This window comes from Ixodes scapularis, unplaced genomic scaffold (genome assembly GCF_016920785.2).
Source record: "Ixodes scapularis isolate PalLabHiFi unplaced genomic scaffold, ASM1692078v2 PGA_scaffold8__174_contigs__length_109621045, whole genome shotgun sequence".
NCBI lineage: Eukaryota > Metazoa > Arthropoda > Arachnida > Ixodida > Ixodidae > Ixodes > Ixodes scapularis.
This window is the reverse complement of record NW_024609883.1, coordinates 93,707,824-93,837,781: the sequence shown is the minus strand read 5'-3', so window position 1 is coordinate 93,837,781 and position 129,958 is coordinate 93,707,824. Positions and strand designations below refer to the sequence as shown.

The following is a 129,958-nucleotide window of genomic DNA, read 5'->3' as shown; positions in this document are numbered from 1 at the left end:
TATTTATGTTCGTGATTCTGTGTTTATTCTGTGTTCACCTGTTATAATGCTTCAGCGCTGCACGTTGTTTCTGTAAATAATGTGTAAATAATTCATACCTAGTAGATAGCTTCGATCTTTCTTAGTAAGATATGCCAAAAAAAATTGACCAGCTACGGCTTTTTTTTTTTTTTTATTGCATTAAGGACAGTGCTAAAATGGGTTCGTACATGTATTTATGTGCACTGTCGGACACTGTTAGCGTGAACATGACGTCGGCACTGTGTACGATCAAAATAAGTTGAAGGATACGTAATATAGTTTGATTTTCAATAAGTAAGTACTGCTTTATTCTTTCTGCTCTATGCGAAGATGCTTCATTGTCCTCCGCTCAAAACAACACCCGCGCGGTCGAAAGCTTAGAAGACAAGTGCCGGATAAAAGCTGCCCGACAGAGAAAATAATAAAAAGAGACACCTTTTATAGCCCACGTACTTTATTCTTTACGTTGTGAATGATTTTATCCGCTCGTAAAGATGCACGACGGGGTAATTTCCAAGTAGTGACAGGATTGGCATATTAGCAATACACAGGGATGGGCAAAATACATGCAAATGTGTATCGAAATACAAATACAAAATACTTCGTCAAAATGTATTTAATGACAAATCTAATTACATTTCCAAAAAAGCATTTAAGTACAAGATACAAATACAACCAAGAGTATTTGATCTCCTCCAAATACTTTTCCAAATACATTCCTCAAAATCTGCGTGAGCGACTTCAAGGCACCTGCAACGGGTTTCTGGGTATCTCATTATAATTTTGCATTGCACACTCGGGAGTTAGTGTACGAGGCTCTAGTAACGTAATAGAAATATAATCACAAAAAAAAATGTAATCAGCTTGGACGTAATAGGTGAAAAAAGTGCAGAGCTTAAAGCAGCTTTTTTTGTCGATTTCATTTCGTATAGAGCAACAAAGAACCGAGACGACCGAGACGCGCAGCACTAGCTAGAGAATTTTTTATTGTCGCAACTCGCACCAGTTACAAAAATGTGGACGACCCGCGCATTTAGAATGTTCCAGGCAAAAATATGAAGGGAGATCAGGCTGGAAAGCTCACGAGTTGTCACAGGCACTTATTTAGCCAGTCTGCCTGTGAACATCGATTCCGTCACTATTCTTGCCCTGGACTAGCACCGTAATCGCAAAGTCATCAAACGCTTGTGCTTGATTGAGAGACACTGCATTCGGTGCAGGACATGGTTTTCTTCCTGCTCTGGACAGTGACAATAAATTTGAGGGATGTATTTTCGCCCACAAAATTGTATTTAATTACAATTGTATTTGAAATACCCACGTTTTAGTATTTAAATACACACGTCAAATACATTACCTAATTTGTAATTAAATACAAATGTAAAATACACAAAGTATTTGAAATACGTATTTCAAATACTTGTATTTGAAATACTGCCCATCCCTGGCAATACATAAGCGTCACCGGAACGCTGGCGACTTTGAACATACTCTTTATATTTTTCGATGGTTAATTTACTGAGAATCGTCAATTGTTTTTAGGCATCTGCTGTAGAACAGAGGTTTGGGCCTGAAGTATAGCGAAGTTAAACATTGTTCACTAATAAAGAAATATCCGCTAACAAAAGCAATTACACTTTCACGATTTTAATAAAGGCACAGTATGTACTACTGGTACAACTCAAATAACAAAAGTGTTCATTGTTTTTTTGTTTATTTTTTTTTTCCGGCGAAGAGACAAAATGCGCCCACGTTTCCCCATGCGAATGCACAGGAGCATCGCAAAAGTAGACTGGTTGTTGTCTGCTTCAATTTACATTCCGGAAGTAGCATAGGCACTAGTGCCAGTTGAACCTCTAGCGTACATTATAATAACTCCACGCCCTGAACCGACCATGATGTAATCCAAGCGACCCGGCGCCTCGAGGAAGTGACGTAGGGACGCCAGCTCCGGATGCTGTGGATGCCGCCGTCCGGCACCCATTTTTGTCCCTCATTTGTTTTCTGCTTTATCTTGAAACCCTTCCAATCGGTCAGGGTGCCATCAACTACGATGCCGTGCCAAAGATGCAATATTTGGAACAAGTGTTTCTCGAATCTATGCGGACACAATCGTCTCCATCAGGGTAATGTATACAAAACATTTTTTATAACTATTTATTTATTTGAACAATATACTGCCGTTCTCAACTGATCTCAGCATCAGTGGTATCGGCGGTATAGCCCAGTTTGAGGCTTAAGTTCACACACTTGCGTTTGCTTGGGACCGAGTCCTTGCGTTCTCTCACGACAAGAGGACGATGGATGGATGGATGAATCCGGCTGAGCCTTTTGGATCGGGCGGTAGCTTACGCCACCTAGCCTGGTACTGGCACGCTGATGCCATCTATGAGGTGATCCTGGAACTGCATTTTATTCGAGCGAAGCTTTTGCTGTATTTGCAAAATCGAATGTACGTAGTACGTACTATCTACAAAAAAAAATGCATTGTCAAAAGCTTTTTATCAATTCAAGAAAGAATGATGCCCGAGAAAAAAGTGAAAGCCGATTACAACTCCCTGTAACGCCGAATTGGAGCGCAGCTCTTGAGGAGGAGGAGGGGGGGGGGTACTGAGGGGAGGGTAGACCCCTCCTTGCCCTCCTCCTCCTCCTCATTCTCCTCTTCCTCCCCTCATTCTTTAATATGCTCCGGGGGTCACCTGACCTCGGGGGGGGGGTCACGTGACCTTGGGGGGGAAGCCACGTGACCTCGAGGGGTCACGTGGGGGTCACCTTGGGGGTCCCGTGACCTTGAGATGACCTGGAGGGTCACGTGACCTTGAGATGACCTGGAGGGTCACGTGACCTTGGGGTGACCTTGGGGGGGCCACATGACCTGGGGGTCAAGTGACCTAGGGGTGACCTTGGGAGAGGTCACGTGACCTCGGGGGGTCGCGTGGTCTTGGGGCACGTGACCTTGGGGTCACCTTGAGGGGTCACCTTGGGGGTCACATGACCTTGGGGTGACCTTGGGGGCCACGTGACCTTGGTTACGCCGACGCCGACGGCGACGCCGACGCCGCTCAAGCCGGAAACAGGCGCCTAAGAGCTGCGCTCTAAAAAAAAAGGAAATCTACGGAAATGTCAAGTAGCTACCCGGTAGATGGCGCCAGTGTATTCCATCGCTGTACAAAGTTCTATGAGGTTTTAAAACCTGGTGCTCACATTTGTGACCGGCTACGACGCAACCGGCTTTTAAAAAAACACCAACAGCCCAACACGTTGTGGTATTTTTTTCCTTTTTGTTTATGAGTACAACACTCATAAACAAAAAAAAATCCCACAAAAAAAAAATCCACGCGTTTTTTTTTTTCTTTGTTTTTGCTTTAGGCGCCTTTCTCTTTTTCTTCTCACCTCCTCGCTTCTTTTTTATTTGCGACGTAATTGATTATCAAATTTAGAAGCTTTGTAAGCGACATTTCTATAGTATTTAATAACGACATTCGTAAAACACGTTTTTTTTAACGCAATTGCGAACGCACTACGCCCCTTCTTTTGAAATATCAAAAATCGAAGTCTGGAAGTGATGTCGCCTTCTGGCTTTTCATCCTTCATTGGAAAACATGGCGGCACCCGGCACCCGTAACGGTTACGGTGGTCGGGAAGTGGGAGAATCGGACGAAGTTCTCTATGTTTGGTAGACTTACCTCTAGACGTCTAGCCTTGGGACGCTTCGCTTTGTGTGATGTAACCTGCTGCGGGAAGTTCGCTGGAACGACAGCACGCCTCAAACTCAACCCCCCATGCCCTAAAGACGCTTTGGCTGACCTCATAACCCTCGTCGACAAAGTGCCAAGAACAAATAAAGGACTTCAATCCAAAGCTCTCCAGTAATCCTTCAGGAATTGCTGCCGTCCTTCAGGAACCTGCGCAGCGTACTTTCGATTGGGACCCCGCCGGGAGGCAGCGTTTCACGCAGCACCAGCGCGACATGGATCCTCACGTCGCTCACAAAAGTCCACTGCGCGTCCTCTTCGACCTCACACCGTTTCAAAGAATTTGAGATCCCTGAAAGGGCCCCAAGGAAGTTCAAACTTGGAAGTGAAACGTACTCGGCTCACAGCGATAGGTGGCAGGCACGGCAGGCCGGCAGGAATACATGCACTTCCGGTTGGGACGGTTCGGAGGCGGGAGAGAAACTTGAGTTGCAGGACGACTCATCTTTGACGTCACTGCACTGGCAACGATCGCGCGGGAACTTCAAATCGGCTTTTGAATTTTTTTTTTTACTTCACAAATACTCTTTTTTTTAGCTTCAAATTTAGAAGATAACGTTCAGGAATCGTTTTCGATCATTTCGGATAATAATAAAAAAAATATTTTGGCCTGTCAGTGCCTTTTTAAGACGCTTACGACCGCCATTGCTGCTACTGCACCGCCTGTCGCAGCAGTCGCAAGGGGATTAAGAATAGGTTGCGTCGGAATCAGTCACAAGCGTAAGAACATATAGCGTCCTCTATTCTAGAAAGCCCGTCAAATCGCGAAATAACGTTGCCGCTGTAAAGGGAAAGATCAGGGAAGAGGGCGCGTGTAAAGGGCCTGTCAGGTAGCGCCGAATTTCCCTAGCGGTAAAGTCTGGAAACACGAACGCAATCACTTTTGTTGTTGTTGTTGTTTTTAATTACCCTTACTTAAAATCGAAATAATAAAACGCAGAGGACAAGCACAGGACAACCACGTTCTTTCAGCAAGGACGTTCATTTTGGGCAGGAAAAATTGCGTCCTGAACGAGATCCCAACTAAGATAGGGTAATAGGGGGGAGGGAAATACTGGGGGATGAGGTTCAGGCGCAATATTTCTAGCCCCCAAAAAAATGTCGTTGCTAAATGAAAGAACGTGGTTGTCCTGTGCTTGTCCGCCCTGTTTTATTCTTTCGATTTTAAGCATTCGTGTGCAACTCGCTCGGCTTTTACCAGTACCAAAAATTGTCGTGCATTTTCTTCTCTTTTTTTTTTTTTGCCGGGCGATTTAGTTTGGAGTCAGAAAACTATCCAATCAATATTTTTCTACAGAGTTACGTATATTTTTAATAAAGTAGAAAAAAATGCAACTGCTCTAAACCGAAGCCGAAAATCTGCGCGGAGGCTCGGCGGAGAGAGTTGCCGGAAGTGACATAAGATGCTTTTCAAGCCTCGTAGGACTGCCAATAGGACCGGCTGCGCAGCAAGGCAGCTGTCGTAAGCCGACGCGCTTAAAGGCCCGTTCACACTCTTGCGACCGAGTACGACTGAGAGAGACGAGATCTCTTACAACTTCTTAAATGTTTCTAGAATGAGGGAACACACTGACATTGTGGCGCCATCTATGCGGTGACCCTAGAACTGCATTTCACAAAAGCGAAGGTTTTGCGGGATTTCCGAGGTCAAATGTGCGTAATACCCATAGAAAGGCTCGTTTATAACATTGACAAAAGTTTTTCGAGCCAAAAAAGAAAGGATATTGCGCGAGAAATAAAAAAAAATATGCCGGACCGCCGAGTTAACACTGCTTCCCAATAGATGGCGCCAGTGTGTTCTCTGGTTTAAGAAGTTTTAAGGAACCCAGGTTTAAGAGGTCGCAAGCAGTCGCAAGAGTGTGAACGGGCCTTAAAGGCCGGTCTCGTCTCAGTCGGTCGTAGCCAAACGCAAGCCTGTGAACTGGCCTAGTGCGCAGTTTGTTTTTTGCTGAGCGAAAAACACGGTGTGTCTTCCTCCCGGCACCTTTGCATTTTCAGGTTTGTGACTCGTCTCGTAGAAAAGGAACTCGATGCTGGCTGCGTCAAAATCCCCGAGGGCGTGAGCATCGTTATTCCGACCTACCTCCTTCACCACGACCCGGAACTATGGCAAGACCCAGGCAGCTTCGATCCCGAAAGGTGATGGGGCTGAACGAGAAAACATTCGTCATTGGTTAAAGACCAACGACCAGTTCGCGCTTTCCACTTTTCCCCGCTTCCTCCTCTCCCCCTTTCTACCATGTCCAGCGTTGCCTGTTTCTTTCTCTCCCAGGGTCAGGAGGATCTTCTGCCTTGCAGAATCTCGTGTTTGGTCGTCGGCCTTTAAGCTGCGCGCTTGCACTGCCAATACATCGTACAAAAGGCAGTCTGCAGAAACTGTCTGCGGCACGTTTCTTCCTTGTATGACGGCCTCCTGACATCGGTCATAAAAAACGATCTGCAGATATGTCCACATGACACGATTGCACGAAACGAACATGCCCGAGAGGTGTCCGCCTGTAATTCTGTCATCATGTCTACGGCAAACAGCGCGAAATTTTTTTGTGTGTGTTTTTTTTTGTTTTTGTGTGTGTGCGGCGTATGCGCTGTGTGGCTACGGTTTAATGCAAAACGTTTCCACCTGTCAAATATGTATATAATGTTTTGTTTTCTCTCTCTAGATTTCGTCCGGAAACGTTCGAGCCTGGGGATGCTGGTGCGTACCAGCCTTTCGGCGCCGGACCTCGAAACTGTTTCGCTATGGCATTCTCAAAGAAAGCCATCATGCTCCTGGCGGCCAAGGTGGTCGCCAAGTACAGGCTCCTTCCCACCCGGGCCGATCATGAGGTTTGCTATGGCCTCGTATGTTATCACTATAACACTGCAGCCTGCTCGTATATTGTACCACGGCCGGACTGGAAGCGCGCGCTCTCTTTGTCTTCTTACGGCCTTTGCAATCGCTCGGGTGTCAATGACAATTTTTCTCCGTATGTAGTTCACTTGCTTGCCGCCAGGGGCGCAACCACCTCACCCCACTTCAGCCCCCTCGGAGAGTCCCTTCGAGCTGCTTTGCGCTGGTGTTCGAGCTTCGTAGGTTGTTGTTTTGGCAATTGTTCCTCAAAATACTTCTGATTAACCATGCAAAAACGGTCAGGGACAGAAACGAAAAATCAGCTGGATATGTGCACAAGCCCTCGAGGAAGCACTTTAGGCTGTAATATGCACTGTGCGAAAATTGTACAGACTACTACATCCTCGTCTAGAGTAGCTGACCGACTTCATGTGCGGCCTATGAAAGGATAATGCAGACCACGGCAATATATAGATTGTGCCTGCTTACATTTCACGAGAGTGCACGAATTATTTATCATTTAAAGTTCCTCCACATAGAAGGGGTCCGCCTCCTCCTATTCTTGAGTTGCAACGGAAGTCCTGGAGGTAAAGACGAGTGTAGTTTTGCCGCAATTGCATTCGCTGTCTCTACTTACTACTTTTTATTCCCGATTATCTTGGAGATGTGCGTCAAATATTCACCGTTTTGGGCTCATCAGAAGCGCATAAGAGAGTGACTGAGGGGCTAAACGTAAGGATCAGGTGTCAAAGGCTATAAAAATCTCGGCCGCAAGTTGCGACAGCGTTGAGATACACTGTCAGACACGCGCTCTGTGCAAACGGCAAAGGGTAGCCCAGGGGTGAGGTGACAGCGCCCCCCGCGAATTGCGACGGGAGGTGGCGATTGCCCCAATTGCAAAGACCGTAAGAAGAGAAAGGAAGCGCGCGCTTCCAGTTCGGCCGTGATTGTACACAGAAAACAGTATGTATTATCGCTAGCCCTCGAGTCACATTGATCACACGTGGTACAAGATGCACGGTGTTTTCGCATGATTGCCACATTATCTGCCAGCACGCCTCAACGACGTTCGGGGTGTGTTTGCCTCACACCGTACGTATGCTTCGAACATTTTCGCGTACAGTTTTTGTACGAGCAACGTGGGTGGATAGTCATGCCCAGCTACGAAACCGGCCTCGGAAAGTGTCTGCAGGTGTGCCTTTCTGTACGGTGTGCAGGCAATGTGTGACAGAGAGACTTAAAAAGACACCCCTTTGGGATCTAAACGCGTATTCAATGTTTTATATTGGAGTGCATTTATGCTAAATTTGCTCTACGCTTTATTACAGGCTGACCTGACTGAGGACGACATGGAAGATTTGCTCGTCTTGGGTCACGTAAAGCGAGGGCTTTATGCGAAGTTTGAGAAGTACTGACACGGCTACTTCACGTTTACGAGATTAATTGAGAAGACAAGTAGCTTTTGTTCCGCCTTATTTTATCGTGACAGTACCATTCTTTACGAACGTAATAAATGCATCAACAAACTGGAGATTTCTCATCATTCACGCTTTATGCAAAACAGCAATGACAAGCAATGCATGAAGCGTTACTTATATTCGGGCTAGTTTCCCCAGTATCGTGTCCGTCAGCAAACAAATGATGACACGAATCTCTGGCAGCCATCGCCATCTATGAGCGACGGCGGCAACCAAACAACCGGCTCCTTACAACAACAAAAAAAATGGTGCTTTTCTGTTGAAAACTGATAAAAAGTTATCAGAGGATATAAAATGTGAATAGCTTTTCATTTGACCTCCTCTAGCTTTTCTGTTGACTTTCATTTAAACATTGGCCCCCTTTTTAATAAAAAAAAGTCAACTGACTCTTTGTTGCATCTAAGATGCTTTTTGGTAGCTTTTCAATTGAAAATCTACAGCTATTCAATCGAAAAACTATAGCCTTTTAAAAATAAAAAAAATTGTACAGCTTAGACATTCACTCAACAAAGTTTTGGAAGCTTAATACGGCTTTACACTCTGCTCCAAATTGGCTGCAGCAAAAAACCTAAAAAAGCACATGCCACTTTTTTTTAAATTTTGCTAGGCAGTGGTGTTTTCGTGGTATTGGAAAGCACTACATACATCCCACAGCCATACATTAGGAACGAACACAAACATTAACATCATGATGCACTGAACACCTGACTGCTCCAGAGCCTTATGTAACCTACATATTGAAGGTAATCATTTGGCCGGTGACCACCTCAGCCCTTATTAAGGTTCAAGTATCCGATCTCCTTCTCAGGAGTCTGTCAACGGGAAAACAGTGTTTCGAATTTCGTGGACGGTATCTCTTACAAAAAAGCGTTGGTACAACTAATAATAATCTGGTGTAGTCGCTAAAACAACATCCGCAAAAAACGGTTTCTAGAAGAAATGTTATCGCTTCTCTGCATATTACCACTCAGGACGAAGCCAGTTAAGGCAGTTTCTCCACTTAAAAAAGCTATTTTGCTTTTCATTACTAGTTGAGTAGTTTAATATGGTCATTGAAATCACTATATTCACAAAGTGAAAACGGTAGGGCCTGTCTTTTGGTCACCTGGCATCCAGCACGCGCCCCATGCCTTCCGTCGTGCTTTGACTGCACGCGCGCGCTCGAGGTGCACGAACGCCGAAGCGTTGTCAAGAGAAGTAGGCTCGCGCTGGAGGCGAGACAACTGAAGCATGCTCTCCGCCGTTCTCACCTCGTCAGAGACTATTGAGAAACTTGGTGACTTTTAACATCTAGTCGAGGTGTACTATGTTCAATAAAAAGTCAACAGAAAGTCTGCAGCTTTTCTATTGACCCTCGCTACAGAAAGTAAGCTGAACATTTTCAACACGAAGTAAACAGAACGTCTCTGGTCATTCTGATGACACTGTCAACACGAAGTCAGCACAAAAATATCAACGTGAAGTGAATAAAAAGTCAACAGCTTTTCTTTTCACTCAGGCTGAAGAAAATCACAAAAAAAGTTTCAACACAAAATCAACAAATTTTCTGTTGACCATGGCAACAGGAAGCCCAAGTCAAAAGAAAGTAATCAGAGTCAACAAGAACTCTAGACTTTTAGAGCGCCGCTCTTAGGCGCCCGCTTCCGGCTTGAACAGCGTCGCCGTCGCCGTCGCCGGTGCCGTCGCCGTCGGCGTAACCGCGCGGTGCATTATGGGTAAATTTCCCCGCTAAATCCAGGGGAAACAATTTCCCCGCTAAGTTTATTGGAAAATTTTCCCGTTAAATTTAGCGTAAAAATTTCGCCGTTAAATTTAGCAGAAAAAAATTCCCCGCTAAATTTAGTGGAAAAATATTCCCCGCTAAGTTTAGCGGGAAATGTTTCCCCGCTAAATTTAGCGTAAAAATTCCCTTCTAAATTTAGCGGGAAAATTTCCCGGCTAAAGTTAGCGGAAAAAGTTTCCCATAAATGGAAGGCGAGCAGGAGAGGAGGGGCGTAGCCTCCTCTCCGAACCTTCCCCTCCTCTTCCTCAAGAGCTGCGCTCTAATGCGGCGTTAAGGGGGATTGTAAACGTCTTTCACTTTTTTAATAAAAAGTCAAAAATCATTTTTATATGGGGCTTACCGGTTGTCTGGTTGCCGCCATCGCTCATAGATGACGCCACCTTTCCAGCCTTTCCGCTCTCGCTTGCCGACTTGCGGCCGGCGGCCATTGCTTCATTCCCACCGTAGTACAGCTTCGATGGTTTTTTTTTTTTTTTTTTGTTCACAAAAAAAAAAGGCTGCAAGTTTTTTATCATTATTTTTTTATGTGGTAGAATTTAGCGCGATGTTCTAGTGAACTAAGAATTAAGATTCGAATTAACCTGCGAGACATAGTATAACTTGGTCGTTTAAAATGAAGGAAACCATTTCGAGGTAGCCGCTCTAAAAAGAAAGGTTTCTGAATTCGCTTTTCTGCAGAACGGGAGACAACGAACCAGGGCGCGCAAATTGTCTGCTCTTTGCACACCTCGTGCGTTCGTTTTCGCGCCAAATTCCCCCACGCGCGTTTGTTTACCCCCGCCCTGAACCAACGGCGACGCGCGCTTGGCTGCCTCGTCATCGCGCGATCTCAGTGTGTCCTCTAGACTCGTTTTCACTTTAAAAACCGTAGGACAAAAAAAAAAAAAAAGTACGGCTTCTCGCGGATTACTACTAATTTCTCTCTTTGTGCTGAGAATCGAGATATATGTAGGTGTATTTTAGATTAGATATATGTTACCTTATCAGGAAGAACACGTTTCAAACGCCAAAAGAATCGCATGTGCCTCCGACGACCATATCTTGTAAGAACTATTTCGCGCGCCGTATGAGCACCGCGTCACTGCGCATGCGCAGACGCTTCGTCTTGCTCGAATCTAGCTACTGCGCAAGTGCACTGCCCACACCTCGTGTGTGCAAGCGAGGGCTCGTTTCATTGAGTCTCTCTTTCATGAACCATGCGCTGCAGTCGTTGATGACAGTCCCTCGACGTGTCGCCTGGCCAGACAACCGAATCCCGATCGCCGATCACAAACCGTGACGCGACGATGATGTCAGCGATCCTTAAGAGGCGGCGGCTGGAATCCTTGGCCACAAACAGCGCAAGTCGTGAGGATTGGTTTTCGCTCGGTCTGTTGAAGCCGCCGCCACTGCTGCTGGGCGAGACTTGGTGGTGCAGAGGCAAGAAACCACTGGAGGCAGCTGCGGGTCTTTTCGAAAACACGCGCGCCATCTACTAGCTGCTGCGCCAATGATCCGAGTTGACACGAAAGGGTTCCGTCGGCGTTCGGCGAGAGCTCGGATCCAATCAGACGCTTCGGGCCCCAAAAAATGGTCACCGCCAATGTGGCTTACTGGGGTCTTTAAAAAAGTATCCGTGACTCCAGCGAGCTATAGGGCGCGCTGATCAGGCAAAATGGCGGACGAAAGAAGGTCGTTTTTGTCCTTCAGCACGCGGACCACCATATATTTCTTGCACAGCAGCGTACAATCGCTGTAACACATGATAGCAAAGTGAATTTTCGACGGTACAAAAAGCTTCTTCTAGTCAATGACACGGCGGAAGCATAAAACTAATTACTGGAAACAATGTTTGTTTCAATGCTGCCTACGAGAACCAAGCAGCGATAGCAGACGACACAGTCAAAACGACCCCTTCTCCTCAGATTCTCGGCGTTGCCGCTACGCGGCGTCTATTTCGCTGGAGTCGCCAATACTGGCATGGTGCCTGGAACGCGTCTCGGACTGGTGTGTTTATTGCGTCCAAAAAAGTGGTCCCTCGATTTTTGCTTGTTGACGTCACAGAAGTGTCATGCTGTAGCCAGTCGCGATCCTGGCGGCGTCCCAGCAGCTGTGGTGTATGGGGCAGATGCCTGTCCTGCTGCAGTTCGCTCGCCAGTGTGGCAGACGACGGAAGCTGCGGCAGCCAGATGTACTATGGGGACGCAGTGACGACAGCGACACCCGCAGTTCCTCGTTAGCTTTTCCATGACCAACTGCCAGGATCGCGGCACGCAACGGCATGTCACCCCGGCTTCTGTGACGTCATTTGTTGCCACTTCTGACCACCTTTGATGTATGGGCAGCAAAGAACGTTAAACACACCAGTCGAAGACGCGCTCCAGCCACCATATTACTGGCTTTTAACACTGGCAGGCGTCTCCAGAACCATCCGCACGGCGTGTCAACAACCGGAACGAGTAAACAGCAATATAGAGAAACGAATTAAGACAATAACGCGCAGAATTGCATGCAACAAATGCAATGCGCATGGAATACCAAACACAACAAAAAGGAACTGAAAGAACAACAGGCCATATGTAAAATTCCTGCCAGCTATCATCATCATGCCATTTGAAACCGCCTTTTTTTTTTTTTTTTTACGTTTTCTGGCTGTGGGCGAGGCGCGTTGGCCTTTAACTTGTTTTTTTTTATGTCATTATGACAAGGTATTTATATACTCAATGGGCTGATTTTAATTTCGTTCATCGAATAAAATAAATACAGCCGCGAAATTCCGGACAAGGAATATTCAACAAGGTCGCAAGACTCGTCACTCAAGTGGTAAACTGAGCCATCCAAGTAAGTAAGCGGACTTTTTCGAAGACGCGGCGTGAAGGGTTCGGAATGGACTGGCAGCACGTGATCATATCTCTTGGGTCTACGACTTCTACTTTGCAGAGATCATTGTCTTTCGGCCGAAACTATTGGGATGGAATCACCCCCCCCCCCCCCCCCAATATGGTGGAAACTTGATAATCGATCATGAGTGCACTAGATGGCGCTTCTTTTAGAGCGCAGCTCTAGGCGCCCGAACCGCGCGTAACCCTCGTAACCCTTGTGAGGGTTCCGAGGGTCACTCTCACGAGGGTTTCCCGTCACGAGGAGCACGAGGAGCACGAGGGTTACCCTCGTACCCCTCGTGAGAGTAACCCTCGTAACCCTCACGAGGGTTACGGGGGTTAGTTACCCTCAAAAGGGTTACCCTCACGAGGGTCATGAGAGTTAGTCTCGCAAGGGTCACGAGAGTTACCCTCACAAGATTACCAAATTTACCCTCACGAGGGTCATGGTGGTTACCCTAACGAGGGTCACGAGGGTTACCCTGACGAGGGTTACCCTTACGAGGGTCACGAGGGTCATGAGGGCTACCCCTTGAGGTCACGTGACCCCCTGAAGTCACGTGACCCCCTATGTCAATTGACCCTCGGAAGTCACGTGACCTCCCTGAGGTCGCGTGACCCCTTGATGTCACGTAACCCCTGATGTCACATGACCCCCTCACGTCACGTGACCCCACCCTGAGGTCACGTGACCTCAGGGAGTCACCTATTCCTCAGTACCCTTCCGTCGTATCCCTCAGAACCCTTCCATCCTTCCCCTCAAGAGCTGCGCTCTAATCCGGTGTTACAGGGAGTTGTAAACGGCTTTCATTTTTTGCGTATGTGGTTAGAGTTACGCGTTCATCCCCGTAGCGCCGGCTTTCCTGCATTGCCCGGGATTCTGCTCGCCATGTGACTGAATTCGGCGAATAACGCCGCGCTCCTTCTCTTCCTTTCCTAAAAAAACAGAAAAGGAGGAGGTTGCAAAAGCAGGGGAACGTACGCCGGAGCACGTGCAACGTCGGCGAAACGGCCGTATCGGTGGCTTTCCTGCACGGCACTTGGATTTTTGCTCCTCACGTGATCGGATATCGGCACATAGCCTCGCGGCGGCACGTGGAAAACAGCCGCGGAGAGCGCGAAACACATATACGACGAAACCGTCCGATCCGACGTCCAATCAGGCAATACGGCGGTCGGAGGCGAGGGTTTTCAACGCTCTCCGGTGCTACGGAAACCCCAAGGTCATTCCGGCAGTCCGCACGTCGGATCGGACGGTTTCGTCGTACATGTGTTTCGCGCTTAAAGGGAGCCCATACAGGAACTCTACCTATGGTCTATACAAACAACAAGAACTTTCTTGGAAGGTTCATGTCGAATATGTGGTTGGCAGTGCTAACCGTATATTACGATACTTCAAAAAAAAAAAAACTTGTTACTCACTCCGTCTTTACTAAAACTCACATAATACAAAACGCTTATCCGTCCAAAATTAGAACATGCTGGCGCCATGTGGGACCCCGCTCTTTCATCGCTAATTATATTGCGGCTGAATACGTTCAAAATCGCCAATACACTAAATCCTTTGCAACGACGTACTACCAGTGTTACTAGCATGAATCATTATTTAGATCTACCATTTCTAGTGCGCAAACGTAAGATCCTTCGTACGTGTATTCTTCATCAAACTAATAAAAAAAAAACTTTCACCGATAGAAACACTGTCACCGACAGAAGATTTTCATTGGGAAGGATACGTCGAGTGCCGCGAGCTTTCGGGAACAGCCCCATTTTCACAATGAAAGTTCTAGAAAATCACATTTACCTTTTGAACATGATACATCGGTTTGTTCTGAACCTTTGACATCGGGTCCGAAGCCCTAGCGCTACATTTGGTCGAAGGTTGTGCATTTGGCTCAAAGTATTTTATTTTCTCGGTAAAAGAGAAACTCAAATTTTTTGGTACACGCTGTACATCATTGTAACATGCGAAGTTAGTGTATATTGCCCGATAAAGCGGATTAAAATATTGAACCTGTACAAATCTTGAGTTGTTTCTGATTAATTTTCCTCCTGGAACTGTTTATGTACAAATAAAAAATTAAAATTAAAAAAAACGCGGACTCAATGAGGCCACACTGGAATCCCCGTCGTCGATTTGGAACGACATGAACAACTCAAGTCATTTACTAGGTCCTCATTAAAATCGGTCCTGTTTGAAATCAACCTCTTAAAGCCTGCGCGCTTTCTTCTATGACGTCAGCTACGTCACAGCACCCGGGCCAAGTATCCAGAGCCTGCGGAATCTTCACCACCGAACATCTATGACGATGCTCGCAAAATTGTCCGAGCACGCAACTTTTTTTTTTTTTTTTCGTTATTTTTGTGGTGGTTGCTTAAATCGCCATAGATGGAAGTGCGTTGTAGTTTGCAACGACTAGCTGTAATAAAAAATAATAAAAAAACGAACACGTAAGTTTTATGTCAGTTTTTGTGTTTTTATTTTTTCTGACTCTGTCTGATGTATGAAACAAGAAACACCCTTCGTAGTAGAGAACCTAATGAAAAGACCGGATGGACCAGTTATTGCTTCACGCGCAGCACTTTCTATCAGAATTAAGTGGAAATGTTTCCCTCTGAACATAGCGTGAAAGTAGTGACGTCGCATGACACCTTATGATCACGTGACTTCATGTGGCACCATGACGTCACGTGACAGTGTGACATGGCGTGACATAGTGACGATGCCTGACACTGTGATGTCATTTGACATCATGACCTCCCTTGACACTTCGCTTCTCATGGCAGCGGCTATGACGTCAAACCAACAGCTGTGTTTGCTGTTGACACCCTCTCCTCCCATGGCCTTACTGCAGCGCAACCAACATCAACACGAGCAAGCGAGGTCCCTGCAAGATTCCCATATAAAGCAATCGCTTTCAAAAAGAAATGTGCGAAGGAACGAAAGCGATAGTTGTAGCACAGTCACGCAATGCGGGTGGAAGGGTGCCGTCACGTGACCGAGGACGGAGGTGCGACGTGGTTAATTCTCATAGCCGTCGTGGTTGGCGTCATGGATGCCCCTGACGACCGCCGCCAGTGCTCGGTGATCCCTAAAGTAAGTGGGTAAGCGTGGTGGAAGTTTCGAAAACCATCCGACATTATGCGTAGCAACTGGATACTGCCAAAGTGGGATTTCTCATAAGGCGAGTAATGTTTGAAAACAAGTCTTTCAAGCAGACGACACGAAGACTCTCCCTTGGTCGCGTCGTTACTGGCGGGGATGCCAGGGCTCCCTTTTCTTCTCTCTCCACGCTGTGCGGCCGACGGGAAAACCCCAACACCTCCTAGACAAGAAAGCCTGAGCGCTGAATTTCCCTGCGTCACTAAAGAAGGCCATCGTGGGCCACAGTTTGCACACGACTACGGTAGCGTTCGGCTAGGGGTCGGGTTCTCCCTGATTGGAGACGACTCCCAGCCGAACGGTGACAACGTAGTCGGGTATAATCTGTGGCCTACGGTGGCCTTCTTGAGTGACGCAGGAAAATTGAGCACTTAAGCTTTCTTATTTAGGAGGTGTTCCAAAAGCTGACTTCCCTGGTCTCGCGCCAAGAGAGGAGAGAAAGGTTTGACCGGTAGCGACGACTACAGCCCACGAGTTCAAAATCTCTGCAAAGCGTCGCCCGTAAAACTATCATTTAAAAAATAAAAGACATTTACAGTTCTCTGTAATGCCGAATCAAAGCGCAGCTCTTGAAGAGGCGGAGGGGAGTCGTAGGGAGGGGAGGGTATGCCCCATCTTCCCCACTTCCCCCTCCCCTCCTCCTCTCCTGCTCCCCTCCCATTTAGCGGCAAATTTTTGCTAAATTTGCCGGCTAAACTTGGCGAGAAAACTGAATTCGGGTTGAGGTCCATGTGACGTCAATTTCCCCGCTAAATTTAGCGGAAAAATTCCCCCGCTATATTTAGCGGAAAAATTCCCCCGCTATATTTAGCGGAGAAACGTCCCATAAGACAACCCGCGCGGTTACACCGATGCCGACGGCGACGCCACTCAAGTCCGAAACTAGCGCCTAAAAATTGCGCTCATAAAAAAAAAAAAAAAAAGATTACACGTTATGGCGAGGCAATTTTAGCAGACGCCAGACGACTCACACGCAAAGAAAATCAAGACGGTGGATCGGCGACGTAGAAGGTCGCTGGATATGGGAAGATGAGACACGAGCCTTGGTTTTCATTTAGTCCCTCGTCGACAGAAGTGTTTCCAGCAAATGTGTCGCTCAATATTTTAGAAGTGTTGTGTGCCGTGGAACCAAAGGTTCACATTTTCTTTCCAACGACCGAACAACAATGCGACCCATGGATTAAGGCAAAACCTGACTATAGTGGCATTTGAAGTTTGTTGTGATGAAGAAGCAATTATGTTGTCTCTAGTATTAGTGGTTTTAGACCTCAAACTTTCGTTTTCAGGCTCGAAATGTGGGTGGGTGTTTTGTGTACCTACTTGCAATCATCAGACTGAAAAAAACATTCTACTGATTCTTCAGTTTTACCTAAGTCCCAAAGAGCGAAGGATTTGGATGGTAGTTCATAAAGGAAGTTATATTGCCGCGTTCATGACCGTAAAGAGAACGCTTCTTCTTAGATCTATACTCGTGTCCACCTAAAAAAAAAAAAAAAAGGAAGAAAGGAAGTTTTGCGCAATGTAAAAACACTGCGCGAAGTAGTTCCTACAAAAATTGATTGTCGAAGGAAGAAGCCATGCTTTGGGCGTTTGAAACCATGTACGTCTTGATAAGATAACACACATCTAATCTAACCATGCTCCTATATCTCTCTTAATTATTCACATAAAGGGAAAAATTAGTAATACGCTTCTCCCTACATTTATGCTCGTTTACACATCAAGAAAAAGAAGTGAAAGCCTTTTACAACTCCCTGTCATGCCGAATTATAGCGCAGCTCTTGAGGAGGGCCCAGTGAAGTAACAATAAGCGGACGTTTGGCAAACAAAATACGTGTAGGGTTCAAGGTGATCAAATTTCCATTGTAGTTCACTGCTACTAGGCGGGATTACTGACATTGAGCTCAAAGATGCACTCGTGGATGAGGTGACTAAGCCACGTCTTACTACGTTTCCAGACGCACGTACAATATCGAGTGTTTCGGGAACCAAGAAAAGTGCTCCGGTCTCCGTTTGGTATCGCTCGAGTATGAGTGTATTGTACATTCGTAAATACTAAAAAGTCAGATTATCGAAAACGCAAGCAGCGCGTTCGGTCGCGGCGTGATAGCATCAGATGAAGCTGCTCAGTCAAAACCGAAAGTGAGTGGCCAACTAGTTCCCAGAGTGAACTGCGTTGTATTTCGCCGCGATGGGGCGCGTCGGTTTTGGAAGAAGTCTAGCGAGTCCTAATCCTGGACTTCCAAACACTTCGTGCTATGCGTGCAAACCCCTTACTTCGCTCGGGGAAACTTTCAATATAATATCAGGACCGAACTTGTATCAGCCCTCATCGGAACCGCCAAGGATTCGGCCAGATAGGCCCATCCGGATGCCGGCGATAAAGGCATTGTGCGCGGACAGACGCTTTCGACAAAACGTCACGAGGTGTGTCGATGAAACGATCCCAGGAACCTTTCGATGAAACGAATTGTCAATGCTACGTCGCAGTATACGAAATATTTTGTCGATGAGACGTCGGTCGACAACTGATGGCACCGCTCGGAAGGCCCGTTCAAAGCACGGAACTCGCTCTTGTAGCTTCTGCTGCGCTCAAGTACCCAGAACTTTCACGTGAAACGTCAAAATATCATCGCAACGGTGCTCACGCACGCCGGATTGGCTGGTTTGTGGAGCCTTGCCCCACGAACAAGGCTACACGGTAACCTAACGGAATCCATCCGCGAGACATGGGCCGGACGGGCCGTCCAGACCAGGACGTAGGCCCTTACACAAAATAAAGTTTTGCTTGCTTGCTTGGAGATAGGCGCTGCCGCCGTCAACATAGGCAGCGGATGCAATGCGAGTTTCCGAAGAGGTAGCGTAACTTAGTGGTGAGATGTCTGCCTCATACGTGTCAGACCCGGGTTCTATTTATGGTGTGGGCCGGCTTACTTCTTTTTATTTTTTTTCTCGAACATTTTGTTTTGTCGAGGCATTTGGCGATATTTACATTTCTTTTTTACCATTAACACTAAAAAAACGAATGTTGTTGACGAAACATCGCTAAACTAAATCGTATCGACTCTATTTACGGAAGTGCATGGGGGGCAGCGGGGCTTGGGTTGCCGACCGGACGCCGCAAAGCGGCGTGTACGGGGGGTGGGGGGGCTAGGTGGGTTAATAGATTTGTAATTAGCAGCCGCACACCGTCACCGCGAAGCGGCGTGAACGCAGGCGCGGGGGCGGGTTAACGCGCTTCGAGTGATACACGAGCAGCCCATCCGGCGTGAGCGTCGTTGTTAGGGGTTCTATCGCCTGCACCGTTAAAGGAGCAGTGTGTGCACCTCCTGTAGTGGGCAAGAATTCCTACATTGGAGAGAAGCGGGGACAAGCCCTTTCTTCAAATGCGTCAAGTCTCCTTGAGCTTCGGAATACAAAGAAACGCCACTATTCGGAGCTAATCCCACAGTTACTCGACCTCTCTTGCGTCGTGTCTGTTCGCTCCCCGCGCCTCGTAGCAGTGTTGTTGCAGTGGGGGGGCTCGTTAAAATTTTGGGGTTTTTTGGACTATCTAAATCACATTCTTCCTTCCCATCCCCCCCCTTTTCTACTCCGCATGCTTCCCCCTCTGCAAATATCAGCTGACCTTCCGACATCTTTTCTGTGTAGATAGGCAAAACAACCACTAAAATTAGAAAGTAATTTGTAATTTGAGTGGAAGTCACTCGGAAAAGTAGTTAAAGTAAACTACTAATTACTAGAATATAAATGTAATTAAAAGTTACTAAACTACCCAGAAAAGTAGTTAAACTACAGTAACTTGAGTAAAATAGTTGAACTACGTACAAGTCTGGCCCGGCAGGCGCTCTGCGTAAGGGTTTTCACCTATCTGCCTAGCCCCGCACACCATCACATGGGCCAAGAAAGGTGTAGTTTTACTGCAGAGGAGAAATCAGCAGGGTCCAAGATGGTGACAATGGAGGATGGGGGACTGTTCCAGTGGCTGATGGCTTGAGAAAGGAATGACCAATTGAAAGCGTTAGTAGAGTCAGAAATGTGCTTGATGGTGCAGACGTTGTTGAGGCGAGAAGATGTTCGGTCGGGGGGTAATAACAAAGTGGTTTTGAGGTCGGGAATGTTGTAGTAGATTTTGTGAATAAAGCACAGCTGAGAGACTTTTCTGCGAAGCTGCAAAGAGGACCTGGTTAATTCAGTTTTTAGCGCTGAGACACTGAAAAAAAAAGTCATAAGTGAATGAAATGAAGCGAGCAGCTCTGTTCTGAACTGCCTCTACAGGGTATTGATGAGGTACAGTCGATGGGTATTCCAGATGGTTGAAGCATATTCTATTTTTGGTCTGACGTACGTGTCCAAGGTTAGCTTACGAACAAAGGGTGGAGCCCATTTTAAGTTACGTCTGCTTAGTCCAAGAGTTCCAGATGAATCGGCAGTAATGACTTCAATGTGGTTATTTTAGGGAAGGTCAGATGTTAGTCTTACACCAAGGTATTTATACACAGTAGCGGTCTCAATCAGATCGGAGTACAAGAAGTAATTAAATGACAGTGTTTGTTTTTTTTCTTGGTGAAGTGGATTAGTTTGCGTTTATACTTGTTTAATGACATAATCCACTCTCACACCAGAAACCGGAATCTTAAAGGTTAAAAACGGCACGTTGCGAATATGGAACGCGCACTTTCATGCAAAGCTGACGTCAAGTGACTCAAATCGAAAAACATGCATATTTACAATATTGTTATCTCTTCTGGTGAAGGCTCAGCAACCGTTGCATCCGTTTTCGCGCACGAAACGGCGACTACCAGAGAAAGTAAGAACGCAGTGATTGCCTTTATTTTAACAATGTAAACACACTTGCAGGCGTGCGCTGATGAAGCCTCAAAATCAAAGCTCTCGTAGTGTGATTCGTGACTGTGCCGGCTACTACCCAACCTCGTTGTCACGCCACTTTCTGGAAGCATACACAGAAATTACAAGTAAACACACAAAAGCGACATCGATACAATTATCTTCTAGAATATCACCTTATTTAGTCATAACTCTTTCAATAGGCACTACAAGTTGTATTTATTTTAAGAAGAAGAAGCAAAATTTTTTTCGTGAGAAAAAACAAAATATCAATGTTAAGTCTGGTAACGTTGTAATTTTGCCGAATCATTGCCAAATCTTTAGAAAAGTTGGACAAACGTTGCGCCGATGGGCAGTTTGGAACGCACGTTGATTTTCGGTTTCGCTCATTGGGATGAAGCAACAGTGCAGAATCACTAGGAAACTCGGGCACCCTTTCCCCCCCCCCCCCCCAGATCGAAAATTCGGCGCGACGTTTGTCCAACTTTTCTAAAGATTTGGCAATGATTCGGCAAAATTACAACGTTACCAGACTTAACATTGATATTTAGTATCCCAAACTCGTTGTTTTTGTGAACTTACGGTTATTTCTGAGATTGTCTATTTGTAATCACTACTCAATCTGCGGCTTCTAAGCCTTCTAAGAAAGCGACTGCGATTATGTTGATACGGGTATGATATCCCAATTAAAAACTGTATCAAATATTTCGACACGCTTTTATAGCGATTTCGCAGTTGCGACGTCGCTCGTGCTGAAGCGTGGTGGAAGCTGCGATGCTCACCACCGCACTTGCGAAATCGCGAGAAAAATCTCTGCGATTCGGCGCAGATACCAAAGGGCGCCGACGGACGTGTGACAGGCAATCGCCAGCGAGCGATCGCTTCCCGTGCGGCAAGGGAGCCAACTGACGACTGACTGAATTTCGGATCAGTGGGCTTGGCGCGCAAGGAGCGATCATTCGTGACTGGTCGCCGCACGTCCAATGTTGCCCTCTGCAAGTTTCTGCGTCGAATCGCAATCGTCAAGTCACCATCTTTTATTTTGTTTTTAATAGGAAAATCATTCGCAGATCAACCTAATCTGCCTTTTGTTCAGAAACGTTAGAGCCCACAGATTGAGTTAGGACCACAAATGAACAGTCTCGGAAACCACTTCAGTGCCCCTTGAAGATACGCTGGCTTCTTTGTCAGCTTCACTGCTGGGGTATGATGATCGGCAAAACTGCGACACTCAAATATTTCATTCCAATAAGATGAAGAAAATATAACTTCAAGTAGGTAATAGTCATAAAAAGCTTGAAAACTGTTTTTTAGCCCTGGGTTCCTATTTAAGCTATAAGTCTGTAGAGCCATCTACAGAAGAAAGTGCTTCAACGTTACGTCCCAATGTTCAGTCATCTCAAACGTTAGAAGATAACCTTAGCTCTCGGTTAAACATTTACCCTGCGGCCCCACTGTTAAAACAAGAGACAGCCTGCACACATTCTCTGAGGCGTGTGTCTTCCTTGTATGGCTGCGCTGTCACATTGGCCATACAAAAGCAGACAGGTTTGGAGCATATACATGGGTATAAAGCAAACAGCTTCGAACATGCGGGAGGCCAGTCCTCGAATAATTCTAGCCACCATGTCTGCTGGTAACATCGTGTCTTGTGTACGATGTATACGAGCAGCGGGACTAGGGCTTTATCGTGAACGTATATGGTCACACATATCGCCAACGCCCCGCTCGCGTCAAGATAGCATTCTTCGCGAGTATCTTCGTCCAAAGATAAGCGACGTTTGATAACACCGGAAAGAGACATTGGAGCCTTCGAGGTTCCGGTGCCGAACGCCTGTCGGATCATGGCGTTGATCGTATAGCCGCTACAGTTATAGATAGCATATATTGTGCTCATCGAAGGAACAACGAACGTACCACCTTCCAAGACAGTCACTCGATATATAGGACTGACCAGCTACAAGAACGATGGGTTTCCTCAATGAATTCCGCCAAGTCGCGCTATTTCTCCTGGCTATGCTCTTCGTTGGGCAAGGTAAGTTTGTTGCGTCGTTTTGTTTTCTTAAAGTAAGATTAAGGCTGCTGATATATTATCATCTTAATTTTTTTTAGAAATCGTTGAAAGTCTTCGCCTGGGAAGGGCAGGAAGGGGAAGGGTAATCTTGAAATTACACAAAAACATAAATGCTACAGATTCAGACAGAATTCAGTTGATTGTAATACAGTGTCTGGGCAAATATATACGTAGGCAGATTGTTGTCGTTTATTACTTCAGGGGAAAATATTAGTATTTTTAAAGCCATAGAACACCGATTTCTCTTCTCAGGTTCTTGCGACTCCTCACAGTGCGACGACGCGAACGTAACGAACTGTCTCCACGACTTCTTAGAACCAATAAATGCTATTATCGAGACAACAATGACGAAACAGGGTCCCGACAGGGAAACGATGGAGGCTGCATGCCGGTAAGCATATCAACCTTGCGCCATAATGCAGAGAAATTTTCCAGTCCGGTGGTACCGTTGACAAAATCTGCGTCTGATTCTATAGAAGTGTAATGCAAAAATTATCCGCCCTTTGGTTGCAGATTGTATTTTAATAAATACCTTTCCACAAGCCAAAGCCAGACATGAATTATTGCATAGGCAAAGCCTTGACTTATTTACAAAATAATTGGTCGCATCATCCTCTGTCAGTCGTCTGTCCGACAGATCAGCGTACAATGTCATCATCAGTCGTTAACGTGGACGGGCGCCCGGTTTCTTTATGACTGACACTTGTACGTCCTTCCTTGAACTTCCGGATACAATAAAACGCACTTCATTTCGACAATCCACATTCTTCATGCTCTACACAGCCTTCAAAAAATATCGGCACCAGGCACACCCTCAGACCGGAAAAGCAATGACCCCCCGCCCCCCCCCCCCCCCCCCCTTTTTTTCCCTTTTTACGCAAATCACAGGTTAACATGTTGAAGCCGGCAAAACAATGACCGGAGAGGCAGCGACCTCGTACGAAAAGCTCTGATAATACAGTACGGCCAACAGAAGTTTCAAGAGAACCGAAGTGTGGATAATCTTCATATCGCCCCCGTATTATGGGCTTTGCATCGGACACGTGACATAGGACGCCTGGGTAAATGTCCCAAATAGTCTTGAGTACCACCGTTTCTGGCAACTGTGTGCAGGGAGGTGACCTCACTACTCTCTTGCACGAGGCAACTGACCATCAGTGGATGCTCCGAAGAAATCAAACAGCTGGAGCTAAATTTTCAGAAACGATCCCTCCAAGTCCGTAGCCTGATCTGCCAGGACAGTGGTCATCAGAGTAAGTATAAGTTTTTAGTTTCCATCACTGTTTGCTTAACGAGAGAACAGTTAAGCCAGAGTGACACTGTTACAAAAGATAGTCTGCGGCCACAGTCTGAGACGGGCTCCTTCCTTGCATGATGATTCTGCAACATTGGTCCATAAGAAAACCATCTCTAGACATGCTTAGAGTATACATTAAGGCAAACATCCTTTGAAGATGCTTGAGGCATTTCCGCAAATAATTCTGTCATGATGTCTGTATCGAACGTGTGTAGGAAAAAAATGACCCCGGAAAAACGGCTCCGGAAGAAACGGCCCCGGAAAAAAAGGCCCCGGATAAAATGCCCCCGGGAAAGAATGACTCCGAGGGGCAAGTAGGAAAAATTGTCCCTATGGGTTAGAAAAACAAATTCCCCGTAGAATTCATTTTAAAATGGAAGATAATAAGGTCTGTACAAAAAAAAAAAAAGAATCAAGCGAGTTTCACTTGAAAGTACAAGAATTCACTCAGTAGACCGCGTTCAGCCTCAGCTGAAGCTCTATTAATATTTTTTCTTATGAGTTAGTTCCTACTGAATCGTAACGAGTTATTGACCACCGCGTCTAAATTAAATTTTTAGCAATTGCATTTAAATTAATTGTTTTCAACTGTGTTTCAATAGAACTATTTGCAACTGCGTTAAACAAATCCTGCAACTTGTTAGAAATGTTTACCTTATAATTCTTTTAAGAATGGAACATGAAAGAAACGAAGCACATAAAAGAAATGAACACGCACATCATGAGGCACTCGCAACACACTGATCACACTCACCTTGACTACTCGCGACCACCTTATATACCCTATGTATTAAAGGTGTTCATTTGGCGGGTGACCCCCTCGGCATTTATTAAAGTTCCCAGTACGCTATCCCCTCCTGGGAAGTCTGATAAATGATAAACAGTGTTTCGACGTCATACTGGCTTAGAGTGCTGTCATTTACTTTTATGAAAACGTACAGGGAGATGCACTTGAACGCATTAGCGTGAACATTCTCAGTACACGTAGAAACGTTAGAACAGAATGCATGGTATTAGCGGCGAGATGTTTCGGTGGCGCCCCCGTTTGGTTACCTATCGTGACGTCATTATGAACAAGTTCAATGGTGTTTGTAATGGGCATAGTGGAAGCCTGAAATCACAGCGCTCTCAAAGCAACGCTGCCAACACCGTCAAAATTGAAGTTCTTAGATTCCTCTTATTTCCGTCGATGAGACATCCTTTGCTGACGTCATAGTCAGCATTCGGCCAGTTGTGGTGGGCCGACCACAGCGACGCTTTCGATCGCTCACGTCGCCAATAGCCGACATCACGCAGGTAGTCTTCAAATAGCGGCATACTCCTCACCGGTGTTCTTGAGACGGGGTTGCATTTTGATTGAAATGCAACTCGTTTTTTTTGGCAGGAGCGCCGACTCGGTCCTAGACCATCTTTGTGGTTATGGTCGATTTCCTTAGGCAGGCGTCGATGGACTTCGACAGCATTGGGTGACTTATGGCTGTGAGGGGCAGTGCTTCCAAACCTCCTATTCCACAATGTGATTACTCTGTAGGGGTGAATTAGCAAGGTTTATATTGGTCCATTTAAAAATGAATTCCCCGGAAAATCATCTTTTTATTACCCCTTGGAGCCGTTTTCTTTTTTTTTCTACTTGCAACTTGGGACCATTTGTTTGGAATCTTCTGTTTTCCGCGAACATTTTTCGCAGTGGCATCTTTTTATGGGGAAATTTTTTTTGTCCCGGAGAACACTGTCTTTTGTATTATGAGTGCGTAGCTGACAGCGGCCATAGTGCGCAGACGAGCAGGTGTAAGCTAACAACAGTGATAATAACCCGAGACAGGGACAGAGCCCTTGAAGCATGCTTTTAAGCGCGCGCTCCGCTGACATGGTATACCCCGCCGCGCTTAAAAGCATGCTGCTAAGGCACCGGTAGTGTGATACGCGAAACACGGTAACGGTTTGCTGAAAGTCGGGACAGAAGGAAAAACTACACAGCGGTAATCTTTTTTCACTGTAAACTTCTTTCTTCTGCCCAGTCTCGGGCTAATATCGCTATAGTGGTTGATTTACCCAGACCTTGTGTTTTCATATATTTATAAAAAAATTGCTTTTTATTATTACCCTGTTTTAACTTTACAAACCGTAAAGATATTCTAGACTCATTTCACTGCATTTAAAGCAGCCCCTTTGATCTGTCCATCTCCTTACTCCACTCCCCCCCCCCCCCCCCCCCCCCTCCGCCACACCACCAACAACAACAATTTGCACAAAAACGCAAGTAAAAACCCAAACGTTCCTTCCCAAGGCCGCTGTCTTACCTTTCCAAAAGAGGTACATTAATAGCGAGTTTTAGAATAGGGGGCCCCACAGCTTTGGGTGCCCCAAACAGCTTGGGGCATCCCAGTGCGCACGCGCAGAACTTCTGCGCATGCCCATTGCGAAGCCCCTAGCTGTTTGGGGTACCCAAAGCTGTGGGGCCTCCTATTCTAAAACTCGCTAATATATATATATATAAAAAAAAATAACTTTGGTCCCGAGCCGGTGCAAACCTATACACGTCGAAGAACACTGTGTTGTTTCGAAATATTTGCCTTTTAATCTTTTTGGTGACCTGTTTACGAGTGCCCCCGATATTTTCTCTTTTTACGGCAGAAGGTTCATCTCAACTAAGAGATTACTGTTCTTATCAAACCACGTGCGAACTAAAGGACAGAGTGAAAGAGAATTTAGAAGTAGCGGTGCACCCTAAGCTCGTGTGGTCATTGTAAAGATGTCCCAAGCCTTCCGAGATTCGAGTAGAACCAGGTTCGAATTTTTCGAGCTTTTAAAGTAAATTTCGACAAAAGTATGACCGAATTCTAGCTATTGTGCGCATGCGCGGAAATTTAAAACGATCCGGTGCAATCTGGCGGAGGACCCAACATTTATGTGGTTTGTTGTTTCGCATTTACAAACCTAAATAATTACAAGATTATACGTTTTATATGTTTGTTTGTTTGTGTATTACGCAAACATTTATATCAACTACTCGCTTAAAAATATCTCAAATACCTTTTTCTTTCGTGAAAGAACTAAATCAACATTAATGTATGCGGAGTGCAAGTTCGTCTGCTTCCTGCGCAGGGGTTGCAGTGACGTCAGAACAGCGAGCTCTGATTGGCTCCGTTTGGCTGAATAGTGGGTAGACCCGAAGGCAGCTACCATTGAAGTCTTCCCACAATCCTTTCGATCAGAGCCAATCAGAGCTCGACATTCTGACGTCAATGCAACCCCTGCGCAGGAAGCAGACGAACTTGCACTCCGCATCCAACATATCAAATCAATTTCGTTTTACGAGCATTGTTCAGGTTGAAGCGGTGAGCGTGTTGCTGTTTTATTTCAGGCTTGGTTGAGCTGAACAGGTGCGTCGACGGCGAGATCAGGCAGACGTGTGAAGAGAAAGTTTATCCGCAAGCCTTCGAAGAAGACGTCGGCTGCAGGTATCCCATGAGGCCCTTACGCCCTCGAGCCACAGTCACACTGTCAATGTACATCGTGCAAACGACCGTCTGCAGTCACTTGTCTGACGGTCACGTAGAAACTGTCTGCAGACACGTTACGTGTTTGCAGACAGTGTTACGTACGGCACGAACTGCGCATGTGCGAGTGTTCTGCGGTGGCGTATGCGCAGTTAGGTGCGGGAGGGCCTATCGTAAACCGTACCGGACGTGCGAAAACGGTTCCCTAGAACTCCCTATTGATATGAAGAGCGGAACAGCCATTGACAGCTGCGCCCAGTCCCGAGCATCTCATTAAAGCTCCGCAGCCAATGAAATGGCGGCATTGAAGGGTATGGAAGGCCGATGAACCAGTCACGTAGTGAGTAGGGCGAACATAATCGTAAGCCACGCCCTGCGCCTGGTAACCTGTCGGGAAAACACTTCGCCCACAGAAGCACAGCGTGCTTCGTACGATACCTAATGCGGCGAGATGTAATGTTGAGCAATAGGGTGAGTTTTAACGCGATAGTGTTAAGGCGTTCGTATCGCAGAAAGGCCGGCGTCGGCGCGGATGGGACGGGAAAATCCTGATTGGTCCATAGAGTCATGACGTCACAGCCACATGACGTCGCGCGGGAATTTCGAACAACCCACAACGCTCACGTGAAACGTGACGTCACGCGTGGAATGAAAGTGATTGGAAAAACATGAAATGAAATGCGAATGAAACGTTGCCGTATGTCTCAAATGATTTTACTGTATAAAGTAATTCATTCGCCTTAGAGAAAAATCTGAAGGTGTTTAGGTGGGATTCGACCCCAGGACCTTTCGGTTGCGAGCCAGATACGCAGACACGCTTGCACGGCTTGGGAACGAGTGGGAGTTTATATGTACAGCTATTGCGTTCCACTCTTGAAGGCGAAGCTTAAGCGTCCTCCTGTCATTTTTTGCTCGTTTTTTGTGGGCAGAAAAACAAAGGGCGCTGACGGATGCAAGCTTTGATCCGGGTCGTCACAAAATTAAACTAATGATTAACCCAAAACAAGCAACTCCAGTTACAAAAAAAAAAAAAAAAAAGATTCCTCCTTTTTTTTGTAATTTTGGCTTGGTAGTTACAACTCGGGGATCGTCGGTATACACCGAAAACACAAACCCATATCCATCGCCACCAAGATGGAGGGCGCGATACCCAATTTTCGTAAATCCACAAACCTACACACACACACACACACACACACACACACACACAAGAGTGGATTAGTTTGAAGGGCATCCTTTTAACAGTTCCCTTGTGTTGTTCTTTCTTCGGCAGGTTCATTAGAAACAAAATGGACTGCTGGCTGACGGCGACGGTTGGCTGTCCTCCCTCCGCTAGTTCAGGGAGGGACGTCCTGGAAAACTACTTCCTCGCCGTTCTCGACGTGCGCCACTGTTACAACAGTGGCTTCACCCCAGCTCCGGTTACGTGGTCCACTTTGGGAGTGCTTGCTTCTTTAATATATTTTTTTCCGTAGGATAAGCGACTGCGATGTCTGAACCACTCCTGCGAACACTGTGGACTTTTTGCCCACGGACCAGATTACATCCGCCATTGTTGACCTTCTCTTGTCTCACCGAGATGCCAAGCCACTAAAACGGGCGTTGACGAGCCTCTACAAAGGCCCATGCTGGGGAGAAGGACGCAATAGAATCTATGATGGCGATGACCTGGGCTGCTATGGTAGTGATGAAGTGAAGTAAACGGAAGAAGAGGATACCAAAACTGAAGGTCGCTTATGGTGGCGTCCACGCACAGCTGCTGCTAAGTGACAATAGATCTCCAGCCAGCGAATGCTCGTTCAATAAAATGTTTTTTGTGAGTAGAGGTATAACCGACGTGATTGTTGTATCGGTATTGTCTAGTTCCGGGAACGGCGCTTCTACAGTGCATGACGTTTATCATTTTGGGTATGTTTCCTGTTACCGTTTTACTACAGCAAAAACGACAAATGCACTAAATAATAAAAAGCTGCACAAAATGGGGCATTCATATCTTGGCAATATAATTTCTGATTGTCAAAAAATAATGTCTCAATTTTTTTTAATAAAATACAAATACATGGCAAACTTTTTACTAAGACGAAACTGAAAACCGTTGTTACGTCATATTTTTTAGTTCTCTAGTTTTGGTCTTTTAAAGAACCAAAGGCAGGTTTCGGAATTCTGGCGATCGTCATGCAAGTTGTTGTTGTTGTTGTTTTTTACTACAGTAAAGCAAAAATTTTTCATAAAATGTGTTCTATTCTAGTTTTTTTTTTTTTTTTTTTTTTTTTTTGTAAAAACAAAATCCAGAATCTAGCATTCTTGACAATAATTTCCATGGTTTGAATGACCTAACGTTTGTTACATGCAAGTCTGCGGCATAAATATATATCAAACAAAAGCTTAAACCAATACGTATTCAACAAGTACAATGTCGTTATAGTTAAATTGACTTATCTGAACAAAAAATGACTTTCAATATGAGAGCTAGGTATCTCAAGAAGTACAAATTTGAACATCGATTTTCTCAGAAAGGCAGTTTTGTTTCTGGTTTTTTACTTTTGTGTGAAGAGCCTTCGCTATAGTATAAACCATCTAATAAATTCAAGTGTAACATATGATTTGGACATGTAAGGTCGCAAATTCGATAAGGCAGTACATTGGTGTTTGATTCCAAGAGGCAAAGCCAGGTCTATTCCAGTGGAGAAAAAAAAAAACAAGAAGAAAACTTGTCTCCAACAAAGAAAACAATATTCTCTTTCTCGATGATAAGTGCTTTCTTACTGATATAAATGCCACATGCATCCACCATCACAGTCCTTGTTTTGACAATATTAGGTTTAAATGGACAACTTCGGCTTATAGGAAAATTTCGTCTTTCTCAGTTATCTTTTGATCCAGGTAACGTCCTATTATCATACTTTCGCGTTTTTTTCCGACGAATAGCGTCATATTCTCACAAAGTTTTAAGCTTTCTGCGATGCATAGTTTATTAACGCCGGCCGAAAAACAGGTTTTTGTTTTTACTCGCGGACGCCTGGTACTGTGTGAGAGCCTCGACCATAGTATCTGGCCATTCAAGTCGCAGGGTCGTAACACCTGTGAGTTAACTAGTACATCAAAACGATTTATAAAATCGTTCCGATAACTCCGATAACGATTCCCAATAGTCCACCCCTATCGCTATCGGGACGCTTACCGGAGTCATCGAAACAATCTACTAAAACCCTTTATCTTCCTGGCAGTTATCCGAATTCGTAAAACATCGGGGTTATGCAACTGTGATCCTTTCATACGTTTTCAGACATCAGACACTTTCTTTCTAATCCGTTAGCATGAGTATTCACATAACAGACAAAATATGGCGGCGTCTGTCTGTGGACGAAACAGTAGTAGTGAAGGACAAAGGCGAGAGGGAGACCACGTCACGAGGCGGAAGCCAATGAGCGCGCGGATGCTGGGGTGAGTCTGAACTTGCAGGTGTGCGGGGGGCGTATATGCCTTGGCTTGCGCTACAAAATAGAGCGTGAACCAAGTACTAGCGCTAATCCAAGTAGGCGGAAAAAAAATTACATGAAGATCCGTTCGTAGGTTCTTAGGGAATCGGTTAGCATGACCCTTGGGAAACTCCACACACGTCACCCCTTGGGAAACGCTAACTCTGACCCCGTAATGAAGCCAAAAAAAGGCAGCGAAAAATAGAGGAAGCAAAAGAGAAGGCCGAAACGGAAAATTAAAGTGTACAGTGTTAGCGTTCTCAAAAAGGGACGTTTGTGGTGTTTCGAAAATATCACGCTAACACACTCCCTAAGAATCCACCAGTGAATCTTCCTTTAATATGTTTTTCTACGGCGACAGCCATTATTGAATGGTTTGAATAGATCGTTCCGATGTTGGATTCGAAGTTTCCGGAGTGCACTGATTGGACTGCCGTCATGATGACGCCGCACTTTTGCCGCCGAAGTCCAAACGGCGTGTTCCACAAACTTTCAAATATATAACTTTGTGTATGGCGAGTCTAGAGCTTCAGGAGCCCCCTGAAATTGCTAGGGATCCTAGCTGGCGGTTTTTCCAAGGTCAATGTACGTACTATCCATGAGAAATGGTCATTTATAACATACTCAAAAATTATTTCTAGGAAATGAAGAAAAAAAAAAAAGAAAGCCAAGGACTATACGTAGGGTTCCGCGTTTTCGGGTTCTATTTATTCAAAATTCGGCGTATTTTTTCGATGTTTATTTCAATTTTCGGTTTTTTTCGGTGTATATTTATGCCCACAAAATTGTATCGGCTTTTTTCAGTGAATATAAAATAAACACCAACGGACACCGGATCAGATGATCCTTGTAGCTCTGATATTTGTGATCACTCAAAGAATAACGGCACAGATACATTGAAAAAGAAATGGACACTCTATTTGGCAAATGTGTGCAACTGTAAAAGAAACAAGAAAAAAACACAGAAGTACAGACAAGTCAGATGTGAAGCTTATGCCCAAAAAACATGGAACTTCACCTTCTGTACATCAGGATTACGTTATCTTATTATAGTTCACACGCATGTACTTTCCCATGTTCTCCTCGTTGATCCGCACTCTTTCTTTCCTGTTAATATGACCCTGAGCTTCGAGAATGCCCTCTCAACGCTAACACTAGACACTGGCAGGCTGAGGAGATGAAGTACTGCCTCAGCCAAAATCGGCCAATGTGTGCGACGTTTTGAAGCACAACACAACATGCAGAGCTTGCATCAGGTCAGTCTTCCTTACAATGAGTTTGAAAACACGCTCGTACATGGCGAAGTCATGGGGTATATCGGACTTTACGTTCCGATCGATGATGCGCACATTAAACCAAAACGTCGTGATGGCATCCGTGAATCCCGTTCCTTCGGACACGTTTCGATAGACACTGTCGTTCCACGTTTTCGCTACGGCTCTGCGGTACGACTGGAAGGTCAAAGTGACTTTTTCCGGTTAAAACTGAATTTTATAAAATGGATTTGACGTACTTTTATCGGTTTTTATCGGTTTAAATCGAAAATTCCGAACCAAAAACTTAACCTCTTTCGGTTAAAGCCGAATTTCCGAAAATATATTCGGCGTACTTTTATCGGTTTTTATCGGTTTAAAGCGAAAACTCCGAACCCTAACTATACGCCAAAGGAAACAGAAAGTATACGGCAATGTCAAGTGTTCCACGGCTACGCGATAGATTGCACCAGCGTGTTCTCTCGTCGTAAGAGATCACAAGAGGTTTGACGGCATACGGTCGTACGCATTCGAAAGAGTCTGGACTAGCCTTTACTTTGACGCAATTCTCTTTTTTCTTCCTCATATAGAGTTTTTCACACTACCGCGCATGTGCTTGATCTTTTCCTTTGATTTTTGAACCTGACTGGGAGTTGAAGTTAAAGCTATGCTTCATTTCTTGTTGCAACAATCGCTCTAGGTACAACACAAAAGAAAACCGCACTTATATTTAGAAATTAGGGTTATTGCCGTATTGCGGTAATCGTCTGTCCGGTATATCCTAGGCCCTGCTTAAAAAAATAGAAGTCGCAGCAAAGCGGATGCAGATGACGTGACGCAGTACCTGCAGTTATTAGTCATGCACGTGCCTGTCCCAATTTTATATATTTTTCTACCCTATGTAGTCGGCGGTAAAACTCGTTCCTCACGTCGACGCAGTTTTTGGCGCCTAGATTTTCAAGCCTTCTGCTTCAACAAAAGCAGCGCGAAGCATGCCAATAAAAAATATACTCAATATACTTGACAGTAATCGAAGATCCAACTTTGCTAGGACTTTCGGTGAATCCGTCTTCTTCAAATTAATTAATTCTGCTGCAAATATAGATACACGCTCATATAGAGCGTGTGCCCCCCCCCCCCCCCCCCCTCCTAAAAAAAAAATTGTGTTTGCTTCAAAGCATCAATAGCCTACGCATTGTCGAACCCTCATTACCCGCCCAAACAGTACCGTTAGCAGTCCGAATTAGGAGACAATGTTTCAGAACTAACCGTTACCTAATTCAAAATCTATGAGTGATTTTTTTTTTAAATTGCAATGGTAAAATCGGGCTTATTCTTCGCCACTGGCGCCATCCAGCTCCATGTATTTGAGGTCACCGCCGGCCGCCATTTTCCCATAGAAAATTTTAAAAAACAAAGTGTAACTTTTTAATAACATGACGGTTACTTCTGAAACTTTGGCCTCTGGTTCGAACCGCTAGCGCAACATTTGGGTGGATAATTAGCGATATGAAATGCGTTGTTTAGTTTATCAGAAAAACGAAAATCTGTATATTTTTTTAGAGGCACACCGTGCAGGTACAGTGGACGTTCAAAACAAGCGACGCAAAACCTATTGAATCACGACGCTGCTTCGTGCGACTTTGAGCTATTCGAGGCTCCTGCCTCACACAAATTTACGTAAAGTTTTCCCACTCATAGAAGTCCTCTTTAAAGAAACGGGGAAACTTATCCGAATTGCAACTTTACCCGCGAGTTATGCGTAGCGACTCATCACGACTCTTGCAACTTTCTATGCGATATATGAAACAGCGTAAGGAACAACGAGGGCGGGAAAGACGCAGCACACAGTACGAGCGCTTAACTTTAACTTTCGGCTCCCGTGCATACTTCTCTCCCGTCTTTGTTCTTTTGCGCGCTGTTTCATTTATATTGCTGAGCTCACCCACATCGCCACCCCAATGTCTATCAGGCCCCCGTCAATCATCCCATTGGTCATTCTCTATAGAAAGTATTCACTGCCGGTCATAGCTGCAGTGAGCGATTACCATCAAGGTTGCCAGTCTTACGCACCTATTAATGTGAGCTCGTTCTGAGAATGCGCTCTAAACAGCGCCCTCAGACATGGCGTCCAGTGAATACTCCTCATATAGTTTTTACAGACATCGACCGTTTTTAATATACTTTGTTCATAATCATGAGTAGACACGCTTTATAATAACCTGTGCTGAGACAGAAAACTATAGCTTGAAGTCGCTAAAACCGTCAATAGAGTCTAAATAAAATTTCCATCGCCCATCATTAATTTACGTTTTCTCTTTTATTTGTATCGGCGGAGAAACTTTGTATATTCTCACTGATATAGAAGTTAATAAATAGACTCCAAAGACCGAAAGTTATGTCGAAATTGGATTAGAGTTTTATGGCACATCTTTGGTATATTTTTATTGACTTGAGTGGACAAATTTCGTAAAGTCTCGTTGAAGCAGGAAACTTAAAAGCGTAGTCGCTAAAAATTGTATCTACATGAGGTAATATTTGAGAGTCAATTAGACCAGAAATAGAAAAGGGACGCACTGTCCCTTATCTCGACCTTGGGCGTCGTATAATTGAGATGCGCGTTGCTGCGCCTTTTATTACTAAGTGCTTGAGAAATACCGACCGATCTAACGATTGATCACCGAAATACGACAGCCTTTATTCATTTCCACAACTTCAGGCGACCAAAGGGCGGGTACTAGGTATTATAACAGAAGGCAAAAATCAAAACTGCAATGTTCGGATAGCAGTACCGTTACAAATCGACCAAGTGCATGACATAAGGTATAGCACCTTTATGCGGCCGTGACATGGATGGCAGAATGACGCCGTATATGCTGTTTTGTTTTTTCTACATTCATTTTTTATACTACGCACAGTTGTTCAAATAATCTATCAAAATAAAAATGTCGTGGTTTACGAAAGATAACACACAATTTACGCGGCCCCGAATAACACGTGTGTTATGTGGAGCGAAATCACATGTCAGCTTAACGTACCAAGTTCTCGCTTTCTTTTTTAACTCATTCGTATTTCTAGTTTTGTTTATTTTTCTCGCGTTCCGATCTTGTCAAACGCAGTTCGCAGTCGTTAGTAAGAAGACCGCGCGTTCGCATGAGCGGTGTGCCGTCTGTCATGATGGGGCTGTTGCTTTCGTGTCTGCTCTTCCTTGCCGCTGCCTTGTATTTCACGTAAGTATACAAAATATGATATACGCCATACCATGAAAAGAAGAAAAAAAAAGCCACCGTAAAAGCGCGGTCTTATGCTGCTAATACAGTCTACAGATCCTGTATGAGGCCTGTTTCTTTCTCGCATGGTGGTCACATTGGTTATACGAAACCTGCCTGCACGCATGTTCATGTATGTACGAAGAAAAACATGCATAAAACATGCCCGAGGCTTTTCCCCAGACAATTTTGTCATCGTGTGTGCAGCCAACACCGTGTCTCTTGTAGGATGTAAAGTAGTCTGACAGTGGCTTAACGGGTTGCTTCGAGTAATACTGCTTATTACTGGTAAACAACTTGTACTTTCATATAGATAGATAGATAGATTTTGCCCCTTCTCGATATTGCATGGAACATCCTTCATTTTTTGAGGGAGTACGCCCTTCAGATATGATGGATGTTCCATGCAACAGCGCCCTATTTCGAGCTTAAAAACATTGTGTTACTCAAAAGAGGGTTGCTGGAAAGCTATTAAGTTTCAAGTTTCAAGTTTCTTTATTCCTCTTCATACAAGAAGAGAGGGAGGAAGGAAAAAAGCAGTACAAAACTGCTTGACAGTGCCCTCTCCTCCCCCAACTGCAACAGCAGAAGAGGCACTCAAAACAAAAAAACGCTCTCAAGAGTACACAATCAGATTTCTCACGAAACTTGTAAAGATAGTATGCGTTTGTTAGAACAGTTTTCAATTGTATTATTCCGCGACAAAAAAAATAGTTTAACAATTTGGGCAGCTGGTATCTCACCATCTGATTTCCGTAGTTTGTTCTCGAGCGCGGGACCGTCCAGGCGTCGGCATGGCGGGTGGCATACGAGGTGTTTTGTGGGCGAAGGGAAGAAAGAGAAAGAAGACTGTTTCCCGGGTGGTTTATCGCTGCTTTATATGCCAGGGCAAGTTTATACTCATAATAATTCGTGATTGGAACAATTCCTAATTTATTGAATAACGGTGCCGTGTGGCTGTCATGTGCTTCATTACACAAAATACGAATTACTTTTTCCTGAAATAAATTAATACGATGAATATTTTCAAAAGTTGTATTTCCCCATACCAAGAAACAGTAATTAAAACAAGAGTAGAATAAATAGTTATAAAGAAGTCGTAGTACGGACTGGGGTAAGGTTTTTCTATGCTTATAAATTATACCCACCACCTTCGATAGTTTTTTCGCTATCATCTGAACTGTTTCATCCCATCGCATGTATTTATCAAACATGACACCAAGAACTTTGACGTTCTGTACAATTTCTATAACACGTGAATCCAAGGAGAGAATCTGATTTCCGCTAATTTTTACCCCCTTTGACATGAAAACAACAGCTTTCGTTTTATTACCATTTATCACTAAAGAGTTCTGGACTGTCCACGTATAAAGTTAGAAATGTATTACCTGTCTTCATGGTGTCCGAAATATCGGACCCTACAAAAAAATATACTAGCATCATCTGCATAGATTATCATTTTTGCTTCATCGGCAATGTTAGCTATGTCGTTAATATACATGTTAAATAAAAGAGGCCCTAAAATACTACCTTGTGGAACACCTGCATTAAGTTTTCTAGACTCGGAACGCTCGCAATTTATTACAACACTTTGAAAGCGAAACTGTAAGTAACTCTCGAGTATTTTCAGGGCTATTCCCCGAATACCAGAAAGTTCTAGTTTTAAAGAAGAGTTTTAAGATTAATGCGATCAAAAGCTTTTGAAAAATCGATAAAGATTCCCAATGTAAGAAGTTCATTTTCAATATTGTTTAGAATTATCTCTTTTTGGTTAAGTAACGCTAACTCTGTCGAGTACCCTTTCCGAATTCCGTACTGCCGGGGACTGAGAATTGAGTGTTTCTCAAAAAAAGTGTAAAGTCTTTTATGTATAATTTTTTCCAATCCTTTTGAAAATATTGGTAAAATGGACACTGGCCTGTAATTACTAAGATCGTTCCTATCCCCTGCTTTATATATGACAGAAACCTTGGCTATCTGCATTTTATGTGGAAAAACACCAGTCTCAAGACATACATTAAATATATGAGTTAAAAGAAAAGCAATAGACTCTATAACATATTTAATGGGCTTTATTTGAATGTCCTGAGAATCGGAACTTTTGCTGTTTTTTAGACTCATAAAAATTGAAATAACTTCTTCCTCGCTAGTTGGAGATAGAAATATGCTGTCAGAAAGATATTTAACATATTTTGAAGCTTCAGCAGAGTGAACGCTGTTATCTAAGTCGACAAAAAAATCACTGAACGCGTCTGCAAGAGCTTTACTTTTTTTAATATCCCCGTCAACCGTAAGCTCGGTTGTTTCTCCAAACTGACGTCCTTCATGCAATATCGAATTTAACTTCCTCCACAAAACATCCGTTCTCTTTTCATCCCGAAAAAGCAAAAAATAGTATGAGCGTTTGGCCCGCCGTAGCTCACTTGTTATTTTGTTTCTTTGACTCTTAAAACTTGACAATACAACTGGATCCCTTGTGCGCATAAATTTTCTATAAAGTGCATCTTTTTTCTTCATCGTTTTTAATATTTCTGCTGTGACCCATGGTTTTCTACACTTTTTATGAACTATATGCGTTTTGTACTTAAATTCACGGTTATATATATCACAAAACGTTTCAAGAAAACTCTCGTATGCCTCGTCTGCCGACACCTTAGACAGAACCGAACTCCAGTCTGTTGTGTTAATTTGTTCTTGAAAAGATTCGAGACTTTTTGTACTAATATCACGGTAATGAAGGTTACCCTACCGAAAAATCCGGTATAACTTTTCACTATCCGGATTATGGAACCAGAAATTTATATCTGGAAACCCGAAATCCAGATTGCAGACAAAGGAATTATTTGTAAAACCTAATTTCCAGATAGAACCCAGATAGATATCCGGTTCCATAATCCGGATAGCAAAAAGTTATACCAGGTGTTTCGGTAGGGTCGGCACACATATTTTCTTGTGTTTGATATTATCTAGAATTATAAACATAAAAATAGGGAGATGATCACTTATTGTCGCCCCTATAACACCAGCATGCGCATGTTCCTCGGATATATTTGTTAAGAAAATATCTTACAATGTTTCATTCGCACTACTATAACGAGTTGGTTGACAAATGTTACATATATAACCATACGACTGATAAAGCGTGAGAAATTCTGATTGCTGTGTTGATGGCAAAAGCATATTGATGTTAAAATCATCCCCCATAACAAGCTTCAGGTTGTTCTCACCGATAAGAAGAAAGAGTTCATCTAGATATTTTAAAAAAAACAAGACATGCTGCCACCAGGAGGGCGATACATGGCACAAAAAACGTTATGCGCGTGCTGCAACGTCAAAACTTCATAATCTTGGGTAATTACCGAAAATTATCTATAATACTGCAGTGTAGGGTATTTCTACGTACACGGAAACTCCCCCTCCTCTTTTGGAATTTCGACATAAACTATAGTTTTCATAGTTACTTAAAATTTCAACAGTATCATCTGGGGTATACCATGTTCCCGTTAACATGATAACATCAAAAGAAAAATCGAAACTCTGCAAAAATGCATCTAACTGATCAAATTTATTACGCAAGGACTGCGCGTTCAAATGAAACAGGGAAAATACGACGCTGGTTTGGGACCTAAACAAGTTCCCAACCACACTGCAAATTCTATTGGGCGAGCCACCGCCACCTAGCTGCAGGTTTCCCGCAGTGCAGCCAAAAATACGTCCCGGTTCGCTTGCGAACGGCGCAAATGCCAATGGACGAGGAAAACCCTCTACAGGCAAGCATCTACCATCGCGTCATCTATGTAATGACGTCTGAAAAAAGTAAATGCCTTGTATACGTGTGTTTAGACAGCCGGAAGTTAGCCTGCCTCCGCAAGCGACATGTCTCTGAGTTGTAAATTAGAAATATAGCCAGTGCAGTACAACCTCTAATCTGTGGTCTTTAACGTGTACACTACGCAACGACCGCATGCCGGTACGCTATGACGTAGGAACTGAACGAAGAAGACGACGAGGACCATCAACGTGGTGCGGAGACCGAGGGACCGAGCAGCGTCCACGTGTTTTCCGCCCGGACGTTGTAGTCGGATGTTGATCGGGAAAACGACCGGGTGCACCTGTTCCGAGTTTTCCCGTCGTATACATTAATCAAGCCAGTAAATGAAAGGTATTTTCCACCTTATGTGGCGAAAATCTGCTTCTTTTTTTTTTAGAAACCTGTTTTACAACGATGATAATTTTTTTCGTCAAACGTTGCACCATTTTTAGTGTAGTATAAACAGTTTTGCTACGCTCAATTGACATGGATTTGTTACGATGTGTTCTAGCTATGTTCTAGTTCTTACAAAAATTCCCAGATACGCCGCTCGAACCTATAACAGAGATTCAAACCTGCTGTTCCCTTTCGGAAGCTCATAGCACGTTGCTGACATAGTAACCCAGGAGCGGGGGGAAAGCAAGACGGGCAACACAAAGCACTTATAGGCTTCCATGCCAGTATTCAACAAGCTCGCCTGCACACTTGCTTTAGTTTCGAACCTTGGGCTGGGATCGCTGTCACTGGATCTTTATGGATACCAAATTAAGCCAGTCGTTGCGCTCCTTCGCAATCAATGTCGCTTTCAAATAAGCTAAGTTCGAAAAACGAGAAAAAATATATATTTTTTTGGTGACACGCGAAGTCACTGCCGTTTGTCGCATTCTTAAACAGGGTAACACTCTTCGTTCTGTTGTGTCCAAGAGTTGACACAGGGAACGACGAGAAAGAAGCGAGCTCGAGCTCACCGACGCGAGCCAGCGAGCCAGCCGAACGCTGCCGTCTGCCGATACCGGAATCACCCTGATTGTAAATAGTTGTTCTATGTATACTAAAGGTTTATTCGTAACGGCTACGAGTACTCCATGGCCTTAGAAATACAACAAAGTGGCGACGAGGAGTCAACCAAGACCTGATCTACCGGGGCAAGAATCGACCGGACCAGGTACTGTTCATCATGGACGACCTATCGCGTTCGATTGGACCTTATGAGGAGGGAACAAGCTGGGACGAGTTCGAGGAACGCCTTCAAGAGTATTTCGAGTTGCAAAAAGAAAAAATCAAGACCGATCGGATGAAAGTTTCTCTTTTGATCACTGCCATCGGACGGAAAACTTACTCCAGACTTCGGGATCTGTCGTCTCCTGAGCAACCGAGCAAGAGGACTTATGAAGAGCTCGTACAACTCCTAAGTCGATTCTACTCGCCTAAGCGGTTAGTGATAGCCGAGCGCTTCAAATTTGGAAAGCGGGATCAAAGATCAGGTGAACCCTCAACCACGTGTTTGGCAGAACTAAGACGGCTGGCGGAGACCTGTCAATTAGGAGACAAACTCGAGGAGCAACTGCGCGACCGATTTGTTTGTGGTCTCAATCACACGATGGCCCAGAAGCAGTGCCTAACAATTGAAAATCTGACTCTGACACGAGCTGTGGAATTGGTAGCGGGATTGGAAGCGGCTGAGGATCAAATGAAAATTCTCAAGGATGCACGCGCCACCGCTGAAGACGAAGTGAAGCAACTAGCAAGTACAAGCGCTGCCTGCTGGCGTTGTCCTCAAGATTGCCGCTACAAAGACTACGCCTGTGACGCATGTGGACAAAAGGGTCACCTGCGGAAAGCCTTAAAAAAACAGCAGCATGCAACAAAGAGGGAAAACGTCAAATCAGCATGGAAAAGGCAAACGCAAGGGACCAGCCAAGAAAGGAAAAGGAGCGGTGCAACAGCTGAAAGTGGAAAATAGAGCGCAAGAATATTTAGTCCTGCTGACAAACGCGGAATTACTGACTGTACCACCTCTCAAGAAAAGCGTCTTTATTAATTTTATTAATGAAGTGACTCTGGAGATGGAGGTGGACACCGGAGCTACGGTGACGGTGATTCCAAAGCGGCTCCAAGGAAAACTGAAGATTCGCGCGCTGGAGCCTTTCAGGACCAAGCTTCGCACTTGCTCAGGACAAAGCTTGAACGTCTGTGGTGCTGCGGATGTTCATGTCACAAGCAACCAGAAGACCTGGACGCTGCCACTAGTCGTGGTGAATGCAGAGGTGCCACCATTGTTGGGAAGAAATTGGATACAAGTCCTGGACGAGACATGGATGCCAGCACTCCAGGTGAATACTGTGAAAGATGCACATTGCTTAGAAGGCATCCTGGCCGAGTGTCACGAACTTTTCAAAGAGGAACTAGGGTGCTTCAAAGGAGCTGAAGCCAGACGCCCAACCAAAGTTCATGAAAAGCCGGAAAGTTCCCTATGCACTGCAGCATCTGATCGAAGCACAGTTAGATGACATGGTAAAAAGAGACGTCATCGAGCCAATAAACTACAGTGAATGGGCAACGCCTACAGTCAACATTCCAAAAGCAGAAAAAGAGCTCCGGATCTGTGGCGACTACAAGCTCACGGTAAATCCACAACTTGAAGTGGACCAGTACACTCTGCCAACAGCCAATGACTTGTTCACGACTTTGAACGGTGGGCAGAAGTTCACTAAGTTGGATTTAAGACACGCCTACGAGCAACTGGTGTTGAATGAGAAGTCTCGCCAGTAAGTCACCATACACACGCATAAGGGACTCTACAGATACAAGCGTCTACCTTATGGGATCGCCTCCGCCCCTGCTATCTTCCAGAAACAAATGGAGATACTATTGGGAGGGATTCCAGGTGTCTGCGTGTTTCTGGACGACGTTTTGGTGACCGCAGAGGACGATACAACGCACTTAAAGAGACTGCACGAAGTAATAACGCTCATGAAGAATCGTGGACTTCGGCTAGCGAAAAAAAAGTGCCTCTTCATGAAAGACAAGGTGGACTACCTGGGACATACAGTTAGCGGTTCTGGAATAAGCACAATGAGGAAAAAGGTCCAGACTGAACAGGAAGCACCGGCTCCCAAGAATGTGAGCGAGCTACGATCGTTCCTGGGACTTGTAAACTACTATGGACGTTTTGTGCCCAAGTTGTCTACGATTCTAAAGCCGCTCACGCTTCTGCTGCATGAAGACGTGCCGTGGAACTGGTCACCAGAGTGCGACAGGAGATTCCAGGAACTCAAGGGAATTTTGAGCAGAGCCCCAGTGTTGGCTCACTATGATCCAGAGCTACCACTGATGTTGTCTTGCGACGCTTCCCCAGCTGGAGTTGGAGCCGTGTTAGCGCACGTGTACCCGGACAAGACAGAGCGTCCTATTGCTTATGCATCAAGGACACTTGCTCGAGCAGAGCAAAATTATGCTCAACTAGAGAAAGAAGCTCTAGCGATCGTCTTTGGAGTGAAGAGATTCCATGACTACATATATGGACGTAACTTCATCTTGGTAACCGACAACAAGCCGTTGGCAACCACCCTTGGACCCAAGAAAGGCATTCCAACAATAGCAGTTGCAAGATTGCAACGTTGGGCAATGTTTCTGTCAGCATATCAATATACAATGGTCTGCAAGAAATCAGAAAACAATCTCAACGCAGATGCCCTATCTCGCCTGCCAATCGATGGACAAGAAGAAAAGGGGAATGACTATGCCACAAATTTCTACTTGGGACAGCTAGACCTGTGTCCAGTAGACACGAAGACTCTACAGGAGGCAGGAGAGAAAGACCAACTGTACAGCAAGGCACTGAAATTCACTCAGACCGGATGCCCTGAGAACGTAAGTCCAGGTATGGAAGCATACTTCAAGAGGAAGTTGGAACTTACGGTGGAGGAAGAATGCTTATTGTGGGGCCGAAGAGTTGTTATTCCAGAAGCATGCCGAGGAACAGTACTGCACGAGCTTCATGCGGTACATGACGGCATTGTGCGCATGAAGAGTCTGGCAAGACTGCATGCTTGGCGGCCCAACATAGACAATGACATTGTCAGAACAGTCGAAGAGTGTTCTCTGTGTCAGAAATTTCGGAACCAACCAATTCGAGAGTATTTCCACTGGCCGACACCCGAACAACCCTGGGAAAGATTGCATATTGATTTTGCTGGCCCGTTCCTAGGGGAAAAGTTTCTAGTTGTCACCGACGCCTTTTCTAAGTGGCTAGAAGTGGAGATAATGTCGAGCACGATTGCGGAGAAAGTCGTGGAAGCGTTGCGGAAGTTGTTCGCACTGCATGGACTACCGCGAACTATTGTCTCGGACAATGGACCACCCTTCCATTCTGAAGTTTTCGAAGAATTTTTAAGGGGAAATGGAATCCAACACAAGTTTTGTGCTCCGTTTCATCCTGCGACGAATGGTGCAGCCGAACGAGCAGTACAAGTGCTCAAGCAAGGACTGCGGAAACAGACCGAAGGGTCATTACAAACGAAGCTTTCCCGAGTTCTGATGGCTTATCGTTGCACACCACACACATCCACTGGTTTCGCACCATCAGAACTGTTGTTCAAGCGAAGACTTAGAACAAGATTGGATCTCCTTCACCCAGAGAAGTTATCGGAGTTTCAAGCTCAGAAAGAACCAAAAAGGAAGTTTGAAGAAGGAGACGGGGTTTTGGTGCGAGACTACCGAATTGCAAAGAGAAGTTGGATTCCAGGCACAATTCTGAAGTGTCTTGGAAGAGCGCACTACAAGGTCAAGGTGCCGAACGGAGTTTGGAAACGACACCTCAACCAACTTCGCCGACCAAGCCAAGTTGCAGGCACCGGGGAATCCGAGTCAGATACTCTGTTCATTCCCGAACAGGAGGAAAGTAAATCAGCGGGACGTGGGAAACCAGATTTAAAAGCAACTGTCTCTTCTCCGGGTGCCCGAACAACGTCTGAAAGCGCGGAACGCCGATACCCCTCGAGAGCACGCAAGCCAGTGTCTCGGTACGGACTGTGATTAGTCTGAGGGAGTGTTGTGTCCACGAGTTGACACAGGAAACGACGAGAAAGAAGCGAGCTCGAGCTCACCGACGCGAGCCAGCGAGCCAGCCGAACGCTGCCGTCTGCCGATACCGGAATCACCCTGATTGTAAATAGTTGTTCTATGTATACTAAAGGTTTATTCGTAACGGCTACGAGTACTCCATGGCCTTAGAAATACAACACGTTCAAAGGTTTCTCTCTTAAAAAAGCAATGCAAAAATGTTTTTACTTTCAATAAAGACAACTTAAAATTATTCCTTGACATATATGACCTATGAAACACAGGTTTCTTTCTTTTTCTTCTTTTCTTGTTCTTTACGCAATTGCAGTCGCAGGAAAAATTCGAGTAAACGAACACCGTTTACCCCCTCAACTCGCAGCCAGAGAGTGGTCACGTGATCTGGAACCAATTATGTGCCGCCAGTGTTTGTAAAGTGGTCGTACAACAATGTTGGGTAGGAAGGTTTCTCACTTTACACCAGCTTGCTGGTACTATAGACAATTGCAAGCATGGCGCCATAAGTGGTGCCCCATGCGTGCATGCGCGAGCAACGCGCGGGTGAACGTAGCTTTGGCAAGCTCGTAATCGCACGGGCGTGCCTGCTCGAGCAGAGACATGGCGGCGGCCAGTCGCCCAGCTTGCAATCGTCTATGCTCCGTTTCACCTTATGTTGTACCGCAGCGAAGGCTAGAAGCGCGAGCTCATAGCGTTGGAAGCTGCCCTTCATGCACGAGAGCTTGTGCCGCCGAGGTGTGCCATAGAGCAAGGAGCTCGCGCTTGTAGCCTTTCCTGCGGTACAACACAAGGTGAAACAGAGTATTAGCGATGTGCGCGGCCAAAAGCGTCGCTGTGGTCAGCTTTCCACGATTGACCAAACCATGGGCATATGAGCACTGTCAGATTGTCAACTTTGACCGTGTTAGTTTCGGATTGCGATGGCTCCTAGCTTCTACTGTGCTTTTTAAACACACCATCGAACGCGTCGTCGCACCCGATGGTAAGTAGCCAAAATAACAACTGGTGACGTCACGGCGAGGCAAATCCCAGTCGTGACGTCACGGAGGGAAACCATAAGAGGGCGCCACCGAAACATCTCGGCGCTAATAGCGGGACCCAAGAATACTTGAACGCAACGCCACTGACCAAGAAGCGTCTTATCGTCGCGGTGAAATTCCAAAGACAAAGGCAGACCTTCTCTCTCAGCCTCTCCTTCGCAAACTTTGATGACGGAGCTGTGGGGACAACGCCAACATTTCGATCCCCAGGAGTGCGTCATCAAGCTTTGCGATGGCCGCTGTGACGATATTGAAATGATGCTCGTACAGTGGACACGAAGCCTGCCTAGGCATTCGATTTTGGACTGTGACAATTGATGCCTCGACATGCATTCGGGTATACTCCGTTTCACCTTATGTTGTACCGCAGAGAAGGCTAGAAGCGCGAGCTCATAGCGTTGGCAGCTGCTCTTAACGCTCGAGAGCTTGTGCCGCCGAGATGTGCCCCAGAGCAAGGAGCTCGCGCTTGTAGCCTTTCCTGCGGTACATCATAAGGTGAAACAGAGTGTAGTAGCTCGCGTAGCTAGATGAAACATTGGCGGCATATATTCCGCTTCAAATCACGTGGCCTCATTTTCTGGCTCCGAGTTTTAAGAGGTAAACTGTGTTCGTTTTTTTTTTGGATTTTTTCTGCGACTGCCATTGCGTAGAGAAAAATAGCAACGTGGTGTTTCATAGGTTATACATATCATGCAATATTTTAGTAGGGTACGTTTTTTGGGCTAGTCGATTCATCTTAGCAAAACATAAAAAATAGCGCCTGTCCTGTTTACTAGCCTGTCCTTGTCTTTTTTGCGCTATTTCATATGTTTTACCAAGTAATATTTCTTAACTGTATTTATTGAAAGTATAGAAAACCTGTGGCGTCGCCTCTTTAACATATCCGCACGTTGGGGTTGGCAGAGCACAGGGTGCGAGCTGAGTTTCACGCATTGTTAAGGTGTGGAAGGTAGCACGACCTGACCGGATTGTTTCTGTTGTTATTGCTGTTTATTGTGATTTTTGTTTATCAAACCTAGCTGGCGGAAACGAAAGTTCACGCTCTTCGAGACCCTCGGAATTCCTGGACCAACGCCAAACATTATCAGCGGCAATTTGCCCGAACTGGTGGAAAAGGTATGATTGATTGAGAATCCCGACTGGCCTAAAATACCCACCTCATTTTTTTTTTCTTTTTTACAACGACAGTTATAGTTTTTTACATTTACTATGTGCCAAGGATTTGAGGGTGTGGAGGAGACCAAAGCGCGAGGTGTCGTCAAACCGCCAAGCTCTGGTTCGAATGATTAGTGGGACCCAGAGCCGTATATGAGGAGAGTTTGGCCAGTCTACGATCTCGCCGCCGTAACGCCCCCCTCCCGAGTGAGCCAATCATCCCGCGGCGCAGAGCGAGAGGCGTGAGCGCATGCGCGTGAACTCTCGGCTGCTCCCAGCTGAGCGGAGAGGGCCGCCATTTTTATTCATTCGCTGGGCGGAACCCATGGGATCGACGTCCAAATTTCGGTTCTTTCCTTTTATTTAGTAGGATCTGGCGAGAAAATGATAGTGTCATTCCTTGGTGGCTTAGAAAGCTAACGAATGAAGTTTCTCCGGGTTTGAACGTAAACTTTGATTCAGGCGCAAAAGAAATAAGCCCGTAGCAGACGACGGCGTTGCGTCAAAATGGCAGTCGTCTCCTATTTGCTCCCTTCTTTCTCTCCCGCTCCTTCGGCGCTATCCTCCCTTTCCTTCACTTTTCTCCTCTCTCACGCCTTTGTCGCCACACCCACTGGCCAAACTCTGGTGGGACCTAGAGTCACCCAATGTTTCCAAAGTACCGCATTCGATAACGTCCGCTGTATACGTGTTCCATTTAGCTTTGATCAGCCATTTTTGTCTCCGCAACTTATACTGTGTAAGGAAGACATGCCAACCCCTGTCACCTAAGCGGACACACCGCGAATTACCGCCCAAATAAGGACGCCCCAGTTCGGGACGTGCTACTTGAAATCCCCGGTGAGACACGGTTGTAGAAAAGAAATATTAATTGTGCCGCAAAACCTTGTAAACTAAAATTTTATAAAAACATCGCGCTCTTGTCGCTTCTTACTAATCTCTAATAAAAGTTTCTACAGAAAGCTTCTTTTTCCTTTTGATCTTACGCAAAAACATGCCTTCTAAAAACTCATATTAACAACAAAAAAAAAAATATTGAGCTGCCATTTTGGCGCCTTCAAGCTTGGGAGTTTTTGTACTCTGGGAACATTCAGTGGCCCCAGACCCAGAGCCGTGTATAAGAGGGTTTGGTCATTTATTGAGAAGTATGGGAGGCGAATGAAGGAGACGCCATTCGCCAAAAGCGGGCTGGGTGGGTTCCAGGGCGTCTTCACAATTTTAAATCTGCCCAATCAAAAGTCGGCAAAAAAAAAAAAACCTAGCGGTGGTAACGAGAAACAAAATAATAAGTGCTCCGGAGTAACTCTCGGTGACTGAAAATTAGGTTCACGCGATGTTTCAATCACGGTCACCCAATATCATGGTAGAAGAGTGCGACTAGCGGAACGATTGACATGCTGTCGAGACCGGTTATATCGAAGTCGGTTATAACGAAATAGCGGCTACAGCGAAACGATCACCATTTCCCATTTCGATTTGCACTTCGTTAACCGAAGTCCGTTATAACGAAAAAGCGGATATACCGAAGTGGTTTCTAATTTCCGTTGACGTCGTTATAAACGTTCTCGACAGTAATCCGTACGCCAAGCGCCGAGAGCCGCAAATCTGCGGTCCGAGGTGTCATACTCTGTCCGAGCAAAACAGAGTGAGAGCAGCACATACATTTCTTACACATTTTTGCTTGATCAAAATCAAATAATCACGTTCACCCTCCCTACTGAAAAAAAGTTATATGAATGTATATAAGAACTGATATGAAATATCCAAAAACTGATATGCGACATATGAAACTGATGTGAAATACCCAAAAAACCGATATGCGACATATAAGAACTTTCAACATATGCCAACCGATATGAATGTGTCCAATAAACATATCAGAAATAAATTCATACATTTTTTTTTCCAGTATACGATGTGCCGCGCGGGAAAGCAAGCACGTGGCTTGGAACAGCAGTGGAGCGGCTTGATTTATTGGCTTTCATATAAGTACAGCATGAGCGTTTACTTTTCATTAAGAGGTTCATCCCCTGAGCCGCTCAAAATACTCTCTGAGGTATGACATTACTGAAAAAAATCCAATATGCTGAGAATAATATTTATTGCTTAGGTGGTCACCGAAAAACACCGTACTACCAAAACGGCTTGTATAAAAGGCGGAAACGCAGAGCTCAGAAGTAGTTATCGGGTGTGTTGGTGTTTTCATGTTTGTTGTGCCGTGTATGTGTGTGGGCTGGTGTGGGCTCAATGTATATGTTCAGCTGATGATAGTGGTATGCGTAATCTATCTACATGGTTGCGTGAGTAAATAACAATTTTTTTTGTAGCACATGATTGGGTGGTACCTAGCACCACCTAGTCTAGTGTAACTGATATGCGGCATATGAAACTGATATGAAATAATATTTATTTATTTATTTATTTATTGCAGTTTACCCCGCAGCGCCAGAGGCATTATAGCAGGGGGGGGGGGGGGGGTATAGTACATTTGCGTATAAGATGACATGGTACTTGCCTACACAATGTACAAATAAGCAAAAACACAAGCTCACAGGTGAATATACACTTGCACAGTATCAGCCAAACACAAGAGACAAAAAAGTACATTTGAGTGTCACAAAAAGAGGCACGAGCCCCTCCATTCACATCAACCACAATAGAAAAAAGAAGCACAGAAATCAATAACCTTATAAAAAAAAAAAGAAAAATCGCAAAACAGTGCAATACAGTGCTGCCCACAGAACCCGGCACATTTTCCACAAGAGAAGGTAAACGTAGGGGAGGTATTATAATCTCCTCATCCGTGACAACCTGCCCAACCATCGCGTGGTGGTCTGTCGCAAAAAGGAGACTCAGACACGATGGAAACAGTTTCGTCAGAAAGTTCATTCCACTCTTTTATGGTATTAGGAAAAAATGAATATTTAAAAATGTTGGTTCGGGCTGTGTATCCTCTTATTTCCTTAGAGTGGCCCAATCGTCGAGAAATGAAGTGAGGTGGTTGTAGGAACTTCGGTTTACTAATACCTGTACGATCATGATATATTGCATGAAGAAGCTTCAAGCGCAGTCGTCTTCTTCTTGAGCATAGTGGTTCCCATTCTAACTGGTTTTTAAAAGCAGTAATATTTTCTCTGTAGTTATAATTTCCTGTAACAAATCGAGCTGCTCTGTTCTGAACTTGCTCCAGTTTGTTTGCGAGACAGCGCTCTTTTGGGTCCCACAAAACACTGGCGTACTCTAGTATTGGTCTCACGTTAGAGTTATACAGGGTTGCTTTTACATTCCGGGGACATTTGTTAAAGTTCCGTCTTAGAAAATTTATCATGCGGTTTGCTTTAGCCGTAATCAAGTCTATGTGTGAGTTCCAAGAAAGACTGGGAGAGAAGTGGACGCCGAGATACTTTACTGCTTCAACCTTTTCTAGCGGAACATCGGTAATCATGTATGAGAAATTAACTGGTTGACGTTTCCTAGTGAAAGTCGTCAGGTTACATTTATTAATATTTAACTTCATTTTCCGTGGAGCACACCATCTTGAAATCCGATCAATGTCCTCTTGCAGCACCAGGCAATCTGCCTCCGACTTGATGCCACTGTAGAGGACACAATCGTCCGCATATAAACGAATGTTTGATCTAATTTCTGCAGAAATATCATTTATTAATATTAGGAATAAGAGCGGTCCTAACACGGACCCCTGGGGGACGCCCGTTGTTACATCTAAGTAAGTTGACGTTACTCCGTTAATCAATACCGCTTGTTTTCTATTTGTTAAATAGTCGGTAAGCCAGTTAAGAACAACGTCCGGAACGTTCAATGATTTCACTTTTTGCAAAATTAATTTGTGAGGGACCATGTCAAATGCTTTCTGGAAATCCAGAAAGATGCAGTCTACCTGTACACTTTTATCAAACGAATAAGCGATATCGTGATAGAATTCAACTAATTGAGTGCTGAAAGTTCTGATATGAAAAAGGTGTCCGATAAACATATCAGAAATAAATGCATATAATATTTTTAGTAGGGCTATCTTCAACCATGGACAGTTACTCCATGTAACCCTTATTCTCCTATTAAAACTGTACCTTGCTACCACCGCTAGAGGATTCTCTTCGGCTTCTGGTTGGCCAACAGGCATGCCAAGCCCTCTTTCTGCGTCTGGTGCACGCCCTGGCTCTGCCCGCGCCTCCCATTGACCAAACTCTCTCTATACACGGCTCTGGGTAGACTATAACGCTAGCAGCCTTTGTCTCCACTGAACTCGTCGAACGCGTAAGAACGCGGAACGCCGGCGTCCAGCGTTTAGCTCTTGCATTCGAACGCCTTCGACGAGTGCATTGGAGACAAAGGTTTTAAGAAAGCGATAGAGCTTTAAGAGAGAACTAAAGAAAGACACTTTATATATCTTTTGCAAGAAAGGAGTATTAAAGCTTGATTTTTCTTGTTCTCAATTACCTTTTTAGGGAAGTGTGGTAACATTCAAACAATGGACGCAGAGGTACGGATCGGTCGTAGGGTACGTGAACGCTCTCTCTATTATTAATGTGAAAGCATTGACTGTCTCATGGAGCGAGCCGACGTCATCAGCTTTGAAACCACCCCAAACGGCTCTTTTACACCGCTTCGATCCCATTGGCTAGCGCGCGTCGACCAGGCTCCTATTCGCCGGACACGCAGCGCTTTGGGGTGGCCGGTCTTTGAAACTGCCGCTTCGCGTCAGTTTCAACGACTGCCCACCTCATGGAGCTGCGCGTCCGTCAGCGCCAGTCAGCGAGCCAACACGCGTATAGCAAGATTGATGTACATGCTTTCGCATTCACAACTCATGAGAAATGCTTAGGTGTACCTCGATCTTTTTTTTTATAAGATTACAACAGGCTTGATCCCAGTTGCAAGTTTACTGATCGCGCAGTCACACTTGTGGTTACTGTACTAAAAATGTTGCCTCATCCTTAGAGAGATATTAGGGAGTTTTAGTACACCGTCTCCGCAGCCCGCTAAGCACCCGCATAGCGCTCCGTAATCCGCCACAAAACCTTGAACTATGCAGACAAGGCTGGCGGCGCGCATGCGCAGCTGCGGCGTTTCCTTTACGGATACCGTAGCGGAGGAGAAAAACGATCTACTACAATTCCCTATTAGTCCCTCGATCGGTGTACCAAAGTCAGTGTGTTTAATGGATATACATTCCAGCCGGCTATGTTTACGATCTTCACCAGTTCTGACCAATACTATACTTTCTATACAGGGCTCCGTGTTTCGGTAAGTAAGTAACCGAAAACTTACTTTCGGTAAGTTTTCGGATCCCGAAAATTAAGCCTCAAGAAGGTTTTATTAAAATCGAGGAAAACACGAACATTTTAAAGACCTTTATCTCCAAGGTATAGCTATTAATAAAATGTATAGTATTTAAAGAGCGATCGTTTATGTTTGCGAATACGTTAATCAGTCGCCTTTATCAATTCTTCAGCTAAATTTACTGGGAAATTTTAATTGTTGCATAGGTCACGTGACCGCAGGTCACCACGTGACGTCAATTGTTCTGCCAAATTTAGCGGAAAATGCTCAAACGGAAGGACGGGCGGACGAGATTTTGAACTCAGGGGTTCCGTCAAAAAACATTTCATGTTAAAAAAAATCCGAACGGACGTTCTTCTTGAACAAGAAAAGCCCAAGCTGACGGGAAGAATATCTTTAAAGGGGCGGTGCAACAATTTGCGGACTTTGGCTATATAATTGCGGGAATTTATCCCGGCCACATAAAACGAAGGACCGAAAACTATTCTTTCCTGCTTGCCCTAGTTTTCATTTAAAAAAAAATAAAAGAAATTGGTATCTCTGGCACCCCTCAACTCAACATTGAAGCGGCACCAGCTTCGCCTGTGACGTCATTCGGAGTGGCGTTGGTTTCCGGTTGGGTGCTTCTGGCTTCCGTTTCCCCAGCGCTCGCCGGCTCGCCAGGCTCGACGCCGTCGCCGCTCTCCCGCACTCACGTCGATTCCCGACCAACATGGTGGCATCGGCCCATGGGCGGACGGCCTGAGCGACGTCGAGCGCAAGATGCTTGCGTATAGTAAGTCAGTTGGACTTGTGCGGCGGGCAGTCGAAGTCGAGGTCGAGACACCAGGAACAATAACGATACCACGATACTACGGACTGCGACCAACGCACTCCGTCCAGCGAGGGAAAGACAAAACTTCCGGGTTGCTCGTGTAGCCGCCGTAGGCGCCTCGGGCGTCGACGGACGTCGGCGACGGCAGGTTTGGTTGACTTGCGGTAGATGGCGCCACAAATATTTTAGCGGCAATATTAGGCTTTTGAAGCGTTTCTGCGTGCCTAAACAACAAGATTTTTTAAACTTAACCTTAAATCAAGCTTACAATTGCCTAACACTATAACTTACAAAAACCACTCCGAATGACGGCACACCACAGGTTCCATTTGCGGCCACCATGTGGCCGCAGGTTGGGAAAAAAACGTTTTTTTATTTTGCGATTACGCAGCGAAATAGAGGTATTGTGGGGTATGGTGGCACTTTTTCTCTTACTTATGCTGAAGTAAACAATATAAAATATACAAGCTGCACATTCTTTCAGTGTTAAAATCATTGCACCGCCCCTTTAAGCATACAGTTTTATTTATTCCGACTCGGAACACAGCCCGGCTGGGAGGCTGCTTTCCGGCTTTATTCGGTGTATGTCAAAAACACGGAACCCCATCTAATGAAACTGCTTCAGAAAGTTTTTTTTTTAACTCTAACTCAATTTTTTATGCTTCTTGCGTCTTTTAGATTTTACAATGGAAGAGTGCCCATGGTGTTAATCAAGGACCTCGACGCTATTAAACAAATTCAAATCGCCAAGTTTAAAGACTGCAGTTCCCGCGGGGTAAGGTGGTTTTCTCCTTCTGTACACTTCACACCCTTCACACTCACTATACAGCCAATTACAGATAAAAAAAACACTTAAATCCACCAACAAAAAAAAACTTTATTTTTATTTCTTTGCTAGGCGATTTAATATGGTTGTCAGGAGACTACCCAATCAATATTTGCTACAGAGTCGCGGGTATTTTTAATAAAACCAAAAAAAACTGACTGCTCCCAACCGAAACACGAACACGGAAGCTCATGGCCGGAAGTCACGTGGCTACTCCCGACCGCGTTTTTTTTTCTCCGCTTCTCCGGCATGTAAAGCAGACGACAAAGTTGCGTGCATTGTTTGTCACGCGAATGTTTCGCACATACCGTATATCCCTTTCCGCACGATGTTCCGCGCTCGAAGAATCGATTGACCAGTACCAGGAACGACCGTTCCGAGGTAGCAGGCCCCACGTCCGCCGCAATCATTGATCTCTATTGTAGTAGGCTGGGTATCGTGGATCGGCAGCCCGTCGATGGCACTACCGGCGGCCATCATTTGACATGACCAGTCAATACACGCAAGTCTACGGGAGAAACACACAAAAGTAGGAGTATTGAAGCTTGTACGCTGTGCTCGAAGGCGAGTATTTTATGACGTGCTGTGATCATTATATCGAGTGCTTTGAGGTATTACACGGTATTTGTCAAGCGTTGGAACGCCGATTAAAAAATCAAACGTGCCGGAGCACCTACGGCTGAGCTGGAAAGCCTGCTCTCATATTGGAGTAAACAAAGGAACAGGCTCATGGAAGTCCAGAAGTTGATCAATGTCGAAAAAGGTCCATCTTGAGAGCGGCTTGCGGGAGTGAGCGAATTTCGCGTAGCAAAGCCTTCAAACTTGTCTGCTGAACCCAACTCATCGAAGGCGCCACCGACTCCGCGGTTTTCTTGTAACTCTTGTCTCATTGAGCTGCACTCCCTATTGAAAATATTTCTAAAGGGCCCGTCAGCCTTCAAGGATTATGGGACCTCACAGGCCTTCGAAATCCTTCAAAAATACCCTACAGAAAAACCCTTCAGGGATGCCCCATAGAAAAACCCTTTAGCCCTTCAACCCGTCAGACCCTTTAGCCCATCACCCCTTTAGACGCGCAAATGACTGAACCATAGACAAAATGCAGTTCAAAACATTATTCAAAATTTATTGCAGACATTTAGTTTTACATGCATATTATAACTCAAAAAGGTGATAAAAAGCAACGTTTGTTCAAACCCGGCGCAAGGAGCGGTAGACGAAAGAGATCACATCAAACAGGGACAACTGACTTCTTTATCACAAAGAAAAATATATTTCGAAGTACTCACAATACCGCTGGGTATATTCCTGATGTGCGGTAGTTCAGCTAATAAAACCGAGCAGGTGCACCTCACGTACACATACACAGTCTTAGTAAGCGCGTTTAGCGAAAACCACGAAGTCGCAAGCGCTAGCACCCGCCGCCGTTGAGAAATCCCGAGCACAGTCACGGTTTCGTCCATGATGACAATACGCCGGCGTCTTCGGCGTATTTTTCGCTCGCTGGATGCTTCTGAAGTCGGACGGACGAAGAGGCGCAAAAACCAAGTCCGGACAGCGACCGTCATCCACCGTCTCAGGGCCCACAGCGCCATAATCCCGGTGCGCAGGCACAACATGCGGTGGGACGCTGACCCCGACTGCCAGGCTTTGCAGCGAGTAAGCCGACACCGGCCACCATCTCCTTGAATGCGCTGAACACGACGGCGCTCGAACGGTGCTGAAGGCGGCCAGCGCCGAACTATGGTGCACCTGCGGAACCAAGGAAGAATCAAAAGAGACCAAGGGGCGAGCCCTGAAAGGCATGCATGCTCACCTTGCTGGAGGAAATTGGTCCGCTCCAAAAATCTGCTGTGTGGGCTAACCGGAACTGTCCACGAGCAGAGAGAAAATGGCTATACTGGGGGCTGGCCTCCCCCGCTTGCACACACCACCCTCTCCCGCCGACCGTTGGGCTGGCAGCCCTGTACCCTCTCCCCATCGCCGGGCGGAGAGAGGGGCAGTGTGACTTGCTTTTGGGGACCGTCTCCCGTGGAAGAACCGGTTCCCGGAACAAATCGCTCCCGCGTGGGTCCCTCTTTCTGGAAAGCGCGCAGCTTGTTTATTTTTTTTTTTTTAATTTATGGTTCCACGGATTTCGCCTCCAGCGGACAGGATTGCGTTCGCCTCAAAACGCCGCTCGGTCAACACCACTCGGCCAGCGGCTCGTTGATTCTCTACGTGGGGCGGTCGCCCTCAGTGGCCTCCTTGGCGACCGAACCCCCGGGCAGTGACAGACGGCCCACTCGTATTTGATAGAAGAGCAGTACTACAAATCTGACCGTACATACATACGATCGGCATTCTCCAAATACTTTTTTCCCCGTAGCGTACAATAAGGCTATATTCTAATTCTGCGAAATGTGTTTTCTCGACCTAAGCCGTGGCCCACCGACATCTCAAGAAGCCTGAAGGTTTTCCCGACCCCATCTTCCAGACATTTCAAGGCATTGTAAAGGGGACTTCAGACATTTCAGGAGAGCCTCTGACGGGGCCAACGAACCCACCAGGAAATATCGGTGCACCTTTCAAACATCACAAGAATTCCTGAAGTCCCTTTCACACCCTTTAAAAAAATCCTGAAGAAAAAAATCCTCAAGAAAAGCAGAAATTTTCAATTTCTGCTTTTCTTGAGAAGAGATTGTAATGTTTCAAGAGCTGGACTGTAAGTGCTTGGGTATCATAGAACACAAATCAATTGGAATTATGATTATTCCTTGAAAACATTTTATTTTATAGAATGGTCCCAGAAAGTTGACCATCTGTAGTTCAGATTTATTTATTTACTCTGAGGGCCCTTTGAGGCCCTCACTCATGAAAAATGAAAGGACGATACAAGACATTTGCTGGATCCAAAGTTTCCATAGTAAAATATTAAGTATACATCGTGATGATATGGCCGAGGCCTTCTGCTAGATAAAATAAATCAAAAAGCCCAAAAAAGATTGGTGATCATATGACGGCTATGTTGCTTGGCAATGCGTTGCAATAATTAATTACAGGGTGATTTCAGATAAGATCGACCAAAGGATGGCTAGTCAACATTTTCAAATCAACTGATGTTTTTATATGTTATTGTCTACTGTCTGGTATGAATGAATCCAAACTTAGTTTTGACTAGAAAAAACACTTGGGGACAGGAAAAATCGTAAGGCATGAGGTGGTGGACAGTTGCATTAACGCGCACTGATGGAGGGGGCCCGTTTGAGAGTGAATAACTAAAGCGATAACATTAGGAGAACTCTAATACGTTTTAGGCGCAAACTATGGGTATAGCTTGCTTGTAATATAAAGTAATCATATTTATTTAAAATTTATTTATTTTTCTAAAAATTGACAAACATGCCTGCTCGAACGACAAATGGCAAACTTTGGAGGTCTGTATCTCATGAAATAATGTAATCATTATGATATAATTTGCAGATATTATTCTACTAATATATAGCTAATATTTAAAAAATAACTAAGGTATCTGTGTGATACAATAGTTAGGATATATTTAGTCAAACATGGAAAAAAAATCAAACAAAGAAAAATTCCGATGCGAATAAAAAAAAAAAAAACACCACCCTCGATTTTTTTTAAATTTAGGTAACCTGTTATACTCTATTTCGGCATTCATTTCCATTAAAAAATGAAAGCCGTTTACAACTCCCTGTAACGCCGAATTAGAGCGCAGCTCTTGAGGAGGAGGAGGGAAGGGTACTGGGGGGTGGGTCAAGTGACCTCGGGGGCGGGGGGTCACGTGACCTTGGGGGTCACGTGACCTTGTGGGAGTCACGTGACCTTGGGGCGTCACGTGACGTCGCGGGGGTCACGTGACCTGGGGCCACGTGACGATACCGATGACGTCATCAGTAGCGTCACTGATGACGCCATCAGTGATGATGAAAACGATGCGGATGCCGGTGACGTCATCAGTGACGTCACTAATGACGTCATCAGTGATGATGACGATGACGATGCGGATGCCGGTGACATCATCAGTGACGTCACTGATGACGTCATCAGTGGCTATGACGTCAACGGGGGATCACGTGACCTCGGGGGTATCCCCAGGTCACGTGACCCCAGGGGGGTCACTTGACCTGGGTAACCATCGTGACCCTCGTGAGGGGAACCCTAGTAACCCTTGTGAGGGCAACTCTCGTGACCCTCGTGAGGGTAACTCTCGTGACCCTCGTGAGGGTAACTCTCGTGACCCTCGTAAGGGTAACTCTCATAACCCTCGTGACCCTCGTGAGGGTAACCCTCGTGAAGGTTACCCTCACGAGGGTTACTAACCCTCGTAACCCTCAAAAGGGTTACCTTCACGAGGGTTACCCTCACGAGGGTTACTAACCCTCGTAACCCTCGTGAGGGTTACAAGAGTAAGTAACCCTCGTGAGGGTAACCCTCGTAAAGGTAACCCTTTTGAGGGTAACTAACGCTCGTAACCCTCGTGAGGGTTACGAGGGTAAGTAACCCTCGTGGCCCTCGTGATCCTCGTGAGGGTAATCCTCATGAGATTAACCCTCGTAACCCTCGTAACCCTCACGAGGGTTACGAGGGTTGCGGTTACGCCGACGCCGACGCCGACGGCGACGCCGCTCAAGCCGGGAACGGGCCCCTAAGAGCTGCGCTCTAAAACATGTTGCATCATTTTATTGAGAAAGAAGATACAACTCCCCAAAGTAGGGTCCTTTTTCAAAGCCTACACTTAGCAGTGTTTTATACAAGAACTGACTCTGAGTTCCAGTTTCATGAAACCAACACACATCTTTTATATATTTTTATTCAGATGAGGCCAATGATAACTAAAGAAATCGTTCACACACTTAAATTAAGGAGAAACTACTGTGTACAAAGAGGTATCATATTACGGACTAGTGATCCGAGAAAAGATCATGCAGCCATCGGCCACTAGGAACTTTGTTTACTTTATTCTCCTGCGACACTATATGCTATTCCCTCTTCCGCTCTACCTTCATCTTTCTCTCTCTCTCTCATATATCCCTGATATATATCCAGAACAGAAACATGTTCAAGCATTCCCTTTCTGCGTGGTAGTGTTCTGTGGCTAGCAAAAATCATTTCCTCGCTAAGCTCACGATTATGGCAAAATAGTTGCCGGAAACCGCAGACGACACTCGTCGCTAGTTCTGGCAAAACGGCCGATACAATCTTTATTTCGCATTTCCCCGCTCGCTGTCAAGGACAAGGGGGTTCGCTTCAACCAGCAAAACATGGCCGCCGACGCCTGTTTACTGAGCAGTCATGCCTGTCGCCATCTCACTCGCTGGCGTCACGGGCGATAATATCAGGCACAAAGGGGCACACCAACCGACAGCATTATCCCCAAATACTCGAGCCTCGCGTAAATACATAGAGTGTAAACGCTGTCGCCATGTTATCGTAGTAAGACCGCCCCCCCCCCCCCGCCCCCTCCCCCAACGGGGGACTGCAGTACGCGACGGCGTACTAACACAACGGCGACGATATCGACATCGCGGGCTCCGAATTTTCCCATAGTTCTACTCCACGGGCATTTCTCGAAACGCTTGATATTGTGTACGCCCGCCTGGAAGGATTTCAGGCGCGTAGTTAAGATAAGGCGGTTCTCCGCGGCAAAAGAAAGCAATTTCACAAAAGCTTAAAAGCGGCGGCGACGCGTGTGCGGTGAACGCTTGTAGTTTTGGTGTAGACAGGGTGTGTGTGTTCTCGTTGTTGACACCAGCCGGCGATAAGGCACTGCAGGCGGTAGCTCAGTACAGCAAGGGCTAATCCGAGTGACCATCAACGTAACCCCACCGCCAACCCCTCGCGAACCGGTCGCCGACATGGCTCAGGCTGTGTCATGAACCACGTGGTAGAAGCTCGGGTGCTTTCATATCAGCGCGTGGAGGGACGACAGTGCGATTCCGGAAAGTCTTTTTCGAAGGCCGCTGACCACAATTTTTTGTCTGGAGACTTTCCTTCTTTCTTCCTTTGACGTGGATCAAGCTTTGCCGACAGCCTCAGTTGTGACCTCTCTTTTCAAATGTACGTTTGCAGTGAGTGAGCTCCTCAGCCTCGGACTTGTCACTTGTGCACCCAGTAGTTCTTTCACTTGGCAATTATATGCCATCAGTTGGGGTTTAATTTCTATTATTTATGTATACATTATGAAGACGTCCTGGAGCTCCGAACGAGTGTTTTGTGCAGATTACTTTTGCAAACACAAAAAGACTATACCAAAGCAGCGGAATTTTCGAAGTGTTGGCGAGTTGGACCTAAACTCGTTGAAGCAAATTCTTCCGCCTGACTGTTCCACCAAAGTGAGTGCGACGGACTACCTGTGCTACCATTGCTTCATGCACATCACTAAGGAGATCTCGATGCGAAGCTCAGAGCAGTGCCCTGACATATTTGTGCCAGCTGAAGAAGCAATTGAAGATCTAAATCGCAGCATACTACCTACAGATGTGTCGCCGCTGAGACAACCAAGCGTCGTAAGAAGTCGGGACAGGCCTGCCTATGTCAAGAGAAAGCAGACAGAACTGGAGCAGGTTGCTGTCAAGAATATACGCTCAAGGCTACGTATTGCGTACGACAGGGACGCACCATCGGGGTCGTCCGAACCAACATGCTCCCCATGCACTGAGTGGGTGGACAACTTTCGGCAGGCCTTTGAAACCGCCACCTCTCTCCGGGAACGTTGTCAACTGCTTACACTCCTGCCGTCAACACTGACGAAGAATGAGGTTCAAAAGATGATTCCACAGGCCTCAATGTACCTCATCAGTAAATCCCGAAAACTCAAGGAAAAGCATGGCGTGTGGTATGAGCCGGATCCTTACACGAGGTGCAAGGTGAGCCCTGAGAACCTGTCTGCTGCCCTAGAGTACTTCACGAAAGACGAGCTACAATGTTCGCGCCAAAGTCCCAACCAGAAGGACGTCATCTCTGTCATGCTCAACGGAGAGAAAACGTTCGTGCCAAAGCGCTTCATGACACGCTGAATACGAGAGGCCTTCCGTATATACAAAGACAAGCATCCCGATTCCGGCGTTGGGCTAACGAAATTTTATTCGTTGCGCCCTAGATGGGTCCAATGTATTCCACACCAGGAAGTGTGCGTTTGTGTGCGCTGCGCCAATTATTATCTTTGTATTGCCGCTCTAGAGAACGTTACAGGCTCAACATTCAACACTGGTGAAATGAACTCGGCATTTCTGTGCGACCCAGCAACAGAACTGTGCCTTCAAGGAGACTGTGATCACTGCCCAAAAGGCCAGTTTCTTACACTCCAGGAACTTGATATCCCGGAGGATGAAGAGATTGTGCTTGCAACATGGGAGTCCGGCGACCTTGTGAAAAAAACTTTGGAACCTGAGACTTTCCTAAAAGTCATCCAAGTGACGGTTGGAAGTTGGGTACTTCACAACCATATCCGGCAAACGCAAGGTAAAGCGATCTACGATGAAAAACAGTGCATGCAACGCGGGAGCATTGTCTTTCATTTTGACTTTGCTGAAAACTGGACCATCGTGCTTCCTGACGAAGTGCAAGCATATCACTGGAAACAAAAAACAAGTTTCGATATTTACATGTGTAGTGACGACAAGAAAATCTACAAACAGCTTTGCCATCATCAGTGAGGACCTGTGTCACGACGCCGCTCACGCTTGCTTGGCTCTAAAAAAAGTGAAGGAGTGGGTTGAAGACAACGTTGCGGTATACTCGTACGTGACGTACGTAAGTGACGGCGCCGCCAGTCATTTCAAGAATCGCTACTAGCTTCACCAATTTGCAAAGGACGATTGCCCACAAGCCCAGTGGTTATTTTCTGCATCTGGACATGGGAAAAATGCATGTGACGGAGTTGGCGGACTCGTGAAGCACCAGGCCACGCTGAACAACCTGAGAGAACGTTCAGTAAGCGCAATTCAGACAGCCAGGACAATGGTGAGCGTTCCATCAAAGAAACTGAAAGGCGTGCATCTTGTATATCTGGACGAAAATGAGGTTGTTCGGTATCGTGAACAAAAAAAAAGAAGAGTGGCTGACGGTGCGCGCCTTCCCTGGCATTCAGTGTGGCGGCTCAGCAAGTCATCAACAGAAGGAACCTGTGACGTATATGTAGCACGGACAGTCGGATCTGCTTGGAAGCAACTTTATTAAATGGGTACAGCGAGGAAAACCTTAGCGTAAAGTGCCGAATTTGATTTCTCAAGGACTGCTCATTTTGAATGCAGGGACATCTTATTTATCACATTTTTCTTCACGGGGTATTTAACCTACTGTTTTTGTTGGTGGTTACTAATAATTTTTATCTGATCACTATAAAAAAAATCCCAAAATGTTATCCTCGAGCAGGATAAAATATATCGGCTTGCCACGATTCATTCATACACCGAGAGCATCGAAGCTGCTCCAGTTAGGCACTATGGCATCCGTCACCTGAAATTGTTTGTAATCGTAAATACACAGCCAACCTAAATATCTTACTATTATATCTTTGTTTTTGTGTGTGGAAGTAAAGTGATTTATTTTACTCTAGATGTAAAATATACCGGAAGGTACAACTTCACACTGCATCATCTTTTCTCAAATCATTAGTCTCTAATATGATACCACTTCGTACGCTTATGTAAAATGCTGTATATAGTTTCTCCTCCCTTTTACTGTGTGACCGATCGCTCTTTTTATCAATGACCTCATCTGAATAAATGTATATAAAAGATTTGTGCAAGTTTCATGAAACTGGAACTCAGAGTCACTTCTTGTATAGGACACTGCTAAGTGTAGGCTTTGAAAAAGGACCCTACTTTGGGGAGTTGTTTCTTCTTTCACAGTGCAATGATGCAACATGTTTTTAATAGAAATGAATGCCGAAATAGAGTATAACAGGGTACCCAAATTTTAAAAAATCGAAGGTGGTGTTTTTTTTTTATTCGCATTGGAATTTTTCTTTGTTTGATTTTTTTCCCATGTTTGCCTAAATATATTGTAACTATTGTGTCACTCAGATACCTTATTTATTTTTTCAATAATAGCCATATATTAGTAAAATAATGTCTGCAAGTTATGTAATAATGATTACATTATTTCATGAGATAGAGATTTCCAAAGTTTGCCATTTGTCGTTCGAGCAGGCATGTTTGGCAATTTTTAGAAAACTAAATAAATTTTTAATAAATATTATTACTTTATATTACAAGCAAGTTGTACCCATAGTTTGTTTGTAAAAAGTTTTAAAATTCTCCTAATTTTATTGTTTTAATTATTCACTTTCAAACTTGCCCCCTCCATCAGTGCGCGTTATTGCAACTGTCCACCTCTCCCTGCCTTACGATTTTTCTTGTCTCCAAACTTTTTTTATGGTCAAAACTAAGTGTGGATTCGTTTATACCAGACACTAGACAATGTCATATAAAAACATCAGTTGATTTAAAAATATCGACCAGCCACCCTTTGGTCGATCTTATATGAAATCACCCACTAGATTTGTCGCCCAACGGAGTCGCTCTTGACCACGAAACATTGATTTATAAGAACTGTGAGGACAGTCAGTTTTAAAGTTTGACCACAAGCAATCTGAGAGGCTTCCCGAAAAGCAGCCAAAACGTTTCAATGCCAAAAACACCTTAGAAACGGGAGAAACGGCAATTTTTGTCTCGTTTTTTTCCATGGAGCCCCATGGTCCCAGGCATTAGCTGGTGTGAAGTGATGGCTGCCGGTGGTGCCACTGGACCACAGCAAGACAAGCCTCGATCGGCGATCCAGACAACTACAATAGAGAACAGTGGCCGCAACTTTGGCCCTTCGTGCTCGGCCATCGCGTCGTCCAGCCCGCGGTATGCCCGCGGCACGTCGCCGCATTGAGAATGACGTGTACTTCCTGTAATCTGTGCAACATTCTTTTTTTCTTTTTTTTTGATCAACCTATTTGCAGTTTTTTGGAGGTCACACTAATGATCGAGGTTCGTACTGTTTTCTATTTTCTTAAAGAAATGATGAACCGAAATTTGGATTTCAAAAAAACAATGCAGGAGATGTAGGCGGGACGCTACAATCCCTACAACACTACTCGTAAGGCGATATCTCAAATGGACGGCCGTATTTTTGGAAAAAGAGGTCGAGATTGAACCAGGCCGACGAGGCGCGTGACGTAAAGATACCGTGTTTCCTCCTCTCTTTGCTTCACTCCCTCAAGGAAGCGAGGCGGAGAAGACGCGAGGCCGTTCCCTCTCCTTCTCAGAGGAACATGACGTCAACATTCCTGCCAAATGCGCCTCCTCTTTTGAAAAATACGGTCATCCGTTCGGAGATATCGCTGTATGAGTGATGTTTTGGTGTTTGTAGCATCCCGTTGCACGCTTTTGCCGCGTGTTTTGGGAAATTCAAATTTCGGTTCAGCATCCCTTTAATATCCAATGCGTGCCTCAGATGACTCACGACTTTCAAGACATTTGCTGCACATCGTTTGAACACGTGACCACGGAAAAGAAAGTGAGCGCGACTGAAACCGGCCGATGCTCGACCGGCTGTTTTCGGTCGGAAAGGAAACGAATTTCGAGCCCCAAATTGCGTTCTGGGTAGTTGGGCTCTTTTAGGTCATGTTTAAATTTAAAAAAATGAAAGTCGCTTATAGCCCCCTGCAACACCGAATTAGAGCGCAGCTCTTGAGGAGGTGGAGGGAAGGGTACTGAGGGGTGCGTATACCCCCTCCTCCCTCCTCCTCACTTCCTGATCCTGCGTGTTTCTATTCCCTCCGAACGGCGTCGCCGCCGGCGTAACCGTGAGGTCACGTGACCTCACGAAAGTCACGTGACCTCATGGGGGTCACGTGACGTCACCGGGGTCACGTGACCTCAAGGGGATCACGTGACCTCACTGGAATCACTGCGGTCACGTGACATCACCGGGGTCGCGTGACCTCACGGTTACGCCGAAGGCGACGGCGACGCCGACGCCGCTCAAGCCGGGTACGGGCGCCTAAGAACTGCGATCTAAAAACCTTGGCGAGCATAATTACCGTGTCAGTGTCCCTTCAAGAAGGGCTGGGTGTGGCTAGTCTCAAGCATTATCATCGCTCTGCAGCCAGGAAGATTATCAGCCGATAAATAAAGCCGCAGAAATAATCCCGAGGCAAGCAACGTAAACGTCACGCCCTGCGTTTCTTATGATGTCTCGGACCTTCTCTCAACATGACGGGTTACTTTTCTGCAGATCATGTCCATGCTCTCTCTTCATCATCCTTTCCGAAAGTTCCACATCTTCAACGCTTCGGGTGAGAGATGGCGGACTATCCGTGGAGTGTGCACCAGATCATACAACTCCACCCATCTGAGGAAGGTATAAGTGTATTTGATTGCCTGAGTAGACAGCTATAGTTCTCATCGTGAACTCATTGAAAGTAGTGGACTCCCATGTGCGCACCAACTGAGTCTTGTTCTCACACTTGCGTCTGCTTACGACCGTATGCCTTAGAACCTCTTACAATGTCTTCCATAATAACTAAGACACAGAATGATAAAAAAAGGACAAAACAACAAGTCTTAATGACAACAACAATTGCAACCAATTCAGTATTCTACCTGGTCGCAATTGGTGCCGTCATTGAGACTTGTTCTTATTTTGTCCGTTTTTATCGTTCCGTGCCCTTCGGTTGCTATGGAAGTTCTTCACCAGCTGGACTGTGTTTTTGCCCTTTCCTCGATAAAATTTCATACGACGAATGAACACACTGGCATTATCCATCGGGCAGCCGTGGAACATTCGGAATTTCCGTATATCTCTATTTTATCTCGGATCATCCTTTCTTCCTTGGCTCGAAAAACTCATGACATTGTTATAAACAACACGCTCTCATAAATAGTACGTGCATTTGATCTCGGAGGCACTGCAAAACCTTCGCTCCAGTAAAGGGAAGTTTCATGGTAAACTTATAGATGGCGTCAGCCCGCCAGTCTGTTCTCTTGTCGTAAGAGATGTGAAGAACTCGGTCGCAAGAAAACGCAAGTGCGTGAACCAGCTTTTACACGAGAGGTATGCGATGTTTCCGTTTCAGATGTCGCACCACTTTGAGCGCTGCACGGACGAGTTCTTGGAGGTCCTCGAAACGACGTGCACCCAAGACGAGTCCATCGACACCTTAGCCATATGCAGGACCTTCGCGGCGAACACGATGCTTCGGACGGGATTCAGCTTCAGGATGGACGAGCGAGACAAGACCGGAAGAGAAGTCAGGGACTGCGTCAAGAAGCTCACGCTTCGGAACATCGCGGTCTTTCAGGAAGGACTCCTGCACTGGCTTTCAAGTACGCATCCATTCGCTTGTTTTTTTTTTTTTTTATCATTGTATCGGACAATTTAAATGAAACTCAGGGCTTCGCCTATCGTGATCCTGCTCCTTACTCCTTGATTTGTTCATCGGCGGTCTGATGGGCTGATGCCGCAGGGATATCCCACTGACTGCGCAGCGATCACCAGATGTTTGGAACGATCCGATGGAGGCAACCAGGCAGCGCCAAAGTACATCGTCAAGGCGCTCAACGTCTTTGTGCATTCGCCCTGTCGCCGATTGAAATAATCACAGACACTAAAAGCACCGTGATCCTGCGCTTATTTCTGTGCGTGATCGTTTTAGCTAGTGATCACAAACCTAAAAAGAAAACGATCATCGTGACGGTGCAATTTTTGTACGCTGTTTGATTGTTAACCGTTGGCGCGGTTCCACTTTAACTAAGGGTATGGCAGTCATTCGGGCGGGCTTGTCTCTGCATGCGATAGACCTTCTGGTAAATTTCCCGAGTTTTAAAGGGGTCATGAAACGATATTGAGTAGCAATGTTCACGACTTTACAGAGGCGTACTGGTCCTAGTCTTGCCCAAGTATATTCGCACGGACCGCCACTGATTCAAAAGCTTCTCTTTCGCGGTGAAATGGCGAGGATAAGAGGGGACTATTTATTCCAGTCTTGCCTTCGCGAAGCTTGATCACTTAATTGCGGGATCGAAATCACCCGCCTGACGAGAGTCGAGCGCGGCTCGTAGATTGGACACGATAACTGCGTGAGCACTCGACTTCGGCTCGTAGTAATCGATGCTGAGCAGACACTCGGGGAGTGGCTCGTGTCCAACCACTGCGGTGAGGGCAATAGCCGAACTCTTACGATGCCTGGAGCTCAGCACGCGTTTCCTACTTTGCCAACCCCAGCGCGTGGCTATGATTAACCTTGGCGGCATAGGATAGGCTACAGGCAACGTGGCTGCTTGATCCGCCTCGGGGTGAACTAGAGCCACTAAATGAGCTGCGCTTAGAGTATCGGCACTCAGTTCCCCGACATTGTTGTGGGCGCCGCCATTTAGGTGCTTGTAGAGAACAGACGAAACTGCCTATCGTCATAATTCAAAAGTGCAACTTCCTCTGCATTACATTCGGTGTTAGGAAGCTCATGTAATATTGCTTTGCTTTGCCGCGTACTGTATAAACATTTGTGGAGGACGAAAAAGCATTTCCTGTGATTCCAGATAAAGTTTCAGATAACTGGCAACCATGATTTTTAAGCTACAATATGGCCAAGTGTTGTTACTCTGAAGCGTAGCTTATTTAGTGGCACTAGGATGAACGATGCTCATATTTCTCGAAGATTTCGGCGACGGCCATTTCCTAGAAATGGAAACTAAGGCAATTTTATTCGGTTATTATCATTTGGGAGTGGCCAGCAATGAACCAGTACGGCTCTCTCCTTAAACACATCATGACCACCCTCCCAGAAGAGGAATCGTAGACACCCCAGAACTTTCTAAACAAGCGCAGGACCAGGCGTGTAGAAACTTTATCCTGGTTAGAAAACTTTATTTACAACAGTGCTGTCATGCCTAGAACAAAACCAAAAACGCGCTATGTACAGTATATACAGGCTCTGCTATCCACAAGCCAAGCTAGCCAACCCGGTGCCTAAGGCGCGGGCACGCGCCCGCCGCCCGGCAAAGCGCCCGTCCGCGCGATCACATGGTGCGAATTTGCCTGCGATTTCGCAATTGCAACGCCGTTCTTGCGACACAGCGCTACTTGTAGCCACTGTAACAGCGCTTCCTTGCGAACGGCCGCTCTTGCGAAGGGGACGGACAGCTAATCAAGAGCGGCTCGTGAAAGACGTCACGGTGGTCATAGCAACGTGGGAGTCAAAAATACGAAAAATGCGTCACCTACGTCGTCGTCTTCAAATTCTGTCCTGCTAGAAGATGGGAAGGCATCGGCGCTACTTTCCCAGATCCACGGACTTTAATTCGGCCTAGAATGTACGGCGCGTAGAACATTCGTAACACGATCAGGCGAGAAGGTTCTTGAATTTACGAGAACGCTAAATCAAAAGAACAGATAAAAGAAGCTTCCGCTCCCAGGGATCGAACCGGGGCCTGTGTGCGAAAACCAAGCACGGAAACCACTCGGCCACGCACGCGCTCCCTCGAGGACGTGCGTGGCAATATGTCACGCCCTGGCTGTCTCAAGTTGTCAACAGTCTTGAACACTCGAAAAAGTGATAGGATATTGTCACCCTTGGTTAAAAAGTATTCTTTGATTGCCGCTTTCCCTGAGAAGAATTAGCCGTTAGTTAAAAAAATGTAACTGTTCCTTTTTTTCCTTTTTTTTTTTTTCGTTCAGGATTTTAAGATAACATATTTTTCTGCCTCTTTAAAGAAACATATCTCGTACCGTCAATTGTTGAATGCGAACGCCCAAATTAAAAACTACCCGCCTTCCTAATCCACCAATTTCGGTAAACCATATCCACCTGTCTAAGACTTTGTTCCAGGATTCCTTGGCAGGAAACTCGCTCAAAAAAAGATCGTCATTAGAAGGGGCAAGGGAAGATAGTAACTGCTACGAATAATTTTAGCACTTCCAAAGGCTACACGAGGCAGCAGACGCAGAAACATCCGCCTTGTAGCATTTTGACCATTGTTGGCGTGAAGGTTGGTCCACACTTCGACCTTACGACCGTGCGCCTTAAAACCTCTAAAAATATCTTACGACAAAATAACACACTGGTGCCATCTATCGGGAAGCCGTTAACACTTTCAGTTTCTTGCATTTGTTTGTTTGTTTGGTTTTTTCTTTTTCACACATCCTTTTTTTTTTTTTTGCCTGAAACTTTTTGATATGTTATAAACTGACTTTTTTCTTCTTTTTAATATAGTTAGAGTACCTATTTTGATCACGTAAATATCGCAGAACCTTAGCTCTAGTGAGATCTCATTGCGAGGACCACCTCATAGATGGCGCCAGCGTGCCATTGTACTCTCGTTGTAAGATATCACAGGTCCTAAGGGTTCCGGGGATACTCCTCCCACCCCTTTCCCCTTTAGCAGAGCCAACGCTAGGAAGGAGGCAGCCTCGTCCTACAGGGTTCGCTCTGCTAAAGTGTGAAGAGATGCGAGCAGCTTCCACTGAACGCTCTTCGCTACTCGAAAACCTCTGTCCTTTCTTTTCTTTCGCGCAGATTGCTTCCCAGAATTTACTCTCGTCATCCAACTCGTGCTGAGGGTGACTGAGAGGGTCCAGAAGCCCGGGGTGCGGGAGCTTCAAGATGCCATTGCTCCGATTATCTACGCTCGAAAATGGGATGCATCCGTGAGTAAGAAGCGTATAGACGTTTTACACACGCGCCAAATTACAGCCGCCATTGCTGACCTTCTCTTGTCTTACCGAGATGCCGAGCAACTGATACGGTAGTTGACGATCCTCTACAAAGGCCGATGCTTCAGAAAAGGTCACAGTTGAATCTAATGTGGCAATAACCTGCAGCCTGGTATGGTAATGATGAAGTGAAATACACGAAATAAGAGGAAACAAAAACTGAAGGTCAGTTATGGCGGCGTCCATGCACAGCTGCTGCAAAGCGTCTATATCAGATGTCCGAGAATGAAATGCGCGTGTCAGTTCAGTGAGTGCCTCGATCGCGCCTCCCAGTGGTGTTTTTACCGCGTCCTCCTTTGTGGACCTTCGATTTTCCCCTGATGACGTCACACTCGTGTCGCGCTGTTGGCTGCCGCTATCCTGGCGATGATGCAATAGCAACGGGGGATGCTGGGCGGGCGCCTGTCTACAGGGTGAGGTATAAGTAAATGAAGCCAGGTGTTTCGACCATATGAAAAACTACGCATTCTGGAAATCCGACGGAATGTAACGCTGGTGGGGATAGGATACAAAATTTTTAAAACATAACGTTACTTGAATAAAAAAAGAAAAACGAAACCTCTCAGTAAGCCTGCATCCAAGTAAGCCTAATTTCGTCACAACAAGAAATGAGATTGTGAGCACCTGTGGCATTCACGGCAGTAAAACAAAGCTGTCAAAGATAAAAACAATATACTTTTTATTGCAAATAAGTTTGTTTCTTTGTGTGCGTGATTTTATGTATATATATATATATATATATTCTACAGGTGTTTACATTGGCATTTTGTGTTTTGACAAGATTATGCTTAGGTGAACGTAGGCTCATAAAAAGATTTGGTCTTTCCTTTTTCTTAAACTTTTTCATCCTATCCCCACCGCTTGAATGATATTTAAACGGAGTTTCAGCTTTTCGCAATGCCTTGACTTCTTAATGAAAAAAAGGAACGAATTTTATTTTTGGCAAGCGAAGCAGCTATTGTAGGTGGCGCTTCAGTTTGACAGCTGCTAGCAGACACGAAATGACGTGGTGTGCCTAGATTTCAGAGTGCTTCCAACTGCTCGATCAGAGCAACAGCTGCGACGTGAGAACGAAACCGTTGATCTCATGCAAAAATGTTCTCTGGTCGGCTATAGAAAATTCTTTGTATGGTCGGCTTTAACTATTTGGCCCAATCAGCTAAAGAATTTTTTATAGCTTTCTTTAGCATTTTCTATGGTCGCCTTTATGGACCTCTTTAGCTTTGTCTATGGCCTTATAGCTGTCCAGCCATAGCGCTCTTTATCTTTTCTAATGGTTGGCTAAAGACTTCTCTATGACTTACCCTATGGCTCTCTTTAGCCAGCAAACTCTAAATCAAATTTACTTCAAGTTCCCCCGACTTGTGAACGCTACATGGTAGATATACATACATCTCTGAACACACAGAATACACACCGTACAAGCAGAACACTACCCCACACACAGGGCTTAAAGTCTGGGGGGTCTCACGGGGTCTGAGACCCCCCACTGATTTTAACGGACGGTCTGAGACCCTCCTCCACAGCCCCAGCATTAATGACAGCAAAGCCATACCTTGCAATGAAATAGCTTGTTTTCAGGGATGTTACATTTGGGGATTAGTAATTTGAGGGTTGCAGGCACAGCGTCGGTATGGTGAGCAGTGCGGTTTATTTTATGTGCATTACGTGCCGGCGTGATGTCCTGTATCACTACTGCCTGGTGCACGATGAACGTTAAAGAGACCATGGAATTGGATGAGCATCGTACCGGCGTGCGGTCGTGTATCACTACTGCGTGGTGCACGTTAAAGACCCCAGGCTAGCGGTTGTACTGCACTGGCTAAATTGCTCATCTACAGCGTGTGACTCGTCGCAACTTTAATGGCAGACCAACTACACGCTGTATAAATATCCCCACAACCCAATTATTAGACCATAGAATAAATTCTGGGATGAAAAAAAAAAATTTTAGACTAAGATTTTACTAATTGTGTATCGTTTAGTGGAATGAAAGAAGAGTACTACGCGCGGGTAGAGAGCCAAAGGCCTGCATTTCGATACGAAATATTGATACTATAGCGGACTATTTCTTATCATCCTTTCTTTAGAAAGCTCCCCGCCTTTTCACTGTTACACATCCGCGGTACCCAAAAGCACGTCAGCCGAACCCAGCTCACGTATTGGACACGCGCACTGCTTCACGGACTACGGTGGAAGAAACACATTTGACTCCACTGCGGAGTGAGCGACCATCGTATTCGGAGCTAGCCTCGAACCAGGAGTAGTTAGTTCCGCGCCGCCGTGGAGGGCGCTGAGGTATGAGGTCCCTCCTCAGCGGCCACGGTATCGGCGGCGTAGCGCGCTCACCGTTTTCTCGGTGTAGTGGTGTGGTGGTAGTGTTCGGCCAGTGGCTGGCCTAGTGCTTTGCTTTGGTGCTGTGTCGATCAAAGGTGCCACCATCGTGCACGGATGTGAGCCTTAACCCGAAGAAGAAGACGAAGAAGGAAGAGAACACAGATTTACGGACTCTGGCGACTTGGTGTCGGCGTGGCGGCGGTGAGGTACAACAAGAAGCGGTGAGCGAGGGAATGCGGGACCACCGCTGGGAGAAACAACCGGAGCAGTCGGTTTGGGAGGGATCCCATACTTGGGCGCCATCTATCCCCGTGCGAGTGAAGCGCTCAGTACGCCGAACATAATGCGGTCGCCTCGTCGGACAGAGAGTCATCACCATGTTTCCTCCACCGTGATTCGGACGTATGCGTTCGTCAACAATTAATCCGTAGACGAATAATTTGGTGGTTCGTGGCCAATGAATGCCGGGACGGCACTTATCATCACTTGCGAATGACAAGTTCCGCGGTATGCTTAAACATCACGGTGCAAGCTCGGAATCATTACATTCCGAAACCAACACCGTCAGCGTTTACAATCTCACATTGTTCTTATCTACGTCGATGAAACAAACGCGGCTCACCTCGCCGACCCTCAGGGGGCTTTGAGAACTTCCAGTTCCGGCGAAATACTACGTCCCGACCTCGTGATTTCTTATTTCGCTTCAGAGTTTAGGAGGAGAGGTAAAAAGAAAGAAGCTAAAAAATATTCCCATCGTCCCTTTAAAATCCCCAGGCTAGAGGTGGTACTGCACTGGCTAAAGTTGTCATCCACAGTGAGACACCTGGCGCCCATTGGGGGTTGACTAACACCCATGCTGTCTAAACATGCACAGAACTCACACTATTAATAATACAAACGGAGAGGAGGATACAAAGAGATAGAGTAGGGAAAAAAGTATCTGCATAGCGGTAAGAACTGTCGTTTATAAACACATATTATAGACACTGCTACAACTTAGTTATCCACTTTTTTTCTTTCTTTTTTTCTTCAAAATGGTTAAGGAACGCAAGAAAAGGGACTTGTTGCAGTCTCTGATTGACGCAATGGACAGGAACTGCGGCGGTCCCAATGCAGCTGGTGTCCCCATTGGAACCGATGAGGGTAGGAATGATCATTCAAGCATCGGCTCTCATTACAAGTGTGCAAATTCCTGTCACAAGTGTAAACCAGACTCGCTTTTCAACCGGCCAACGTTCGTCGGCGGCAAGAAGCGGAAGCATGACACACGTAGTTCGGTTCCGACACAACACTCCGACCGTCTCACAGAATGCAATACCGGGAAAGGATATCTAGAATGAAGCGACACCAAAAAGTGACACGAAGAAATTCGACAAAAAGTTCTATTGAAGTTCGATTATTATCCGCATGGGTAAAATTTGATGGATGAATGGATGGACAGATACGGCTGAACCCTTTTTCTCGGGCGGCGGCTTGCGCCACCTAGCCAAAGCTTCTAAATCCAACAACTAACTAATATCGGATGAAAATTATTTTTAATAGAGAAAGGTAAAGAATATCCTATCGCCGCTAAGCACAAGCATTCATCTACCATTCTTCATAACCACCAAACCAGCTGTCGCGGCACCTACCGAAGGAGGGGTGCTGTTTTGATTGAGTGCACCACTTCACATTAACCAAACTCAATAATTAAGCAATTCTCTGTGTGTGTGTGTGTATGTCTGCGTGCGTCTGGTGTATGTGTGTGTGTGCGTGTGTGTGTGCGCGCGTATGTGTGCGCGTGTGTGCGTGTGTGTGTGTGAGTGTGCGTGCGTGTGTGTGTGTGTTCCTCAAGTAACAGGTTTTTATAAAAACGGTCGTCAAAACTCGACTTCCGTCGATAACGGTCTTCAAAAGTCGAACGTCGTCTAACTTTTTCCGAAGGTTCGAAGGTGCGCCGAACCAGTCGCCGATATCAGACCTCAGGTTCGACAAATATCTGCCACATCGTACTCCATTTCACTTCAAGACCGACCGTAGACAACGCCCTACTATTCGCTGAGACCAATCAAGCAGCCCCAAGAGAGTGTAAAGGCGCGGCACTTGTCGCCCTTGGCCGTTTCTTATCGACGCCTAAATCAATCACGCACACTGGATGTGACGCGATCCTAGGATTTTTGAGTGCGTGATCGATATAGCCGGTGATAAGAGATCCAATGAAATACAATTCGATCGCTGTGACTATGCACTTTTATCGCTGCTTGGTTGACTCGCGTCGGCTGCGTCTTGGCTACCTTCAAGCTTTTGGCTTCGTCATTCGTTCTTCGACCTTCTGATTGGCTAATGCTTGTGCACGGGAAGCTTCTGTTCATGCGTGCACCCTCTCCCCTGATCATGCTTTCGGATGTCACCATTTTCGGAGGGCAGCGTCCCGCACGACCAAGATAATCAACACTGAAATAAGGGTTACTGCTCAGTCGAGCTAATAAACAATCATAGTGGAGAAAAAAGAAGAAGAAAAAAACCTTTGAGACTATAAGACGGTGTTGTGTTCTCCTAGTTGTTGTCCCTAATCTAAAGGATTTTTTCTTTTATATATGCAGCATTTACTTTTGCGTGTATATCCTCTTTTTTACTCTTCTTTTCCGAGCATCAGTAGCAATGAAAACCGATACAAGGGCACGATGCCATTGTGTTTTGACGGGAGAAGGGGGGGGGGGGGGGGGGGGGGGGGGGGTCATGTCGAGTTGCCCGCCATTTGTAGCTCCCAAACAATTCCCCAGACGGCGCTCGTGAATCGAAGAAGTCTGTGGAAGAAGGCAGATAGGAGGGTTCATTTCGTAGGCCGCAGCGAAAATAAGGTGTTCGGGGTCAACCGCGCGTTGCGTTTCTTAGCTAATGAAAGGCTTCAGAGCAGCCTTTCATTAGGGCACGGTCACACTTCAAACCCATCACTCAACAGACAGTCTGCGGAGACTGTCTGATGAACTCCTTGTGTAGCAATTCTGTCGCATTGGTCGTACCAAGACCGTTGGTAGACATGTTCAAAGTGTTCGTATGTTTGAAAGATGCATGCTTGGAGCATTCTTGAGGCGTGCTCGCTGATGATTCTGTGCATGTGTCTGCAAAGAACACAGTGTTTTTCGCTTGATGTATGACCAGTGTAACGGTGGCTTTATAATGTGCACACGCAGTTCTACGCTGTTGTGATGTCTACCCATACATGTTCGTTTTCATTTCTCCCGAAGGGAAAGCAACGCCGCCAAAACAATCCTTCCTGAGTCCTGTGGAGGTAGAGAGCAACGCATCCCTCGTTCTGACAGCAGGGCAAGTAGCAGAACTAATCTTACAAGAAATGGATGGATAGCTGGATGGATGTATCAATGGATAGTGCGGATACAAATCAGAGCCGTATGTAGAGAGAGTTTGGTCAATGGGAGGACGGGCAGAGCCAGGGCGTGCACCAGGCGCAGATAGAGGCCTTGGCATGCTCTCTTGGCCAACCAGAAGCTGAGAAGATTCCCCTAGAGATGCTAGCGAGAAACAGTTTTAAGAAGAGCAGAACGGTTAAATGTAGTAACTCTTCATGGTTGAAAATAGAGTGCAGGTGATGTTTCGATTCTGATCACGCAAAAAGATGTAAGGAAGGAATGTGCCACTCTAACTCTGTTCCGCTCAGAGGGAATCTGACCGCTCGGACGGCAGATTCCGGACCCTCGGTGCCTGGCGTACGCACATCAGGCACCAAGTGTATGTCGATAGTTCCGCTAGTCGCGCTCTTCCATTATGATTTTGGGTTACCGTGATTGAAACATCACATCAACCATATTTTCAGTCACCGAGAGTTACTCCGACGCACTTATTAAGCTTGTTTCTCGCGACCACCGTCAGGGTATTATTTCCTGCTTTTGGTTGGCCACGTTCGGATTTCTGAAGACGGCCTGGCAATTCGGCCAGCACGCTCTCGGCCACTGATCTCTATGACAATTGCTGGATCGCGCTTCCCCGCTTGTTCGCTGCAGCGCAAGTGAAGCCACCGGGCTTCTTTCGCTTGGGATACGATTTGCCGTTTTTGCTAGCCTTTGCTGCGGTTTTCCAGCGTGCTAACGACACGTTTTCTAATCGTTCGTTGTCATTCGCCGAAGAAGTTTTTTGAAGACTCTGTGTATTGTTGAGACTTTCCGTTGTGAACACGTGGAAAATTTTACGAAAGTGCAGTGTCGCAGGAAAAAGGCACAATGCGTCGAAAGGAAGGGCTGGCGGCGTGTTCAAAGGTTCCTTGGCACGCCGAAGTGCCGTGTCTCTGTGCCTTCGCACGCTTGGATACCGACCAAGAACCGACGCCGTGTGTATGTGTTCAGCGAGTGCAATGTGCGTGAAGCTGTTCGTCCCTCTGGATCAGCGTCTTTTCCTCTCGCGGTTTAGGAACGAGCTTAATCCAGCGTCCACTAGCGACGGAAGATGGGGAGAAGGTACGTCTTTTTTTCGTCCTTAGACGATTTACACAATACCGTGCACAACAGCTCCTCATCACTGATCAGTGCTGGCTTATTATCAACCTACTTAATTGCACTTGACGTTTGAGCGCGGCTCGCCTAATTGTAATTGGTCAACAGATTGCACACGACCATATCGGCCGCGCTTCAAAGATTTTCATACTCGCCGTCTTGTACTTTTGCTTTCGAAAACCCCCCTGGCTCCACAACGTTGCCCTATTCGTGCTCCCACGGAATCTATTAGAGTAGATTTGGGACATAGCCATGGTTAATATAGTACATAAGAACAGGTACAGATCTCCCCCTTTTATTGATAGCAACTCACCGGACCAGCTGGACGATCCAGAACTCCGTGGCCGATATATATAAATGATCTAAAGGCATCTACGCGCGACACACGTTCAGAACTTTGGCGCGGCGTCAATTCTTGACCGGTATCCAAGCGTGCGAAGGCACAAAGATGCATCACTCGGCGTGCCAAGGAAGCTTTGATCACGCCGCGACACCGGCGACACGTTTTCGACGAGTTGTACCTTTTGATACGGCTTCACGCACATTGCACTCGCTAAACACATTCACACGGCGTCGGTTCTTGGTCGGTATCCAAGCGCGCGAAGGCACAGAGACACGGCACTTCGGCGTGCCAAGGATGCTTTGAACACGCCGCCAGCCCTTCCTTTCGACGCGTTGTGCCTTTTTCCTGCGACACTGCACTTTCGTAAACTTTTCCACGTGTTCACAACGGCGAGTCTCAACAATACACAGAGTCTTCAAAAAACTTCTTCGGCGAATGACGACGAACGAGTAGAAAACGTGTCGTCAGCACGCTGGAAAACCGCAGCAAAGGCTAGCAAAAACGGCAAATCGTATCCCAAGCGAGTGAGGCCCGGTGGCTTCACTTGCGGGAGCGGCAAGCGCGATCCAGCAATTGTCATTGAGATCAGTGCTCTCGGCCAATGGCGTCCCCTCCTTTGCCTCCTATACTTCCCGATGAATACCAAACCCTCTCTGTATACGGCTCAGATACAAACGGCTATGCCCTTTATAATGGGCGGTGTTTTGCTCCACCTAGTGTAAAAGACGTTAAAAAAAGATAGAATTCCTTTCCTTTAAATTCATACATGTTGATACAGATAGTCAGCGATAGTATGAGAACGGCAGGGCGGAGCTTTGGTTGTCCCACTTCCAGCGCGAGTTTACCCTCGACGGCGCTTTGGCGTCTCATGAGCCTCCAGCGTGCATGCGCAGTAAAAGCACGGCGGAAAGCAACAAGCGCGTGCAGGAGGCCGGGCGTTCGAAAAAGGCGCCCCAACGTTCTTACTCCATCTTTTGTGAGGTCATTTGTCGTCGTTTCGGGACCACTTGCGATGCATGGGCGGAATAGGACGCTAAACAGAGCGTTCGGAGACGCGCTTCAGGCACCGCGTGTAGATATTCACCCTCGAGCGTACGTGTTGCTTCAGAACCGTGAACCTGAGCAAGTACTCGTCCTGGCTACTGTACCTTCTGGCAAGACACCAAGACGTTCAAGAAAAAGTCCGGGACGAGATTAAAGGCATACTTCAAAATGGGGTGAGTCGGCGCTTTTGTCACTCGGACCTATTTGTGCTCAGACCTGTACCCGGCCAAATCTGCTTTAGCGGCCTGAAAGTTGAAACCAACCGTAAATCTTTGTAAAGTTCATTCATTTTGTGGTTTTCGATGACGCTCAGTAAGTTTCGGATTTGAATCATATATTTATCTTCAATAATTAACATGTTAAATAACAATTCTTAGCTATATAATCGACTTATTGCGCCATTTATTCTCCAGTATTATGCCCCCCTGATCGTTTAACTCGCCTGCACAAGATCGCGTTAATGTATCTTTCAAAACTTTATTTTTTTAAACACCTTGTATATTTAAGACATGGGCTTCTAGGGGACCGATGCCATACTTTGCCTAGAGATAGAGCGAGTGTACGACGGTACAGATTTCTCAGAATACTTCCTGAAGAGGACACGGTGCTTGTGCCGTACTACATTAAAACGCTTTTATAATCATGTTGGCGATTAATCCTAGTTTGATTCATAAATTTATTGATAGAAGTACAAAGTGTTCGGGAGAAAAAGAACCGTGTTATTTTTGTCTCCATATTAAACTACACATCGCCAAGTGCTCAGTCTCCGGCCACATGCAGTGCTACCGATTGGAATCAGATGATATTTTTAGAGTGTGCCGTTACCTTGCTCAAAAGTTACGAGCGATTTCTGGAAATCTTCAATGATAAAACAGGGCTCGTTCACAGTATAGAAGACGTCATTCACCTTCCTGATTCGCAGTCTTTGTTAAACGCCATTTCCTCCGTGAGGGTCTTCAAAAATCGCTTTTAACGTTTCTATTAGATAATGGTAAGTTCGGAAACTTTATTCCAACCGCTAGCGCTACATTTGAATGGAGACTGAGCAGTCGATCCATGCGCAGATTAATTTGGCAATGAAAAAAAAAATGGTTCTTTTTTTATTGCAAGATAGGCCTGAAGTATTTGTAATATAGTTATAAATATTATTTACTAATAACTTTTAAAATTGCATATTTCCATTTTTAAGCATGGAACATATTAGCGGTGAAACTGGGTGCAGCGCGGTGCTCGCAGCTTGCCTCTAGATGCTCCAGAGTCGCTCCGTGCGGCCCAACGTGCGGCCTCACCTGAACCATGGAGTTATTAGAGTGTGCGCTAGAGGTACAACTGGTGCTAGTGTGCTGTCGCAAATTGAAGTAGGCAGTAACCAGTGGAAAAATTGACTTCCGGTAATGCACTTTTAGGGGAAAAAGTGAGTGCATTTTCTCACTGCGCTCGGATAAAAGAGCAAATAACCCCAATAATTTGTAAATTCTAGGTAGATTGCAACATTTCTCAGTCAGGCCGACGAAATATTTCATCAGTTGCAACGGTTTTTTTTTTTTTTTTGTGTGTGTGTGTGTGTGTGTGTGTGTGTGTGTGTGTGTGTGTTTTCTTTTTTTCAAAATCATTGCGCAAAACATTGTGCTAAAACGGCTTCGTGCATGCCTTTATGTGAACCGTCGGACACTGTTATCGCGAACATGACGTCGGCGCTGTGTACGATCAAAATAAATTGAAGGCCACGTCATATAATTCGATTTTTATTAAGTACAGCTTTATTCTTTCTGGTATGTGCGAAAATGCTTGTTCTGCGTTCAAAACTTCACTAGCACGCTCGAAATTTTTGAGAATGAGTGCCTGATAAAAAAAAAAAAAGACCTTTTATAGCCCACGTACTTTTTTCATTGCGTTTTTAATATTTTTAACCACTCGAAAAGATGCCCAAGACGGGGTCATATTCATATAGTGACAGGACTGGCATATTATCAATATTTGAAGGGGCGATGCAACGATTTTTGTCTTTTTCGCAAATAACGCTTAGAACAGATCCCTGACGTAGCAGCTTGGGCGAGTTGGTTGCACATGATAAAACACACCACAGCGCACTATAGCAAATAACACTCACACCTTACACACGAAAAATAAAGCAAAATTCAAACAAACCGCGCTGACTGACAACTCTTTTTATATAACTTTGTCTTCTTCAACCTCTAGCACCACCGAATTTCCCAATTCACGCGCACCGATCTCCTAGATGCCTAAAAATGGTTTCTCTTTTTCTGTCAGGTGTAAAGATGATGTACTTATACAGTTGTTATAGTTCCTGGCGATATGTTATAGTTCCTGGCGAGATCCCTGACGTTAATTACCTATGAAACACCCGTTCGTTTTTCACCACACGCAATCAAGTCGCAGAAAAAAAATAAAGAAAAACGAGCAGCATTCACCCCCTCAACTCGTAGCCAGAAAAAGCAACCACGTGATCTGGAGCCGATTATATGCCGCCAATGTTGATCATGGCCACGCGCGGGGCTTGGCAAAGCGCAGGACACGCGCTGAGTTCCAGATATTGTTATGGCTCGGCTGTTTTCGTCGTTGCAGCGATTGGACACGGGTCACTACCCGAATGCTTCTCGAGCTAGCAATTATCACGAGCCCAAGTCGAGTGCCCACGCCATGCTCGGGTCCAATCTATGATCCGCATTCAAATAGCGTCACTGGGCGGTAGTGCTACTGCCCGGCTACGTCATTAGGTTTTGCGAAGGAGAGATTAAATGAAAACACTCGGTTTTGTCACCGAAATTACAGCGCAACAAATGAGTTTCTTGTCCTGTGGCGTTGCGTGCGAGTATCCTTGAGTCCCACTAGTGCCAGTAAACTCGTGTAAAGTGAAAAACATTCCAATTGAATATCGTTGCACCGCCCCTTTAAAGGAGCTGTGCAACGATATTCAATTAGAATGTTTTTCTCTCTACACGAGCTTACTGGCACACCTGGGACTCAAGGATACTCGCACGCAACGCCATTGGCCAAGAAACGCCTTGGTTGCGGTGTAATTTCAAGGACAAAAGCGATGATTTTCATTCAATCTCTCCTTTGCAAAATTTGATGACGTAACTCGGGGATCGCAGTACACCCAGGTGACGATATTTGAATGCGGTTCATGGATTGGACCCGAGCATTGCGTGGGCACTCGACTTGGGCTCGTGACAATTGCTAGCTCGAGAAGTATTCGGGTTGTGACCCGTGTCCAATCGCTGCAACGACGACAACAGCCGAGCCATAACAATGTCTGGAACTCAGCGCGTGTCCTGCGCTTTGCCAACCCCAGCGCGTGGCTATGATCAACACTGGCGGCATATAATCGGCTCCAGATCACGTGGCCGCTTGTTCTGGCTGCGAGTTGAGGGGGTGAACGCTGCTCGTTTTTCTTAAATTTTTTCTGGAACTTCTATTGCGTGGGGTGAAAAACGAACGCGTGTTTCATAGGTCATTAACGTTAGGGATCCGTTTTAAGCTGTATTTGTGCACGGTACTAAAATTGTTGCATCGCTCCTTTAAGTGTCACCGGAATGCTGACGAACCTTGAACACACTCTCTATTCTTTTCGGTTGTTATTTTGCTTAGAATCGTCGCTTGTTTTTAATTTTACACACCTGCAGTGGAGCAGAGGTTTGGGCCTGAAATGTAGCGAAATGATCGTTCACTGATAAAAGAAAAAAGAAAAGTCGCTAACTAAAGCAATCAAACTCTTACAATTTTAATAAAGGTATATACTATTCGGTACGATGTAAATAACAAAAATGTTTCATGATTTTTTTTTTTTTTTTTTTTTTTTGCTAGAAGACAAATTGCACGCGCGTTTCCCCATAGGAATGCACAGGAGCATCGCAAAAGTAGACTGGTTGCTGTCTGCTTCAATTTGCATCCCGGAAGTCGCATAGACACTGGCGCCAGTTGAACCTTTAGCGTACATTATGATTTTTTATTTGATTTTTTTTTTATAATTTGTTTGGTTTGTATAAACTCATAGAAAGAGATAAAACTGTAAAAATCATGGTTGTTAGTCACCTGCCGCGTCCCACACGCAAGCCTTCTTGGCTCACGTAGGCACAGAGCGAAATGTATTCAAAAAAGAAAAATAAATTGTATTGTATTATTGTAACTCTATGCTCTGAACCGACCATGATCCGAGCGACGCGGCACCTCGAGGAAGTGACGTAGGGACGCTAGCTCCGGTTGCTATGGATACTGCCGTCCGGCACCCATTTTCGTCCCTCGTGTATTTTCTGCTTTACCCTGAAACTCTTCCAATCGGTCAGGGTGCCATCAACTACGATGCCGTGCCAAAGATGCAATATTTGGAACAAGTGTTTCTCGAATCTATGCGGACACATTCGTCTCCATCAGGGTAATGTATACAGAGCAATTTTATTACTATTTATTTATTTGAGCAAGATACTGCCGTTCTCAACTGATCGCGGTATTAGTGGTAGCGGCAGTATAGGCCAGTTTGAGGCTTATGTTCGCACACTTGTGTTTGCTTGCGACCAGGGTGTAAGATAGACAGGTGGTGAAACGAGAGCCAAATGAGCGACCGGATTGTGTCCCCCTCGGTGTTCTCTTTTTCTGTGGCGCCATTTATGTGGAGCACCGCGAACTTTCACTCCGGGTGGGCGAACGCTGGCGACCGGTTAAACTGACGGAGAAGGTTCCTCGTGGATTTTCAATGGAGGACTGTCGTGCTCTCAGTTTATTTTGCGCACTCTCCCATAAAGTTCCATGCAAATTCGATTCCAATTTTTTTCTTCTCGCCGCAGCGCCATCTGTCGCAAATCGGGAGTACCCGCAAGCCACCCGCAAGCAGACGAGTACACAATCGGGTCACGGCGCTGCGGTAGGTTTCTATGGGCCGTTTCCCCACCTGTCTATCTTACACCCTGCTTGCGACCCAGTTCTTGCGTTCTCTCACGACAAGAGCACAGACTGCACTGATGCCATCTATGAGGTGGTATTCTATGAGGTGAGCGAAGGTATTTCTGTATTTGCGAGATGAAATGTAAATAGTACGTACTATCTACAAGAAAATAATCGCATGGTCAAAACATTTTTTAATCAAGAAAGAATGGTGCGCGGAAAAAAGAAAAAAAGGAAATTTACAGAAATATCACGTCGCTACCCGATAGATGGCGCCAGTGTGTTCTCTCGCCGCACGAGATTTTAATGCCTGTTTCTCACACTTGCGAACGACTACGACGCAACTGGCTTTTAAAGAAATACTAGCACAGCAACGCGTTGTGGTATTTTTTCATAAGTACAACACTCATAAATAAAACAAAAGTACCACAACAAAAAAATCACATGCGTTTATTTATTGTTTTTAATTTTTGGCGTTTTTCTTTTTTTTTTTTCGCATCCTAGCTTCATTTTTATTTGTGACGTGATTATAAAATTTAGAAGTTTGTGAGCGACATTTCTATGTTATTTAATTATGGCATTCGTAAAACAAGCATTTTTTCTAACGCAAATGGGAACGCACTACGCCCCTTTTGAAATATCGAAAATCGAAGTCCCGAAGTGATTTCGCCTCCTGGCTTGTTATCTTATTTCGGAAAACAGGGCGGCGTTCGGCACCTGTAAAGCGCGGTCCAACGTTACTAAAACACTCAGTTGGGAAACTCCCATAGAGACTGCTTTGAAAAAGTGGCCCCAAACTGTCTCCGAGCACCGCGCTAATGACGAACACAACGCCACCATTTCTCCCGCAGCGGCTTCTCGAGGAACGTTATTTTGGTTTTGAAACAGATGCAGCGGTAGAGGTTACAGGGGCGCCACCCCCGTCTCTCCGGCAGACGCGCCGCGTTGAGTTACTGAAGTTAAAATGCACCTAGGGCGGGACGTGCTACCTGAAAGGCCCGCTGAGGCATGGTTTTATAAAAACAATATTAATTGTTCCGCAAAACCTTGCGAACTAAAGATGATAAAAACATCACGCACCCATCATTTGGTACTAAACTCCAATAAATTTCATACAAAAAGAGTCTTTTCCGTTTGTTTTTACGCAAAAAACAGGCTTTCAAAAAGCTCGAGGTGACCACAGTACAGACAAATGATAAAGAGTGGCGCTGTTGTCGCATTTAGCTCGGTCTCGGTGGACGCCAGCGGCCCAGGTTTCGACGGCGAGTTTCCCAACTGAGTGTTTTAGTAACGTTGGCGCGGTCCAATCCAACGCGTTTTTGAGCACGCGTTTCCGTGCGCTTCCCATAAATTGCGTATTTCGTGACGTCGCGCCGATTCCTTGCGCCTTCCGGGCGCGCATAAGAAACTGCGATGATGTAAACTTTTGAACGCGCACGAAAACCAGAGCCTTTTATACTGGGAGAGTTCGGCGGATGGGAGGGGCTTGCGGCCCGCTAGGTTTAGCGGATTCAGCGGGTTCCAGTCCCGCCATGATGTGCCTCCCGGCAAGTGGGTCCCCATTGATGTGCGATGTATACGCGTGTAGGTTTTGCCGTTCGCGCTTTGGTTGCCGTGAGGAGAGAGTCGGAAAACAACCATTTTGTGATTCGGTGCTTTATTCGTGTAAAAATTAGCAAACAAACCGCCCATTTACGAACGGCACTCATTTCTAAATGGGGAATCGCTCAAAAACGCCCAACGTCCGACACAGCTCAGCGGCCTTGTGCGCATTTTTCAGTGGGTGAGTTCGATTGTCTGGGTCGCTCCCCGACTGTTTACCACATCACAAGGTTTGTGCACCGTTGTGCGGAATACGGCGGACCAATCGTGATTTTCCGCCGTGCTTCTTCACCTGCCGGTCTTTTGGGTTTTCTTTTTTTTTCTGACATTGTTTGGTTTGTTGTGAAGAAGCAGCGTCGGCATCGCGTTGTGTCTGAGCTTTTTGGGATCGACAAGCGCTTTCGAATTCACTGTCTGAGAAGTGCACCTAAAAAAAAAAAAAGCATGACAAGTAAGTATTTACTACGCGTATTAAAAAAAAAAATGGAGGTATCGCTAGCGAAACAAAAGCGCTTGCGAGACGGCGAAGCGGAGCTACGAGGCCGTTTCTAAAAACTCGAGTGTAGAGAAAGCTACGAGGGAGAGACGAATGCTTTGAACGTGCCGACGGAGCGCGCGTGCTCGTACAGTGCACGCGTCGTTCAGCGCGACGCGCACGCGCTTGCAGCGATCGGCTCCGCTCGCACTTATACTGAAATTACAGTATACACAGTTCAAAGTTGGCAAGCTAGGCCGCTCGCAAGTAGCAGGTCTTGCGCCGCAGGAAACGGCTTCGTGATCAACGGACACTTTCACCTGACGCTGCCGCGTCAAGTCGCTGCACAGTTTTAGTCAAAATAAAACCCGTTTAACTCACAAGATAAATTAAATATAATATTACCTCGCACCATCGAGAACTCGAAGTCGTCTTCCACTTAGCCCTCCTTGTTTTGGCCTCCCGGACCTTGTGCCTTGCACGGTTTTCTCTACCTTGCGGGAACCGGTACATCCTGAACCCTTGTTTCGCGCTGTTCGAGCACCCAACGGCACTACAGCACCCCATTACGTTTTCTTCTAACGTCTCGCGCAGCGCAGAACGATCACTTTCACCGTCGTCTCTCGCTCCACCCAGACAGCCGCCGGCTCGAGACGACGAGGCACATCATGGCGGACGACGAGACTCGGAATGCGATGCGCACAGTTGCCAGACTGTTCGATCAGTGTTGCCAGACTGGCAGCACTGATCGAACCTCCCGGCCAATCGGTGGAGGGCACCAATTCCAGCTCCGCGTTTCTTCGCCTTCTAGGGCCGATGCTCTCCGCTCGCGCATGGTTGGGTCGAGCGTCCCAACCATGCGCGTTGGTTGGGACGCTCGACCCAACCAACGCGCATGGTTGTGACTCAGAAAGTGCACCCGAAACAGCAAAAAACGTCACGAAAAACGCAATTTCCTGGAAGTTCAAGACCTACGCGCGCACAAAAACGCGTTGGTTTGGATCGCGAATAGGACGAAGTTCTCTATGTTTGGTAGACTTACCTCTAGCCCTTTAGCCTTGGGCGCTTTGCTTTGTGTGATGTAACCTGCTGCGGGAAGTTCGTAGGAACGACACCACGCCTCAACCGAGGTGCCATCTGAATCCCCAACGCTCTAGAAACGCATTGGCTGACCTCATAATCCTCGTCGACAAAGTGTCAAGAACAAATAAAGGAGTTCCATCCGAAACCCTCCAGTAGTCCTTCAAGAATTGACACCTTCTCCGACTCATTCTTCAGGAACCTGTGCAGCGATTCGGTTGTTACTCCGCCGGGCGGCAGCCTTGCACGCAGCGGCAGCTGGACATGGATCCTCACGTCGCTCACAAAAGTCCACTTCCCGTCCTCTTCGACCTCACACTGTTTCAAAGAATTTGAGATCCCTGAAAGGGCCCCAAAGAAGTTCAAACTTGGAAGTGAAGCGTGGTCGGCTCACAGCGATAGGTGGCAGGCACGGCAGGAGAAACTCGAGTTGCAGGACGACTCAATCTTTGACGTCACCGCACTAGCGCCGATCACGCGGGAATTTCAAATCGGCTTCCGCAAATTGTGTTTTTTTTTTTTTTTTTTACAAATACTGTGTTTTTAAGCTTCGAATTTTGAAAGTAACCTCCAGGCATTGTTTTCAATCGTTTCGAATAATAAACAAATATATGATTTTGACCTGTCAGTGCATTTGTAAGCCGCTTACGATTACCATCGCTGCTGCTGCGCTGCCTATCCTCAGCATTCCTAAGAGGCTTAAAAATAGGTTGCGTCGGAGTCGGTCGCAAGTGTATGAACATATAGCCTCCTTGATTCTAGAAATCCCGTCAAATCGCGAAAGAACGTTGCCGCTGTAAAGGGGAAAGAAGATCAGGGAAGAGGGCGCGTGTATGGGGCCTGTCAGGTAGCGCCAAAGAAGTCACCCGCCAAAAAAAAAAAAAAACGGAAACACGGACGCGCTCCTTTTTTGTTTCATAAAAAAAACGAACTTTTCTTTTATTTTTTGTTAAGCGATTTAGTTTGGTGTTAGAAGACTACCCAATCAATATTTTACTACAGAGTCATGTATTTTTTTAATAAAGTAAAAAAACGCAACTGCTCGAAACCGAAAATGTGCACGGAGACTGGGAGGAGAGTTGCCGGAAGCCACGTGGCCATCGCTCCCTACCCAATTTTCTTTTTTTTTTTTTTTGAATATTTTAACGTTTAATTTCAAAATGATATATAATAGTACTTTGACGTCTGCGACGCCATTCCGGAAGAGTGAAAAAATTTTCAAAATCATTTTGACGGCCCCCGTGAGCTCGTCCAAATATTTTTGTCATTATTTTGACGCCTCAAACTCAGAATCGGAGTCCGGACTGGGAAGCAATCAAAAGTGGCTGTCAAAAAAAAAAAAAAATAGATATCATGTAAAAATACCGTGCGATAAAATTTGCAGTTAATTGGAAAATGCGTGTAACTCGTACAACCCTGCCAGAACCTGCGTTCGTTCGCACCGGTCAAGAAACACCAAGGAAGCAATGTTTGCGTTCACAGCCTTTTATTTAACATGCCGACCGTTTCGTAATTAAGCCGCTCCTTATACACGTACCACACAGAAAATCTAAACTAAACAACGAACTCACGAAACTTGGTTAAAAACAGCACGGGAACCAGATGCAAAGCGAGACTGCAGCCACTGCAACCATACGAAGACGCGCTCGCACGATATGAAGTCACAAAAAGCGTGCCAAATTTCTCAGTGTTACTTCTACGCACTTACATTTGTTACGTACAGGCAAGACAGGGATATTCAGCTCGCCTTTGTTTAATGACATGCGAAGAACGCTCAGAACATCGCCGCCGGGCCTGTCACGTCAGAAAGGAACAACTGTCGAGCCAGTCTCACACAGCACGTTGAATAAGACATTTCCACTGCCAACTAGGACCGAAACGTCTTAGGTACGCAACACATGAATCCTTCAAGACGACAACACAACAGTGACATCATCAGACACAAAACAGGACGAAACCACAAAACGGCTACCATTGCGACGGCTGCATTGAAGGGGAAGTCGAAATAATAAAGCCACTATTTTGGTGTTTCATGGAAGTGACGTCACAGATGTCGAAATAATTTTTGGGATATTTTGATGGCGGACGCTTCTTGTTTGGGTGAAGCAGACGACGAGGACGTTGCACAAACCGTTTGTCGTGCGATTGCTTCGCACTTATCTCCTTTCCCGTCTCTGTTCTGCGCTTGAAGATCGATTTGCCGGTACCTCGAACTTCAGTTCCGAAGTAGCGGTTCCAGGTCCGTCGTGTGCCACCATCGCGTCGGCTAGCCCGCAGTATGTCGCCATATTGAGAATGACCTGTACATCTACTTACTGTGATCTAGCTGTGTAACGATGTTTCTCGATCAACGTATGTGCAGTTTCTATGAAGCCACAGAAAATTAGGCTCATATTCTTTCCCATTTTTAATACTCAATGCGTGCCTTAGATGGCACGCAACTTTGAATATATTTGGTACGCCTTAGTATGAACGGCACGTGCGTGACCGTAGAAAAAAGAGCGAACGCGCTTGAAACCGGCCAGTGCCAACAGCAACTCGTCTGCTACTTGCGCAGGTGTTGTGGTGACGTCAGAGAGACGCCGAGCTCCGATTGGCTCCGCTTGTAGGATAGTCGGTAGACCTCAAGGCAGCTTGCGTTGAGGTCTACCCACTACCCTTCCCATCTGAGCCAATCAGACCTCAGCGTCTCTCTGACGTCACCACAACCCCTGCAAAGCAAGCAGACGAACCATTCTCGACCGGCGGTTTTTGGGTAGAAAAAAAAATATGAATTTCGAGCCGCAAATTGTGTTCTGGGCAGTTGGGCTCTCGTAGGTCGTATTCAAATGAAAACATTGGTATGCGTGCGTAAGTACCCGGTCATGTCAGTGTCCCTTTAAGTCAGAAAGTCGTAAGCAGTCACAAGTGTGAACCAGCATCATTGGATACGACAAACTGAAACAAGATCGTACGCTCCGACACCGCGAGTCGTGCCTGCTACGTGCAGCCTCAGTGTGGCGAGGCCTACCCTCTTCATTGACTCACTCCCTGCCATCTAACCGTGAGGACATTAGAGCGCTTCAGAGTGAGGCAGCAAGATATGTGTAGCTGCATCAATGACTAAGTGTATCAATATTGTGTGTGTGTGTGTGTGTTTTGTTATTGCTTAGTTATTTTGGGGGTATGTAGGGTCAGTTCTGCGGGCACACATGTTGCATGGGCCTCCGCCTTTCCGCAGAACTCGCACGCCCTCCATACTCCTTTTCTTTTTAAGTGCAATAAAGTATGAAGTATGAAGTATGAAGTATAAGATCGGTTCTCAAGCCTCTTAGGACTGCTTAGGACCGGCTGCGCAGCAATGCAGCCTGTCGTAAGCCGACGCGCTTAAAGGCCGGTCTCGTCTCAGTCGGTCGGAGTCAAACGCAAGCCTGTGAACTGGCCTAGTGCGCGAAAAACACGGTATGTCTTCCTCACGGCACATTTACGTTTTCAGGTTTGTGACTCGTCTCGTGGAAAAGGAACTGGATGCTGGCTGCGTCAAAATCCCTGAGGGCGTGAGCATCGTCATCCCGACCTACCTCCTTCATCACGACCCAGAACTATGGCAAGACCCAGGCAGCTTCGATCCCGAAAGGTGATGGAGCTGAACGAGCAAACATTCGTCATTGGTTAAGCTGCGCGCTCACACTGCCAATGCATCTTACAAAAGGCAGTCTGCAGAAACTGCCTCCGGCACGTTTCTTCCTTGTATGACGGCCCTCTTACATCGGTCATAAAAAACGATATGTAGGTACGTTCAAATCACACGAATGCAAGAAGCAAACACGCTTGAGGGCATCATGTCTGCAATAAACAGCGCGTCTTTTTTTTTTTTTTTTTTTTTTTTTGGGGGGGGGGGGGGGGGGGGGGCGGGGGGCTTTTAATGTACGATGCATGCGCCATGTGGCTACGATTTAATGCGAAACGGTTCCAATCTGTCAAATATGTATATAATGTTTTGTTCTCTCTCTCTAGATTTCGTCCCGAAACTTTCGAGCCTGGGGATGCGGGTGCGTACCAGCCTTTCGGCGCCGGACCCCGAAACTGTTTCGCTATGGCGTTCTCAAAGAACGTCATCATGCTCCTGGCGGCCAAGCTGGTCGCCAAGTACAGACTCCTTCTCACCCGGGCCGATCACGAGGTTAGCCGCGCCCTCGTATATTATTCCTATAGGAAGAATATTCCTATAGCACACACACTAAAGCTGCAGCCATACTGCTCGTACATTGTACACAGAATACACGGTGTCTTGTTGCTAGTCCTCTTATTATCGCTAGAACGCTTTAAAGTCGCGGCCACACAACTGCTACATTCTACAGAATACACGATGTATAATCGCTAGTCCTCGTATTATCACACACGCTGCTCGTCTATTGTACAAAGGACGCGCCTCAAGAACGTTCGGATCATGTTTGCCTCACACATACGTATGCTTCGAACATTTCCGCAGACAGTTTTTGCACAACCAACGTGAGTGGTTCGTCATATACACCTAAGATACCCGCCTCGGAAAGTGTGTGCAGATGTGACTTTTTGTAGGATGTATTGGTAGTGTGTCACAGAGCGTCTCAAAAAGACACCGCTCTGGGATGATGGTCTAAACGCGTATTCAATGTTTTATATCGGAGTGCATTTATGCTACCTGTGCTCTACGCTTTGTTACAGGCTGACCTGACTGATAACGACATGGAAGATATGCTCGTCTTGGGTTACGTAAAGCGAGGGCTTTACGTGAAGTTTAAGAAGTACTGAAACAGGCTACTTCACGTTTACGAGATTATTGGAGGCATCAACATAGTAGTTTTTTGTTGCGTCTTCTTTTATCGTAACATTACCATTATTTATGAACGTAATAAATGCATCAACAAACTGGAGATTTCTCATAATTCACAGTTTATGCAAAACCGCAGTGACAAGGAACGTGTGAAGCGTTACTGTAACTGTGCACATTCCATTTTTTTTTTTTTTTTTTTTTTTTTTTTTTTTATGTGGTAAGTGCGATGTTCGAGGCAAAGCACGACTTCGTTCTTTAAAAATGAAGGAAAACATTTCGAGGCAAGCGCTCTAAAAAGAAAGGTTTGTAAATTCGATGCATTCCATTCTGATTTCACGCTCAGCCTTTTGCCAGGCGAAGAGATAATGTTTTTCTTTGGCTTTCATCATCATCATCTATACACCTACTCAACCCACTGACGTCACGGCACCGCGGTGGCGCTCCTCTCGGTACTGCGCAGTCGCAGACGCTTCCTCTTACGCGAATCTGGCGACTGCGCACGTGCACTGCCCATACCTCGTGTGTGCAAACGCGGGCTCGTTTCATTGAGTCTCTCGTACATGACCCATGCGCTGCACTCGTAGACGACAGCCCCTCGACGTTTCGCCGAGCCAGACAACCGAATCCCGATCGCCGATCACGAACCGCGGCGCAACGATGATGTCAGCGATCCCGAAGAGGCAGCGGCTCGAATCCTTGACCACAGACAGCAAGTCGTGAGGATTGGTTTTAGCTGGGTCCATTCAAGCCGCCGCCACTGATGCTGTGCGAGACTTGGTGGTGCAGATGCAAGAAACCACTGGAGGGAGCTGCTGGTGATGCTGGTGATGATGATGAGGATGATGATGTATGTAGCTATCCTCTTTGGGATGAAGGGTCACGTAGTAATCGTGTCCAAGCCGGTGGGAAACGCGCGCGCCATCTAGTAGCTGCCGCGCCAATTATCCGAGTTGACACGAGAGGGTTCTGTCGGCGTTCGGCGTAAACTCGGCTCAGCTCGTAACAAATAAGAGTACTGCGTCTACGTTCGACGAGGACTCGAATCCAATCACACGTTTCGTGCTCCAAAAAATGGCGACCGCCAATGTTGCCTAACGGTGTCTTGTGCCTGGTGTGCCTGGAAGGCGACTCCGACTGGTGTGTAAAAAGTGGTCCTTTGATTTCCGCCTTATGACGCAAGTGTCATGCTGTCGCCGGTTGCGATCCTGGTGGCGTCTCAACGGCTGTGGTGTGGGTGGCAGACGCCTGTTCTGCTGCAGGTCGCTCTCCAGTGTGGCAGTCCACGGAAGCTACAGCAGTCAGAAGTAGGAACGCAGTGACGACAGCGACACTCACAGTTTCTCGTCAGCATTTCTACGACCAACCGCCAGGATCGCGACATGCAAAGGCGGGACACTCCGACTTTTGTGACGTCATTTGTTGCCACTTCTGACCACCTTTGATGTATGGGCAGTATAGGACGTCAAACAAACCAGTCGGAGACGCGCTCCCGGCACCATAATACTGGCTTCCGAGATTGGCAAGCGTGTCCAGAACCGCGCGTGCGGCGTATCAACAGCCGGAACGAGCGAACGCAGTATTGCATGCAACAAATGCGATGCACGTGGAATACTGAACACAACAAAAAGGAACTCAAAGAACCATATGCGAAATTCCTGCCAGCTGTCATCATGCCATTCAAAGCCGCCATATTGTTTTTTTTCTCCTGTTTTTGCACTGTCTGGAGGTGGGGGGGCAAGGCGCATCTGCATTTAATGTGGTTTTTATGTCATTATGACTATGTATTTGTACACTCAATGGGTAGCCCTTTAATTTCCTTCAACGATCGAATAAAAGAAGTACGACCGCGAAATTCTGGAAAAGGAGTTGTCAGCAACGAGGTCGCAAGATTCGTCACTCAAGCGGTGGGCCATCCAGGTAAGCAACCGGCCTTTATCGAAGACGCTGCGTGAAGGGTTCGGAATGGACCAGCGGTAGGTGTTCACATCTTTCGGATCTACGACTTCCATTCTGCCGGGACCATTGTCTCTCGGGTGAAGCTATCGAGACGGGAGCACCCGACACCAAATACGCCGGAAACTTGATAATTGATCATGAGTACACTAGACGGCCTTTCTTTTTGCCTATGGTTAGAGTTGCGCGTTCATCCCCGTAGCGCCGGCTTTCCTGCACGGCCCGGGATTCTGCTCGTCATGTGACTGAATTCGGCGAAAAGCGCCGCGCTCCTGCTCTTCCTTTCCTGGAAAATAGGAAAAGAGGAGGAGCCAAAAGCAGGGAAGCGTACGCCGGGGCGCCTGCAATGTCGGCGAAGCGGCAGTATATCGGCGGCTTTCCAGCACGTCACTTAGATTTTGCTCCTCACGTGATCGAACCTCGACGAATAGCGGCGCTGCGGCACGTGGAAAACAGACGCGCAACTCTGGCTTCCTTAGGAGCCTATAGAGGAACTCTGCCTTTAGTCTATAGTTTATACAAACAACAAGAACTATCTTGGAAGGTTCATGTCGAATATGTGGTTGACAGTGATAAACCGTATATTAAGATACTTAAAAAAAAAAAAAAAACTTTTTTTTTTTTTGTTTTTACTGAAACTAATCTTGTACAAAACGCTAATCCGTCCAAAATTAGAACATGCTGGCGCCATGCGGGACCCCACTCTTTCGGCTGAATACCTTAAAAATCGCCCAATACGCTAAATCCTTTACAACTATCACCGTACTGCCAGCGTTACATGCATTAATCATTATTTAGATCTGCCATTTCAAGTGCGCCAACGTAAGATCCTTCGTACGTGCATTCTTCATCAAATCTATGAAAGAATTGTCATCGATACAAACACTGTCACCGACAGAAGATTTTCATTGGGAAGGCCACGTGGAGTGCCGCGAGCTTTCGGGAACGGCCCCAATTTCCCATTGAAAGTTCTAGAAAATCACATTTAGCTTTTGAACATGATATATCGGTTTGTTCCGAACCTTTGGCATCTGGTCTGGAGACGTAGCGCTACATTTGGGCGAAGGGTGAGCATTTGGCTGAAAGTATTTTATTTTTTCGGTAAAAAAAAAAAAAAAAACTCGAATTTTTTGGTATACGCTGTATATCATTGTAACATGCGAAGTTTGTGTATATTGCCCTATAAAGCGGATTAAAATATCGAACCTGTACGAACCTTGAATCGTTTCTGATTAATTTTCGTCCTGCGACTGATTATGTCAAAATTAAAAAAAAAAAAAGGAAAGAACGCGGAAAGGTTGAGGCTACACTGAAATCCCCGTAGTCGTCTTGGAACGACATGAACCACTCAAGTCATTTACTAGGTCCTCATCCAAGTCGGTCCTATTTGAAATCGGCCTACTAAAGCCTGAGCGTTATCTTCTATGACGTCAGCCACGTCACAGCACCTGGGTTAAGCGTCCAGAGCCAGCGGAGTTTTCACCACCGAACGTGTGTTACGATGCTCGCCAAAAAGCCCGAGCACGCAACTTTTTTTTTTTTTTTTGCATCGTCATTTTTGTTTTGTTTGTTCAAAGCGGCATGCTTGGAAGTGCTTCGTACGTTGTAACGCCTAACTCTATTAGAAAATTAAAAAAAAGAAAAAAGAAAAAAATTAAAAATGAACATGTGCGTGTTATGTCAGTTTTTGAGTTTCCTCTGCGCCGAAACACCCCAGTAGACCACCTGGCGGGCTACGTTCGACAGTCATTCCGTCAAACATAATGAAAGAGCGATAGCACTTGATGGAGTTTCACGAGCAGCACTTTCTATCGAAATTAAGCGGAAATAATATTCCCCCCCAAATATAGCGTGAAAATAGTGACACTGTGACATCACGTGACACAGTGGCGTCGCGTGACATGGGTCTCGTAACTTCGTGGGACACCATGATGTCACGTAACACCGTGCCATCACGTGGAACAGCGACGTAACATGACACCTTGAGATCACGTGACACTGAATTTATTGATCCTATGACGTCACGCAGTACTGTAACGTCACCTGACACAATTACATCACATGACACTGTGACGTCACGTAGCACCATGACATTACGAGACACTATGACGTCACGTGACACCTTGAGATCACGTGACTTCATGTGGCACCATGACGACACGTGACAGTGTGACATGGCGTGACACTGTGATGATGCCCGACGCTGTGATGCCATTTGACATCATGATGTCCCTTGACACCTAGCTTCTCATGGCAGCGGCTATGACGTCAAACCAACAGCTGTGCTTGCTGTTGACACCCTCAGTATTCCCATGGCCTTGCTGCAGCGCAACCAACACCAACACGAGCAAGCGAGGTCCCTGCAAGATTCCCATATAAAGCAATCGCTTTCAAAAATAAATGTGCGAAGGAACGAAAGCGATAGTTGTAGCACAGTCACGCAATGCGGGTGGAAGGGTGCCGTCACGTGACGTCGTGGAGGTGCGTCGTGGTTAATTCTCATAGCCGTCGTGGTTGGCGTCATGGATGCCCCTGACGACCGCCGCCAGTGTTCGGTGACTCGTGAAGTAAGTGGGTAAGCGCGGTGGAAGTTCCTAAAACCATCCAACATTGAATGTAGAACGGGATACTCTCAAAGTGGGACTTCTAATAACGCGAGTAATGCTTGAAAACAAGTCTTTCAAGCAGACGACAAGAAGACTCTCCCTTGGTCGCGTCGTTACTGGTGGGATGCCGGGGCTCCTCCGCGCTGTGCGGCCGTCGGGAAAACACCTCCTAGGTAACAAAGTTTTTTCCTGCGTCACTAAAGAAGGTCATCGTAGGACACAGTTTGGACACGACTTAATTCGGTAGCGTTCGGCTACGGGTCGTGTTCTCACTGACTGGACAGGACTCGTAGCCGAACGCTGACACCGTAGTCGTGTACAATCTGTGGCCTGCCCTTTGGTGGCGCAGGAAAATTCAGCGCTTTCTTATTTAGGAAGTGTTCGAAAACCTGACTTCCCTGGTCTCGCGCCAAGAGCGAAAAGAAGGGTTTTTCCATAGCGGCGACGACAGCCCACGAGTTCAAAAATCTCTGCAAAGTGTCACCCGTAATGCTATTGTTTAAAAAAAAAAATATTACGCGATGTGACGAGGAAACTTTATTAGACGCCAGGCGGCTCGCAGGCAAAGAAGAGCAAGACGGTGGATGGCGACGTAGGTTTTAGCATGCGAGCTACGCTCAGAATACAGTCCTCTGTGTTCTTCTTGTCTAAAGGGGCATAAAAACGTGTGCCGCCATTCTTACTTATTTATTTCTTGTCTTAAGTCCCGACTGTATAGTTCAGTGGCAACGCATTTTAAAATATTCAAGTTTTTTTTTTTTGTTGTTGTATTTTATTTATATTTCTTTTAAGCAAATACCGATGGCATCTTTAGACATCCGAGCACGCGTGGGCAACTGTGGATAGCACTGATTGTAGTTTTCGTGCACATTCATACTGCCATTTCCCTGTGAAGGTATCAAACCTGGTCGATATCCGCAACAGAAAAACTCTTCTGCATACATACGCTTTCTTACTGTATTTTGGGGAGTGCGTTGGTATTGGATAAAATTATACGAAACAATTACACATGAAGGATAGAACACGGAGAGCATATCTTCCGTGTTCTGCCCTTTATGTGTAACGCTTCCTTGTTTTGCGTAATATGTTGTTGTTGTTTTTGCTTTTTTTTATGGAGAAGTTGTTATTAACCCTTGCATGCCATCGCAATAAAATTTACTGAATTGTGTAATAAAATAGCACGAACGGGCTTATTTTTAAGTCTATTTCTCTAGGTATGTGCACCGAAGTTCCATGAGCTCTTCACCATCAAGAAACCTCATTATTGAAATGACCTCGTCATTTATGTAATTCTCCTCCAACACCGTAACTTTACCAGCAAGCTCCATTTACACGAGTGAAATGACAAGACTGAACAGACCATGGAAGGTGTTTCAAATTAAAATATTTATAATTTCAAACCGGTCACATATCGCATGAATATTCTGTACAAAGTATTCAACAACCTCAAGTGAGCAACGAGTAGGGAGGCTCAAGTGAGGGTGGGTGCAACTGCTAGATGCTGGGAGTCTATGGAGCAAAGGGTCGTTTTCTTTCCTAACTCAGGTCATAAAAGCCCATTAAGGTGCTTGAATAATTTACGCAAGGCATAAATGATTACTTTTCCATAGCCACCAGTTTTGTTGCGATAGGTTAAGTATTTTTTTAACGCGAAAAATGGTAAATTCCGCCATCTTGGACGTTGCTGGTTGTCTGGCAACCTTGCTTTCTCCGCTCCTTTCTCCGGAGCGAGAAGGAAGCGAGAGAGGCTGCGCCAGCCAACGCGCTCGTTGCTTGCAATGGGAGGCGAGAGGAGGAAAGGCGCATGGAGCAACAGAGTTGCAACAGAGCGGGCGCCTGCTCTCGTGCAGGCAACACTGGCGCATATCCTCTCCCAATCCTCTCCCTCAGGCGCCGCCATTAAATTGCAAACGCTCTCCAGGTTTTGAGTTGCGCCCACCCTCACTATACTTCGTTTCAGCTTCGGTCCAGACGCAGCAAAAGCTACAAGCGCGAGCTCCGGGCTTTCAGCATCCGTGCCAAGCACGCGCGCTCGTGCAGTGCAAGCACTGTTCTGGGCCACATGCTCGCGCTTGTAGCATCGGCTGCGTCTGGACCGAAGCCCTAGCAACGAGCTCCTTGCTCCAGGGCACATCACGGCGGCACAAGCTCTCGTGCGTTAAGAGCAGCTCCCAACGCTATGAGCTCGCGCTTCTAGCCCTCTCTGTGGTACAAGTCCGACATAAGGTGTTTGTAACAAAAAACTCTAGCCGATTTATGCCCCACCAGGTGGCGCGAGCTTCATCCTAATTCAAAAGAAAACCGAGTGCTTTTATGTATCCACGTGGAGGGTGACTAAATATCAACAAGCTACAAATGAACGAGGTAGAGTTGCTCAAAATCACGCTAAAAATCTTCATTTAGTCAATAATAAGAAAGCAAAACACAAACAGGAGATAGAGACAGACATGTCTTCAGTATTAATCCAACACGCTAAACTCAACCATCGTCATAGAGGTCAGCGAGAAATCTGCGATGGTGAAGCGCGTGGTGTTTGTCACGGGCAACCGCAACAAGCTCAAAGAAGCGCTCAACATTTTGGGAAAAGTACCCGGATTTGAAGTGAGTACACTAGGCGGAAGTCCTGTTACTCTTTTACACGCGGTCGACATCAGAGCTCTAAAGCACTTATCTAATTTCGCTCGCATGCCGGGATTCGTGTGTCTACGCTCCGCAGAGTTTAGAGAGAAAGCAGCACAGACCCGTTTCTTGGCTTCAGTCGACAACTACGTCAACTAATCGACTATCTTTTGGAGAAGTGGGTTCATATTTTTGTAATGAGTTGCCTCAGACTGTCGCCGCGAAGCGGCGTAAAGCGCAGCGCGGCGGATGGGTTAACGCGCGCCCCCGTTATTCGCTAAAACGTCCATTCGCTCAAATGTCGCCGTTCGCTAAAATGTCATTCGCTCTTGTGATATGGACCCATGCCCGAAGTCCCAATAGAGCGTCAAACAGAAACAACCGACACCGACAAGCCGCAAAGATCCGCGGCGTGCGCACAAAGGTACACTCGGCACGGAATGAAACGCGAACAGTGGGTGCATGGTTTTCGCTGGATGCTGCACCACCTGAACCAGATGGGAGCTGCAAGAAGATGGCTCCTCCTTCGATGTGTTAGACTCTTGCTCAGTGCATCCAAACCTTCGGTGTTGCGTCTCTAGGTGACTCAGCGTGGGTCGAAAACCATGCGCTCCTTGTTTGCGTTTCATTTCGTGCCGACTGTACCTTTCGAAGGCTTGCAATCACTCGTCTCGTGCCTGCTTCACGAGCGCCGAGAGACTGCAGGCCCACCAATGGTGCATGCTTGCACATATTTCAGGCTTGCCGGTGTAAGTTTATGTCTGTCAATGTAGTGGGATTCTGTCACAAAACTGTCAAGAAGGTCACCCATGCTTACGTCATGTGGTTCACCGAGTCACAAGGCCCGCGGTCAAGACGTCACCATGGGAATTCCTCCCAGCCCAACTGCAATAAATTTTCATTAGTGTGAAGACCTGGGAGGAAATCCACACATAATTACCCAAAGGAAGGCCATTAAGAGTGAAGGCCTGTCTTTGATTCGGTTTGCTACTGAAGTCGAAGTTTAAAATAGTTGTTTCCGTCCGTTTACTTTAGTCTGTTTCCCGCTGCCTGTTTCCTCCTCCCCCATGGTGAGGAGGATCTTCTGCTTTGCAGAATCTCGAGTATAGTCGGCAGCCTCTAACTGTAGCAAATAATATCAGATGGTCTTGTGGTGCAACCTGACCGCCTCAATGCAGTACCACCTAAAACACAAGGACTGCATTTCTCCCCCACTCAACTCCAAAGGTCAGTACCAGTTAATACATGCAGTGCCACTTAGCTCGCGTCACTGTCGCTGCCAGCGCCTCTTGCAGCGTATTGCAACGAGCGCAACTCCAGCATGTGGCCACGCTGAGACGCACAAGTCGTACTCGTCTGGCTTCGGCGTGTGTGCCGCTGGGAGTGGGTCGGGGGTCCACTAACGCAGGCCTTGTCTTTTGTGTGGTATTGCTTGACGCAAAGTCTGTTCCCCTTTGACGGTGTTCTACGACCGACACTTGCTCCAAGTCGGAAGGCACTTGTGCTCGGTGTCGAGACATTACGGGACAGGTGGAACGTAGAGAGACTTGGTCGAACCTCACAACGTGGCGTTTGCAGCCACGCACTGCATTGCCGTGGCATTCGACCGCTCCCATCTTGCAAAGCCGACAAAGTCAACGCCGATGCTTTGTGTTTGGAGAGGCCATGGCTCACTGCAGCCTGCCTCCCCAGAATGGAAAGAGGGGTACAACAACGCGCTCATCGACTGATCGTCTTTTCTTCGCAATACTCGCTTAGTGGTCACGCTTTGTTTTGAACGATCGGGGTACCATCTCGTGCAGGGTGGTAAGGGTGGGATTGGGGAATGCGATAAATTGTAGGCGGTGACACTGGTGTGGTACCGGGAGAACGAATGAGAAGGACGAAAAGTTCAGTGTGTCTGTTTCACCATGAGTTAAAGCCGTTGTGCACTCATCAATTTTACTTCCTTTTAAGGCCCGTTCACACACTTGTGTTAGCTTACGGCCGAGTTCTTCGTGATCTTTTACGATGTGAGAGCGCACTGGCACTCTGGCGCCATCAATGGGGTAACCCTGGAGCCGAGTTTCACTAGAGCGAAGGCTTTCCAGTATTTGTGAGATCATCAAATGTGCATCCTATCTATGAGAATTGGTCATTTATAACATTGTCAAAAAATTTTCAAGAAAAAAGAAAAAAATGAGGCGTGAAAAAAAATATTGATATACGGAACCTGCAAGTGTTTCCTAGCTACCCAATAGACGGTGCCAGTCTGTTCGCTCGTCACAAGATTGATGTTTCAAGGCGCTCGGCAGTCGCGAGTCGCAAGTGTGTAAATCAGCCCTTATGCAACACATGATGCCAATTTCCCTTTGCCAGATCAAGCTGAGAAAGAATTGGGTAGTAACTTTTCAAGCGATGTTTTGCTTTGTGTTTATTGAAGCATCGGCAGCAGTCTGGGCCCACTGGGCCCTACTCACCGCTTTTCGAGTTAGCCGCAACACACACAGAGGTGGCGATCTTTTCCTCTAGATTTGTCGATGGGATAAAGACGGGAGCAGAAAGTGGCGAATACCGAGTGCCACCATTGGTGGTCCCCAGAGAAAGAATGAGAAAGAGAGCTACAGAAAAGCGGAGAATTAAAGAAGTTAATACGGTGTGCAAGTTCGTCTGCTCTCTGTGCACCTTGTGCGTTTGTTCACCGCCGTGCCCTTAATCCCCCATCTCAGCCAGTGGTGGCATGCGTTTGGCTGCCTCGTCATCGCACATTCTCTTTGTCGCCTGTTGATTTGCATGCTCGCCCCTGTGTTCCGACGCGCAAAAGACGCCTTTTGGAACACTTGCCCTCTGTGTAGATTAAGTGTGTTCGTTTTGCCGCAATGAGTTGAAGTTGTTCGATTGCTCATCAACTTTATTTTTACACAATGCACTACACCATATTTTTTAGTGAAAAATAAATTTAGAAAAACACTTGATACAGACCTTGCAAGTGTTGTTTTCCTGCTTCTTTGCATTTATCAAACCATCGCCAGCAAAATAGTCCCATTGGGATCGCCATTGTCCGGCTCTATGCCCCGCTGTTCCGATATGGCAGAAATGCGTGGAACTTTTCCCTCTAGATTAATATATTAACTATGAGATCAATCATCTGAACGCTATGGTCTTATGTGCAGTTTGAGAGCAGAGATGTGGACCTTGCCGAGTACCAGGGGGAAGCCGACGCCATCTGTCGGGCCAAGTGTGAAGCGGCGGCCAAGGTGATTGGGGGTCCCGTGCTCGTCGAGGACACCTCCCTCTGCTTCAACGCCCTCGGGGGCCTGCCGGGGCCCTACATCAAGTGGTTCCTCACCAAGCTGGGGCCGGAGGGACTGCACAGGCTCCTGGCGGTAAGCTTCGCTCGCGGCACGCTCTACACAGAGAGCATGCAGAGGAGTATTTCAAGATGTATCGACACGGAAATGTTTTTAGGTTTGGGCTCCCTGAGGAAAGTTTGACAGAACATCATGGAAACTGCTACAAAATGTCTAACACGTACTTCGGAGGACAATCTGTACAAAAAGGTGGTAAATGGAGGAGAAAGGAAGAAATTCTAATTGTGTCCCAATGGCAATCGAACCCACAGCCCCATGATTGTGAGCTCAACATTCCTCGACTGTGTCAACTAGTGGATATGCGCAGTTAGCTGTCTTTGTCTCTCTACCACGGTGGTTCGAATGCAAACATGGGACACCAGCGTTTGGTGTTACGGCGTTCGCTTTCATACAGTTTATGGGAAGAAATAACAACTTTGCAATGGGCCCACCATCACATAAAAAAGGACAGGGCTTGGAATAAAATGATAGGCAATAAGCAAAGAAAAGTAGAAGAAACCGGCAAGGACCGCCACAGACCCCGAAGAATGCCCCGGAAACATTCTGTGTATACCAACGTTATCTGTGGAACCGAGATAAATTCGAGCATTTTTGTGGCACTGTTTCAATCCACGATAGACCCTTTCCGAAATTGCTCTTGGCAACCATGTGGCATTGCCTTGACGGTGCTCGAACGTGCAGCTGGCCACTATGATTGGGCAAGGCACTGCCATTAAGATGTATACAACTGTGATTGCGAGCTCAAGCGCTGCTGGTTCCAATTTTCTAGTATTGTGGACCGGGAGTTGGGTTGACATTCCAAGTTCATAGTCTATGGATTAAGTAAAGACTGCTATGTCACCCACAAGACGAGCGACCAAAATAGACCTGTTGCAATACGACAGCACCACAACGGCAGGAGGTTTTGGGAGCCCTCAATACAGATCAAGCGATTTCTTGTTGCATCTCTGTGACTGCACGTGAGTCACGGCATCCACTCTCCCAGCCATCATCCGGAACGTCGTACGTCGTTGGCATACCGTATCTGTGCTGCCTGTGGTACCCGGGTCAGCTCTCGTCTGTGTTGTGCCACTGGACATAACCTGGCAAACCTTCACACCTTGCAGCGTCACCGAATCTGCTTATTTTGTGCCGCAACCGTGGCAGGGTTTGAGTAGGTTCGACAAAGCGTTGGTGTAGCAGACGACGAAGCTGGCACAATGGAGAGGGATGAGAAACGGGCTGCCTTGCAAGCTAGCCAATGCGATACCCTCTCCCCCATTTCTGTGGGCTCATGCGACTCTGCTGCTCCAAGCGTTGTTGCCTTGGCAACCTGCACCTGCTCGCGTATGTCCTGTGGTGGCGGAAGGAAACATAATGGGAGGGGCGTACCAAGGACTTCCATAAGTCGGCACGTGGCACGCCAGGCCTTTTGGGATTTTCGCAAATGTGACGGCACAGTTCAACCTTGTGAGTGAAAGTTATGTGAAAATTTCTTCGCATGAAACGGTGACTTTTTTCATTCTTTCATTCTTACATTGGTGATTCGTTTGATTGCAATTTCAATGGCGGTGTTGTTCGTATTGGCGACAGGGTTGCCTGTCGCACCTTAGTTTGCAGCACAGATTATATCTGCGATTGAGTTAGTTGCCGCACCTTGCTGGCGTTGTGATATCCGCATCGACAATTGCGTCCCTTACCACGTCTTCGGCAGCAGCAGTAGAGATTGTTTGCTTGGTCAGCTGTGGCAAAGTTTGACACACGCTTCCGTTCTTGGAGGCCTTTTGTCAATGTTGAAAGCAAAAATACTAGGAACCGCTGGAGGTTGTGTGTTGCTTTGAACAAAGCGATCACTTGAAAAGGAAAAAAGGGACATCTGGAAGAAGACAGCACCCAAATTCCAGATTTGCTCGTATGCCACACCCGAATAAAGTCTCCTAAGAGAAAGCTTTGTGCGTGTGCTCGTAGCTATAGGTTCCTTTTAATGTGCAAGCTCTCATAATGAATCTTCATGCACGCGCATACTATATCGTTCCATACGACATCTCGAGCGTGGTGCATGCACGTAATGGACTGCGGTTTATATAGGTGCATTTTTCTCGGCAGCTCTATTTTCGCAGTAAAACAGGAAACCTCCTCTTGTTTCAAAGGTTACCCTTCGCGTTCTTCCACTAGCACAGTGCCGTGCAGCAATAAAATTGCATCTGGCAGGGCACGATGCGGTCGATACAGTGTACTGGCCTGCGCCACCCCATTCATCTTAATGGTGGCATTGATTTAAAGTGTCTGCTATATATAAACAATAAAACTGTTTGACTGAAATTATTCCTGGCACTAGGAATGCATCAGTGCTATGAAACAATTGGCATTTCCATACAATTTTTTTTTTTTGCTCGTTTTTTTTGGGGGGGTTTGGAGAACTTTTGACAATATTATAAACCATAATTTCTTATAGTTAGTGTGTACATATTGATCTTGCAGATACCACAAAACCTTCGCTCTAGTGAGATGCAGTTCCAGTGTTGCCTTATAGATGGCGCCAGCATGCCTGTGTGTTCCCTCGTCGTAAGGAATCACGAGAACTCGGTCGTAAGCAAACGCAAGCATGTGAACGGGCTTTTACGCACCTTATGAAACAAAGAAATAGTCCATTGTTATTTGTGCTGTCGACCATAGGATCACGAGTTTCTTGTGTGTTACTAAAGTGAAAAACATTTACCATCGTAATGGTTTCTTAAACACGAGTAATTCTATCTTCTTATGTAAATTTAGTTAAACCTCATCTGGTTTTGCTGTTTTTCTTCAGATCTTTTTATGCTTTTATCTAATCCCATGTGTTGTCTAGTTATGTATATGGTGTTACTTCACCTGATTGCAATGTAATGGATTGTCTTCTACTATTAACTAACTATGTGAATTGAGACTAACATGAAGGTTACTACTGAAAACGAGCTGTTGGTTAATGGATACAAAACTTGAAAGTATAAAACGGCGAGGACGAAAACAGGAACAGGACATCCTTCATTGAAAGATGTCCTGTTCCCGTCCTCGTCCTCGCTGTTTTACACTTTCAAGTTTTGTAACATGAAGGGTCTGCTGTCCTTGGACACATTCAAGATGGAAAATTACTCGGTAGGCATTTCCAAAATATTTAAAACTTCGAATAATTTGAACTGGGAGTGCTATTCGATTCTATTTGTCGGAGATTTTTGAATATTTGAAAGTTAAGAATAATGCCTTCTGAATTCTCCCATTTCTCGTGCCATGCTTCGCACCAGTGCTCTGGCGCCGGACTTCACCGCTTCGCACTGGTGCACACGCGTCAAGCTTCACTGCTTTATGCCAGCATGGCAGGAAAAACGACTGACGCACCAAAGCATCTCGGCTGAATAGTTTCTGAAATTTCGCTTGCTATTGTAGGTCAGCCTTTTTTGGTTACGATTTGTAGTTCAACCCCGGTTTCAAAGGAGAGTGTAGTAAAAGGAAGCCTCAAACTGTATTGAAATAATTGAGGTAGTCACTGTATTGAAATAATTGAGGTAGTCACTGTATTGAAATAATTGAGGTAGTCACTGTATTGAGGTAGTCACTGCTCTGCTTGTCGTGTGGTGCTATTTCACCCTACTCATCTCGGCCTTTCTTTTTTTTCTTAATACAAGTTTGCGAAATGTGTCTTACATATTAAAATTGTACATCTAGCTATGATTTCTTAAACTGCAGTCATACTGCTCGTACATCATGCAAAAGACATTGTTTGCTGCAGACATGATCGCTGACATGCCTCAGGCATGGTCATAGCATGTTTGCTTCACTCATGCTTTGAACATGTCTGCAGGCTGTGTTTTGTAAGACGTGTTAGCAACAGTATGATGGTGGCTTTCAAGTAGCTGGGACGAATTCAAATTAAATGTGAAGTGTTTGTATTCGAAGGTGTTTGAATTCAACGTGCAGTAACGTTTTAGTATTTGATTCGCAGTCAAAAGCGAGGCTTGTTCACGCACTTGCAAGTTCTTACAACCTAGTGCCTTAGAAGTTCTTGGGATCCCTTATGATGAAAGAATGCGGTGGCACCGTTTATCGGCTAACCGCGGAAGACTTGGTATTTGCATTCTGACGGGTACGAAAGCGTAGCCATCAGAGAATTTCAATAAACGTTTGTTCCACACCATTCCTATTTTTTTTTCATGCATCGTTCATTCTTGGCTTGAAACACTTTTGACAATCTTATAAACGACTGTTTCTTATAGATCCATACTTTTTAACTCGCAAATACCTCAAAACCTTTGCTCTAGTGGAATGCAGCTGCTGGGTCGCCTCATAGATGGCGCCAGCGTGCTATGTGTTCTGTCGTCGTATGAAATCAGAAGAACTCGGTCGTAAGCAAATGGAAGTGTGGGTCCTTTATATTTGCACACCTCTATCAATAATAATGATGTCTTATTTTTCGTCATATACAGGGTGGGGCCGTAAGGACCAAGAGATTTCGCACGCCTTCCAAAGTTTGAATTCCAACCGTACATACCTGAAGTTGGGCACGCTAACATAGTTTTGCAAGAAGTTTTATAATTATCCTTTTAAGAGTTCAAGTCAGAGGTCATAAAATATTAATAATAGAGTGACATGGATAAGGACCGTGCATTTCCTATACCCTATAGACCTTTCCAAAAAAGGTGTGTGGCCGGTGCCATTTTGAGTGTTCATGCGTATGGTGCGTGCTTTGCTCGCTTTCCAAAGCCACAAACATGCACGTGCTGGACTGTGAAGATCGCACGCTGGACTGTGATTTTGTAAACATTGGAAAGCTCTATACTGGATGCTTGTTGTCTGCACACTGGTTAGTGAACCTGCTCCCAGGTAGTCATTGTTCATATATTTCGTTAAAAGGATTATTATCACGACTATCTTGCTCATTTCCAGCCTCCTTGGATTCTTAGCATTTTGCATTCAGCAAGCCACCCGAAAGCGAGCTCATAAACCAGTGTGCAGACGACAAACAGGCCTCCGATTTTGCTGCATTCCTAATATTTTACTATTTTCAAGTTGGACTCTAAAAAAAATAGACATAAAACTTCGAAGAGAGGGTAAAAACACAGGCAAGCTGGTGAAGAGCTTTCATTGAAACTTGGTGTTGTTTTGTCCGTTTTTTTTTTATTGTTCCGTGTCTCCAGTTACTACATAAAACTTCTAGCGAAACTATGTTTGCATGCTTAATTTCAGGTATGTATGTTTGGAATTCGAATTTTACAAGGCGTGCTAAATATGTTGGTCCTTACAGCCACATCCTGTACATGATAGAAATAGACCGATGAAGAAAGCTGCATAAATTGATGACCCGATGTTTCGGCAATACTGCTGCAAAGCGAAGAGGGCAAAGCTTCACGTCCCTCTTCGACACGCAGGGCTTTGAGGACAAGAGCGCATACGCCTTGTGCACCTTCGCCTACTCAGAGGGACCGGACAGCGAGGTGCGTCTGTTCCACGGACGCACGGAGGGCACTATAGTGGCTCCCCGAGGCGCCAACAACTTCGGCTGGGACTCGTGCTTCCAGCCGGAGTCGGAGTCGCAGACCTACGCCGAGATGAGCTCGGACGCCAAGAACCGCATCTCCCACAGGCACCGCTCGCTCCAGGGCCTCCGGCAGTTCCTGGCCGCCTACCCCTCGCAACTGCAGGAGGGGTGGCCTCAGAGTCTATCGACATAGTCAATTAGTCCGTAGTCAATAAAGAATTGCCGTTGCATAGCGTGTACTAGACGGACTTCCCGGTCCTGTGGATAAGGGCCGTCCTTTTGTGTTTCAGTGCATTGCAACAACTGACAAGGCCTTCACTGTGGGGGTTGCAGTCATGCATAGCAGAATCTAGAGTCTGCCTATGAATGGATAGATGGATACAGCTGAACCCCTCAATCGGGCGGCAACTCGCGCCACCTAGCCAAAGCTTGTAGACTGCCGAGCAGCCAGAAAGTAGAAAACTCCCTTTATTCCTCCTTTCCGTTTGAGAAAGAGGGAGACCTCCTTCCTGCGGGGTGTACCTGAGAGGCCTGCGAGAAGGGTGTGAGAAGGAATGGATGGGGGAAGAGACTGGGAACCTGTTTTCATCCTTGCAGAAGACTGTTCTGTATGTCGGCATTTAAAAGAAAGTAAGGTTAAGCCTTCAAGCAGTATACTTCTAACCCAACCTTGGTTATTGGTGCCCCCTTGTGACGGTAGAAGGAACTTGTATTGAAAAATTACTTTCCTCAACACTCCCGTGCGTGCATCTACGTACCACCAACCAGTTGTGGCATTGTGCTTTATTCATTTTTCCCCAGAGTATATGAACACAAACTATACTGTGCACAAATGAAATATTCCTTGCTTACGACTGCAATGGTACACCTGGTGATACGATTACTACACAATTTCTGAGAACAGGCAGTGCTTCCAAGCACGGCCACTTGAAGACGTAACATTAAGGTCGTCAAGAAAAGTGTGACAACAATTAAAACCCGACAGGGCAGAGCCAATAAAAGCACCAGCTAAGGTAGTATTCTGTACTAGCAGTTTGTTCCCAGAAGTAAAAATTTGTGTGAAGACCTGCATACATGCAGATACAGAGGGGCAATGAGATAGGTGAATCTCGGACTACAAATGGAATATACTTCGGTCAGCTGTACTGTTGTGCGATAATACCTGCCTGCGCCGTGTTATAGCAGTCCTAGTGGTTCAGTGGAAGAACACATTGGCTCACTCTAGCTTCACAAGCTGGACCGCTCTCAATGAAATGTGAGCGACATGTTTCCCTTGTGATAATAATCTTTATTTTCCTCCGGTCATTTTCGCATAATCTAGCCCACAAAAACAAAATGCTGGTTGTGCTAATTGTATGGTCCGGTTAAACCAATTATCGAAATGCATCGTCATGCAATCCAAATAATATGCTTTACTATGCGAATAGGACACTTGATCTGATTTGTCTTTCACATCAGTCAGCCACCTTTTTATTAAATCAAAAAACTTTTTATTGGAACACCTAATCACAAACATTTGTATGTCTGTCCGTCCACACATTTTCTGCTACATGTAGCGAGGAAATCGTCATGCGACCTCTACACCCTGGGAAAATTGACACTGACCCATACGTCAATACAGTTTCCCTGCTGAATTTAGCGGGGAATTGCACGTCACGTAACATACCAGTTCCCTCCTTTTTTCCCCCTCCCTTTCTTCATCCCTACCCCCTCCTAGGTAACCCTACAGTCGATGACAGGTTAAGAGTGAAGTGGAAGCTCCTCCCACCTCTTTCCACTTCAGCAAAGCAGTTGCTGGAGAGGAGGTCACATCCCCTCCAGCGTTCGCCCTGCTAAAGTGGAAAGAGGTGGGGAAAGTTTCCCCTGAGGGTGTCCTCCCCATTCCCCCCACACTTACGTCCCCCATTCTCCTACCGTGACCTCCCTTCTTGGTCATGATGTGACATACCTATTCAGTTTCCCCGCTAAATTTAGCTGGGAAATATATAACAGCAATCCCCCTTCCCATTCTTCCCTCTCCCAATCTCTCCTCCCTGCCTCCCCCTTCTAGTGCCCTTCCTCCCCACTTGATTCCCTCTCTCCTCCCTGGTCACGTGAGAGCAAATCAATTTCCTCGTAATTTATAAAAATATAGGTTCTTCCCTCCAGAAAAAGCTGGTCATAGGTTCCTAAAAAAAAAAGTCGCTGCCAATTCTTTTTTTTTTTTTTCGCTTTTTGTTTTGTTTGTTTAAATACGCAAATCCCTTTTAAACTAATCGGATCTTACGATTAATGACACAAGACGACAAAAATAGTAATTGAATGCTTTATTTGCAAAAGTGCAGGGCTCTATAGTGGGACTAAAACCAGCAAAAGCCTAATACACTCTTGCGGCATTCGCCCCTTCGTTAGATAACGCCAAAAAAAAAAAAAAAGTCTACATCGTCTACAGCTTGCATATATTTATTCTTTCCGTCGCGATATAACACGGTAGAAGCCGCACATGCGGCATTCGCCCCTTCGTTAGATAACGCCAAAAAAAAAAAAAAAGTCTACATCGTCTACAGCTTGCATATATTTATTCTTTCCGTCGCGATATAACACGGTAGAAGCCGCACATAAAGAGAGATTAAATAGATGGCAAGTACTAACTAGGAATAGCATGTCAGCGACGTTTGGAGAAGCTATTGTGCCCAGAAAGGAATTTTTTTCATATGAGCATTTCGGGCAAAAGTGTGTAACGTCGTTGACAACTGCCGGTACAACATACACCGAACTATATGGCTGACGAATACAAAGATGCAGTTAATGTCCTGTCTTTTTGTTCGGGGCTGAGACTGTCAGCTCTCCACGAAGGTTCTCTTGCAGCATCTGTGAATGAGGAAAAAAATGAAAGCCGTTTACAATTCCCTGTAACACCGAATTAGAGCGCAGCTCTTGAGGGGAAGGTGCAGAGAGGGGGCTATGCCTTTCCTCCTCTCCTGCTCGCCTCCCATTTAGGGGAAGATATTCCGCAAAATTTGGCGGGGAAATTTTTCCGCTAGATCTAGCGGGGAATTTCTTTCCGCTAGTGGATTAATTTTTCCGCTAAATTTAGCGGGGAATATTTTCCGCTAAATCTAGAGGGGAATTTTTTCCGCTAAATTTAACGGGGAATTTTTTCCGCTAAATTTAGTGGGGAAAATCTTACGCTAGATTCAGCGGGGAAAATTTTCCGTTAAATTTAGTGGGGAAAATTTTCCGCTAGATTTAGCGGGGAAATATTTCCGCTAGATTTAGCGGAGAAATTTTTCCTCCAAATTCAGCGGAAAAAATTTCTCGCTAGATTTGGCGGGGAAATGTTTCCTCTAAATTTAGCGGGACAAATTTTACGCTAGATTTAGCGGGGAAATTTTTCCGCTAAATTTAGCGGGGAAAATTTTACGCTAAATTTAGCAGGGAAAACTTTTCCGCTAAATTTAGCGGGGGAAAATTTCCGCTAGCTTTAGCGGGGAAAAATTTCCGCTAGATTTAGCGGGGAAATTTACCCATCATGCACCGCGCGGTCACGCCAACGGCGACGCCGATGCCGCTGAAGCCGGAAACGGGTGAGAGCTGCGCTCTAAAACAATATTACATAAAGAACAATAAATGGACAGCGTCAGTTGGTGTGACATTTCGATTACTATATTGCGTCGTGATTGAGTTGAAATTTTGGTGATGTTGCGTCGCGCACTATAACATATCTTCTTTTTTTTTCATCAAGCGGTGATTGTTACTTGCCTGCGCACAAACATTGTATAGGCGCCGTGAAGGCAGTCGGGTCGCTGTCAGGGTTCGACGACTGAAAAATCTTGGGCAAACCGCTGGCGAGGACACCAGGTCTCGCGTAAATTACAGTTGATCGACACAGAACAGCTAGCACCCAATGCGTTCTCGCGGACGCACTGCACAAATTGCTTGGTCGCCCCCCACAAACATGGTGTCCATTAATTCTTCACTCGGTAACGTTCTCTTCTACGTGCCGCTTTACGTCCACGCGCAGCATGGCCTTGACGTCGAATGCGTTCCATGCTAACACCCAGGGTGAGATAGTCGGCGCCTACGCATCGACGACGTTCTCTCTCGGGCGCGTTTACGCCGTCGAGCAGTCGCTGCTTGCTCCGGTGTACGCTTCGGCCGCTCCATTGTTGCACGTAAAAGTTTAGAGCGCCGAGGGGACGGGCGACCGGAAGCAAGAAAGAGCAAGGGGGCGAGAAGGGAGATCACATGACCCCCCGCGCAATCGCGATTGGCCGAACGCGCTACGCCTCAACCGCGACTATGATCGGCGAAAGGGCGATCTGGACACGGCGAAAAAGTCTGCAAGAAATCGGGCGGCTGTGATTGGACCGGCGCCAAAATCAATGGACCTTTTCCACATACCGACGGCACCAGGCGGTGGCTGCACGAACTAAAAATCGAGGAAGTGACCTACCTGCGCTACCAATCGATAATGGGAGCTACGCTACCAGTTTTTTCACTCTCTGAGCAGCGGCGCCTGCCCAACGCAACTTTAAAGAGGCGCATCCGTGGTGTCCACCCAAACGTCGTGTTTTCCTTTCCGTCGACGTTCTTTTTTTGTGTAACACAATTATATATATGCTGCAGTTACGTGTTCTACTCGCTGATATACAGCCTTTTTCGGAATTTCCTCGATTTTTCGTTCCGACTTCCGCCGCTTGGCATCGGGCGCTCGCGCGTGCGCAGAACACTTCTCGGAAAAGGTCCATTACGGCGCCGGCTAATCACGGCTGCCAGATTTCTCGCCGACTGTTTCGAAGTGTCCAGATTAGAGCACCTGTACTCGCCCTTTCCCGGCGTTCGTTTTCGCAAACAGGACACTCGCCCAGTACAGCTGCGCTGTAAAAGTCAAAGCTGTTGTATGGATATATTTAGACGTCGGGAAGCTAGTTTGTCTCAAAGGGCGTATACGTGTTGTCAAACTGAAAAACTCATTAGTGATTACAGGAGCGCACGCCGGTTATGACGTTAGTATTAATAATATACGATTTCTGCTCAATAAATGGTGGGGACCGAAAAAAAAAAAAAAAAAAAACCGCAATGTCGGTTTATCAGATTGTCTCCGGATCGTATCAGGCAAACGTAGGGATTGAGCCCAGGATCCCTGGGTTCTGCACCGCGAGCTTACGCTCCATGTTTTCCGAGCTGATAAGGCATCGTTTTTTTTTTTCTGTTTTTTTTTTTTTCTTCTCCGACAACGCATGCAACGCATGCGCGAAGGCGCCGGTGGAGTACTGCGTTAACAAAATGAGGAAAACAATCAATTAAAACTAGAGAGTTCCGATACTTCTGAAGCAAAAGGTGTCAGCGGAGTATCCGGTATTGTTAATTGGGGCAATTTATCAAAACTCCCTAATAACAGAGAACACTGGATTTTGCAGACCTGCCCTATGTCCCGATGCCAAAATAAAGCTGAGAAACAGACATTTCCATAATCTTGGTTTAGCAGTGGGCTAGCTGGCAACGGGAGGGGGGCCTCTCGGTTGTCCCGCGCCCGTCACACTCTTGCGTAATGTTGTTTAATAACTTTCATTTCACACGTGAGCGTTGTGGGTTGTTTGAAAGTCCCGCGCGAGGTCATGTGGCTGTGACGTCATGACCCTATCGACCAATCAGGATTTTCCCGTCACGACGCCACCGACGCCGGTTTTTCTGCGACTCGAGCTCCTTAACGCTGTCGGGTTAGAAACATTACGGAGTTATAATCTACTGCAAGCAGCTGCAGAACCCAGGGATCCTGGGTTCAATCCCCACCCCTGCCCGTTTCGATCTGGATGAGCATCGTACCGGCGTGCGGTCGTGTATCACTACTGCGTTGTGCACGTTAAAGACCCCAGGCTAGCGGTTGTACTGCACTGGCTAAATTGCTCATCTACAGCTGGGAGACTCGTCGCCCCTGTGAGGCAGACCAAGTTCTAGGCTGTATAAACATACACACAACCCAATTTTCTACAGCAAGCAGAGCTTAACCCCTGTGAGGAGCCTTGGTAATATCCTCCCCACCAGTCGCCCACATAGCAGAGGTCACAATAAGAAATTATTTCGATGTTATGCCATCTTTCTTAACTGCTAAGATTGCCCTAGAGAGATGTATTGCTAATTTAATTTGGTATCGGTTAAAAGTTACATACTAGTGTAGGAAGTACTGTAGTATGTTGCAGGTTAAGAGAACCAGGACAGGCCCCTCCCACGAAGCCCTCGACTCGTTGCACTTTGGCAGAACAAACACTGGAGAGCAGACGAGAAAAGAGGAGTCCACTCGCGTCCCCTCCGGCGTTCGAAATGGACGTTTGCAAGTACGGCCTCTGGGCGCCGACATCTTGCTGCTGGTGTGGGTAGATCGTCTGATAGTCAAGCACTGCTAAGGCCGTGGGTACGCTTCAGCAATGCTTGACTATCAGATGATCTACCCACACCAGAAGCAGGATGGCGGCACCAAGAGGCCGCACTTGCATCCTCAGCAATACTCGACTACCAGACGATCCACTCACACAAGCAGCAAAATGACGGCGCCCAGAGGCCGTACTTGAAAACGTCTATAAGCCGACAAGCTGTTTACAAACGAATTAGCGTACTTATGCCCACACCGAGTGTGGACATTGGGCGTGCACGGAAACCAGATTCGCGTTAATGAAGCGCATGCGCTGTGCCTGCCGACAACAGCGCCACCGCAGCAGAGCGACATCAGGGCGGCATGTTGGTGTACTAGTTTGGGGCACCATAAAAGATAGAAGACCACCATTTCAAGAAGAGACAGTAGTCCAATCCATGTACTGCCAGTTTGGTCACGGATAAATAATGCTGATAGATTGTAGATATAGCTGGGTATACCTTCTTTTTGGTTTCGTGCGTCCACTCCGTCTTGGACAGAACGTAGCTGAGCTTCGTCAACGCAGCTTCGGGCGTCATGTCCGAGCCTGGAATCACGCCTGCCTCGAGCAGGGCCTGAAATCAAGCAGGGGCCAGATGAGGCTCTCTCCGTTGCGGATCAAGGTTCAACGACGAGGCGTGTGTTTTCGGGACCAGGAACGGACGTTGTGCTACTGCAGGGTCCCGTACTTTCGGTGTACAACGCAATCACTACACACAGGGCCACCCCGGACAGCCTTCGTGTCAGGTACGCGGGGGACACCCATCGGACGAGCACACCTCTGCCCAAGAGCCACAAGCCTCCGCTCACCTCCATCCTCTGAACTTCCCTACCAACCTCCCCTACTCCTGGGCAAACTGAGCCGCTCCTCCTGCTGACCTACAAAACGAGCTCTGGCCTCTCCTACTTCTTCATGCGCGGGAGATCCTAGACTCTCCGCCATGAACAACCCTCTCCTCCAGTGCGGAAGATTAAGACGGCTCGGACTTGAGCTTTTGAATAAAGTTTTCCTTCTCCTTCTCCTCCTCCTCCTCCTACACTAAACCCGGAAAAATAATTTCCGAGCCGGTTTTAGAAAAATCGGGAAGGAAGTGGGGAGAGGGGGGGGGGGGGGGGTTCACACGGGAAGAAACCTTTATTTGCTACTTTATTTTGTGTTCACGCGCGGAACACAGCTCCCACTGAACAGTCCGCGAAGCAACCACATCCCCTATATTGGTTCTTATCGCGGTACCGGGACGTTTTCCAAGCATTCGGGTCGCGGGCATGTTTCCTGGAGCTTGGGGAATCCCACCCCCGTGTCCCATATTTTCTTCGACATAAGCATCGAAAAACGCCGATATTTTTTTGCCCCACGCCAAAAAATGTACACTGAAAAACGCCGACTCTGTGCGAGAAACAAACCCCGAAAAGACACCCCCCGACTTGGAACAAAACTAAACTGAAAAAAAAAAAGACAAGGTACCATAATTAAAACAGAAAACGTGGCACGTCGATCGTGTAAACCCGCCAAATAGCCTAGGGTGAAAGATAGTTGACTATAATGTCATCGTCCTGCTACTTGAACGTCCCCATTACTACCGATATTGCCACCAGGGCAGCACCCTGACCCTTTCGTTAAATGTGCTGTCTCGTCCTTCAAGTCCAAGAATGCATTATAAGCTCCGTCTCCAGCAAGCGCTCGTTGGTTTCCTTTGGGCTTTGGCTGCGCCTGCGCCCAAGTGCTATAAAAGGCAGGAAACTCACGCGGGTGGCAGAGCATCTATACTGCGCTTAAACTGCCACCGACTACAGAGCCATGTTGCACCATTGCATTGGTTAATGTTTTTCGAGGAGGTAAACATGGGCCAGCGACGACAGCATAATCTTTTGGAACTCACGTTGCCCGTCTCGTAGGCGGGATCCACGGCTCCCTGTGGACATTGTGAGCAGTTGAGCAGAAGGACGCCGCGTTCATTGGCACTGCGGATCTCGTCCATGATGTCAAGGCGAGCTGTCGGCGCGTTCCCAGCTCCATAGGTCTGTAGTACGACTCCCTGCACCGGAGGCCTCAGGAAAGCGTGCACCTGCGTCGGGAAACCTGCGCTGTCAGTCACTCGCGTTACGTCAGTGCAGTTGGTAAAGAAAGCCACCGGCGGCGAACTGTCTGGCGGGAATCCCTCCAAGCCACTCCAGCACTATACATGAGCGGATCACGTAACACTATACCAAGTGTCACTGGATTGACTCCGATGCCTCGTTCGCTTCGGTCCATCGTTAGCGCTGTCCTTGCCGAGTCCAAGGAGGACATGTCTTACGTTGCGACCAACGCCTATCGTGTCTTCAGAGTTTGGTCACATGGTAAGATGGTCGTCCATGTGCAGTGATGTGATTGCTGCGCCATTTGCGCCAAGCTTCGCCGCGGCACTTACCCTGCTACATCTTGCTACATTTCACCAAAATGTAAGGCATTCGCGCCAACATAGCGCCCAAAAGCTTATTTCTCTTTACGGATGCCGATGCTAATCATTTACACTGCCGGATTGTTTCGGTAAGCTCGGGGGAATTTTCAGAACATTCGGCTATCGTTTAGAATAACGTATAGTTTGATTCGGTCTTCGCACTGAACACGACTCGGTACTCGGAAGTTTCGCGACATTCCTTGATGATCGTAGTCTGTTCGAGTGGTTTCGTTAGCTTTGTTAAGTGCGCTTCTCAACGCGTACTGGTGCACTGCAGACGAGCTGCACCCGCGGACTAGACATTGCGATTTTGCGTATGCTTAAAAAGATAGAACTCGGTGAGTGCTGATGTGACAACATCTACCTCGCAGCAAATATGCTTCAATATAAAACTACGGTCACTACCTTATATAATAGACTGTGAGATCCTGGCAGATTTCGATGATTGGTCGCGATTTCTTTTTCTTTTCTTCAAATTCTAAATTTATGGAAGGATGTACTGTGAAAGGGTTGACGAATAAGATTAATGAGGCGGAAGTTGGTTTCGCTGAAGGTTTCATTTTTGTGTTTAGCTAATTACCTCCTGATAGAACCGCAACTTTTTGGGGCGCAGTTAACAAAGTTTAAATTGAAACAATTAACCTTATAGCGTGGACGAATGCTTGGGAATAATATTAATCCGTTGAGCTGTATTTTATATTGTCCACAAGCCGACTTTGCGTCATCATATATCGCTGCATTCAAGATGCTATTCATGTGCCTAATTAAATTACCTTTGCAAATCAATACCCCTCGCGATAGATGCTAAAAGTGATTTCACGGAAGCACTGCGCCTTAGTTGGATAGGCCAACACATGACTCTTGACATAGTATACCTCACAGTGGAATGAATGAGAACGAGAAGTATGCCAGTTCTCCCGGAGCGTTTTCGCTGCTCCAAAATAGACTTTGCTCTAAAAACGCTTCTCGAAACTCGCGCGATCGAATAACATAACTACAGGCGTCCTCTGGTGATGTGGCATCACATTTCGGCTCACTTAGCCTACTTGTCCGTTGCCCTACCTCCTAGTTAAATTTGGGTTGCAAAGTGTCTTTTTTCTTCTTTTTTTTCGATTGTCCATAGCATATCTATTGCTAGAGTTATCAAATAAGCTACACAGCTTTCTAGTGAGTCCAGCTAGTGTCAAAGCATATCGAAGCTCAAAAGCTGCCCATTCCTAAGCACAAACGAAGCCCTTCTTTTTTTCTTTTTTTTTTTAATCTTGATATGAAGAGAGCGTGAGAACAGGTTTCGAAATATGGCGCCTTTCTGAGTGAGAGAAATGTAACCAGCCCAGTGAGATAGCAACTGCAGGTGACACCGTGACCACACGAAGGGACTTGTTTTCGCAAAATGCTCACCACTTCGAGGGTAATGCTGGGGAAGAAACGCAGCAGCCCGACGTTGCGGTTGAGGCGGTCATGTGCTCGGAACAGCTTCGGTGCCGCCGGATCCAACAGGTGCCGTGACTCCAACAAGTTCCACTCGACTGTGTGGAAGATTGACGCAAAAAAGCCTCGACAGTTTTTTGTTGTTGTTTTCAGTGAAAATGTTTGCCGAGAATGAACACATTGCTCCCGATGGTATAATTTTGCGAGTTGCGATAGTTACGGCTGGGCATAATATCTGAAACAGCGTCAGAACTACATAATTTCATTTGTGATACGTCTTGCTACGTCATCCTTGGTGGCATGTAAAGCTTCATTTGAAACTTGACGCTGTAACGCCCACAAAAAGAAAACACAGCTAAAATATTTGAACTATAAAATATATTTACACCACTTTATGAACCTAATAATCATTCTGGATTACAGTAGTGCTTTCCGTGAAATACAACAGTGCTGCCTCCTAAAACGCATAAATTCGCGTCAAGTAAAGACAGCATTTTCCCTTCTTGAAATTTCTAATTCACAAGGCAACCGATTAACGGGTTAAAAAAATTTATCGCCATTAAAACGCATTAATCGATTCATTGAAAGTTTAATCGATCGCATACCTAGCGCTAGATATTTTATGCATAGTATAAGATTAAATCTGATTTCACCAGCAGCTGCGGAGCCCCCTTACTCAAAACCGCCGCTTGGCCCCATGGCAAGAATGCATGGTACACTAAGTCTTTACGGAATTCTTGTTCTGTATCTCACGGAAATTCTATGCTAAGGGGCAAGGGAGGTAAACTCGTTGCATAAAAAGAAATATATCTGGAAAGGGAGGGGTGCTAACTAACGAAAGGCATTTGGCACGCTCCATGCGAAGTACTGAGGATTTATTTTTACCACCCGGAAATCTCTTGACGGTGCATCCGAAATCTCGGTTATATCTGTTGCCTTCTCCGGAATATAATGCACCTTGACCCGGATTCGAACTCACCAACTGGAGGTGAACTTTCGCGTACTTTTGAAGGGCCAGAAGTATACCGGGATTTTGTTCTGCTAGTTTCTGGGCTGGGTTAGCTAAGAAACGAACCATCGTGGAAATGCACCACCGTCTGGGTCGATAATCACCCAAGAGCTCTGGAAAACGGCTATTTAACAGGCATTAATGGCACTAGTAGAGGGCTCGCGCCCATTGGCGATTTGTTGTCAATGTCAATGTGTATGAAGGCGCTAGCCAAGGGCGGATCCAAAACTTTTTTTTTTTTCTTTGGGAAAGGGGGGGGGGGGCGGGAAAATTTGTAAGGATACTATTCTTTCATTCTTCCTTGTGCGCCGGGGGGTCCACCCATGTCAAATTTCCCTCCGAGGTGGGGGAAGGGGGGGGGGAAGTCGACTTTGTTTGGGGGGGGGGGGCGGAATGGCCGCCACCCCCCCCCCCCCCCCCCCACGGATCCGCCCCTGGCGTCAGCTCAAAGAAAACTATAATTTCCCTATCTATCAGATGATAGACAGAATACACATAGTTTTTCGCATATGTAACAGTAACACAAGGTACCCTGCCGTAGCGATCAATCCACCTCTTCACATCAGCAAAGAACGCGTGTTACTTTAGACTTGATTGAACAACTCACTCTCGATATTGATGCCGATGGTGGCTAACGGGCGCAGGTTGAAAGACGCAAAGGCGTCCAGTTGGTCAATACTGAACTTGCTCGTCCGGTTGCCCCTGAACAGTTGGTTGTGGAACATCAGTCCCACCTGGAAGCACAATCGAAGGCAAAGAGCACGTCAAGGTCAACTAAGCACCAACCAACAGTCATGTGGGCCACAAGACACATATGTTGTGGGTGCCATGGCATGACAACCTATTGATGGGACATCACTGAGACCAGGATAGTTCGCTACACTATCGCACATTTCCATGTGTTAGGGATTCGGGAAAGAAACCTTAAATGTCCCTCAGCGAAGCATGATTGCCAATATGAGGATTTTCATCCAGGGGGCTTTTCTACAAACTCTTCTCACGAGCTCTTGCTATTTTCGCGATTTGTTGATCATGGACGCAAATCAGCCCTCGGAAACTACCATCTGTGCCCGCGCGTTACATTGCCATTGCTTCTTAACTATTGGACTCACCTCCGGTATTGTGTAGTTCCCCGCAATGATGAGAGCATTTAGCAAGTTTTCGCGACCGTCGCTGCGTGGCTCAAACACAGGAATCTGCAAAAAGGAAGATGCACGTCTGTGACATATCTGACGAGCCAAACATCTTGTCCCACACTTCAGATTTACTGTTTGTTCTCTCTCTTGTGTGTGTTTTTCTTTTTGGTTTGAGAGAAGAGGGGGGAAAGGGGGTGCATCCGTCTGGTGTACTTCGTTAATCGTTGGCAGAAAAAGTTCGTGTTCCTAACTCCTTGCCCTTGTCTTACTGCAGCGAGTCCAATGATGTTGTGTCACCTCACATTTTTGGAAGGCGCTTCCGACGCGGGTGTCATCGTGTTTAAAGTAGCACTGTCGATTTTCGACTCAGCCATTTCGCCAAGTTCCTCCCGTGCCAGTTTCGAAGCTGCAGATTTTGAAATGGACAGAGGCTATACCTGCAGGGATCGCGATCGTGTACTACAATAATCACTGGTTCGCACTCGTACACCAGACGCTCTATTGCCCCTCTACAACGAAGACATTAAGATGCCACGTTTCAAGACGTGCATATAATGTTAATACCGTATACGCAAACACACTAACATTTTCGCTTAAAAAAATAAAATGAAAAAGCTGCTTGCTGCGCCTGGTTTTAGTAGAGTAGATTGTTGGGCTAGTTGGTTTTGGAACTTGGAATACATTTTAGCGCTCAAAAAACAAGGACAAAGAGACGAGAAACAGACAGCACAGTGCGCCTGGTTTTAGACCCGCGTTTTTTGTTCGTGTTCCCATCATGTCAGAGTGTCGCCTTTCAGAAGTGGAACTTAACTTTATCTGGGGGTCAACAATTATGGTGCATCCACACCACGGGCCTGCAGTGCCAAACGTGGAGCGTGCGTCATTTGAACTGCCCAACACACTCACCTGGGAGCCTGTGATGATTACGGGCTTGCCCAGATTCTCGAACACAAACGACAGAGCTGACGCAGTGTAGGCCATGGTGTCCGTTCCGTGGAGTATCACGAATCCGTCAAAATCCTTGTAGTTTAGCTGGGCCACAATGCACAGATCAGTATTTTGTGGTGTCGATCAAAGGAACATATGTTTAGCGGATCATTTACTTCATATGTTTTATATAATTCCATATCAGTCAACTTTCGTAACATTATGTATTAAGTCAACTCAACTAGGTCAACACAAGTTTATCAACTTCAGAACCTTTAGTATTCATAGTGACGCCTATACAGTTTCTGTTCAGATTTTCTTGGAGGCTACGTGAACAAATAGTTCCAGTCAGGAAGTGACTGACAAACACTAGACCGCCAATTTTAAAGGAGCATAATTCCAGTATTAAAAAATATACTGTGTTGCTAGGTGAGAACGTATAAAAACAAACTGGTTAGGACACATTATAATTTAAACCCTTTATGATGTTGTCTGGTGTAGTTTCCTATTGTTTCAACGCATCAAGCGACCGCGATACGGGCGCCATGTAACGCTCAATATGACAGTAGACCCTTTTCGAAAGACTGCCCTCTGTTGGCAGCTGTGGACTCCCTGTACAATGGCGGACTGAAACCGCAACGTCACGGAACACTTTATTCGTTGGGTTGTATTATAAGGCAAAAATACACCCACAGAAAAAGGTGATGAGCGCAGTGACGTTGCGCTTTCGATGTTGTTTGATTGGCTCGTCGGTTCCTAGCGTTGGCCGCGCTCTGAGGTTCGCTATCTTACGGAATTACTCGCACGTTCCGCGATGTCAGTTGTTCCGCATGGTTCTGACTAGGGGTGTGCAAATAGTGGTTTGAATCGAATAGCGCATAGTTATTCTCGGCTTCTGCACTGTTGAAAGAACCGGCCGTCTTGGCTTTCCCGTGCATTGTCAAAGCTATGAATGACGCAGCTAACGCTATTCGATTCGAACCACTATTCGCACAGCCCTAGTTCTGACCCTCTAATAATCGCCACATCACTTTCGAAAGCGGTCTATACACCAGACTACACTTGACTTCACCGTAACATGGCAAAGAGCGAACGCTACGGCCCCCTCGGGCCAGTCAGAGCGACGGAGGCAAATCACGTGACACGCTTACCGAAGGTACAGGGGGGCGAGAGGTAACCGAAGCAGTAGGAGAACAGGGGAAGACATAAAGCAGCGCGCAAAACAACCAAGACAGGAGAGAAGAAGTACAGAGGAGGAGTGCTTAGCCTGACAACTAAATATTTATTGAAAAACATTCAACGAAGTAAATTAGAAATAAATCACCATCGTGTCAACACGTGTCCAAGTAGATAATCTATTTTTTGTGCCAGCAAACAGAAGTTTGGCTTACGCAGCTGTTTTCCCCGTTTTCATTTATATCGTATGCCTCTAATAACCCTCTGGCTGTCTTATCAGCTCCTCTCCCAATGATCGTGATGTTGTCGAAAGCAGGATGACACAAACAATTGTCGCAGTGCACGGGTAGATGACCCCCCGCTGTTGATCGAAGTCATCAATCATGCTCCCGTGCTCTCATTAATGCACCGGCCCGTTTGTCTCAATGTAGACCTTTCCCCAACTCCGCGTAACCTTACACACCACGCCTATCGCACATCCCACATCTGTTTTATTTTTTTAGCTCTTCCCATTTTTCTCCCTTTTGGCAGAGCGAACGCTGGAGAGGAGGCGACCTCCTTTCCAGCTCTGCTAAAGTGGAAAGAGGTGGGAGGAGTTTCCACTTTATACTCTTAAAGCGAGGGAAAGGATTAGAAATGCTTCCGATAATATATGAATTAAAAGGGGCCCCGGGGGGGGGGGGGGGGGGGGGGGGGGGAGGAGGGGGGGGGGGCATTGGCAGCAGCTGGAGGATGAAAAAAAATTAAAAGTTTAATAAACTGGTGAAGTCAGCAGATTGAAATATTAAAGATTGGTAACATTTTTAACACAAGAAATTGCGGGATAATATAAAGTAAGCCTAAAGCAAAAAAAAAAAAAAAGTTGGTGGGCCTGCGTCGACGTATCGGCAGTAGCACTGCCTTCTTCGGGAGGTGGCCCGACCGACGAGTGGTAGTTTCCTTTATACATTGTTTAAGGGAAAAGGAAATGTTTTTGCGATGACGGCGTCCATAGCAGCACTTCCTTCAGAAGCCTGACAAGGTGAAAATGATATTCCCTGACGCGTCGAGAATAACTTATAAAAGACCCCAAAAGCCTTCGGGATAACCTACTCCACGCAAAATTAGACAAGTTCAGAACTCCAAAACCAACTGGCTGCAATTGAAAGTCCCTTGATGCTTCTTTTTACTAGTAATAGAAACTAATACGAATGACGAAGCACATTTTGTAGGAACAAAATAGCGTCATTCAGTTCAATTTAAAACTTCTGCTTTGCGCGGCCCCATTCGCTTCCTAAAATCTGTACCTTCACGCAGTCGGCGCTTCAAAGAATGTCCCTACTTGTAGGAAACTCTTATCTAGAAACTTTAGCAGCAATCCATGCCAAAAAGCTGACTGCCACAGATGCCGTCAAATGCGCTCCATCCACGCCGTATCAAACACAATTTCACATATTAAAGGAGCTGTGCAACGATATTCAATTGGAATGTTTTTCTCTCTACACGAGCTTACTGGCACACCTGGGACTCAAGGATACTCACACGCAATGCCATTGGCCAAGAAACTCCTTTGTTGCGGTGTAATTTCAAGGACAAAAGCGATCATTTTCATTCAATCTCTCCTTCGCAAAATTTGATGACGTAACTCGGGGATCGCAGTACACCCAAGTGACGATATTTGAATGCGGTTCATAGATTGGACCCGAGCATTGCGTGGGCACTCGACTTGGGCTCGTGACAATTGCTAGCTCGAGAAGCATTCGGGTTGTGACCCGTGTCCAATCGCTGCAACGACGACAACAGCCGAGCCATAACAATGTCTGGAACTCAGCGCGTGTCCTGCGCTTTGCCAACCCCAGCGCGTGGCTATGATCAACACTGGCGGCATATAATCGGCTCCAGATCACGTGGCCGCTTGTTCTGGCTGCGAGTTGAGGGGGTGAACGCTGCTCGTTTTTCTTAAATTTTTTTCTGGGACTTCTATTGCGTGGGGTGAGAAACGAACGCGTGTTTCATAGGTCATTGACGTTAGGGATCCGTTTTAAGCGGTATTTGTGCACAGTACAAAAATTGTTGCATCGCTCCTTTAATATATAGATTTTTTGAAAAAAAAAAAAATGCTGTGAAAGCTACACTTATACGGTTTTAGCAGGTGAGTTATAGGGCCAGGGGGACATTGTAAAGGGGGCTAATCGTAACCATCAGTCGGCTAATTAATTAAAATGTTTTAGTTGGCTTTTTAATTATTGAAGATGAACATATGGTTTCATTTAGAAACTTGATGAGCGTCATCGAAAACTACTAAATCAACTCTTTTTAGAAGGCTATAAAGCAGGGGCAGCATTCTACGGCGTTATAAAGAAGCGCTTAATTTGGCGTTTCTCGATTTCGGTTTCTTATCGGACCGCATCTCTGGATGGATGGATGATGGATGAATCCGGCTGAGCCCTTTGGATCGGGAGATAGCTTGCGCCACCTAGCCATTTTGTTTAACTATTTAAGCTTAGAAGATCCGCTCCGATAAGAAACCGAAATCTAGAAACGCGTCCAAATTAAGCGCTTTTTTAGAACGCCGTAAAATGCTGCCCCTCCTTTATATCCTTTTAAAAAGATTTGATTTAGTAGTTTTCGATGACGCTCGGCAAGTTTCTAATAGCAACCATACGTCCCTTTTCAATCATTAAAAAGTTTAAACAAATGTGTTATACTTAAAACGAAACACCCTGTATATATATACTATACTATACAGGGTGTTTTATATATATATATATATATATATATATATATATATATATATATATATATATATATATATATATATATATATATATATATATATATATATATATATATATATATATATATTTGCCGATTTGTTTTAAAAAAAGCCATGAAAGCCTCACTTATGTGGTTTGTGCGAGTGAGTTATACGCCCGGGGGGACATTATGTGGGTGGCTAATCTTTGCGATAAGTCGGCCAATTAATTAAAATTCTCCAATTAACTCTTTAATTGGTGAAAATAGACATATGGTTCAAATTAAAACTTGCTGAGCGTCCTCCAAAACCCCTTAATCAGTCATTCTTAGAAAGACTTTCCGCACATGAGAAGCGTAGTAGTGCACTAAAGTTACCACTCGTGGAGCAGGTACAAGGCTAGCGGTTTCGGTAAGGCGCCCGTGCAATTTTTCCGTCTCTTATCTAGCCCCAGCCTTGTACCTGCTCCACGAGTGGTAACTTCAGCGCGCTACAGCGCTTCTCACATGCGCAAAGTCTTACTGATTTAAAGGTTTTGGACGACGCTCAGCAAGTTTCTAATTGGAACCATACGTCTATTTTCACAAATTAAAAAGTTAAATAGTGAATTTTAATTAAATAGCCGACTATCGCGCACATTATCCACCCACATAAGGTCCCCCTGGCCGTATAACTCACCTCCACAAGCCGCATTAGTGTAACTTTCACGGTTGTTTTTAAAACAAAACTGCAAGAATAAAAAAAAAAAACGGTATATACTACTGTAAATACCTTGCGCGAGTATTATTTGCGTACCTCAATGTCCTGCGCTATGCATATCCAATCATCCATTGTGGCATTGGAAGAATCGAGGAGGGGGTCGTACTCGTAGATAAAGTACACAACACGCTTGGGGTCGCCGGTCAGCCTACAACATCGAAGAGAGTATCAGGACCCACAAAAAAAGCAACCACTCTGAGAAGATCACAAAATACTTTACTAAAGAGGTATGCTATCGGGTTCGAATGAAATATGGTGCGCACTAAGTTCCGTCACTGTTCGCATTTCATGCAAACCCGACGCTACATCTCACTCCGCGATAGCCAATGACTTTGGCGCTGACAGGCTTTGCGTAGTGTGAGCGGCTCGGTGCGACGCAGCCTCCGGGCTATGCCCTTAGAATAGGAGGGGTGGCTAGCGCCATCTATCGTCGTGGGCATCTCGAGCGCCAGCCGAGACTAGCCGTCTCTGCTGTCTCGGCGGATCTGGTGTCTCGGTGTGCCGGCGGCAGCCCTTTCCCTCGGCGCCGTGTGACTGCGCGATAGAGTGGACAACGCGACGCGAGTACGTTCTTTCGAGTGTGGGAGGCCCACACCGCTAGGGGAGAATTTGGCGGAGTGGAATGCATTTTTTGTTATAGTAAAGTACTTCAAATAATTTTCAACCTCATGTTACGGTTTTCAAATAACTGCTGCACACTTGTTAGAAAAGGACAATCCACAACAAATTCTTATTGATCGAGAAGGTCGTCGTCGTCCTCCTATATTTACATTAAAAAACGTTCTGAGAACAAGTTTTTTTTATTGATCTGGGACGATCAGTGCAATGTGTTAAACCATTTTACCATTTAGTCGATAGTTATCCATCGAAAATTTTCATTTGTCGGACGACTTCTGAGTGGCACGTTTGTGTGTCAATTATTATGTGCATGCTCAAACACGGTCTTTAGAGCTTCGTATAAGCTGTTACGTCAAGGTATTGCTTGTACTGTTCGAAGCCCAAACCAAAGCGTTCAAAATCGGCTATGGTTTACTTTGACAATTCAGAAGTATATCATGTCAATATAACCATATCAATTTCCAATATCTCACCCGTGACCCGGCAGGGTTTCAACAAGAAGAACATAAGGCCGAGTAGATTATGTTCCTCTCGGCGAAATGACACATTCCTTCCGGAACAAGCGAAAACAACACGTGACACATACTGAAAACCAGAGCCCAGAGTTCACTTACGGCAGAACAAGGGGTGGATTCTCGAGTTCGGAAAAATGCGTGTCGATGTACTCTCGGTCGTGAAGCTGGGGAAAGTCCCGGAGTCGCTTTTCCAGAATGCCTGGCATCGGCACCAGCACTGCGTTAGAACAATACACCAATTCAGCATAGAGGGAGGAAACAAACACGAAAATGGATTTTCGCTGAAAAGCAGAGCTTGGAATTCTTAGTCTTTCTAAATGCTTATGCGACGAGAAACTAAGAGAGAAAAGGAAACAACAAAAAAAAAAAAAAAAAAAAACTTTTGGCCTTTTTACTTTGGTGAAGAAAGGAGAGCAGCGGAGCTGTAGCTTCTGTTCTCGGCGGTGGCTTTCCAGGCGAGCGATCTGCTCTTCTTTTGCAAGGGAATCTGAAGCACTCGACGCAGTGGAACTTTATGCGGCGATAGCGGCCTCGCGGCGGTTGCGGGACCATTCGCGCTGCTGCGCACATCGCCGCTCGTTCCACTCCCGCACTTTTGCCTCCGAATAGAGTGCCTTCATACACACGCGCGCTTTTGCTTGAGTGGTGACATCTCAGCCATTTTTCCGCCCAATCGTTTTTTTATGCATTTTGAAGTGCGCGCAATCCGGTGTCACTCAGCTCGAGCGCGTAGCTTTGGCTGATGCATAGACGCCATCTTACCGCCCAAGTCACGCACCGAGTGCGCGAGAGCGTCACGCGCTGGCACATTCCGGACAACAATGGATGTCTTCACCCTGAGACAGACAGACATCTAGGCCATACATGGGTAAATTACTTTCAAAATGTAATTTAATTACAATTACAATTACTTAGCTCCCAAAGTAGTTTAACTACAATTACAATTACTACTACGCGAAAGTAGTTCATTGCAATTACAAATTACTTTTTAAAAGTAATGCAATTACTTTACAATTACTTATTTCTGAGAGTTACCCACTTTGGGCCATATAACTGTAAACGAGTTATATGGCCGCTGTATAAATGCCACGCATTGTACTTTCCTTTTATGAAATTTGTTAAATGGATTATAGAACTTAATAGTTTGAAGTAATGAAGTCCTGCATTCTTATATTCTCAAAAACTAAAAATAAATGGCGACAAAATTCACAGGTGCGATGTGAATCTCCTTAGAGCTTATGCAAACGGTATCTAAGTCAAACCAACAAAAAATAAACTTAAAAATAATACAAGGAAACAAATATGCGGCAGTACGGTATCATAAAACTCACGTATAAATAGCTAATAAGAGAAACTTGTAAACGACGTCAAACATTTAAAGAATACGACAACTTACGAAAACATTTCAGCCACGATGATTCGCTGCCTCTCCCTGTCTGTGGACTTGTAACATGCCGGATGCGGGTAACCGTAGCACGCGAACTGTGGTCGCTTTCACAAAATTAGTGTCACAATAGCAGCAACTCTATTGCCAGGGATTCTGGGTTAATTCACTGCACGCTAACACCGAAAAAGCTCCTGATATAGATAATAAATTTAGGATTGTCATACAGCTAATCATTAGGATAGCAATGATTGTATCGATGTTATGCGTCTCATAAAGAAGACCGATTTGAATTTAGCATGGCAAGAACAACCAAATTACATTGCATTATGCAAATTCATAATGCACTGTAAACGACTTTATTTGTGCGAATTTCGCGATTCGCCTACAATTCGCGAAAAATAAGTCCCGCGAGCAATTCCGGAAAATGTAAACACATTTGAATCTATTGGGCAGGAGATCGAACTATAGGGGGCGCTCTGACCCGTTTGTTTTCCCCACGCTTGGTGTTTACTCAACACAAGGCCTGTGCACATGCCGACAGGCCTTATGGGCATGGCCATGTCATCTTCTACAATAGAGCGCGGGGCGCAGTTTAATGTAAAAAAATACTAACAATCGACGAAGCGACGTTAAGTGCCGGATCTATCCTCAGAGAATGCGAACTTGACCCACTTCGGCTTTTGTGCTGAGCTGGAATCGTGCATGCTGCATTGTTCATGCAGGCCGTAGTGGAAACAAAACAGCCCCTCCTCCCCCTCGCCGGAGAACACGAACTCCAGCCGAACGCTGACGCCGCGTTCGGTTATGTCGGCCGAACGCTGCGTCATTGTATTTGTTGTCCCCATCCGTGTAGTTGTTAGGTTAACCGCTTGGGGCGTCACGGTCTGTCCCCCTCCCCAATAGTGCTACCCCACCGCGTCGCGAAAATTAGAATCCGCGAATTATTCCAGAACTGCGGCCTCTTGGCCGCCTCAATTTCATGATTTACTTGAGCGTGTTGCAGCTGGAAGATATAGACGAGCCATTATTATTATTTTTTTTTTATAACTAAGTATTATTGAAAGTGACAAAAAAGTTGCTAACCTGCAAATGTTTCCGCAAATTGGAGGTCGCCTTCCGGTTTGTTGAATTTGTTATCAGAGACGGTGCGGAGAGTTTTGCACCTCACAATTATATTTTTTACACTGCTGCTAATCTGTTTAAAGAATTTTTCGTAACAAGGCCTCGGCAGCCTTTTCTTTTCCATTGTAGATAAGACTGTTGCAGGTTCTCAATGCAAAGCAGCACTGCGCGCCTCGGAACGGCTCCACAGGCCAGGACGAGAGGACAACGCGTGGAGGGTCATGATAGAGGTGTAAAAACAAAGTGCAAGTCAAGCCCTCTATAAAAAAAAAAAAAAAAGCCTTCAACGAACAACAAATGTAAAAACAAGCTCCCTACAGTCTAAAGCCGCGGTTTGCAAGTTTTGGAATCTCGTCCAATCAGGCTGACGAACGGTTGAAAGGGTTAGGTAGAGCGAACACTAAATAATGAAGATTTATACAAAAAGGCAGACGAGGATTGGGAGAAGGAAGAGCAGTGTAGCAACAACAGTTGGAAGTAAGGCAGGGTGCGTCGTGTTAATGAGACCTGCTGCTTCTTTGCTTCTTCGCCTCGATGTTAGAGTAGCACGACTTACTGTTAGTGGTACCAGCATACGAGATAGAAGAGAAGGACGTAAAAAACTCATAATGAAAAGAGAATAATTTCATGAACAAAAAAGTCCCCAAACTTGACTGAAATATGTAAGTGAATATGCTAGCGGCGAAGACGCGTAAGGAGAACCTCGAACCTCCCCGCCTCGGCCGGATGATGTGATCGGAGCCAACCATCTCGACTTCGACTCCCGATGCCCCTGTGTGGGAATGAGAAATAAGAAAGACCATTAGAAACAGGAGCAACAGCAAGCGAACGAGACGAAGTGTCAGATTCAACTACGACAGGAACAAAAACGGATGCGAATGTAGCCCCCTCATTTATCAAATTATTTCTCAAATTCTTCATTAAATCGTTTTAAAGTCAACAAAATCCTTCATTCCGTTCTATCCCAGCGTCTCTTTCCCATCCCTCTTTTCCCTTTTCTTTTTTTTGAGCAGGTTGGGAGACACTCTCCCCTGTCGCTTTGGCAGTGCTGTCGTCTCCGTGGCCAGGGGGGAAAAGCGCCGCCGCCACAAAATCTTGCAAAAGTAATTGTAATTGTGCCTGAAAGTTAGCAATTACTGACGCTAGAAAGTAATTAAATTACAATTACAATTCCTTTTAGCCAAAAGTAATTATTACAATTACAAATTACCAGGAAAAGTAATTAAATTACAGTAATTTAATTACTGTAATTGAATTACTACCCAAGTATGATCTAGGCACCCTACCTCCGAAGAAAGGTTGCTGCCATCTATGAGCGACGGCGGCAACCAGCTGTCTGGTTTCCGCCGTCGCTCATAGATGGTGGTAGCTGTCCAGAGTTCGGTGTCATCATTTCTTGGCTCTTGAACACAATCCTGGGGAAACTAGCCCTTAACAGCTCCGCTGTAAAAACAAGAATATTTCCATAACCAAAGCATTTAAATTAAATTCTGCTCCTGCTGAGATCTTGCCTTTTTTACGACGTCATGCGTCATATTTCAGGAAACAATGACTTGGGCTCAGCTTAAAATTTCAGTGATAACAAAACTTAATTAAATTACAAATAGCGCTAGGACGAGGACAGACGAAGAAGTGGACAGGACAGGCGCTAACTCACAACTGACGGTTTTATATACAACGTTAAAGAAGAAGGTGAAGGAAGTGTCTGGTGTTGAAAAAAAGAAGAAAAAAACCGTGGGAGACAAATTGAGAATACAAATATTGGATAAAAATTAATAGAAAAAAAAAAAAAAGTTAATAGAAAAAAAAGGTGATCGTCCAAAGGCCGCCGATCAGTGCCTCGTACAGCTTATTTACCTTTTTACATCCAACAGGCACCACAGCCA

The 129,958-nt window shown here is 45.9% G+C and overlaps 5 protein-coding genes across 5 annotated transcripts in view; 4 read left to right on the top strand and 1 right to left on the bottom strand.

Annotated features, from left to right (window-relative positions):
• Window positions 1–8,135, top strand: part of LOC8034680 (cytochrome P450 3A43-like) — a 36,605-nt gene extending 28,470 nt beyond the window's left edge. The window contains exons 6-9 of the mRNA XM_040206885.3: window positions 2,059–2,147; window positions 5,775–5,915; window positions 6,437–6,602; window positions 7,935–8,135. Coding sequence (XP_040062819.1) covers window positions 2,059–2,147; window positions 5,775–5,915; window positions 6,437–6,602; window positions 7,935–8,021 — 483 coding nt within the window. The 3' untranslated portion in view covers window positions 8,022–8,135. The remainder of the gene's footprint in view (window positions 1–2,058; window positions 2,148–5,774; window positions 5,916–6,436; window positions 6,603–7,934) is intronic.
• A 14,409-nt stretch (window positions 8,136–22,544) lies between these two features.
• On the top strand, window positions 22,545–29,442 carry LOC8034679. The gene is made up of 5 exons (XM_002410224.4): window positions 22,545–22,774; window positions 23,066–23,204; window positions 23,927–24,066; window positions 27,475–27,571; window positions 28,884–29,442. Exons 1-5 carry the CDS (start codon window positions 22,708–22,710, stop codon window positions 29,083–29,085), a joined length of 645 nt encoding a protein of 214 aa, XP_002410268.4. The 5' UTR covers window positions 22,545–22,707; the 3' UTR covers window positions 29,086–29,442.
• A 39,699-nt stretch (window positions 29,443–69,141) lies between these two features.
• On the top strand, window positions 69,142–90,388 carry LOC115331359 (cytochrome P450 3A19; the record flags this gene model as incomplete). The annotated part of the gene is made up of 8 exons (XM_040206887.3): window positions 69,142–69,279; window positions 72,726–72,825; window positions 74,910–74,988; window positions 77,621–77,729; window positions 81,864–81,952; window positions 89,091–89,231; window positions 89,612–89,777; window positions 90,302–90,388. Coding segments are annotated over 8 exons (909 nt in total), but the record flags the coding sequence as incomplete, so codon positions are not given.
• Window positions 90,389–97,299: 6,911 nt separating this feature from the next.
• On the top strand, window positions 97,300–107,696 carry LOC115331366 (inosine triphosphate pyrophosphatase). The gene is made up of 3 exons (XM_040206884.3): window positions 97,300–97,570; window positions 100,741–100,953; window positions 106,317–107,696. Exons 1-3 carry the CDS (start codon window positions 97,484–97,486, stop codon window positions 106,617–106,619), a joined length of 603 nt encoding a protein of 200 aa, XP_040062818.2. The 5' UTR covers window positions 97,300–97,483; the 3' UTR covers window positions 106,620–107,696.
• A 1,271-nt stretch (window positions 107,697–108,967) lies between these two features.
• On the bottom strand, window positions 108,968–128,799 carry LOC8040878 (L-asparaginase-like). The gene is made up of 10 exons (XM_042286682.1): window positions 128,782–128,799; window positions 125,663–125,780; window positions 124,467–124,578; window positions 119,741–119,866; window positions 118,811–118,894; window positions 118,306–118,432; window positions 116,660–116,787; window positions 114,698–114,883; window positions 113,279–113,392; window positions 108,968–109,276 (listed from the first exon to the last, which is right to left on the bottom strand). Exons 2-10 carry the CDS (start codon window positions 125,767–125,769, stop codon window positions 109,211–109,213), a joined length of 1,050 nt encoding a protein of 349 aa, XP_042142616.1. The 5' UTR covers window positions 125,770–125,780; window positions 128,782–128,799; the 3' UTR covers window positions 108,968–109,210.
• Between the last annotated feature and the right edge of the window lie 1,159 nt (window positions 128,800–129,958).

Bases quoted from the DNA above. Each gene is read 5' to 3' on its own strand.
- LOC8034679 (XM_002410224.4), top strand. From the start codon at position 22,708: ATGGGTTTCCTCAATGAATTCCGCCAAGTCGCGCTATTTCTCCTGGCT. The intron at 22,775-23,065 runs GTAAGTTTGTTG...TTCTCTTCTCAG, and splicing joins TATGCTCTTCGTTGGGCAAG to GTTCTTGCGACTCCTCACAG. The intron at 24,067-27,474 runs GTAAGTATAAGT...GTTTTATTTCAG, and splicing joins CCAGGACAGTGGTCATCAGA to GCTTGGTTGAGCTGAACAGG.
- LOC115331366 (XM_040206884.3), top strand. From the start codon at position 97,484: ATGGTGAAGCGCGTGGTGTTTGTCACGGGCAACCGCAACAAGCTCAAA. The intron at 97,571-100,740 runs GTGAGTACACTA...TCTTATGTGCAG, and splicing joins GAAAAGTACCCGGATTTGAA to TTTGAGAGCAGAGATGTGGA. The intron at 100,954-106,316 runs GTAAGCTTCGCT...TTCGACACGCAG, and splicing joins GACTGCACAGGCTCCTGGCG to GGCTTTGAGGACAAGAGCGC.
- LOC8040878 (XM_042286682.1), bottom strand. From the start codon at position 125,769: ATGCCAGGCATTCTGGAAAAGCGACTCCGGGACTTTCCCCAGCTTCAC. The intron at 113,393-114,697 runs GTGAGTTCCAAA...GCTTGATTTCAG, and splicing joins CCGCCTACGAGACGGGCAAC to GCCCTGCTCGAGGCAGGCGT. The intron at 109,277-113,278 runs GTATACCCAGCT...CCTCATTCACAG, and splicing joins CGCACGAAACCAAAAAGAAG to ATGCTGCAAGAGAACCTTCG.